The 127,133-nt window shown below is 44.0% G+C and overlaps 1 protein-coding gene and 1 long non-coding RNA gene across 13 annotated transcripts; one reads left to right on the plus strand and one right to left on the minus strand.

Annotated features, from left to right (window-relative positions):
- Positions 1-282: 282 nt before the first annotated feature.
- Positions 283-38,513, minus strand: g3bp1 (GTPase activating protein (SH3 domain) binding protein 1). Of its 8 annotated transcripts, none has more exons than XM_068043906.1 (12): positions 38,453-38,513; positions 34,198-34,314; positions 32,493-32,574; positions 28,872-29,045; positions 27,987-28,077; positions 14,820-14,913; positions 13,837-14,017; positions 8,653-8,754; positions 7,323-7,425; positions 3,563-3,706; positions 2,189-2,307; positions 283-1,460 (listed from the first exon to the last, which is right to left on the minus strand). In XM_068043906.1, the coding sequence occupies exons 2-12, from the start codon at positions 34,290-34,292 to the stop codon at positions 1,194-1,196; spliced, it is 1,452 nt and encodes a 483-aa protein (XP_067900007.1). In that variant the 5' UTR covers positions 34,293-34,314; positions 38,453-38,513; the 3' UTR covers positions 283-1,193. The 8 variants fall into 8 exon arrangements, with proteins under 8 accessions (XP_067900007.1, XP_067900009.1, XP_067900005.1 ...); XM_068043908.1 differs by lacking the exon at positions 38,453-38,513 and adding an exon at positions 38,278-38,446 and having other exon boundaries at positions 3,563-3,691; XM_068043904.1 differs by lacking the exon at positions 38,453-38,513 and adding an exon at positions 38,278-38,446.
- A 433-nt stretch (positions 38,514-38,946) lies between these two features.
- LOC137376007 (uncharacterized) lies at positions 38,947-71,754 on the plus strand. Of its 5 annotated transcripts, none has more exons than XR_010976116.1 (4): positions 38,947-39,077; positions 49,105-49,227; positions 62,004-62,142; positions 71,466-71,754. It is a non-coding gene; the product is annotated as an uncharacterized lncRNA (long non-coding RNA). The 5 variants fall into 5 exon arrangements; XR_010976117.1 differs by having other exon boundaries at positions 62,004-62,137; XR_010976114.1 differs by lacking the exon at positions 71,466-71,754 and having other exon boundaries at positions 62,004-62,291.
- The last annotated feature ends 55,379 nt before the right edge of the window (positions 71,755-127,133 follow it).

Raw genomic sequence — 127,133 nt, forward strand, 5'->3', positions numbered from 1 at the left:
TGACTTGGGTTTCATGTTCATGACCTGTGCTTACCATTCCAAAACATTTGTAAACCAGGTTTCTTTTGAAACATCTGGGTTTTAGATACAAACCTTTTAAGGGTTAAAGGTTAGAAGGAACTTAGGTCGACATAATGTGAAATGTAACTGAATTAAGAACCAATGCAGCCCAACTTAAGACCTTCCAGCTTTTAGTATTTTCACAACAATTTTACTCAGTCAGCCAACCAAACACCCTTCCCAAATGGCCACCTTCCCTGAACAAACACACAAAGCCATGCATATTGAATAAAGCAATCTACATTTATTTGTACAACTTTGCCAAGATTGGAATGACAGATAAATAGAAGGCACAACCATACGCTTTACAATACAAACTAAACCAGAAAAGTTTTTCTGCAATTTACAGTTTTAAAAAAAATTCACAATTCCAGAGGAAACGTGTCTTGATGTCAAGTATGCCAGAGTTGAATGTTTTTAAAAGTCCCACTGTAAAAGAGATTCTTCCAATGATGAAAACAAAAAAGTTTAAAAGAAAAAAGTTGAAGACTTACATCTATTGTATTAGTCCACTCCTGATCTTAATAGCACAGCAGTCCTGCACAGGAACGGATAACTTTCTCCAGTTTACAGCATTGCAGCTTATTACCAACCATCTAGTGATCACACTGGTGCCATTCCAAACACTGTGCTCCCTTTATTGGACAGCAGAACACTGTGCCAAGTAGACAGAGTGCGTTAAAAATTGCTGAGTGCTACATTACAAGTTTTTCCGAAGATGATGTCTGTGCAAAAAAAAAAGCAACCTGGTTTCCAATTTAAAAAATCTGCACCAAATTTCAGTCAATAAGGGCCAACACTTTCCTGGAGCGGCTGGGAGGCAGCAGGTACTAAAATCCAGTTCATAGCTGTTAGTCACCCCAATCCACTGGAGTCAGAATCCGTCTTCAATCAAGAGATTCTGGTTTTAAAATCCATTTTTCTTAAACAAATAAAAATTTCAGACAGGATGTTTCATGGAACGACGACTACTACACAAGTCGAGAACAAAGAAAAAGGCCATTTTTCTGTACTGAAATAAAATGATAATCTGTACAGGTCGAAATCACATTCCAAAAACAAAGCTGAATCACAAGAGCATGAGAGAGAACATCTGTACCATCAGCTCACACCAACAGCCAGTGAGGATTCTTTCAGTGGCGTGGCCCTGAGAACCGAGGCTCTCCTTGTCCACCTCCTCTTCCAGCTCCTGGTCCGGGTTTCGGTGTTAGCCCTCCTCTGGATAGGCCACCCCGGCCCTCCCGATCACGCATCATTCCACCGCCGAGACCACCACGGGGTCCACCAGGTCCTCTTGGTCTATTTTCTCGGCGGTCATCACCCCTACGTTCACCTTCACGAATAGGGCGAGTTTTCTTCTCCTCCACATTTAGTCGGAGCTCTCCTCGGAACTTAATGGGCTATAGAGGGGAAAAAAATAAAAGGTTAGTTAGTTTTGGCAAAATGCTTCCCAGTCTCATTCATACAAATAATGGAATCTACTTAGCTGTGAATTTAAATGACTAAAAAAAAAAATCAGTCTACAAATTTTTACACATATATAAAATATTGAGATAATCTTCAACCCAACTGTACTGGAGCACAGGATTATAAACCTGGATTTCAAAACAGCTATGCACTTTCTAATTAACTTCTTTATGTAGCGAGGGGTAATGCCCTGGAACTCGCTGCCAGCAATGGTGGTGGAAGCAGAGACGATGGATGATTTCAAAAGGAAACCCGATAGGCACTTGAGGGAAATAAAGTTGCAGGGCTCTGAGGTTACTGCAGGGGAATGGGACTGATTGGATTGCTCTACAGAGCCGGCATAGACTAAATGGGCCAAATAGTCTCCTGTGCCATATGACTCAATGATTCCATGCAAATCACCAAGACCACACTCTGGCCTTTATCAAGCAAAATGATGCTTACATTCTCAGACCATAAAATGTCACCATAATGGGATAGGTTTCCCCTAACCGTATCTCATTTTATGAATGTAAAACAGGAAAACTAAACTTTATTTTGAAGATGCAAAGGGATGGAGGAATTACTCCAGCCATATTAAACTCAAAAATAAACAGCAAAGAAATTGACCTACAACTTACATTCCTGGAATATAAGAAGCGTGCTCCCTATTATACATTACCTTGCTGCTCAGGATCTTCTGAACTGGCTCTGGATCATCAAAAACCACAAAGCCAAAGTTGGGCAGTTTTCCACCACTACTCTTGGTGTTAATACGGAGTTCCACCACATTGCCGTATCCTAAAAAGGAATTGCCACATCGTGAAACCCAATGTAGTTTCCACTTTATTACGTATGTCAGAGTTCCATAGGTACATGTCCCGCTTCTCCAAAGTCCAACTTCTCCACTGTGTGGAGTCGATTAAATGTACAATGACAAACTGAGTGTGCACACATCCAATTCTCGGCAAGCAGCCGGTTATAACCTTAAGTAGACAGATTTCACCTTTAAACCAGCCAGAGAGACTGTTATTCTGCACATTCTAACAAGGTGAATGCTGTCATGGCATACAATTCAACGGCAGTTATTCAATAGGTTTAAGGTGGTATCATTCACTCAGGTAAGTTTGCAGTGCAAAAAGTCATGTAAGAAATGTCTTGGTTTAGTTAGTTCAGATAGAATACCAATTCAACTCAAGTTCTAATCATTGTGTAGTTAAAACAATGGAAATAAAAGTGGAGCTATCCTCTGCAGGCACTCATCTTTTAAGACTCACAAACATGTGTAAATCATACCAGTAACTAACAGGAGACTGAGCCTGGAGATTCAATAAGCTTCTCTGAGATAACTACTGAAATCCTGAACTTGAAATCTCATCTGCGGTATCAATGAACACTTTTATTCCACAAGGTGCCAATAAGATTAATAGAGTTGGGGGTGAAGTGGAGTTGGAGAACCAGAGGTGTAGGACTGGAGGCGGTTACAAAGCTCGAGAGGGACAAAATTGTATATGGTTTAAACACAACGAGGCGACAAAGGAAGGGGATGAAATCGGCACAGGGGTAAAAAAGACTGAGGCTAGGACCAAACAAGACAGCTTCAGCCTAGTCAATGTATAGCTGGAAAAAACTTCAGCTTACCCCAGACAGGCAGTTAGACAGGCAGTGTAACGGCACAGCAACAGTGAAGGAGTTGAGTGGTGGTGGAAAGGTAGAGCTGGGTGTTGTCAGTGTATGTGTAAAGGCTGGCCCTATGTTTGCAGATGATGTCACAAAGTAGCAACATATAGATGAGGAAGTTCATAGGTTCTGGGGGAGTCTCCAAATACCACAGGAAGAGAAGTCATTCCTGGAGATGTGTGTTATAATTATCCTGAGCAGCTACAGCCTAGCAACAGTCAGTATCTTTAAGGGAGTAAAAGAAAAAAATAATTAACAGGCTATGATTGAAGACTGTTACAGGAAAAAGCCAAACCAAAGTGATAAGATTTTAAAAAGGCAAGCACCACTTCCTAACACAATATAATCAACTATAATAAAAAAAAATTCAACAAACCGGTGAAAAATTCTTTCAGCTCCGTCTCATCAATATCATGAGGCAGGTTTCCAACAAATAACTGATGACTGTCTGGGTATCGGATTGTGCGCCGTGTTTCTGTATCCCCTGGTTCATTTTCACTGCGGCCTGAAACAAAGAAACCTACTTTCAAGATCCTCCAGTGTGTCCTTAAACACCAAGTACAGCAGCATTTCAACCTCACAATGGTGTTCAAGGTATTCCTGTAGCTGCTGTGAACACTGTACATTACTTAAAGATTGAAAACTTCAGCAAACTCTATTTATTTTCTCAATTACAGAGTCTCAGCATTTAGCCACAGATAAAACTCAATTCACTGTAATTAAGATTCGAAATATAGAGGTCTACTACATACCATGAGGCAAAGTATCGGAACCAACTAGGAAAATATGGTGGATATTTCTTTTACACTTTAGTCAACCCCACGGTATCTTCCTCAAGAATGCTTTGTTAGACTAGCAAGGACCCACTTCTCTTACAGCATAAAAGATATCTCTAAATAACTGTCCAAAAATCATCTTTTGTAAAAACTGTAACATCACTTAACTTCTCCATCAGCTCTCCCAACTTTAATACCTCAGCATCTACTCCTTTATTCCTTTTTCCCCCATCATATAAAGCACTTGGGACAATTACCAAGTTAAAAGGTGCCATACATGCTGTTTTTGTTGAAGTAAACTTTTCATATTTTCCTTGAAAAGGTGCCTTTAAGACATTTCAGAAAAATTGAGACTGAAATCATAAATCTGAGAATTGTGCACCTCAACTTGCACATGCTCCCTTTCAGGGATACCTTGTTGGGTCAAACAGGTAGGAATTCTAGCTCGACAATCAGCAGGAAGCATTTCTGTTAAGCTATGCAGTTTTAGCCTTGGTTCCATTTACTTGTTCCTAAACTCTCTGGACTCGGGTATGTGGGATATGTGTACCCTGTGTCTTTTTGCTTTTTTGGTAATTAATTCTCAAATTATAGGTTGGGCTGGCAGGTCCATCCCTAGTTGCCCTGAAGCTGGTAACTGAGTCCAGTCTGTCTGAAAGTACCCCCAAAATGTCAGGTAGATTTCCAGAATTTTGACCGAAAAATGATGACGGAACAAAAACATGTCTATTTTGTAACGGTATCAACTGAAGGGGAACTTGAAGACAACGTTATTCTCATGTACCAGCTGCCCTTCTCATAGGTGGAAGTAGTAAGCTTGGCGAGTTGCCACAGTGCATCTTGTATATAGTGTGCAGATGGAGCAGGGTTAACGTTTAGGCTAATGGATTAGGTACCAATGAAGTGGACTGCTTTGGCCTGGTGTCCAGCTTCATGACTATTACAGCAGTTGCACCCATCCAAGTAAGTGGAGTGCATGCCATTCACACCTTGTGCCTTCGGGGGTCAGGTGGTGAGGGACCTGCCACAGAATACCCAGGCATCTGACCTGCTCTAGTCAGCACAGCAATTATGTGATTGGTCCAGTTGAGACTCTGGTCAACGGTAACCCACAGGATGTTGATGGCAGGTGACTCTACAATAGTAATACCATTGAACGCCAAGAGAATATGATTAAGTTCCATCTTGTTGGGAGATGATTGCTGCCCGGCACTTGTGTGGCACAGTTGTTACTTGCCACATATCAGTCCAAGTCTGAATATTGTCCAGGTCTTGCATTCAGGCATCAACTGCTTCAGTGTCTGAGGAACATGGAGCTTGACAGAGAAATTATCAACAAACACCACTCTGATTTTATAAAGCAGCAAACATCATGCTGAGGTAGGTGAAGATTGCTGGGCTTAAGACAGTGCCCTGAGAAACTCATGCAGCAATGTCCTTGGGCTGAGAACACTGACCACCTTGTTTGTGCCAGTAGTTTTCCACTTGATTCCCACTGACTTCAGTTTTACTCCGGCTCCTTGATGCCACACTTGGTTAAATGCTGCTATAATGTCAAAGATAGTCACTCTCACCTGACCTCTGGAATTCAGATCTTCTTGTGTTTAAAAAAAAAACAAGCTCCTCTCTTGGCTCCATGATCAGACCACGACTATAATAGGCTCTGGAGCCAAGTGGTTCTGGCAGTACCCAAACGGAACATCAGTAATCAGGTTATTAATCAGCAATGTCAAGTCCTCCTTGACAGCACTGTTGACGACTCCTTCCCTTACTCTGTTAATGAATGGGAATAGGCCGATGAGTCGTTTGTTGACCAGATTGGATTTGTCATAAATTTGTGTGGACGTCATCGGTAGATGCCAGTGTTGTAGCTGTACTGAATCAGCTTAGCCAAAGGTTCTGGAACACAAGTCATCAACAATGCAGCTAGGATATTGTCAGTAACCTTTGCTGTGACCAGTAGGCTCAGCCGTTTCTTGATGACCAGCAGTGAGATTTGAATTAGCTGCAGACTGGCATTTCTGATGGCAGGGACCCCAGGAAGAGAAAGAATTATCCACTCCACACATCTGCCTGAAGACTAGTGCAAATACTTCAGCCTTTTTGTCTGCACTCTCATACTGTGCTCTGTCATCACTGAGGATTATGGTGTTCATAGAGCCGCATCCATTAATTTCCTTAATTATTCACAAATCCACAGCAAACCTTATATTGTAGCTTCACCTCATCCTGAGATATGCCTGGTGCTGCTCTAGACATGCTCCTTTATACTCCTCAGTGGTCACCTGACTGGATGCTGATGGACAAATGAGGGATATACTGGGCGATGTCAGGAACGTGAATTTTTATAATATTACAGATCAAGACTGCAGTCCTTGTGGAACAAGACCGAATACTTGCAGCTTTATTAAGGGTTAAATTAACCTGAAACTTCTCATGGCCTATCAAGATAGCATTGGTCACATAAGATGCACACATTACAGCCAGTTCATCTCTCCAGATGCCGGCCTTCAGCCAGCAACTTACTCCAACTGTTTTAAGTTTTTTTAAGTTTGGCTAAAAGGCCATTACATCACCTCCTCAAAGACCTTTCACTACCAATCTCCATTGTGACATCTTATGGTCTCAAGTTGAACTGAAAAGGACATAAAAGGTGCTATGGTGCCAAGACAATAACAACAGAGTCTCCAGTTTAATGTGATTAAGCAAATCTAAATGCAAGCATGTGCAAGCCGAGCCTTAAAGATTGCTGCATTAATATGGGCACGAAGATGGTCAGTTTTTCTAATTTCCTCCTATGACAGAATTAAATATAAATGAAATTTTGAATACAGTATAGAATACAAGTAATTATTTTGTATAAAATGGATTGAACTATTTCTCAGTCTTAATCACAAACAATTCCAGATCGTGGTGGCATACAATTCTGTTGGTGCTGATGGCCGATAGCGCCTCATGGCTATGTCCAGTCTTGAGTTTCTGACTCAGTTCTTATTTATCCCACTTAGTATTGTGAAATTTCCATACGACATGATGGACCGTCTCCTCATTGTGAAGACGGGACTGGATGGTACTCAATCTTAATAAGGCTGTTGTGAACAGCTGTGCATATGACAGACTGGTGAAGACTGGTTACTCCCTCATGTTTGTTCTCTATCTGCCATGTGTTGGGCATACACTTCTCAGCTCGATTTGGAGATTTGATGGCCGGCACAGACAGGATGGGCCGAAGAGCCTGTTTCTGTGCTATATAACTCTATTTAAATAGAGTAATAGCTTTACTATATGTGCCAGATATCCAACTGACTCCAAATAAAAACTGTACGACTATTACAAACTTCTTATATGACAGCACTTTACCTGGCCTGGGGCCCCGTGGTGGCACACCCTGCCGTTCCCGAATTCGTTGATCCCGAGGTCTTGGAGGCGGAATCTGTATTTCTGGTTTTGTCTCCGGTCGGGGCTATAAACACAATTTAATAACCATTTACTCTTCTCACACTGTACATCTCAAAAAACCTCAGAACAATTAGATAAAATTCACAAAAATGCTGTAAATTTGAGCTTTCACATCCTGAGGATGCAGCGTTTGATATTAATTTCACTATACAATAGCAATAAATTTGTGGAACTGCACAAGTTCTATAGGTATTCAATCGCATTCACTTGAGAAAAAGTTTAGAAATTTGCAAATGTAAGAAAAGAACCCAGCAGCATGAATTCAGTACATCCAGCCAGAAAAACATAGCCAGCAAAATGTACAGTGCTGTACTGCTACAAGTAAGCTGAACCTTACCTAGTTTTTTTTTTTTTAATTTGTTCATAGGATGTGGGTGTCACCGACTAGGCTAGCATTTATTACCCATCCCCAACTGCCTTTGAACTGAGTGGCTTGCTAGGCCATTTCAGAGGGCATTTAAGAGTTAACCACCATGCTATGGGTCTGGAATCACATGTAGGCTAGACTAGGTAAGGATGGTAGATTTCCTTCCCTGAAGGACATTCGTGATCCAGATGGGTTTTTATGACAAATGACAATGGTTTCATGGTCACCATTAGATTAGTTTTTTTTTAAATTCCAGACTTATTAACTGAATTCAAATTTCACCATCTGCCGTCGTGGGATTCGAACCCATGCCCTCAATGTATTAGCATATGCCTCTGGATTACTAGTCCAGTGACATTGCAACTGTACCACTGCCTCATTAACAGAAAAGTACTGACTTTCACAGCTAGGTGTAACTTAATTTTTCTACCCCAAGCTGGTTTCAGGAGGAGAAAATGCTAAATATACAGGTCTCATTTGACCTCAAGTCCCTTGAGCTACCGGCAAGTCGTACAGAATAAGGTGGCTCTGGGTTGGTTCCTCCATCTACACCAAGTGCTATAGCTACAAGAGGTACACAACAATTAGCTTCAGTGGCTGTGCATTAAGTGAGGGAAAAAATATACCGGAGGGTTCCTGGCCACTATCCAACAAGTCCTGCTACAACTGCACAAGTACACATTAATTGAAGACAGGATTTGGCCTACAGATATCAGTGGCTGCTTTGATAAAGTATGACATGGCAACTGGCACCCACTAAACTGTACCCCAGCAAGCAGTCACTGTGTCAGGAAAGGAATGAGAGAAGAAAATTGGCATGATTTGTTTGAAGAATTAGAACTTCAGTACCAGGTTAATCAATACCTGTGGTGTTGGGGCTTTGACAACATGCGGTGGAATTCCAGTGGTGGGGACAATGCCACTAGGGGGCAGATTCTTACTTGTTACTGAAGCCCAGGAGAACGTCTGGAGAGATAATAGTTAAGAATCAGTCAGAAACCCTGAACAAGTTATCGCAGTTTAAAAAAAAAGTCAACCAGGCACACAGCAATTTCATACAACAGCCCCAGTACCTAAAATATTAGCTGCACAAAATCATGAAATGACCAACATTCAGACATTATGAACCTGATTATAACTGTGTAAATGGGTAGGTTTTGAATGAGTTAAAATCGAGACCAATGGATTGTTATGCGAATTAAAATTGTCATTTTAAACATTAAATTCACAATCAAGGATAGAAACAAACCTGAACTCCAGGATTCCTCAAATTATGAAGAGGCAGTGAACTTAACAAATAAAACCTCTTGATCAGTTCATAAGAGTTGCAGTAGGCCATTTGGCCTGTCAAGCCTGCTCCAACATTTATTAAGATCATGGTCAATCATTATGGGCTGCATCTTGTTCTCCTCCTGACAGTGGGTTTTGGGGTGGGTGGGACCAGAGAATCGGAGCGGCAGTGGATGCCACAGCACCAGACGCCAGGATTCCCGGTTCCGATTCTTCCGGGGGCTGGATTGGCCAACGGCAGCTTTCTCGCCCAGAGGCCAACTGAGGCCCTTAAGTGGCATATTGATGGCCAATTAAGACCCTCTTCCTGCCACCACAGGAATCTTATCAGCAGCAGGGTAGGGAGCCTCCGCCACGTGAGGAGGTCGCCTTGAAAAATGAGGCACCCTCCCTGCTTGCTTTGGGGCGGGGGGGGGGGGGGGGGGGGGGGTTGTCCCTCCTTCGTGGGACATCTGTGGCCCACAGAGGATCCCCACTGGGAAAAACCGTACCCCGCTGGGACCCACCCTCCCCCTTGACTGAATGCCCACCGCCCCTCCCACACACACCCCCCCAACACCAGGTACTTCCGCACTGGCCTCACCTACCTATGCTCTGGGGTTCCAGAGCTGGGCTTGGGTCTGAGGCCAAGGCCTCAGCAGTATCGGTTGTGGCCCCACTCCCGGTGGTGTTGCAGATACTGCTGAGCTGCCGGCCGTGTGATTGGGATCCCCATTTGATTTAAGTCTTTAAAGGGACAGAGATCCTGCTTCCTTAAACTTAGACAACAAAAGACCAGAGGATCGTTCCGGGAGACTGAAAAAAAAAAAATGCAGAAGCAGGGTTCCCCCAACTTTTTGGCCCAGGACTGGGAGCCCTGCCTCCTGCACAAAATCCAGCCCAATCGCTTAATTCCCTTAGTATCCCAAAACTATTGAACTCTCTTGAATATAATCAATGTCTGAGCCTCCACAGTTCTCTGGAGTAGAGAATTCCAAAGACTCACTTTGAGTGAAGAAATTTCTCTTGATCTCATTCCTAAATGGCTGACCCTTAATCGGTTGCTGTCACTCCCTGTTCTAGATTCCCCACTCAGGGGGAAAATTCTCAGCACCTACCCTGTCAAGCCCCTTAACAATTTTATACGCTTCAATTAGATCACCTCTCATTCTGAAGGGGGAGGGGGAACAGTCAGAGGCTGCGGTTCACATTGGTACCAGGTAGAAAGAGGGATGAGGTCCTGCAACAAGAATTTAGGGAGCCAGGTAGCAGATTGAAAAGCAGGACCTCAAAGGTTGTAATCTCTGGATTACTCCCTGTGCCACGTGCTAGTGAGTATAGGAATAGGAGGACAGAGCAGATGAATGCGTGGCTGAAGAGATGGCGTAGGAGGGAGGGCTTTAGATTCCTGGATCCGTTTCTGGCAAAGGTGGGACCTGTGCAAGTTGGACGGGTTGCTCTGAACCGGAATGGGACCAACATCCTTGCTGGGAGGTTTGTTCGTGCTGTTGGGGGCAGTTTAAACTAATTTGGCAGGGGGATGTGATACAGAGTGGAAGTACAGTAGGTGGGAATGCACAGTCAAATATAGAAGAGAAACTAAGTCTGTCTGGAAGGCAGAGCAAATATAGACCTGTTAAGGCACAAGCGAATACTGCAAGGCTGGATGGCATCTATTTTAACACAAGGAGTTTCACTAGTAAGGCAGATGAATTGAGGGCATTTATTAACACATGGGAATATGATATTATTCCCATTACAGAGACATGTTTGAAGGAAGGGCAGGACTGGCAGCTCAATATTCCAGGGTATAGAATCTTCAGGCGTGACAGGGGAAGGTGTAAAAGAGGTGGTGGCATTGTACTGTTGGTCAAGGAGTCAATTACTGCAGTCAGGAGGGATGATATCTTAGAAGGTTCCTCAAATGAGGCCATATGGGTAGAACTCAAAAACAAAAAGGGGGCAATCACTTGGCTGGGAGTGTACTACAGGCCTCCAAACAGTCAGGGAGAGATAGAGGAGCAGAAATGTAGGCAAATCTCAGGAGAGGTGTAAAAATAATAGGGTAATAATAGTAGAGGATTTCAACTTCCCTAATATGAACTGGGATAGTCTTAGTGCAAAAGATTTAAACGGGGCAGAATTCTTAAAATACATACAGGAGAGCTTTTTGAGCCAGCACGTAGAATGTCCTACATGCGAAATGGCAGTACTGGACCTAATCCCAGGGAATGAAGCCAGACAAGTGGTAGAAGTGTCAGTGGGGGAGCATTTTGGGGATAGTGACCATAACTCTAAGATTTAAGGTAGTTATGGAAAAGGACAAAGAGGGACCAGAAGTAAAAGTATTGAATTAGGGGAAGGCCAATTTCAATACGATAATACAGGATCAGGCCAAAGTGGACTGGGAGCAGCTACTTGTAGGAAAGTTTACATCAGACCAGTGGGAGTCATTCAAAAAGGAAATTGAGAGTGTTCAGGGCCAACATGTTCCCATAAATGTGAAGAGTAGGACCAACAAGTCCAGGGAACCTTGGATGTCAAGGGATATAGAGGATTGGATAAGGAAAGAAAAGGAGGCTTATAGCAGATTCAGAGCGCTGAAAACAGCAGAGGCCCTAGATGAATATAGAAAGTGTAGGGGAGTACTTAAAGTAATTAGGAGAGCACAGAGGGGACATGAAAAAACACTGGCAGGCAAGATAAAGGAAAACCCCAAGGCATTTTATAAGTATATTAAGGGTAAGAGGATAACCAGGGAAAGAGCAGGGCCCATTAGGGACCAAAGTGGCAATCTGTGTATGGAGCCAGAGGACATAGGTGAGGTTTTGGATGATTACTTTTCATCTTTGCTCACTATGGAGAAGGACAATGTAGGGGTAGAGATCAGGGAAGGGGATTGTGACATACTTGAACAAATTAGCATTGAAAGGGAGGAAGTATTAGTTGTTTTAGCAGGCTGAAAAGTAGATAAATCCCCAAGCCCAGACGAGATGTATCCCAGGCTGTTATATAAGCATGGGCTCGGACACAAATTTTCAAATCCTCTCTGGCCACAGGAGAGGTACCAGAGGACTGGAGGACAGAGAGTGTAGTATAATTATTCAAGGGTAGCAGGAATAAACTAAGTAATTATAGGCCAGTGAGTCTAACAACAGGGAAACTATTGGAAAAAATTCTGAGACAGGATTAATCTCCACTTGGAGAGGCAGGGATTAATCAGGGATAGTCAGCATGGCTTTGTCAGGGGGAAGATCGTGTCCAACAAACTTGATTGAATTTTTCGAGGAGGTGACTAGATGTGTAGATGAGGGTAAAGTAGTTGATGTAGTCTACATGGACTTCAGTAAGGCTTTTGATAAGGTCCCGCATGGGAGATTAGTTAAGAAGGTAAGAGCCCATGGGATCCAGGGCAATTTGGCAAACTGGATCCAAAATTGGCTTAGTGGCAGGAGGTGATGGTTGAGGGTTGTTTTTGTGAGTGGAAGCCTGTGACCAGTGGTGTACCACAAGGATTGGTGCTGGGACCCTTGCTGTTTGTAGTGTACATTAATGATTGAGACATGAATATAGGAGTATGATTAGTACGTTCGCAGATGACACCAAAATTGGTGGTGTCATAAATAGTGAGGAGGAAAACCTTAGACTACAGGATGATATAGATGGGCTGGTAAGATGAGCGGAGTTGTGGCAAATGGAATTTAATCCTGAGAAGTGAAAGGTGATGCATTTTGGGAGGACTAACAAGGCAAGGGAATATACAACGAATGGTAGGACGCTAGGAAGTACAGAGGGTCAGAGGGGCCTTGGTGTACTTGTCCACAGATCACTGAAGGCAACAGCACAGGTAGATAAGGTGGTTAGGAAAGCATCTGGGATACTTGCCTTTATTAGCCGAAGGTTAGAATATAAGAGCAGGGAGGTTATGATGGAGCTGTATAAAATGCTAGTTAGGCCACAGCTGGAGTACTGTGCACAGTTCTGGTAACCACACTATAGGAAGATTGTGATTGCACTGGAGGATGCAGAGGAGATTCACCAGGATGTTGCCTGGGCTAGAACATTTCAGCTAAAAAGAGACACCGGATAGGCTAGGATTGTTTTCCTTAGAGCAGAGAAGGCTGAGGGGGGACCTGACTGAGGTACACAAAATTAAGAGGAGCATTGATAGGTTAGATAGGAAGAAACTTTTTCCCTTAGTGGAAAGGTCAATAACCAGGGGGCACAAATTAAAGGTAAGGGGCAGGAGGTTTAGAGGGGATTTGAGGAAAACCCTTTTCACCCAGGGGGTGGTTGGAATCTGGAACACACTACCTGAAGGGGTGGCAGAGACAGTAATCCTCACAACATTGAAGAAGTATTTGGATGAGCACTTGAAACGCCATAGCATACTAGGCTACGGGCCAAGTCCTGGAAAATGGGATTAGAATAGATAGGTGCTTCATGGCCGGCACAGACACGATGGGCCGAAGGGCCTGTTTCTGTGCTGTGTAACTCTATGACTCATTCTTATAAACTCCAGGGAAAAAGGCCAAGTTTACTCAAACCCTCTTCATAGGGCAATTCCCTCAACCCAGAAACCAGTCTGCCTGGTTTGGACTTAATATAATTAAAGCTACACTATTTTCCAAATTATTTTCAAAAACATAACCAAAAAATAATTCAATTAAAGGAATATTGCTCAATAGAGGTGAAAGAAAGAATAAAAGTAATAAACGGACTGTGGAACTGGATAAGGACTCTTCTACAACAAATGAATCAAAAGGAAATTGCTCATACCCTGGAATCCTCAGCTACAACGGGTGCTGGATCAGCAGGTGGAGGGGATGGAGATTTTACCACAGGGTCCTCAGCAACTTCCTCCTCCAATATAGGCTCAGGCTTTGCTTCCTCCACAATTGGCTCTGGTTCTGGTTCTGATGCAACAATGTGTTCTTCTAAGGGCTCCTCTAAACCATTACTGTAATTAGACAGTACAGGAAGTCAAGACATACCAATGTGTCCTGATGCAATTGAGCAGTTAACTATTGTCCAGAAATCCAAGGATCACTGCCATTAATCCAGTATCGTTAGTCATTACATGCATGGACAGAGACATACACACTGCTAAGCTTTGTTTCAAGAACAAGGTATGCGGTTTTCCACTCCAAAACCTTCCTACTGCTTTTCAATGAGCAAACGGTGGGCTTGAGGGGGGATGGGGGGGGGGGGGACACACACACTAAATAAAGTTATTCATTTCTCAGCTCTGAATGGAAAGAGATGATTAACAACCAAAAATCACTGGCATCACCCAATTGCTTCTGAAAAACATGGATAATGTACACCTGCAGCACATCATCTGAGCATTGTCAAAATAGCTGTGATATAAAAAAAATCTAGGAGAACCCGACTATTGCAATCTAAACAAACAAAAGTAGCTTCATTCGCTACTATACTGCCAAAATATTATTTATATCCCTCACCAAAATGAAATTGAATTACCATGATTTCTGAGAACCAGAGTTCCAAAGACTTGTACAACTTCAATTTTAAGAGTAACCATGATAAAGACAGAGACTCCTCTTTAATCTGTCCATTCATTCATCCATCCATTCCCCTGGTACAGAGTTATCCCAGCTACACAATAAGATTTGATGATAGGCAGGAGCTATCGCGAGCGAACTAAATGGTCCAAACTCAAATACATAACCAACTCCAAATAAGCAGTCCCAGAGCTTGAAACTACTAATATCAACCTTAAGCAATGAACATTCCTTTACCTCACAGCTGCATCATAGTAAACCCCACTGTCGTCTTGGACAGCTTCTGGTGATGGTTGACGCTCTTCAGATTCCTCTACTTCTTCCTCAGACTCTGCAATAAATAAACCAGTAAGCAACTCTAGTCTCATCAGACAAACTTTTATAAGCTTACACTAACACCCGAAGAAGCAACATGTTCATGCATATTTGTGCAATACTTACATATGCTCCCTTCCTGAACCACAACCATCAGACAAAGAACTGGTATTTATATAGTACTTTTAATGTAGTAAAATGTTCCCCAAAGCACTTCATAGGAACATTATAAAACAAAATTTGACACTGGACCACATGAAACGATTTCAGGGCAGATAACCAAAAAACTTGGTCAAAGAGGTAGGTTTTAAAAGAGTGTCTTAAAAGAACAGAGAGGAACACAGGCATGCAGGTTCAGGGAGGGAACTTCAGTGCTTACTGCAGCTGAAGGCATGGCCGCCAATATGGACCAATTAAAACCTGGGATGCTCAAGAGCCCAGAATTGGAGCAGCGGAGATATCTCGGAGGGCTGTTGGGCTGGAGGAAATTAGAGAAAGGGAATGGCAAGACTACAAAGGAATTTAAAACAAGGATGAGAATCTGGAAAAAAACAATTGAGGCACTGCTTAATTACAAGCCAATGTAGATCAGCAAACATAGATGAGTGAACAGAACTTGGAGAGAGTTAGGACAAGGGCAGCAGAGTTTTGAATGACCTCAAGTTTACAAAGGATAGAACATGGGAGGCTAGCCAAGAGTGCATTGGATAGTCAAGTCTAGAGGTAACAAAGGCATGGGTGAGGATTTCAGCAGCAGCTAAGGCGAAGTCAGGCAGTACAAGAGGCTGAAATAGGTGGTCTTAGTATTGGGGTGGATCTGTAGATGGAAGGTCATCTCAGGATCAAATTTGACATGGGGTTGCAAACATTCTGGTTCCGTCTCAGACAGTTGCAAGGGAGAGAGATGGAGTCGGAGACTAAGGAGTGGAGTTTATGTAAACTGGTGCTATGTTTTCTAATCATATAAGACGAGGTCAAGGATAGATCCTTCAAAAGATACCAGAGATAATGGTGCGGGAGCAGGAAGAGAAACCATTGCAAGTGATTCGCTGGCTAGGAGCAGATAGATGAAAAAAAAAAATCAGACCAGTACAATCTCACCTAGATAGATGACAGTGGAGGGGTCTTGGAGGATGGTGTAGTCAATTGCGTCAAAGACCACAGGCAGATCGAGAACGACAAGGAGGGATAGTTTATCACAGTCACATAGGATGTACTTGGCAACTTTGATAAGAGTCATTTCAATACTGCAGCAGAGGCTGAAACCTGATTGGAGACATTCAAACATGGTGTTCTGGGAAAGATAGGCACAGATTTGGAAGGATGTCACATTCAAGGTCTTTTGAGAGGAACGGCAGGTTGAGGTTAGGGCAGTAATTTTCAAGAATAGGGTCGGTGGGAGGGAGAACTGCGGGGTCAAGGGTTGGTTTTCTGAGGAGTGAGACGGCACCTTTGAAGGAGAGGGGAACAGGAACCGAGGAGAAAGAACCATTAACAGTCTCAGCGAACAAGGGAGCCAGGAAGGGAAGCTGGTCAGCATTTTAGTGGAAATAGAGTCACGGGAGCAGGAAGTGGGTCTCATGGGCAAGATGAGCTCAGCTCGGGCATGAGGGAGAATAGGGAGAAACTAGAGAAAGATGAGAGTTTAGGGGTAGGGCAGAGGGAAATCTTGGAGGAAATTTGGCCCAGTGGGCTAGGAGGAGGAAGGGAAGAGGAGGCAGAAAAAAAAGGCACAGTACCTCAGCCTTTGATACAAGAATCTACATGATATCCAACAGTAACTGTACTGAAGTGTGCTGCTGTTTAACTGCCATACGAAACATGGTCTAGCCATGCATGAAACACCACAGAACAGTGATGAATGATCTTTGGAACATTTCCTCTACGATCTCATTTTCAGCTCGCAGGAAGCTTTCAATATAATTAACAGTTTAGGGCCAATTCATTGGTGAGTGACCATTTGTAAACAACAAACAAGATGCCCTAAAGATGTTTAGAAAGGGTCTGTTGCAATATCAACTCAACTGTTGACTGCAGCAACTATCTCATTCACAAGACAAAGGGAAAGGAATGTAAAAAGCCAGCCATAGATTCTGCCAAAGCCAAGGTTCTGAAGACAATATCACTCCTATAAAACAGATGATCACAGCTCAGGCCTTCAGGTATGAGTGAAATGCAGTTCCAGACATTCAACTGAGCAACAAGGGGCAACTATATCATGCCCTGAAGGTACAGACCCCACCACCCATGCTTATGAAGGGCAGCTGTATACAGGCTATTTTTCATGACCATTTTCATCACCATAGAAATAATTAGAGACAGCGCTTACTGCAAATCAAGTACGCCAGTTATTTCGGGCAATTCGTTAAGCTCTTCAAACCTTCCTTGCTAACGAAGAAACTACTGAAATCCTCAAATATCCTGACATTTCAGTGGCAAAACGAATTTCACAAAACAAAAAAACTATTTACTTACTTCACATAAATTGCAATAAAAGAGGTGAAAACTTCCATGGCTGCCTATAAACCACCCCTGGTGACAGACTAATGGATGGTGGAAACGGCGGGGGCGGAGCGGGGAGGTGTTGAGGTAGGTGCACACATGCACATGCTCAAGTCTAAGTCCCCAATCAAAATATAAGATTCTGATTGTGGTGGTAGAAACGCACTGTTGATTCAATGCCGTCCCTCCACAGATTGGCCAACATATCATTTAAACTTTCCAAATTAAAGAAAGACCTAGCCATCTATTAACCCCCGAATGAGGCTAACCATACCAGGTGTCTTTAAAAATCAACAAATTAACTGTTTAATTAGAAAAACTCAATTCTTAAACACTAGTAAGATATAAACAACATTTAAAATAGAAACATTAGCGTCCTTGCATATTTACGCTCCTGCCAAATGTGGAACAGTCCAAGGTTGCTTGAAGTCGTCAGTCAATGGGGAACAAAAAGGTTCTTCAACAGTAGAACAGTCTGTAATCTAATTCAGCAGTTGAAGGGATGCTTTCCTTCTCCAGCGATGAATTCAACAATTACAGTTCAGTAGTTAAAGGAATTGGTTATTTTCTTTTTAAGAAATTATTCCGGCTTGACATCAGAATTCTGAGAGTATAATAAATAGGGTTTAAATAAACCAAGAGAGAGAGAGCTCTCATCTTCTTCAGTACATGCTGGTCCAGCTGTCTGTTTCTCAGAGTTAGAACAGCCTGTTTCCACTATAAGCCAGTTCAAAATTAAACTGTTAACATTGTATCTCTCAATCTTTGGTCCTGAGTGGTTGTATCCCAGGCAACGAGAACGCATTCTTTGACTGAGTCTCTGGAGATTGCTGTCTTAAAGCAGTACTGCTGCTTTTCCAGCCTTAAAGGCATACCGCATTCTCCCCGGAAAAAAAACTACAGGATCATAACAATGTTATTTTAACTTTGAACTATTTTCTGCATCAGAAATACATTTTGCCAACACCTTGCCCCTTCAACATGAGCTGCTCAACAAACGCTGAACAGGGTTTCTGAAACGAGGGCAGAGAATCTACTTTGTAGAGGATTTTCTTACCAGATTGGAACAAAACCCAGGGCTGGAATTAAAATGATTTGAAAACACACCATGCTGAAATTTATAAGTAAAACAAAGCTGTTATGAAACTGACAGGCAGGCTCAAATTGCTTCAAAATCCACTCTGATCCCACCCTCCATCAGCAGAGATGGAAAAATTAGTTTAGGCACGAAACTGGTTCATTGGGACAAGATGCACCTTGGCATTAGGAACGCAACACTGCCCTTAGTAACTGTATATCTGTTGTGGATTTTCCTTTGTTCAGTGGAGAAGCGTATACTGTGCCCAGAATCTTGCTCCCCACCGGTGTAAATCAATAAACCATTTGACGATTGGAACAGACCAGAGTATTGAGTGGTTCATTTAGTTATCCCACTTTAACAATTGACGTAGTCGGCAGGATCAGGTGTAGGTCAGCTCTTCTGTAACCCTGCTATCCCAATCACCCAACCTGAGCCTGAATTAAGAGGACTTAGTCCCACGTGGCAGCCAGGATCAAGTGGGCGAAGGGAACTAAGGGGCCAAGGGGGAGTTGGCCAGAGCCTGATTCCGAACTTGGGATGAACAGGATATCGAAGAGCGCCCACCATCGACAGAGTACCGGGTGAGTATGTTTATTCATTCTCCCGGGACCGGGTGGTGGTGTTTAGTGACTAGGATATCCAAATTGTAGAGCAGTCTGACCAATCACCAAACAGTGGTAGGCAGCTCGTTAGGACTTGTTATCGGGTATTTTACGAGTTACCATAAGTTTGTTGTAAAGTTGTGACAGGCCTGTGACCAGTCAGCAGAGTGGACAATTGGTAGTTTACTACAAGTTGCGCCAGACTAAAAGGCAGACCTCAGAGTAAAGAAAACCGGTGCTGATCCTAATAAAGTATAGCCAATGAGAAAGCAGAGCTCGAGGGGGGACCAGAGGTGTCCGTTACATGCTATTTGGCAATTAATAACAAGAATCTTATCGATAAGATAATCAAATCTAATTGGAATCCCCATGACCCTCATGCAAAACAAAGGGAATGGTGGCAAAATGAAAAAAAGGATAAAGATGAGAAAGCCTGGATTTTGGTACTCCGGGCTTATGTAGAGCTGTCAAAAAAGTTAAACCGTTTCATACATACAGAAGAAACAAGCTGCTGTAACGTCCGGACGGACCGTAGTGCCAGCTTTGGAAAATGAATAAGTGCCCCAATTAGTGAAGATACTGAGATTGGGGATCGCTAGAAGAGGAGGTGCGTGAATACAATCAATGGGAATCGCCCCCTCCATATGCACCCGATGAACCGGCAAAAGCTGCTCCCGTAAAGGTTGAGTACACTCCAGCCGTTGCCCCTCAGTTCGCGCGGTGTGGCGTCCGGGCACAACCCAGCACAGTTACGTATGACTTACACCTCCCTGTCCCCTGAAATTATTGGACACATTGCCTGTCCTAAAGGCCAGAGAGAATAGCGAGGTATTCTGGCAGAAAATGAGAGATGCGCATATGCCATAATCTCCACAATCAGGACATAGCCGCGCTGGTTAGGACTAAATTACCTGAGAATTAGTGGAGGCAGCGCGGCGGCCAACGAAAGCTGCAGTAATAAAAATTAAAGCACACAGGCAGGTAGAGAGTGAGGATCAACGTGGGAATATGCTGACCGACCAAGCCGCCCAAAAGGCTGCCAAAACGGCAGCCCCGCAGGTGATGCGAGTATCTGCCTTGGGTCTGGAAGAAATGATCAGGGAGGTACAAGCAGAAGCAAACAAAGAAGGAAAGGCACAATGGGAACACCAGGGGGAGATATTGGGCACAGATGTGGAGGAAAGGTTCACAGGTTGTTGCCCCAGTCAATATACAGACAAAAGTTGCCAGGTATCGTGAGCCAGATCACATGGGGGCGTGAAGGGATGTCGAGTCGCCCACTTAAGGACTGGTGCTGGATCGGGGTCGTAAGGGATGTGGCTAACCATTGTCAACAATGTATAATTTGTGCGCAGCCTAACCCTGGGAGGCCTATAAGGGTTAGAATGTCACATCAGCTGCACCTTTCAGATAGATTTCACCGGACCCTTGCCCAACAGCAGAGGAAAGAAATACTGCTTGGTAGTTAATGATCACTTTACACAGTGGGTAGAGGCGTTCCTGACACGGGACTGCAGTGCCCTCACTGTGGCTCAGGTCTTAGCCTTTATTCCTCGGCGGGGAGTGCCCCTTCAGATCGACTCAGACCAGTGAACACACTTCACCGGGAGTGTAATGAAGGCGGCTTGTGGACAGCTGGGGATCTGACTATTTCACATTCCATACCACCCCCAGAGTTCAGGGATGGTGGAAAGGATGAACCGGACTCTAAAGAATGCTATAGCTAAGGCCATAGCCGATACAGGAAGGGGGTGGGTTGACGTGCTACCTTGCATTTTAATGAGACTCACGAGCCACCCCAAACCGAACGGGACTGACCCCTTTTGAGCTTACGACCGGAAGGGCCATGAAACTCACCGAGTGTTATAGTAGAAGATTTAGGCCCACACAGAGATAGGATAAAACGCTATGTAGCGCAACTAGATCAGCAATTAAAGGAATTATGACAGGAAGCAAAGGACCAGCAAGCAATCTGTGACTTAGAGCGAGAAAGAGGTCACCAGTTTCACAAGCCCGGCCTCCAGGTAGGAGATAGGGTATTGGTACGAGTTACTCCAGAGCAGCAGGGTTCGCCCTGAAGTGGGTCGGGCCATATGACAATTATGACCAGTAACGCTTGCGCTTGCGTTGAGATGAAAGGGAAGGGCCAGTGGAAACACTGGTCCCGACTGAAAGTACATGATACAGATAAGCAATGACAGATCCTGAAATATCATACAGCATGGAAACCGACGAGTATGCTATCAGATACCAGGACTGGATGAACAAACTGGAAACTGGGATGTTTGCGGGGCTAGGGATAATACTGATATTAGGGGGGGGGGGGGGGGGGAAACATGGGCTATCTTTAAATGGGTAACTGACTGGGCATGAGCCCAGAGGGCCTAGATCCAGGCGCAACACAACCAAGAGCGTGACCTGGACGAACTAGAAATGATACGAATGTAGTAGATAAGTGCTATTGCCTGTAATTCAGGACGAGTTCGGTCCATACAGAGGAGGAACCATGTGGAAAGATCTAATCCCTGGTGATGACCAGGAACCTTTGCTTAAGGCGGCACAGTGGCGCAGTGGTTAGCACCGCAGCCTCACAGCCCCAGGTTCGATTCCGGGTACTGCCTGTGTAGAGTTTGCAAGTTCTCCCTGTGTCTGCGTGGGTTTTCTCCGGGTGCTCCGGTTTCCTCCCACAAGCCAAAAGACTTGCAGGTTGATAGGTAAAATTGGCCATTATAAATTGTCACTAGTATAGGTAGGTGGTAGGGAAATATAGGGACAGGTGGGGATGTTTGGTAGGAATATGGGATTAGTGTAGGATTAGTATAAATGGGTGGTTGATGTTCGGCACAGACTCGGTGGGCCGAAGGGCCTGTTTCAGTGCTGTATCTCTAATCTAATCTAAAAAAAAATTACAGAAATAGCCAGAATGAGGGGACTGCAGCAGCTATGGGCCTTCATGTCGCGATCTGAAAACCTGGGACAACTGCGGAAGTCCAGGAGTGAAGACCCACCGTTGAGTCCTCCAGATGTCGACAAGAAAGGTGCAGGACAAATGCATATGGACTATGGGGCCCTGTATGACGTGACTGATGGGGTATGCGTTCAGGCAAAGACTTGGGGCGGGATAGAACGTATTATAATGCATGGCTTAACGTGTACCCGGGGAAACAGAGCGTGTACGCTGCTCTGCCGATGCACGCGTTAGCTGCGTGTCCAGAAGGGAGGCAGAAAAGGTCGATAGGTGCGTGTTTGGGATCATGTGCTCCATGGGACCCTGGGTTACGGGAATAAATGAGAAGGGGATGGCAGTATGTGAGTGAGGATGAGGAGAGAGAGGCACCGCCACTGTCACTCTGTTTCCCTCCAGATACCACAACCCTGCAGCCTGCAGCATTATCAACAACTCCAAGGGAACTAAAGTGCCCCCTGATGACAAGAGGACCCAGGAGTGGAATCGTTTTATTAAACGAAGGAGAAATGTTGACTGATAATGTAAAACCTGAAACTGTGCCTGTGCTGATCAATATCTCAGGTATCTGGATGCCAGAGTATTGTTCAAAACAGGCCAAGAATATGTATAGTATGCTAGCCATTGTAATACTGCGACAAGCTGCTGATGCCACAGGGGCTACCAGGTATGGGACAAAGAACCATGGAAATACAGTCAGACGGGATAACAGTGCTGGAAGCCCATGCCAAGACCTTTAACTGCTTAATTGATAGAGAACAAGATGCAGAGAAGCTTCGGCACGGACAATTGTGCCATGCTTATGGGTTGTGGATGGTGCAGCAAATGAGACACAACCTCGATCAGATCCAAAGGGGGGAGGTACCGGATTGGATTGACAGTGTACAGCTGGCCCACCTGGCAGGACTTAAAGGGGTACTGGATAATTGCACCCTAAAGGGTTTGACCAGGGTATATCCAGTGGTCTCTAATTGTGAAGCCAGCCAGGTATCCGGGATCAAAGTGATTATTGACCACGCAGCCGGCACCTGGTTGGCGCATGAGCAGATGACGTCATCACACAACGCGGGCAGAGAGTGGGGGAAACAGGGGGAACGGAAACGAGGAGAGCGCAGTCAAAGATCTTGGGGGTGGCGGATGTGCTGTCCTCCTCCCCCCCCTCTCTCCCTCCCCGGCCATGTGTTTAGGTTGCCTTCGTGTGACTATTTGAGCAGCGCCATCTTTAGTCGCGGCAGTTGCCTGACATCGCAGACTGTGACGTTTTAGTGGCACAGGTTGCATTTGCGCATGTGCCACTGCAGCGCCACCTAGCAAATGCAGCCATACGGGATAGGAATGGTCCTTATGATTCCTATTTTGACGACTGATACCCGGCCGTACCTTCATTACCAACTTGAAAACATCGGGACAATACAGGGCAATACCTCCCTCCAATAATATCTGACAGAGAGACATGCGATACAAAAGAACCAGACTTTGTATGGAGTCTCTTATCGGGTGTAAACAGCAAGGTGGAACAACAATCTGCCCTCACCCAGTGGGACAGGGGGAAGTAGATGAATGTGGATTCAATCGTACAGAGGGGTGTGTTTTAGAAATAACCCCCGCTCCCCAGCACTTCGCAAGGTCGGGCCATCAGGAAAGAGGAAAGTACTGTGTATCCACCACAGACATCCTACTGTTATGAAGGATTGCGTTGCCCCATACCATATTCAGACTTTTGCTTTACCCCTCGGCAGCCAGTAACTATAGGGCAAGCCCGGATTACTTACATACCACAATGGGGATTAGAGACTATTAAAGTGACTGATCAGCTCCACGATCACCTTCAGGATTATGAGAGACCAGAGCAAGCCCCAATCCCACACCTAGAGGAAGAACTGTGGGGATTATGGGACAAAGTAAGTCACTCAGTGAAGCTTTACCATCAGTTAAAAAGTTAAAGGTTCTCAAGGAAAATACTGAACAGGAACTTCAAAGTACAAGCTGGGTGGGAAAGAGTTTGGGATTGGGGATGAACATCAATATTCACCCTTGGATCAGCATAATATTGCACGTATTGGTGGGAGCGCAACTGATCCTGGCTCTCACCTGGGGAATATTGGCTTGTAGATCATGCCGACAATATACTATGCGAAAGAAAGCAAAGGGTTTGGTAAAGGAACAACACAAGAAGTTAACCTCAAAGGGACATGATAATTTGGGACATATTGATTTGATCTAAGTGACCGGGATTACTGAAATCGCATGACTGGCCAGCTCGTAGAGGGTTAAAACTGGGATAATAAAGTAGGTCTGTCGGTTAATAGGACTAGGGGTTGTCCTTTACCAAAAGGGGGATTGCAGGGGGAAAATTGTGGCTGATGCAGCTAAATAGATGTATACATAGATACACATACATACAAAATGGAACATTTACCCAAAGCATTGTGGGATCAGTTAGAGAATGGTACTGCTAGCCTGACCAAGGAAGGCCCCTCATATCAGTGCACAAGACAGCTGCCCTGTCTAATTGCAGACTACACAAAGCAACTAGGAATGCAGGCCTGATAAAGGTAGAAGGATTCATTGTGAAGACTCAAGGATAGTTGATAAAGGGGTTTGGTCAACATCCTGAGGTCGTCAGAGGCAAACCACGAGCTATCCCCACAACCACACGATGCATAATTAGTAATTTTCTTGGTAATGAATATAATGTATGTTATCAATAACTGTTATGATTGGATTGTGTCCAGCCAGGAAGGGCTGAGTAGCTGTATATCTGTTGTGGAGTTTCCTTGGTTCAGTGGAGAAGCGTATACTGTGCCCAGCGTCTTGCTCCCCACCGGTGTAAATCAACAAACCATTTGACGATTGGAACAGACCGGAGTATTGAGTGGTTCATTTAGTTATCCCACTTTAATAGCATCCAACACATATAGCAGCCGAATTATGTTTACACCAACGTGCCTCTCTATGCAGTGTAGACAGTACCAATGTACTAAATTAAATCACTGAAATTCAGGCTCTTCTTGTACATTGTGTGGCAGGTTTTCTTTCTAAACTGAAGTTACATTTCATATAAATATTGATCTAATTATACATCATGACCAGAGTGGTCATTTTGGAACTGCAGCTGGAAGCAGCTAGTCTAAAACATGCTTCTACCAAAAAAAAAATTATTTTTATACGTTCATTCATGGGATGTGGGCATCGCTGGCTAGGCCAGCATTTATTGCTCATCCCTAATTGCCCTAGAGAAAGTGATGCTAAGCTGCCTTCTTGAACCGTTGAAGTCCTTGGGATATAGCTGTTAGGAAGGGAGTTCCAGGATTCTGAACCAACGACACTGAAGGAACGGCGATTTAGTTCCATGTCAGGATGGTGTGTGGCTTGGAGGGGAACTTGCAGGTGGTGGTATTCCCATGCATCTGGTCATGGGTTTGGAAGATGCTGTCGACGGAGCCTTGGTGAGTTGCTACAATGCATCTTGTAGATGGTACACACTGCTGCCACTGTTCAATGTGGTGCAGGGAGTGAATGCTGAAGGTGGTGGATGGGGTGCCAATCAAGCAGGCTGCTTTGTCCTGGTGTTGAGCTTCTTGAGTGTTGTTGGAGCTGCACTCATCCAGGCAGAGTATTCCATCACACTCCTGACTTGTGCCTTATAGATGGTGCACAGGCATTGGGGAGACAGGTGGTGAGTTACTCGCCACAGAATTCCCAGCCTCTTACCTGCTCTTGTAGACACAGCATTTATGTGGCTGGTCCAGTTCAGTTTCTGGTCAATAGTGACATCTACAATGTTGATCATGGGGAATTCAGCCATTGTAATGCCATTAAAAGCCATGGGGAGATGGTTAGATTCTCTCTTGCTTGAGATGGTCATTGCCTGGAACTTGTGTGGCATGAATGTTACTTGCCACTTATCAGACCACGCCTGGATGTTGCCCAGGTCTTGCTGCATCTGGACATGGGCTGCTTCAGTATCTGAGGAATCACGAATGGTGAACACTGCACAATCAGCAGCAAACATACCCACGTCTGATGGAGAGGAGGCCATTGATGAAGCAGCTGAAAATGGTTGGGCCTTCGGACACTACCGAGGAATTCCTGCAGTGATGTCCTGGAGCGGAGATGATTGACCTCCAACAACCACAACTATCTTTCCTTTGTCCTAGGTATGACGCCAACCAGCAGAGTTTTCCCTGATTCCCATTTTCTCCAGTTTTGCTAGGGCTCCTTGATGCCATATTCGGTCAAATGCTGCACTGATGCAGTCACTCTCACCTCAGATCTGGAGTTCAGCTTTTTTGTCCCTGTTTAGACCAAGGCTGTAATGAGGTCAGGAGCTGAGTGGCCCTGGCAGAACCCAAACTGAGCATCAGTCATCAGGTTATTGCTGAGCAACTGCCGCTTGATTGCACTGTTGACGACCCCTTCCATCACTTTGCTGATGATCAATAGTAGAGTGATAGGGCAGTAAATGGCCAGGCTGGATTTGTCCTGCTTTTTGTGCACAGGACATACCAGGGCAATTTTCTACATTGCCGGGTAGATGCCAGTGTTGTAGAATTCTGTTGCTGAAAAATATCAAGCTATACATTCCAGAAATTGAGAGATCTGAAGGGGTGAAACCATTTGGAAATATTAATAACTAACATAAATTTTGGTTTAGAAAGGGCATATAGAATTGATTGTTCAAATGAGACCCAGTCAGACAAAAGAACAAAGGGCATCCATTTTGAAATTTCGAAAAGGAAACCAATTTCAAACCTATAATGAGTGATATTTGCTCAAAACATACAAAATAAAACATCTCTAAGTCAGGAATAAATGATATACAATGTCCCAAGCTTGATGGATCAAAGACACAGTCAGTCCAATTACATTAAATATTAAATTTGATAAGCAGCTTCCCAGAAAAACAGGCTACTTTCTGGAAACAAAGGGCCAAAGTCATAGGATCAAAAGGTTGATGGGGGTTGAAGGAAGTTACTGATACAGAGAAGTGAGGCCAGAGAGAAAGATTAAAAACATGAAAATTTTAAATTTGATTATTAGGAGCCACTGTAGGTCTGTGAGAACAGGCTTGCTGCAACCTTATCGAGTATTAGACAAAATGGAACAAAAACAAGAAATGCTGGATTCACTCAGCAGGTCTGGCAGCATCTGTGGAAAGAGAAGCAGAGTTAACGTTTCGGGTCAGTGACCCTTCTTCGGAACTGACAAATATTAGAAAAGTCACAGATTATAAACAAGTGAGGTGGGGGTTGGGCAAGAGATAACAAAGGAGAAGGTGCAGATTGGACCAGGCCACATAGCTGACCAAAAGGTCATGGAGCAAAGGCAAACAATATGTTAATGGTGTGTTGAAAGACAAAGCATTAGTACAGATTAGGTGTGAATATACTGAATATTGAACATCAGCAAGTACAAACCTGAAGAAAAACAACCTGAAAAAAACAGTGGGTGAACAAACTAAGATGAACTGAAATAAATACAAAAAAAGATTGTAAAAAATGTAAAAAGGAATGCCAAAAAAAAAGGGAAGAAAAAATAACTAAAAATGAAAGTAAAGTGGGGGGCTGTCATGCTCTGAAATTATTGAACTCAATGTTCAGACCGGCAGGCTGTAATGTGCCTAATTAGACAAAATGGTCTGCACATCACAGCCCGAGTGTTGAAGATAAACTTTATAGGCATTTGAGCAAGGAAAACTCAAAACCAATACAATGAAAATGCTGGTTAGATGTACCAAAGTTAAGTATTGAAAAAAAAATTCAGAAACAGACTTGTTGGAACAGGCAGTGGACTTGCAGCCTGCATTCTAAAGCCATCCTAATCAGGATCTCTCTGAAAAGTACAGTAAAGGTGAAACTCGCATAATTAGTGAGCGATCAGTGTGGCTGGATTTGTTCATTACTCACTTGAGAAATTATTCAAATATATTTGCTCACCTTCATGAGGCTCAGTATCTGAATCCCCAAAGACTTCATCTTGATAGCGGAAAATATCATTGTGCACATAAAACTTGTTTGCAACAGAACCCTGAGAAGAAAACGAAAGATGAGGCAACAAAGACAAATCATACCAATGAGCATTAATCATTTTCTCCCTCTTACAAAACTTTACACTGTGCACTTCACTCTGTACCATGATCAATGTTAGCATCACAGGTTTAATACTTGAATAATATTGTTAAGTATCACTAGAAACACTGACAAGTGGGTCTGGAAAGGTGAAACCAGATTCTGGCGATTTTTCCCCTTTGTTTTTTTCCGGTTCTCAAAAGACAGGACTCCTTGATGGACTGGGATTCTACAGGTACTCTCCATATCTCACTCATTTTGCTAATTTTCATAGGCAAACCATAACAACGAATCTTGGCATGCTTCTTTAACCACTGTGGTTATACTGGCAAGCTTTGATCCTGTTCTCATACATTACTAAACTGTTGAAAGTGTACTTGTCTGCATAATCAGAAACAAGAAGCCTAGCGCAAGAGTCATTGACTAGACAAATAAAACTGCGAACGGTACAGGAGATCCTACAACACCAAAATAAATCAAATCAACCGTACCAAAATACTAGCATGTGCTCTCCAATAACTGAACTTTCCAGATTAGAAGTCTTTCAACTCCAGATTTTTTTTTTTTTAATAAAGTATTTGTGCTTATAGAAATATAATAAAAACCACAGCAAAAACAAGTAAAAAGCTTCAGCTAGTCACTGCAAAGAAGATTTCAATGAAACTTATTTCTCCTCTTCCTAGCAGAAGTCTCATACACTTCAAAAGGGAGCAAGGTAAATGTATGAAAGTATTATCGAACTAGTTCTCTTACCTCAGGAGCTAAGACAAAAGTCTGCATGAAGCGTCTCATGGGCTGTCTGTTGTTGGACAGCTCACCCATAACCTGTACTACCACTCCATCGTTCAATGTAGCGTGAGCGTCTACATGTTTGATCTTCGTGTGGCAGTCACGGAACTGAAGAGACATAACTTTCTTGTGGATTTCCTACAGAAAAGATAAGGCAAGCTTAGGGTTTCAGATGATGAGATTCTAAAACATCAAAATCGTATTCACTATTCACAAAGAATGATGTCTTTTGTATTGCTTGAAACATGAAGACTGGTCAGATGCAAACTATCCAGGCAATCCCTAAATTTAAGCTAGACATTTCAAACTGTTTGGGTCTACCTGCACATAGATTTTTCCCCAAGCGATTGTTCCTCATATTGTTACAATTCCACGTCAAGACAAATTGCCAATATAAATTTGCAACCAAAATAGAAAATAGAAGGGCCAGCCACATCTGAACCGTAACTTGTCTGTTCTCTCTACAGATGCTGACTCACCTACTGTATGTTTATAGCATTTTCAGTTTCTGATTAGCGGCATATGCATTATTTTGCTTTTCTCTTGCTGTGAACTAGGTGCTATTTAAGAGTTTAGACCTAGGTTACGTAAAGAAAGAGTTAACATTTCAGATTGGTGGCCTGCCAGAACCTGAAATGTTAACTGTTTCCCCTGTCTGAACGTCTTTTCGTTCTTCGGAACTCCGAAGTATCAGTGACCCAAAACGTTAACTCTGCTTCTCTTTCCACAGATGCTGCCAGACCTGCTGAGTGGTTCCAGCATTTCCTGTTTTTATTTCAGATTTCCAGCATCCGCGGTATTTTGCTTTTAAAACATTGAGCTATGTCGCCAGATCAGTAGAGCTTAACTCAAGCCCCTAGTGCTGAATCTTTGCTCATCAGTCCTCAGCTTGAAAACTACACTCATTTCTGGTCAGTGAAACACATGGAAACGTTCAATCCCTTAAAAGGTGCAGAGAAAGGCAATGAGACTTATCCTCAGCATCACAATACCGCATTATGAAAAAAGTTTAGCCTTGAAAGGCGATACACGACAAAGGAATTTAAAGGTATACAAGCAGGCAATAGCTCATGACAGGGGACTTTAGTTGATATACAAAGAGGCACGTCTTATGGTGGAGACATTTAAACAAATACTTTCTATGTCTTCACGGTAGAAGACAAAATAAAATTTCTGGAAGTGGTGGGGAAGCAACCATCTAGTGAAAATGAGGAACTTAAGGAAATTAGTATTAACAATGAAATAGCACTGGAGAAGTTAATGGGATTAAAAGCTGACAAATGGTCGACATCCTAGGATTTTAAAAGAGGTAGCTTCAGAGAGTGGATGCATTGGTTTCGATCTTCCAGAATTCCTAGATTCTTAGAAAACATGCCTGGACAGAGTTGACACTGATTTATGAAAAGGAAAGTTTTGAGGATGTAACTGTAGTGTAGATAAGTGGAACCAGTGCATTTGGATTTTCAAAATGCATTCAATAATATGCCACACGAGAGGTTGCCAAAGAAAGTGAGGGCTCATGGGAATATTAAGATGGATTGAGGATTGGCTAATGGACAGAAAACAGAGCGTAGAAATAAAGAAGTAATTTTTGGATGAGCAGGCTATAAGTATCACAAAGATTAGTGCTTGCGCCTCAACTAATTGCAATCTATATCAATGACTTAGATGAGAGGACTGAGTTTAATGTAGCCATGTTTGCTGACAATACAAAGTTAAGTGGTAAAGTAAGCCGTGAAAAGGTGGTTGCAGAAGGATTTAGAAAGGTTAACTGAATGGACAAAAATGTGGTAGCTGGAATAGAATACATAATGTGGAGAAGTGTGAAGTTATCCACTTTTGAAGGGCAAGTAGAAAAGCAGAATTTCCTTTGAAAAGATGAGAAACTGGGAAATATTGGTATTCAAAAGGACCTGGATGTCCTTTTTCATGGCAGAAAGTTTACAGGCTAGTAATTAAGAAATTAGCCTTTATTGCAAAGGGATTGGAGCACAAGTCATAAAGAAATCTTACTGCAATTGTATAGGGTCTTAATAAGACCACACCTCAAGTCTATATAGAGTTTTGGTCGCCTTACCCAAGGAAGGATATACTTGCTTTAGAAGAAGGTTCACTAAACTGATTCCTAGGATGAGGGGATTATTAGATGAGGGGAGATTGAGTAATTATTCTGTATAGTATAGAAAATTGAGGGGTGATCTCGTTGAAACATATAAAATTCTTAAGGGGCTTGACAGTTCCGAAGAAGGGTCACTGACCCGAAACGTTAACTCTGCTTCTCTTTCCACAGATGCTGCCAGACCTGCTGAGTGATTCCAGCATTTCTTGTTTTTGTTTGTGTTGACAGGATAGATGTTGGGATGGGATGTTTTCCCTGGCTGGGGAGTTTAAAACTAGGGGTTGGCCATTTAGCACTGAGAAGAGGGGAAATTTCTTCACTCAAAGGGTTGTGGGTCTTTGGAATTCTCTACTGCAGAGAACTGTGGATGCTCAGTCATTCAGTATATTCAAATCAGAGATCACTAGATTTTTAGATACAGAGGGAATCAATGGTTTTGGTGATATTGCAGCAAGGTGTAACTGAGATATATCGGCCATGATCTTGTTGAATGAAGGAGCAGGTTCAAAAAGCCAAATGGCCTACATCTGCTCTTATTTCGTATGTTCTTATGGTCTCATTCTGGACAATAATTCCATGAGCATCAACAATCATTCAACTTAAACAGTGAGCACTACCAAGTTATTTTACAAAGGAGGGCGAGGAGCAAAATAAATGTCATAACTGTGTCAAATTTTGGCCATACAAAATGTTTCTACACACAATTTCCTGCAGCATAAGTGACTTGCGAGAAATCACCTCGATCTTCGTGCTTCATAGTTCAGGTGCTACTAGCCTAGTTTCTAAATCTGTACTTCGAAAACAAGTTTAATCCGCATTTTAATGAACAATCTCATCATTTTTAATTGTGTAGAGACATTGAATTAGACTCTACACGTAGCTTTAGCAGCCTCTTGCTGTCAGTCAGTCTTAAGGAGCTCAATGGGAAGTTTTATTACTTAATCCATGCCTACTGCTAAGGTAAATAACTAGGTAAGTTGGGAGATTTGATGAACAAAACATGTCAACTGGTAAATTAGTGTCAGTTTTTAAACTGCATTTGCATCACTGAATGATTGGATCAAAAAATCCTATTGCTAACTAGAGAAAGCATTAATATCAAGAGAAGTAGCAAGACAATTGGAACATGCTCGCTTTAGCAGTAGGATTATTAGGTAAATATTAAAGCCTCAGCTATATATGCCTACATACCTAAGCAATCCAGTAACAGAAACTCAAAGAAAATCTGGAGATTGGACAGTCTGCCAAGGCATTTATAGCACTGAATCCGAACAGCCACAATGACAAGAATCTTGTTTCAGGTAGCAGAGCTCAAATTGCAACCTCCCCCTGAATAGTAACCAGTGCTGAGAGCACTCTGGTTTTAATCCAGAAGTACAGCAAGCAGCTGCAAATCTTGCACAGTTAGACCCACTAGAAGCTTTGGTATGCAACTTTATACATTTGTATATAAGTAAGAACATTACCGCTTGTCCATACACTGCCTCTGCTGGATCTCCATTTGAAGTCAAACCACCATGAACATATGAAGAATTCTTTCCATAAAACCTACAATACAAAACTTTTTTTTAGTGGAACATCCCTATCATTGTATGTAAGAGAAAGCGCACATCACCATGAACAGCTAAGTCTTTCTTCTATGACCAGAAAGGATATCAATTACAGTACAAAACCAAAAAACAGTCAAATACAAGAATATGCCTCATTAAGAATTAATATTTCGACTTCTGGTTTTAAAGTTTTAAAATATACAGTCTGAAAAACATGCAACGATTCAGGACAGTAGGGAAGAACTTCAGTGCTGTGCAAAAAAACTCTATCCCTGAAGCTTCCAACATACTAAAAACTATCCATCAGTGGATTAACAGAATGTTAGACCCATTGAACGGAAGCTTCAACATCCATAAAGAAAACTCTCACACCCTTAATTAATATCAAAGTTCACAAAACATTACTAATACAGTAACATGGAAGAACTCCCTAATGCAGTCAATTTCAAATAAAAATAGTTAAGCAGTAAATTTATCACAGTCCAAATGAAGATGAACAGATGCAATTGTTAGCTTGAGTTATGCCAATATGGAATGCTGTCTGAAAGGGTGGTGGAAGATGATTAATAGTAACTTTCTGAAGGGAACTGGACATATACTTGAAAAGGAAAAGATTCACAGGGCTATGGGAAACAGCAGTGAACTGGGACTGATAGGATAGTTCCAATTCAAAGACCGGCAGAGGCATAATGGGCTGAATGGCCTCCTTCTGTGCTGTATGAATCCCATGATTAGTCATCCTTTTATCCAGAGTGGCAAAGTCAGCACTATTTTCACTCACCAGTAATTCCCATATGTAATGAACAACACTGCCTGCAGGTAAGCTGTCACATTACTGGTGGCAACAGCACATTTCAGAACTAATTCAGAGTCCCAATGCATTGATGATTTAACAGAAGCTATATTATATAAAACTTTAAAACTGAAAACACATTACAAAATTTTACTCCATTTACAGTACTGGAGACACACCGGAAACACATGCAGTGGAAAGAATACCCCACTCAGAACAGCATTAATGGCTTGAGAGCGCTCGTGTACAAGGAAGCAACTACTGCCTGCAACTGACAGAGATGGATTAGCCTAAGAGCATATATTTCCTTACAAATACATCCGATTCAAAAGTAATAGCTTATGTCAAATCTGCAATAAACAACATTTCTAAGTGCCATGGGCCTTCTTCACAAAATATAATTTTATAAACTTGCTGCAGTTGAGCCAGTAAATACTTTCCTTAAAGTTGTAATTAATTCTACAGAGGACTTAAGGGATTAGTAAAATATAAAAGTTACCACCCAGAGGGGAAAGGTACTGAGCAGAACCACAGGCACCAAAAGATATGTAATTCAAGTATAGGTTTCAGAATACAATTGTTATGGCCAAAATGAACAAGCTTCAGCCAAGCAACTGATACACTATGGACTGACAGGAACAGATTTAACAAGCTGTCTCATTCAGCCTGAAAGTGACAGCTCAATTTCACTTTTTTGTCTCTTGCTACAATTTCCACACCGAAATGACCAAGCCAAACCCTTCCCAGGCTTTAGCTAACTGAGTCACCAATGTGCCCTTGCTTTCATTCAGCACAGAAAAGCAGACGTTTGCAAAAATGCCAACGTACCTGTGTAAATAGTCAGGGGCCTGGTTCAGCAGCGTGTAATACTGCCTCACAAATTCCCGCCCGACAAGCAGGGGACTTGGCTTCTCCATCACCATCTCTTTGGTCAACTGAGAGTTGCTATAAAAAGAATTTAGAAAATAAACAGGGATACCTTGATAGGGTATACAAACCAATCTGCTCAACAAAGAATTAGTTTGAAGAGGATCGAGCCGAAAACATAAAACTACTAATTCAGCAATAATTCAGAAAAATATAACTCAAACAGGCACAAGGATTGTAAAAACTGGTGCAATGGGTTCTCATTCACAGCTGGGATAGACTGAAGGAAGCTTTACTCTGCACTTGACTATGTAAAGTCCAACTTGGAAGTGCGACACACCCTAGGTACCCCATACTCCAGCATTAATATCCCTTAACTGGGTAAGCAAATTATAAAAAATCAACATATTTTTGAAACCAGCTAGGTGCTCACTTCTCACGACATAAGGACATAAATAGGTGTAGGCCATTCGGCCCCTCAAGTCTGTTTTGCCATTCAATAAGACCATGGCTGAGTTGATTGTGACCTTAACTCCACTTTCCTGCATGCCCTCTTGACTCCTTTGTAGATCAATAATCTGTCCAGCTCAGCCTGCAATATCTTCAATAACCCAGCCTCCACGACTCTCTGGGGTAGAGAATTCCAAAGATTCACAACCCTGAGAAGCAATTCTTCCTCAATTGTCTTAAACTGGAGACCCCTTGTTCTGAAACTGTACTTCCTAGTTCTAGATTCTCCCATGAGGAAAAACATCCTCTCAGCATCTACCCTGTCAAGCCCCGTCAGAATCTTAAATGTTTCAATAAGATCACCTGTCATTCTTTTAAACTCCAACGAGTATAGGCCCAAACATTCCTCGTAAGTCAACTCCTTCATCCCAGGAATCAACCTAGTGAACCTTCTCTGAACTACCTCCAATGTAAGTACATCTCTCATTTAATAAGGAGACCAAAACTATAAGCAGACCTCTAGATGTGGTCTCACCAATGCCCAATACAGTTGTAACAAGACTTCTTTACTTTTAATACTCCAACCCCTTTGCAATAAAGGCCAAAGTTCCATTTGCATCCCTCATTACTTGCTATAGTTTGAGTGATTGATGTACAAGGACACCCAGATCCCTTTGTATCTCAACATTCTGTGGTCTCTCTTCATTTAAATAATAGTCTCCTTTTCTACTCTTCCTACCAAAGTGGATAACCTTACATTTTCCCACATTATACTCTATCTGCCAAATTTTTTCACTATCACTTAACCTATCTATAGCCCTTTGCAGACTATGCCCTCCTCACAACTTGCTTTCCCACCTATCTTTGTATCAGCAGCAAATTTAACTAAAATATAGTCTATCCCTTCATCCAAGTCATTAGATTGTAAATAGTTGAGGGCCCAGTTGAGACCTAGATTTAATTGCAGCCTATACAAAGGGATGACATTAGTTGTAAAAGTCCTGTGAAATAGACACAGATTCACAACCGAAAATGCAAGAAATTCGCAATCTCAGTTAGAGTCATGCCAGGATAAAGCAGAAAATGGAAAACTGTCTGATTAAATCACAGATGCTCATCTGAGACTGGATAAGATAATAGGAAATGTACCTGCACCTAGCCATTATACTTTATCCAACTAGCTATAAGGGGGGGGAAAGTTTTCTTTTTAAATCCAGGCAGCGATTGAGAATAATCTACAAAACTACTTAATTCCACCCACTGCAGCAGGCAACATCTGTTATAGCCCTCATAATGCCACATGCACTAGTATTTGGCACATGGCTCCAAAACCAGGCACCATAAATAGAAGATAGCCACGAATAAACCCAATAGGGAATTTAGGGGTAGCTTCTTTACCCATTAGAGTGGTTAGAATGTGGAATGTGTAGAGTAGTTGAGGCGCCTTTAAGGGAAAGCTAAATAGGGTTAGATGGAGTAGGTTGGAGAAAGATTGGGAAAAGCATAAACGCCGGCATTGACCAGCTGGTCCGAATGGCCTGTTTCCATGCTGCAAATTTTATGAAGCCATTTTGAAGTTCAATACAACATCTTCTGAAGTTAGGAAACATCAACTTTTCTGCCCTCATTTTTTAAAATTCATATCTAATGAATTATGCAGTTGAATCACGTGATGTGATCACACCAACTCTACACCAAAATGTTATCAAAAAGTGAAAGATAAGGCTAAGCAGTATAACAATAAAAATACACTTTTATTATGCTAATTGCATAATGCACCTGTATTTTACTGTAAGGCACTTTATTGGTGAGCTGACACATCTAACTTAACCAGTTTTGCCTTCGGGTCACCAGAGTAATTAATGCCATAGTGAGCCCATTATGATTGTCAGTTGTATTATGACAAACACCGTGTCAAAGATGGGTCAGGCAGTATTTGGGCAGAAAACACAGTTGCAGTCCACTCAACCTGCCCAATTTCAAGAAAGGCTGCGCTGATAAGGTAACAGCATTGAAAGCAGTATTATTTTCCTCACCCTGGTTTGTTTGCACAATTTGTAGGTTAGTCTCTTTAATAGTAGCATTATTCTATTCATGAAGCCTGTACCTTTAAATTGGTCATCTCAAGATTTCTTTGCGTTTTCACTGATATTCTCTCAGATTGTTTACTTAGTATTACATCAGAATATTCAGTAGATATTTACACTTATTTTTACAAAACAGCTGTCCATACCACCATATAAACAGACTTGCTTGGAGAATTACTCCAGCAAATGCCACTCAAAAGAAAGCAAAAATAAAACAAAGTCAAATTGACACAGCCAGATCTAACACAAAATGTCATAACTTTCTGCTATGGAGTTCCAATAGTGAGAAATATGCAGTTTGGTCAGAAACACCCCAAACCAGAGTTCAAAGCCCAGCAGCAGGCTGTTTTCCTTTTGTTTCTGCTACTGCCCAAATTACCATGATAGACAGGAACAGGTCTTTTCAGTTTCAAATTTCATCCTGGACAATTCTGCAAACACTGTAGGACTTGAGGAGAGTCCATTTCCAATGTTGGCATGTGGTGCCAAACATTGACATTTTGCAATTAATTTACAAAGCAATATATACATTTTGAGGGCTTCTCCTCTTGAACCCGGCACCCAAAGAAATTAAGGATTAGAAGAGATATTTGGCCATTTTTAAAAAGGGGTGACAATGCCAAAACGTTTTATTTTTTTCTGAATTGGACAGAAAAAAACTGGCATTCTCTTTCCAATTGATTCAGTATTATCTGCAACTCATTCTCACAACTCATACATGAGAGGTATGTTTAAATCGAAGACTCCTGTTCCCCTGAAATGCCCAGTGATTGGGGGATCAACTCTCAGAAATGGAGATTGCCAGACAATGCCTGAACACCCTCTCAAGTCTCGCCGCCTTGCCACATGTGGACAGTGCATAAGATGGTCCAATTCTAATTGCGGGGCGGCGATGCCGCGGTGGGCTCAGTGGCGGCAGCCACAGCCGAGGCGAACACGTGGAAGGGGAAACAAGGCCCCAGCCGGGCAGGAAGCTGCGCCTCGCCCGCTCAATCGATGAGGGAATCCGGTGCTCGGCGACGGGTGGCTCACCGAGGCCCAGTCCCAGGTGTCAACCACGTGTAACGGGCTTGGACTCGAGCCAGAGGCCGCCCTCCCTCATCCTATCCCGCGCAGCATCGGCTCCGCCAGGGCGACAGGGACGGCAGTTTCAGAGGGGGAGCGAGCGGCGCCGGTGGAGACAGGATCAGGCCGAGGCCCTGCGCCGTTACCCGGTACCCAAAACAGGAACAAAGGCCGGAACGACAGTCCCCCCCCCCCACCCCCTTCAACGCCCGGCGGAAAGGCCACCACAACCCCAAGAGCCACACACACCAACCCCGCTCCGCCCAGCCGCTGCACCCAGGCAAACGTCGACTCCCCGACAACCAGGGCCGCGATGCAGCGGGGGCTCTCCGTAAAATGGCGGCGGCCTCTCTGCCCCCACCGTTGCCTCCACCCGGTCCCGGTCGCTGCTCCCCGCCCGCACCCCGGCGCCCGCGCCTCACAGGACCCGCTCACTCACCGCAGGAAACCGGGGGAGGGGGAAAGGGAGGGAGGCCGAGCGAGCTTCAAGCGAGAAGGGCGGGTGAACCTTCAGCTTCTCAATCCGCGCACTAAAATAAGTTGGGGGGTTTTTTCGTCTAAAAAATAAAATACCCGCACCACCAAGAACAGTGCCGGCTAGATCACACACTAACCTGCTGGCAGAAAGGCTGCGTGATTGACAACCTCGGCAGTCAATCGCGGGCTGGCTCGCACAGCAGGGGGCTGAGGTCTCGAAAAGGTAAGCCAATGGGGAACAGGAGCGGGTTCAGCTACTAGCACGTTAGATAGACCGGCAAAGGCGCCAGGAGCTGCAGGGAAACCCCGTAGAGGGGGTGGCCGTCTCTCCAGTGACAGCCAATCACATCTGGTATCAGCTTTGACTGACAGCTAGAGGGTGGGCTCTGGCAGAGCCAGCTGTCTCCATATAAGGATTGTGTGCAAACTTGGAGGTAGGTGGTGTAAGTTAGAGCCACATAAGTAAAATGTTTTAAAAGTGTTTTTTTCAGTGTAGAGAATCGTGCAAATTATGATAAATATACTTTAAATAGAGATGAAACAGATGTCAAACCTCTGAAGAAGATTGCAATACTTTTATACTTCTCAGCTGGGATGATTCATTATGTCACAAATGCTGTCATCGGGCAAGCACAACGTCACTGGTGAATCATTTTGAACATCCTCTCAACGTCTAACAATTTTTAACATACCAACTCCATTGCTGTGTCTAAGTAAAAGTAGTTCCCTTCACCTGGGTGAAAGAAAAATTCATTCTCGAAGGTAATGGTTAATAATAGTTTGTTGCTTGATGTAGACACCATGCCATCTTTACCAGTTAAATGTGTTGTGCACGTTAATTATAGCTTTAATTTTTGGTGTTGAAGGCATTGGTAGTGCCTCCTCTAATTGCTAGTGTTCAGTCTGCTCTATTCTGCTCAAATTGATAAGAAATAGGCCCTTTGAGACTGCTCTGCCATTCAGTAAGATGATGACTGATCTACCTCAAATCGACCATTCCACGCTGTCCCCATATTCCTTAATTTTATTTGTATCCAGAAATCTAGCCATTTCTGTTTTAAATATACTCAACGACTGAGCATCCACAACCCTCTGGGATAGAGAATTCCAAAGATCCACAATCTTTGAGTAAAGCAACCTTAACAGCATCTACCCCAACAAGCCCCTAAAGAATTTTATATGGTTCTGTCAGATCGTGTCTAATTCTTCTAAATTCTATGAAAGGAGATTGAGGGGAGATTTAATAAAAGTGTACAAAATTATGACAGGTTTAAGTAACTGAGACAAGGAAAAACTTCCCATTAACACATGGTACAAGGACTAGGGGACACAGATTGAAAGCTTTGGGCAAAAGCTGCAGGGGGAATATGAGGAAGCACTTTTTTACGCAGCGGGTGGTAATGATCTGGAACTTGCTGCCCACTAGAGTGGTGGAAGCGGAGACGATCAATGACTTCAAGAGGAAGTTGGATGGCCACCTGAGAGAAATAGACTTGCAAAGCTACGGGTATCGAGCTGGGGAGTGGGACTGACTGCACAGCTCTGTGGAGAGCCAGCATGGACTCGATGGGCTGAATGGGCTCATTCTGTTCCATAAATGACTCTCTGACTCTAAATGTAGTCCTCGTCAATTCAATCTCTCCTCATAGGACAATCCCCTCATCCCATAAATCAGTCTAGCGAACATTTGTTGCACTCCCTCTAAGGCAAGTATATCCTTCCTTAGGTAAAGAGATATAGTACTCAAGGTTTGGTCTCATCAAGGCCCTATACAATTGCAATAAGACTTCTTCACTCCGACATTCCAATCCCTTTGCAATAAAGGCGAACATACCATTTGCTTTCCTAATTGCTATCTGTTACTTGCATGTTAACTTTCTGTGATTCCTGTACATTGACACCCAGGTCCTTCTGAATACCAACATTTCCCAGGCTATCACCATTTAAAAAGTTCTGCTTTTTTTTTCTATTATCTTCCCTCAGCTTCCTCTGTTCCAAAGAAAACAACCCCAGCCGATCCAATCGTTCCACATAGCTAAAATTCTCCAGTCCTGGCAACATCCTTGTAAATCTCCTCTGTACCCTCTCTAGTTCGATCACACTCTTCACGTAATGTGGTGACCAGAACTGCACACATAGAATGGTTACAGCACAGAAGGAGGCCATTTGGCCCTTTGTGTCCATGCAGCTCTCTGCAAGAGCAATGCAGCTAGGTCCACTCTCCCATGATTTCCCTGTAGCCCTGCAAATTCTTTCTCTTCAGATAATTATTCAAATAATTCACTTTTGAAAGCCATGATTAAATCTGCCTCCACCACAGTCTCAGGCAGTGCATTCCAGATCCTAACCACTTGCTGCATTTAAAAAAAGTTTTCCTCATGTTGCCTTTGGTTCTTTTGCCAGTCACCATAAATTGGTGCCCTCTGGTTCTTGATTCTCCCACCAATGGGAACAGTTTCTCCCTAACTACTCTGTCCAGACCCCTCGTGATTTTGAACACCTCTATCAAATCTCCTTTCAACCTTCACTAAGAAGATCAGCCCCAGCTTCTCCAATCTGTAATTGAAGTTTCTCATCCCTCGAACCATTCTCGTAATTTTTTTCTGCATCCTTTTTAATGCCTTCCCATCCTTCTTAAAGTGTGGTGCCCAGACTTGGGCACACTATTCCAATTGAGGCCAAACAAGTGTTTTATAAAGGTTCACTATAAACTTCCTTGCTTTTGTATGCTATGTCTCTATTTATAAAGCCCAGGATCTGGTATGCCTTATTAACCACTTTCACAACCTGCACAGTACTCTAGCTGAGGCCTAACTAGTGTTTTTATATATAAAAACAAGAAATGCTGGAAATGCTCAGCAGGTCTGGCAGCATCTGTGGAGAGAGAAGTAGAGTTAACGTTTCAGGACAGTGACCCTTCATCAGAACTTCAGGACATAGTGTTTTATACAGATGGGCAATAAATATTGCCTGCCAGTATCATCCACATCCCGAGAAGAACATTTTTTTTTAAAGGTGGTTTTTTTGTACAATCCCATGAATATAACAATCCCTGTTTATTTTTGATCTCTAACCATATTGACACTATCTGAACTTTTTGACATACATCAGTCTTTTCTATAGTAACAAAAATAGAAAATGCTGGAAATACTTAGCAGGTCAGGCAAGAGAGGAAAACAGTGTTAACAGATGGAATTTTAACCCCCAAGAATGAGTGGGTTGGGAGAGGGTGGAGAGTGAAAATTGGTGATTTTTTTATAGCAGAAGCACAACCCGACTCCAATGGACTCACATCCAAGCTTAACGAAGGCCCATTTGGATGCGAGTGAGAAATCTCCTCGCCAAAGCCAGGGATTTCTTAATTGGATGTAGGCAGGTACTTGGGAGACGTTAATGACCTTTTTTTAATGGTTTTTAACTTGGCTGTAAATTTAACTTGAGCAGGATGGATTTTCTGGGGTTTGGAAAACTGAGCAGAGAAACGGAGGCAAGTTTGAGCAGTAGTTCAGGTGGGAATTTAAACTTGGCATTGTCCAATCTAGACAAAATCTCACTTATTGCAGTTGGTTTTCTCAGTTCCCCCGGCAAACTTTGACGGAGAGTACTTGTCTGGATACGGCTTTTCTCAACCTTTGAAGGTTTCATATTGACAAAATTAACTTGGGAGGCACCTTGGATGTGTTTGACAGTACATCAGAAGATGAAGACCATCACCATCCATGGCAGTGACAACATGTTGTGGTGGGATCAGTACATGCACAGGAAGGAGGTGCATTGGGGAAAGGTGCATAGGAAAAGAGGCTGAGGTCACAGAAGGCACTGCAGACAGAGTCTTAACTTCCTCGATCTCTCAGAAAAGCAATGCTTCCACAGACTGAAGTTGTCATGTCAGGTGATGGTAGACATCAGCAGGCTCTTACAGGAAGACTTACTCCCTACTGGACCTGCAGGCCATGCAGTATTAGTGGTTGTGAAAGTGACCATCGTCCTCAACTTTATGGCCTCTGGGTCCTATCAGGCTGCTATTGGTGACATATCCAGGATCTCCTGGATCAGTTGAGATGATTAAATGACAAAAAGCGTGATGGTGCAAGGCATAAGGGGATGATGGGACAATGAAATAAACAAAAGATGGGTCTAGAGAAGCTGTAAGTGGCAGCAGCATAACCATTACTGTTTCCAAAAAGATGGGAGCAGTGGTTATGATCTGAAATTGCTAAACTCGATGTTGAGTTTGAAAAGTTGTAAAATGCCTAATGGAAAAATGAGATGCTGTCCCTCGAGCTCCCATTGAGCTTCATTGAAGTAGTGTAGGAGGCCGAGGACAGAGAGGTCAGAGTGGGAGTGGGACGGAGAAATACAATGGCAAGCGATTGAAAACTTAGCATCATGCTTCCTGATTGAACGGAGCTTTTCATCAAAGATTTCACCCAATCTGAGTTTGATTGTCCCCAATGTAGAGGAAGCCAAATCGTGAGCAGCCGATACAGGATACAGTATACAAGTAAATCACTTTCACCTGAAGAGGGTTTCTGGGTCCCTGGAGATGAAAGGGCAGGCGTTGGAAAGATGACAAGGGAATGCGAGTGGATGCTGCAGGGTGTCACAGAGTGGATGGTCCCATTGGAATACTGAAGGGAAGGGGAAGATGAGTTTGATGGTGGCATCAAGCTGGAAATGGCAGAAATTCGGAGGATGATCTGTTGAATGAGGAGCCCGGTGGGGTGGACGGTGAGATTGTGATTCTGGGGGTGAAGTCATAAGTGTGGGAGGGCCCGACCAGCCATTGTGAAAGGGAATCCTCGTTTGAAGAAAAAGAAAGCCATATCAGAAGCGCTGGGTGGAAGGTAGCATCATCAGAACAGATGCAATGGAGACAGAGAAACTGGGAGAATGGAATAGAATCCTTAAAGGAAGCGAGCGGAAGGAAGTGTAACCAAGGTAGCTATGGGAGTCAGTGGGCTTCTAGTAGATATTGATTGACAATCCATCCCCAGAAATGTAGATAGAGAAAGCGAGCGAAAGGAAGAGAAGAGTCAGAGGTAGACCATATGAATGTGAGGGAGGGGTGGAAATTGTAAGTAAAGCTGATGAGATTTTCCCATTCAAAGCAAGAACGGGAAACAGCACCGATACAATCATTAATGTACTAGAAAAAGAGATGAGGAGGGGACCTGAGTAGAACTGGAGCAAAGAATGTTCCACGTATTCCTTGAAAAGGCAGGCATTGCTAAGACCCATGTGGGTTCCTATTTTGACACCTGTTATTTGGAGGCTGTGAATAAGTTAAAGGGGAATTGTTCAATATAGGAGCTTGTTCAGCCAGGTGATGGAGGATGATGGTGGATGGGAACCAGTTGGATCTTTGTTCAAGGAAGAAGCGTAGAGCCCTCAGACCATCCTGATGGGGGTGTAGTGGAACTGGATGTCATGATGAAAAGGAGACAGCTAGTAACTGGAAACAGTTGAACTGTTGGAGGTCATCAGAAAAGTCTCAGATGCAGGTCGGAACAGACTGGACAAGAGAAGAAAAAAATCGAGATAGGAAGAAATAAGTTCCATGAAGCAAAAACATGCTGAAATGATAGACCTACCAGGGCAGTCGTGTTTGGGAAGGAGGTATAAAACGGGTTGTGAGATTGAAGGCCGTGCTATAGGAGTTCTTTCTATAACATGCCTTTCCATCTTCACCAGTATTGACGCTGTTTTTTACTTTTCAATCCCTCCTAAAAATATTACAACCTAATATGTTTGTTTTCTATTTTTGCCCAGTTTGCATTCAAGTTTGTCTAAATGGTAGGAAATATTTATCTTCCTAAAACATAATTGTCTCTAATTCCTCCGGTTTATTTCCCACACTCTGAGCATTGCAATACTTTCACTTTATGTTTTATTTTATCATAAAATGCTGCTCCTTTTCCATTGATTCTTTTTGCCAAGCAGCTTGTTCAATTATCTTAGTCTTTTAACCAATTAGTTTATTTTCTTCTTCTATTCCATTTACTCCTTCTATATGTGACCCCTTTTTCTAAATTCTTTTAATTTATATATTAACCTAATCTACTTCTACTTTCTATGCTCTTTCTGATTGCTTTTATTTCTTCTGCCCCCCTCCTTCTGAGTTTAAATAACTCTGCATTTCACTGTTTATCCATTTTTCTCGTATATTAGTTCCGCTCCTGTTCAGATGCAGCCTATCTTTGGGGAAAAGCTGCAATTTTCCTCAGAAATGATGCCGACAGGCTGTAAAAGAGACACTGTCTTCCTGACATCACCCTTTTAATCGCACATGGAGTTCCTTAGTCTTGCTATCCTTCTCTATTCTAGCTGGGGATGTAATTATGTTCTGCAGGATTTCAAGCCTTTCCTTTGTTATATTGTCATCCCACATGTGAACCACAAAGACTGGATGCTCCCCATCCCCTTCTGTAATCTTTTCCAATCTTTCTGAAATGTCCATTACTCTAGAATCTGGGAGACAACAAAGCATATGGGATTCTCTGTCTGGACTGCAAATGATAATGCCCCCAATTTAACTATGAAGCCTCCTTTATTACTGTATTCCTAACTGAATTGCTAATTCCGTCCCTCCACCCCCTCATCCCAACAATACATCTCATAATTTTTGGTGCCACTACAATCAATTTGATGGCCTACCTAGAGCCCTCATCCTCCCCACAGGAAGTCAGTGCGTCAGATTTGTTGATGATAATTTGCTCTGGGTATTTCTGTCTTAGGCTCATCACTTTCCCTAGTCTGTGGATAGTCATCCTCCTTCCTCTACCACTACCAGCTCTCTACCTCTCAGTTGGGTAACTACCCTGCAGCAGGACTCGCCTGTGAACTCGCCCTCCAGTGAGCTAGCACATAAACAGTTCTTTCTCCCTTGCATGTGTGCAGCCCACTCGTGCCCAATGACTCACCACATGCAGATCCTGACTCTATCCTTGCCTTTAAGGTATGTGCAGTGCTAGTATCTGAGATGGTGACTGCAAGTGTCAGATCAATTGATGGGACCTCTTCATCAGTGTTGTCCTGTTGCTCTCCTTTTCCTGGGCCTGCAGTGGCTGGGCAGGCAACAGTTCTTGGGTGTTGAAAGCAGGACATCGGAGGGATAGGTTAATGTGAGAGACAATTCGATTCACTCCACGTGATATCAAGAAACGACTGAAGGCACTGGATACTGCAAAGGCTATGGGTCCGGACAACATTCCGGCAATAGTACTGAAGACCTGTGCTCCAGAACTTGCCGCGTCCCTAGGCAAGCTGTTCCAGTACAGCTACAACATTGGCATTTACCCGGCAATGTGGAAAATTGCCCAGGTATGTCCTGTACACAAAAATCAAGAAAAATCCAACCCGGCTAATTACCACCCCATGAGTCTACTCTCGATCATTAGTAAAGTGATGGAAGGTGTCATCGACAGTGCTATCAAGCAGCACTTGTTAGCAATAACCTGCTCAGTGATGCTCAGTTTGGGCTCGGACAGGGCCACTCAGCTCCTGACCTCGTTACAGCCTTGGTTCAAACATGGGCAAAAGAGCTGAACTCGAGGTGAGGTGACTGAGTGGCTGCCTGTGACATCAAGGCAGCATTTGACCGAGTGTAAGGAGCCTAGCAAAACTGGAATCAATGGGAATTGGGGAAAACTCACTGCTGGATGGAGTCATACCTCGTACAAAGGAAGATGGTCGTGGTTGTTTGGAGGTCAATCATCACAGCTCCAAGATATCACTGCAAGAGTTCCTCAGGGTAGTGTCCTGGGCCCAAACTTCTTCAGCTGCCATTAATGACCTTCCTTCAATCATAAGGTCAGAAGTGGGGATGTTCGCAGATGATTGCACAATGTTCAGCACCATTTGCGACTCCTCAGATACTGAAGCAGTCTGTGTAGAAATGCAGCAAGACCTAGGCACAATTCAGGCTTGGGCTGATAAGTGGCAAGTAACATTCGTGCCACACAAGTGCCAGGCAATGACCATTTCCAACAAGAGAGAATCTAACTACCTCCCCTTGACATTCAATGGCATTACCATCACTGAATCCTTCACTATCAACATCCTGGGGGTTACCATTGACCAGAAACTGAACTGAACTAGCCATATAAATACCGTGGCTACAAGAGCAGGTCATCGGCTGGGAATCCTGCAGTGAGTAACTTACCTCCTGACTCCCCAAGTCTGTCCACCATCTACAAGTCACAAGTCAGGAGTGTGATGGAATACTTTCCACTTGCCTGAATGGATGCAGCTCCAACAACACTCAACAAGCTCGACATCATCCAGGACAAAGCAGCCCACTTGATTGGCACCCCATCTACAAACATTGACACCCTCCACCACCGACACACAGTGGCTGCAGTGTGTACCATCTACAAGATGCACTGCAGCAATGCACCAAGGCTCCTTAGACAGCACCTTCCAAACCCGCAGCCTCTACCACCTCGAAGGACAAGAGCAGCAGATACATGGGAACACCACCACCTGCAAGTTCCCGTCCAAGTCACACACCATGCTGACTTGGAACTATATCACCCTTCACTGTCGCTGGGTCAAGATCCTGGAACTTGCTTCCTAACAGCACTGTGGGTGCACCTAGCCCACTTACTGCAGCGGTTCAAGATGGCAGCTCACCACCATCTTCTCGAGGGCAATTAGGGATGGGCAATAAATGTTGGCCTAGCCAGTGACACCCACATCCCATGAACGAATAAAAAAAGGAAGGATGGAAAGCAAGACGTTCATAGTCACACCATCAGCAGCTTGCTTATCACACCAAAAAGCAGGATGAGGGTGAGCTGTAGGTTGTGGAGGGGCATCAGGCAGGAGCATACTGATATCCTCAATGTTCTCAGCGATACCGGATACTACGGGCTGTGTCGCAGTTGGCCCCATGATGTGGAGAATCATGTCCTCTGTAAGGCTCAGGAGATGCAAGTGTCCTTGACTCATGCCGGTTCTGCTCTGCTGCCTTCTATTCTGTGCCACCTTGTCCTGCAAGAGAGAGGGAAGAATATTAGTGATTATGCCACACTGTTTGATTGATGTGCCTGCCAAAGCTGAATAGCTGGAGGCATGTGGAAGCACTGAGAGTTGGTGTGAGGCTGGCAGCATTGGTAGTGGAGGTGGAATGTCTGGATGTTAGGCACGAATCCGGAGTGTTAGGGTGTGCTGCAGGGTTAGTGATGGTAGTGTGGTTCATTGAGCAGTGTAGGGGGTTGGTGGTGTGGTGACTCTAAGATGTCACGTGAAGATGCATTCATTGACCTTGGCCACTAGCATGAGGCCATTAGGCCTTTGCAGCACTGCTGGCAGATCCTTGGGTCTAGCTTCTGGGAATTGACTTCACTGTCCACCTGCTCCCAATCCTTTCTGAGGAGATCTTTGAGGGCCTCCTGCATCCCCACCCCTCCCCCAATGAAACCGATGTGTTTCTCCTCCTGTCCACCTCTACCACTAAGGCCGCCAGTGCTGCATCCACGACCATGGAGCTCTCTCTCTGCCCTGGTGTTCAATTTTCCTTGTTTACAATTGTAACAATAGTATTCAGCAGCAGCCTCCTGTAATTCAGTGCAGCTTCCCTTTAAGCAGGACAGACTGCCTTTAAGAACAGAAGGCTGACTACACTACCTGCTATTAGCACGCTCTGCTCGGCTCCATGAGCGCTGATACAACCAGCAGTGCAGAACAAACTTGACCCAACGCTACAATCAGGTAAATCAGAAAGCACCAAATATGCGTGCTGCCTACCCACACTTCAACGGGCATGGGCAGGTCGTGAACCATGACCTCGATGCTCAGAAAATGGCGTGGTCCAAATTCTAGCCCCTTGAATGCAAATACTTTCAGTCGGAGACAATCCCGCAGTTGCGTTTGGTCAAGTCAACATCTACTACTCGAAACTCTCACATCCTGTAGGAACTGTTCTTCTGTGTGCAGTCATTACTGCTATAAATGTTAGTTATCATTTAAATTTATACTTCTTATTTAGTTATAATTTCAGTTATACGACTTTGCTTCTGCATCTCCCTTTGCTCTTAATTCCCATTCCAGCTAAATTCACATTTTAGAAGTACTGCTCATCCTGGTCCTACATCAACTCATTGTCACTCTGTGGTGTGCTGTCTTCTTTTTAACCTCGCTGATATTTGAGGCTTCACCTTGTTGATATAAACAAGCTAATGGGAATGCGAGAGTATAAAATGCATATCTCACTGATTAACAATGGAATTGGGGAAAGGTATTTAGGAACACCTACCTGGTTATGTCATATTAACATTGCCTTCCTATTGTTACTTCATAAGTCATCGTAAACTTCGTTTTTTCTCACCATCACTGCAATATAACATGGGATTAAAGGGTTATAGGCCATGAAAAATCTGTAGCTGCATAAAATGAAGCATCAATGTTACAATTTTAAATGAGATGTAGGAACAGAGATGATATGGGGTTTACGTACACAAATCTTGAAGGGGAAGAAAATGCAGAGCAAGGGAGTGGTACTAATTGGGTAGCTCTTTGAAACGGCCAGCACAGACTCTATGGGCCAGATAGCCTCCTTCTGTGCTATTTGATTCTGTGCTATTTGATTCTGTGATCTGATTTAGACATTTAGCGATTTAAAAACCCTCTACTGCCTATGAATTAATAAACAAACACTGGAGAGTCATTTAAACTGAGAAGTTGCGAAGAGAAACCATTAATCAGAAAATAAGCAAAGATAACATGGAACTTTGATTACAAATGCTATGGTCATAACCAGTTAATGACTAACAATGTGAACTTAAAGTTTCAGATCATTTTGCTCATGACCAGATCTACTTGAGCCATTAGGTATCTGAATATGGCAGCATACCACATGGAAGCTTTAAGGAAACAGCGAGTCCTTTACAGGAGGATTGCAGCCATGGAAGTAAGGATGACCCTTTACCTAAATCTTATAATAGTAGAGACAAATGTATGGATAACTCTGGGTACTATTGACCGTTATATTTGTATATATGTTAATCTAAGAAGAATAGGGATTGTTAATGAGAAACTTCATAATGGTGTCATACATAGATAGGCACAATATGGTAAGAGTTCAACAGAATTCAAGATTGTACATGATGTTGAGAACCTATTTCACAGATGCATTAAATAATAATGAATGCCAAGACATACATTAGGATTTTACCAGGCCAGATTTGCTTTGTTATAAGGCAAAACTCAAAGCTAAAACAGTTATTGTGCAGTAAAATCCAAAATAAATACAACTAGTACAGATTATTATTCATATTAGGTAATACACTTACTATTTATGTATGAAAAGATATTAATAGATGCAATTATGTTTGGAAAATATTGAAAAAAATCACATTATGCAACTTCAAGCAGAAGCTAAATGGGAGTTGCAAAAGGAGACACACTGAAGAGAAAATTTAGAATTGTAATCAAATATTCAAAGCAAACTTTCTGAGTACATATACAAGGCTCTTACTGTGCTTGGATAGCTGATTGATGTTGCTACAGTCTCAGCAAAGGGGTATGGTAGTGTAGTGGCTATGTCATGGCTCAGTGGTAGCACTCTCGCCCCTGAGTCAGAAGGTTATGGGATCTAGTCCCACTCCAGAGACTTGAGCAGAAAATCTAGGCCAGTACACCAGTGTGATATTGAAGGAGGGATCTACTATCAGAGTTTCTGTGCTTCGAATGAGACATGAAAGGAAACCTCGTCTGCCCGCTCAAGTTGATTTAAAAGCCATTAGACTATTTCGAAGAAGAGCATGAAGTTCCCTCTGGTGACCTGGCCAATATTTATCTCCCGATCAGCATCATTAAGCAGAATACCTGGTCATTATCATTTTTTTTTTGTGGAAGCTTGCTGTGCACAAATTGGCTGCCACATTTCTTACATTACAACAGTTACTACACTTTAAAAATAGTTCACTGGCTGTAAAGCATTTTGAGATATGATGAGATTGTAAAGGGCATGATGTAAATGCAAGTCTTTCTTTCTTTCTGTTACTGGACTAGTAATCGGGAGAACTTGTGTTTGAATGTCACCATGACATGTAAGAATTTCAACCATTTAGTTTAAAAATCTATAATCCACAATCTGTAACCTCATGGCCCCGCATATCCCCCACTCTACCATTACCATCAAGCCGGGGGACCAACTCTGGTTCGATGAAGAGTGCAGGAGGGTATGCCAGGAGCAGCACCAGACATACCTCAAAATGAGGTGTCAACCTGGTGAAGCTACAACCCAGGACTACTTGTGTGCCAAACAGTGTAAGCAGCAGTGAACATACAGAACTAAATAATCCCATAACCAATGGATCAGATCTAAGCTCTGCAGTCCTGCCACATCCAGTCGTGAATGGTGGTGGACAATTGAACAACTAACTGGAGGAGGTGTTGCCACAAGTATCTCCATCCTCAATGATGGGGGACCCCAGCACATCAGTGCAAAAGATAAGGCTGAAAGCATTTGCAACAATCTTCAGCCAGAAGTGCCGAGTGGATGATCCATCTCGGCCTCTTCCTGACAGATGCCAGTCTTCAGCCAATTCGATTCACTCCGCGTGATATATCAAGAAACAACTGAAGGCACTGGATACTGCAAAGGCTATGGGCCCTGACAACATTCCAGCAATAGTACTGAAGACCTGTGCTCTAGAACTTGCTGCGCCCCTAGACAAGCTGTTCCAGTACAGTTACAACACTGGCATCTATCTGGCAATGTGGAAAATTGGCCAGGTGTGTCCTGTACACAAAAAGCAGGACAAATCAAACGCGGCCAATTACCACCCCATGAGTCTACTCTCAATCATCAGTAAAGTGACGGAAGGTGTTGGCAATAGTGCTATCAAGCGGCACTTGCTTAGCAATGACCTGTTCAGTGACGCTCAGTTTGGGTTTCGCCAGGGCCACTCAGCTCCTGACCTCATTATAGCCTTGGTTCAAACATGGACAAAAGAGCTGAACTCAAGAGGTGAGGTGCGAGTGACTGCACTAGACATCAATGCAGCATTTGACCAAGTATAGCATCAAGGAGCCCTAGCAAAACTGGAGTCAATGGGACTCGGGGAAAACTCTCTGCTGGTTGGAGTCATACCTAGCGCAAAGGAAGACTTTTGTGTTGTTGGGGTCAATCATCTCAGCTCCAGGACATCACTGCAGGAGTTCCTCAGGATAGTGTCCTAGGCCCAAGTATCTTCAGCTGCTTCATCAATGACCTTTCTTCAATCATAAGGTCAGAAGTGGGGATGTTCGCTGCTGATTGTGCAATGTTCAGCATCATTCACCACTCCTCAGATACTGAAGCAGTCTGTGTAGAAATGCAGCAAGACCTGGACAATATCCAGGCATGGGCGATAAGTGGTAAGTAACATCCGCGCTACACAAGTACCAGGCAATGACCATCTCCAAAAAGAGAACCATCTCCCCTTGACATTCAATGACATTACAATCACTGAATCCCCCACTATCAACATCCAGGGATTTACCATTGACCAGAATCTGAACTGGCATAGCCATATAAATACCGTGGCTACAAGAGCAGGTCAGAGGCTAGGAATCCTGTGGAAAGTAACTCACCTCCTGACTCCCCAAAGCCTGTCCACCATCTACAAGGCACAAGTCAGGAGTGTGATGGAATACTCTCCACTTGCCCGGATGGATGCATCGCCAACAACACTCATCAAGCTTGTCACCATCCAGGACAAAGCAGCCCGCTTGATTGGCACCCCATCTACAAACATTCACTCCCTCCACTACCAACGTACCGTGGCAGCAGTGTGTACCATCTACAAGATGCACTGCCGCAATGCACCAAGGCTCTATAGACAGCACCTTCCAAACCTGCGACCTCTACCAACTAGAAGGACAAGGGCAGCAGATGCATGGGAACACCACTACCTGCAAGTTCCACTCCAAGCCACACACCATCCTAATTTGGAACTATATCACTGTATCTTCACTGTCGCTGGGTCAAAATCCTGGACCTCCCTTCCTAACAGCACTGTGGGTGTACCTACCCCACGTGGATTGCAGCGGTTCAAGAAGGCAGCTCACCACCACCTTCTCAAGGGCAATCAGGGATGGGCAATAAATGCTGGCCTAGCCAGCAATGCCGACTTCCCATGAATGAATCAAAAAAAAAAGTAAAAAGCTGGTGTATTGTTGTAAAGATGCAACTGGTTCACTAATATGACCTTTCAGGAAGGAAATTTGCCATTGTTACCTCATCTATTCCATATATGACTCACACCAGTTTGGTTGACTCTTAACTGCCCTATGAAGTGACCTAGTAAGCTACACAATTATGCGAAAAAAATATATTATTTCTTGGGATGTGGGCATCTCAGATGAATGTAAAAGACACCATAGCAACACCTTGGGATGTATCATTAAGTTAAAGGTTCTGTATAAATATAAGTTGTTGTATTCAAAGAGCAGCAGGTGAGTTCTTTCCTGTATCTTGGCCAATGTTTCTCTGTCAACCAACTACAACAATAATAAAAACACAACTTGCATTATATAGCGTCTTTATCATAGTAAAAAGAACCCAAGACACTTCACATGAGCTTCACCAAATACAAGTTGACACTGAGCCACATACAGGGATATGAAGACAGGTGACCCAAAGCTTGGTCAAAGAGGTACATTTTAAGGAGTGTCTCAAACCAGTAAAGAGAGGTGGAGAGACAGAGAGGTTTAGCGAGGGAATTCCAGAGCTTAGTGCCTTGGCAGCTGCAACAATTAAACAAAACCGTTGAAGTGGAACATGGGTCTTTTAGTAAAGTTTCATCATGTCTATCAAGCTAATAAATAGATTATCTGATCCTTTACTTCATCAAGTTAGTTGCTGATTGATTTCTACAGATTCTTGCTGCAATTGTAGAGTGTTTGGTGGTTTCTAGAGTTCTTTAAATTTGCTGATTGCTATAGGGATTGGTGTGGCACGTGCAGAAGGACTTTGTCCTGACTTCAAGGATTTTGCACAAGCTATTTGCTCCCACAAATGGATGCGGTGGTTTAGATCCCTGTTGGCCTACAGTATGCCAGGGAGAATGGGAAGAGGTGAAACAGAGAAGGACAAGCTGCTGGAACAGGGACGAGGGGGACTGGGAGAACAGATCTCAGCAGGAGACTATATCCACACAGGGTGTTCAGGGAGCAATTTTTCTACCTGAACCTCAGCGAGGAACAGTGGCAGAAATCTGTGTTTCACTTAGGATGGCCTGACTGAAATCTTCCACCTGCTGCAGCCTCAAAGCAGGACAAGATGAACTTTAATGCATCTGGCTCCTTCCATGCTGGAGCAGGCGATATTTGCAACTTCTCCCAGTTTGTCATACATTGTTGCATAAGGGAGGTTACTGAGACTCCGTATTCCAAGAGAGCTGAATACATTTCTTTCTGCCTTGCCAGGGAGAAGCAGGTGGAGCGAGCATGTGGTTTCGCAAGGATCATAGGCTTCCCCGTGGTTCAGGGTGCCTTTGACTGCACGGACATAAATTTGCAGGCGCCACGTGTCAACTCTGAGATATACTGCAACCAAAAGGGATTCTGCTCTTTTTAGCATCCAGTTGATGTATGACAATAGGCAGCATATCATTCAGGTCAATGCCTGGCATCCTAGCAACAGTTCTGATTCACTCTGGCAGTTCATTGTGCCATCTGCATTTCAGCCAGTGCGACAAACCAGTGGGTGGCTACTGGGTGACAAGGTCTATCCAGTGAGCCATGGCACAACCCATGCACATGTGGACGACATGAAAATAACAAAAGCCATGCTACCCACAAAACGTGTTGGAGCAGAACATTGGGTTGCTTAAACAGTGCTTCCTGGAGTGCTCTGGAGGAGCACGTGTCTAAATTTGTGGTGGTCTGCTGCATGCTGCACAACCCCACTGTCATGAGGGTACAACCCTTGCTGCCAGCTATGTGGTGACCAGCTGAGGAGGAGGAGGAGGACGAAAAGGAGGAAGACAAAGGGAGAAGGCAACCAACATAGCCCCTTTCTGGCCGGATTGTCCATGATCAACTTATCCAATTGCGCTGTCAGTAAATACAACCCCAATTTCTCATTCATCAACAATCCCACATCTTACTTCTCCTCTGTTACTGACCATCACAGCATTCCCTTGACTACAATGCAAAAAAAAGCCACCACAAAATAAACATTCTAAACCAAGTTTATACATCAAACCATGCCATATTGCACACAAACATCAACCAATCAGTCTTGTGCATTCCCTTTGTTCTGTCTTCCACATGCCTTTGCCTGTCTTAGTGCTCCTACTGCTGTCGCAGTGACTGCAGCATGGCTGGTGGAAGGCAGTCTGAGCTTGTGTGGCAGCAAGTTGAGCTTGCATAATAGCAGTCTGAACTTGCATGACCGCAAGCTGAGCTTGCATGACTTCAGTCTGAGTTTCCACTGCAGCACTGAGACATTGGGTGGCTTCTGCTTGTGCTGCAATGAAAACAGACATCAACCATCAGATGCTGCGTCATGGTTGGGTCTGCAAGTGTGCTAATGGAGTTGGCCGCCAGTTCCACACTAGAAAGGACAGGATACAAGCTCTATTCAAAGCCCTGTGCCGAGTTGTTGCCAGACTTCGCCATGCTCCTTGACATTGACCGCAGGCTTTCTGGCAAGCCTACCAATGCACCAAGCACTTCATTATGCATATTCATCAGCCTGCCCTGTTGCAATCCTCACCTAAGTCCTCTGCAGCAGAACCCGTGCATGACCTCGCCCTTAGGTGAGTTGGCACCTGCATTACCCTTGTCCCCTGCCCTGGCTGCAGGCCATTGACGCCTTATCACGTGCAGATCCCAATTCTAAACTATCCCCTAAATTAGGCACAGTGTCAGTATCCAAGCTGGTGGCTGTGAGTTTGAGTGCGATTGATGGTGTTTCTTCCTCATCACTGTTTTTCTGCTTTTCTACCTGTTGTGCTTCCACTAGTGCAGTTCTTGGGTAACTATAAGATAGGATTGTGGTGAAAGGTAGTGGGAGGGTGAGCAAGAGGTCGGTGTTTACATTATCTGCGGTTTGTAAATCAGAAGAGTTTGTCGAGGAGAAAAGAGGCATTTGAGAAGGAGGATTAGGTATAAGCATTCCGTCATCTTCAATGGTTTCTGCCTTGCTGCTGGCCATGGCTTCAGTCATGGCTGCTCGCAAGATGACGGTCACTGTCTCCTCCATCGAGGTTAGAATATACAGCCGTGCCTGTCCCCTGGTGGTTAGCTGCTGCTGCCTCCAGTTGTGCATCACCTTGTCCTGCAAGAGAGAGGAAAGTGTGTCAGCGAGTGTTGTGCAGTCTGTTTGAGTGATGCAGCAGTCATGGTTGAATAGCTGGCAGTGTGTGCAAGCTGTGATATGTGAGTTTGAGGCTTGCAGCAGTGCTGGGTGTGTGAGGGTGAGGTGAAGCTATGAATGTTAGGTATGAGGTGTGATTGATCAAGATTATTGGTAGGTGAATGGTGCAGTGGTACATTGAGCAGCGTGTGAAGCTGGTGGTGCTGTTCATGGGATGCGACGTTTGAACGTACATTCACTGATCTTGGCCACATGTGTGAGGTCATTGAACATCTTGCGGCACTGCATCCAGGTCCTCGGGGCTAGACTGCTGGCATCAACGACCACGGTTAACTGGTCCCACTGCCTTCGCAAAGTTTACCTGGAGTGCCTGCTGTTCTCCTGTGGATAGATGACATCTCTCCTGCTCTCCATCTCCTGCACAAAGGCTTCCAGTGCAGCATCATAAAGTCGTGGAGCCCACTCTCTGCCATGTTGTGTCATTCTTATGCCTTCCCCAGGTCAGAATCACTTGTAAAATGAATTCCACCACCTGCTCCAGCCAAAATACACCTCCCCTTTAAGAGGTGCAGGCTGGCTTTAAGTAGTGCAGGCTAGTGTTAATTCATGCTAGCCTGTCATGATATTGCACCCCCTGCTGAGCTATGCTGCCAGTTAGCAGTGCATTTAGTGCTGGCTGCATGCCACAATCATTTAAATTAGTAGGCAGCACAAAGTTTGCGGCTACCTACATTGGAAGCAATAGGTGTGTGAATCTTGATGCACAATGAACCCGAGCCCATTTTCAGAGGTTATTGAATTTCGCGGTTCGGGTGTATGAAGGTTTGTGTCTAATCCGTTGGAGCCAGGCCAGAGTTGAAGTCAATGCAGAGAAATTATGAAAAAATGTAAAGCTAGATCCTGGCGCGTGAGAACCAGTGGGGAATGAAACTAAGCTCGGACTAGGATAGCATATTTAGAAAAATTTACAGGGCAGAATCGCAACCAGCTCAGTGATCATAAAGGCAGAATCAGGGCAGCGGGAGGGTGAACAGTGGGAAACTGTAGGATCTAAGACAGAGCTTGGAAGAAAAGTCAGAGGCAGACATTTTTGGGGGGACAGAATTATTTGAAATATATATATATATAGCAAGGTCTGAATGCTGACAGTTCATGTTCCTTACTAGTTGTTGGCTGTAATGGCAATGGAGGAGAGCTATAGAAGATTTTAACAGTTGACTTTGTGGTTTATTTAAGAGTCTGAATAAGTGGGGACAAAACAAAATGTTGACTGGACACATATTGTCCATATCAGTAAAATAAAAGCAAAATACTGCGGATGCTGGAAATCTGAAATAAAAACAAGAAATGCTGGAAATACTCAGCAGGTCTGGCAGCATCTCTCTCCTCAGATGCTACCAGACCTGCTGAGTATTTCCAGCATTTCTTGTTTTTATCGTTCATATGAGTGGTAGGCAAGCTATAACTGCATGTTGAAGCAACTTTAGTCATTTTGTTACAGGTAGCAGCTCAAGTCAGTGATCAGATTAAAATTAGAGATCCTATTAGATTGCATCTATTAATGTCCCAGGGAAATGTTAACACGTACAGAATAACAACTACCAGTGGACACTTTAATATAAGAATCTCCTGAGCAAAGATTAAATTATATAGTGAGTTTATTTTATATGTAGGCATTAATATTCAAAGATTATCCTGCTTCCGTGGACAACATTAATTTGTGCGGGCAAATCCCATGTTATTTTGATGGCATTGTTTCATGCAGTGCTCTATAAAACTTTTGATGTCAAAATTATAGAATCATAGCATGATTACAGCACAGAAGGAGGCCATTTAGCCTTTGTGTCTGTACTATCTCTCTGTGAGAGCTACTCAGCTAGTCACATTCCTTTGCCTTTTCCTCATAGCCCTGCAAATTTTTTCTCTTTAGATAATTATCCAATTCCCTTTTGATAGCCACAATTGAATCTGCCTCTACCACGCTCTCAGGCAGTGCATTTCAGATTCTAACCACTCGCTGTAGTTTCCTCATATTGCCTCCGGTTATTTTGGCATTCACCTTAAATTGGTGTCCTGTGGTTCTCAACCCTTCCACCAATGGGAACAGTTTCTCCTTATCTACTCTGTTCAGACCCCTCATGATTTTGAACACCTCTATCAAATCTCCTCTCAACCTTCTCTTTTCTAAAGAGAACAACCCCAGCTTCTCCAATCTATCCTCATAATTGAAGTCTCTCATCTCCAGAACCAGTCTTGTAAGTCTTTTCTGCACCTTCTCCAATGCCTTCACATCTTTCCTAAAGTGTGGTGCCCCCACTTGGACATAATACTCCAGTTGCGGCCGAACCAATGTTTTATAAAGGTTCACCATAACTTCCTAGCTTTTGTTCCCTCTGCCTCTGTTTATAAAGCCCAGGATCCTGTGTGCCTTATTAACAATTTTCTCAATCTGCCCTGCCACCTTCAATGATTGGTGCACATAAAGCCCCAGGTCCCTCTGCTGCTGCACCCACTTTAGAATTGTATTGTTTAGTTTATATCAACTAACCTTGTTCTTCAGGACACAGAATTGTGCCACCTCCTTCACGCCAACCTGGAGTGACTGTAAAGGTCACAGTGGCATTGAACTTTTATGCGTCTGGATCTTTCCAGGCAGAAGCTGGAAACATTTCCAACATGACCCAGCATGCCATCCATCAAGCATCCGGAAGGTGACAGAGGCCATCTATGCCAGGAGAACTGAACATATTGTTTTCTCCCTCAGCAGGAGAAGCAGGATGAGAGGGCACTTGATTTTGCCAGGATAGCAGGATTTACATTGGTGTAGGGCACCATTAACTGCATGCACGTGGCTCTGTGGCCCCCCCATGTCAACAGGGAGAGGTATAGGAACCACAGGAGCTGCCATTCTATCAAGGTGCAATTGGTGTGCGACCGTGCACAGTACATCATTTCGGCAAATGCCTGTTATCCTGGCAATAGCCACAATGCCTTCATTCTAGTTGGTCATCCATCCCTGTTGTCTTCACGCCTTCATGGAGAACCAGGGGTGGCTTCTCAGGGCAAAGTCTACCCACTGTACACATGGCATATGATCTCCCTCTGACATCTGAACACTCAAGAACAATACACTCAAAATGAGAGCCATGGAGCCACCAGGAACACGGTGGAGCATATGTGCTCAAGCAATGTTATCGATGCCTGGACTGCTCAGGGGGAGTACTCACTGGAGCAAGTGTCCAAGCTCATGGTGCTCTGCTTTGTCCGCCTTAACATCACATCCATGAGGATGCAGTCATTGCCACCAGGAATCCGGAGGCCATCACAGGAAGAGGAGGAGGAGGAGGCAAGGAAGATACATCATAGACTCCTTCACTCTAGATGGACTATCTGAAAGCACCTGCTCAGACTCCAGTTTCCATGAAACTACTAAACTTTACCACCATGGATTCACCATTCCCCATCTGGGACTTCCGATCACAATGTCCCCTTGCCCACCATCCTGTAATTAAAAAAAAAACACCCACAAAAACCTTTTCATTAACATCCTTATTCAACAACGCATCCAATTATTCAGACAGAAATGAACTATTGCCCTTGCTTATTCTCTTTGTACCTGTATTGTAGATGCCTTTGCATGTCCTAGTGCTCGTACGCAATGCTACACCACTGGCTGCTGCATGGCTGGTGGAAGGCTGCTGATTTGCAGAATGCAGATGGCCTTGCAGGACACTCTCAAGCAGCTCTGGGCCTTGAGGCCTCAGATTTGAACTGCACCACCTCGGCAAGGGTAGCAGCAGTCTTAGTCAGCTGGCTGGCTGAGAGGCAACAGCAAGGGCACTAGTAGAGTAGCAGTGGTGGGAGCATGAATACTGTCATCCTGAGAGAGGGCAGCAGATTTGTGTTCCCTGGTGCACTGCCTTTTCCCCCCAGGCAGCACCTCAGCATCCAAGTAATCTGTTGGAAGAACTGTGAGCAATAATAAAATCTGCAATTATGTTAGCAGCAGTCTGAACCTGCATGGCAGCAAATATGGATCGCATGACTTCAGTCTCAGCTTCCACTCCAGCAGTGAGACATTTGATGGCTTCCGGCTTGGCTGCAGTGGAAGCTAGGACATCGGCCACCAGACACTTCACCATGGTTGGGTTGGCTAGTGCTGTCATGAAGTTGGCCACAATTTCCACACCGGAAAAGATGGCTCCAAAATCTGTGTGATGCCCTATGCTACTTTAGAGGCAGACTCCTCTATGCTCTTTAACATTGACAGGAAGTTGTCTGGCAGACCTGCCAATGCACCAAGCACCTTGGTGTGCATGTTCAAATGCAATCTCCTGCATGCCGCCCCATTGCATTCCTCATCTGACTCCCCTGCAGCAGAACTCGACTGCGACCTTGCCCTTCTGAGAGTTGCTTGTCAAGCTATCCTTTCCCCCTGGCCTGGCTGCAGCCCACTCGTGCCCGGTGACTCACCATGTGCAGATCCCGACTCTATACTGGCCACTAAAGTTTGCACAGTGCCAGTATCTGTCCTGGTGTCTACGAGTATCAGATCATGTCACAGTGCTTTTTCCTTGGAGGTTTGTTGTAGCTCTCTTTCTTCCTACTGAGGCTGCAGTGTCTGGCCAGGTGGCAGTTCTTGTGTATCTGAAGCATAAAATCAGAAGGGGAGAGTTGGCGTGAGGTAAAAGCCTGCTACCCGACCCGAATCCGATGAGACCCGACGACATGTTTCGGGTTCGGGTCGGGTCGGGCCCCTCTTTCAGGTCCGGCTTTCGGGCTCGGGTTGGGTCGGGCCGAGTCTGGGTCTTGCTCGGGTCGGGTCGGGCCAGACACACACGGTGAGTGCTCTGCCGGTAAGTATTGAAATTAAAAAACTTACCTGATCTGGGAGTCCGGGACGAAACTGAGTCTGTGCAGTGAGCGAGTGACGTCACTATTACGTCATCACGCATGCGCTGCAACTTCATGGAGCTTCCCAGTTGTTATGTAAGTAAAGGGATGGTCGGGTCGGGTCGAGTGGGGTTGGGCTCAGTTTGAATGGGGCTCAGGGCAAAATTGGAGGGACTCTGGCCGGGTCGGCCTTGGGTCCGCTGTGGATTGGTCGGGTTCAGATCGGGTTCTTTTTCCCAACCTGAGCAGGCCTTTAACATGAGGGGAGATGTGTTTAGTGTAAAGCAAGAGGTCGGTGGTCACTCCATTTACAGCTTGCACTTCATGTCATATAGCAGGATGAGGACGAGGTGGGAGTTGAGAAGCGCTATAAGGCAGGAACATACCATCATCCTGAATGTTCTCGTGACCCCAAATACTACGGACTCTGTCATAGCCAGCCCCATGATGCAGAGCATAATCTTCTCTGTCGGGCTCGGGATGAAGGTGTTCCTGACCCCCCAGACTGTTCTCTGCTGCTCTCTTGTATTGAGTACCACTTGGTCCTGCAAGAAAGAGAGAAAAATGTCCGTGATTATGTTGTACTGTGTTAGGGTGGTCTGCATGCCGCAGCTGAATAGCTGAAAGTATGTGGAGGCAGCGAGGGGTGAGTGTGAGGTGGGCATTATTGGATGTGGAGTACCTGAATGTTGGGTGCAAGTCCTGAGTGCTAAGGAGTGCTGCTGGATGAGTGATGGGGGTGAAGTGCATTGAGCAACATGAGAGGTTGGTTTTTGGGTGGGTATAAGATGCATTCACTGACTTTGACCACTCACATGAGGCCATTAAACATCTTGTGGCACTGCTGCCAGGTCCTCAGGCTCAGACTCTGGGCTTTGACCTCCCTATCCACCTACTCCTATTTCCTTCAGAGGGTGTCCCTTGAGGGCCTCTTGGCCCCATGTGGAAAAAAGGAGTATCTCCTCCTGTGGACCTCCATGACCAAGGCCTCCTGTGTGAACCACGGATCCCTCTCTCCCCTGGTGCTCCATTTCCATTCTCTCCATTTGCAGCAGTGACAGTCAGCAGCAGGCCTCTTTGATTCGGTGCATCTTCTCTTTAAGAGGAACAGACTACCTTTAAGAGCTGGCATACATGCTAGCCTCACACGTTGTTAGGTCCTGATTTGCTTGGTGCCTGCCTCATTGGGAACGGGCATGGGCAGATGGCGAATCATGACCCCCACGCAAGAAATCAAATCTTACCGAATTTTTAGCCCATAGTTCCTAGACATAAGAAAGGATGCTGTAGGAAAGAAAGTAGTTATTCTTGTGTGCTACCACTAGGGATCAAAATCTACAATAATTATAGGTTAAAATATTATAACTGGTTATACTTTTTAGTGTGTGGTTTGCTGTCACTTGTGCATCACTGTGAAGAAACTATTTGTAGTATAAACCTCTTGATCTGGGAGAACATTGCTATATCTTCTCTTTGTTCAGGAATTCCTTTCATTCTAGAGAGAATCTGGGTCCTGTGGATGTCCAAGATCTCCAGAATCCAAAAGAAGTTCACGATCTTCAGAGTCCACTGAAAGTTCAGGATCATCAGGATCCAGTTCATCAAGATCTACAAAGCTAAGTTCAGAAAGATTCACACCTCTCAACGATATCAAAGCTAGGTCAGGAATAGAAGAGAAGGGAGGAATCTGTGTATCAGGGGTTTTCTAAGAATATGAAAGGGGGTCTGTGCATAAGGGGTTTTCTAAGAAAATGGAAGGGGGTCTGTGTATAAGGGGTTTTCTAAGAAAATGGAAGGGGGTCTGTGTATAAGGGGTTTTCTAAGAACATGGAAGGGGGTCTGTGTATAAGGGGTTTTCTAAGAAAATGGAAGGGGGTCTGTGTATAAGGGGTTTTCTAAGAACATGGAAGGGGGTCTGTGTATAAGGGGATTTTGAAGAAAATGGAAGGGGGTCTGTGTATAAGCGGTTTTTTTTAAGAATACGAAAGGGGGTCTGCATATAAGGGTTTTCTAAGAATATGGAATGGGGTCTGTGAATAAGGGTTTTCTAAGAATATGGAAGGGGGTCTGCGTATAAGGGTTTTCTAAGAATATGGAAGGGGATCTGTGTTTAAGGGGTATTCTTGAAGTGGATTATAATCCTGGGCCCCTTTTTGGGACTATCCTGGATCAGGCGTACTCCCCAGCTGATCACTCTCACTTAAAGTTGAGAAAGACAGATCTCACAGACACTTGAATGGATCTGAAGAACTGATCTAACTATCCCTGAAGGAAAGGAATCAGCAGAGGATATGACCATCCTCCAGGTATCCTATTTAACACGTTTTAGCCAGATTATAAGGATATTATAAGGATCCAGGCATCTTTCCTCAATAATGTACCCCTCCACGAAAGAGAGTACAGAGATGAGTTCTCACATTGAAAAACAGAAAACTATATGAGACAATACATTTTCTAAATCAGGAAAAGTTTATTAAAGAACTGAACATGCAATTCACACGTTGATGAATAAAACAATTGTAGCGTTAATTTTTTTTCTTTCCTTGGCCTCCTTGTCTCAAGAGACAATGGGTAAGCACCTGGAGGTGGTCACTGGTTTGTGAAGCAGCACCTGGAGTGGCTATAAAGGCCAATTCTAGAGTGACAGACTCTTCCACAGGTGCTGCAGATAAAATTGGTTGTTGGGGCTGTTACACAGTTGGCTCTCCCCTTGCGCTTCTGTCTTTTTTCCTGCCAACTGCTAAGTCTCTTCAACTCGCCACACTTTAGCCCCGCCTTTATGGCTGTCCGCTAGCTCTGGCGATCACTGGCAACTGACTCCCACGACTTGTAATCAATGTCACAGGACTTCATGTCGTGTTTGCAGACGTCTTTAAAGCGGAGACATGGACGGCCGGTGAGTCTGATACCAGTGACGAGCTCGCTGTACAATGTGTCCTTGGGGATCCTGCCATCTTCCATGCGGCTCACATGGCCAAGCCATCTCAAGCGCCACTGGCTCAGTAGAGTGTATATGCTGGCTGCCTCGAGGACTTCTATGTTGGAGATACGGTCCTGCCACCTGATGCCAAGGATTCTCCGGAGGCAGCAAAGATGGAATGAATTGAGACGTCGCTCTTGTCTGACATACCTTGTCCAGGCCTCGCTGCCGCAGAGTAAGGTACTGAGGACAGAGACTTGATACACTCGGACTTTAGTGTTCCGTGTCAGTGCACCATTTTCCCACACTCTCTTGGCCAGTCTGGACATAGCAGCGGACGCCTTTCCCATGCGCTTGTTGACTTCTGCATCGAGAGACAGGTTACTGGTGATAATTGAGCCGAGGTAGGTGAACTCTTGAACCACTTACAGAGCGCGGTCGCCGATATTGATGGATGGAGCATTTCTGACATCCTGTCCCATGATGTTCGTTTTCTTGAGGCTGATGGTTCGGCCAAATTCGTTGCAGGCAGCCGCAATCCTGTCGATGAGTCTCTGCAGACACTCTTCAGTGTGGGATGTGAATGCAGCATCGTCCAGAACAAAGAACAAAGAACAGGACAGCACAGGAACAGGCCATTTGGCCCTCCAAGCCAGCGCCGATCTTGATGCCTGCCTAAACTAAAACCTTCTGCACTTCCGGGGACCGTATCCCTCTATTCCTATCCTATTCATGTATTTGTCAAGATGCCTCTTAAATGTCGCTATCATACCTGCTTCCACCACCTCCTCCGGCAGCAAGTTCCAGGCACTCACCACCCTCTGTGTAAAGAACTTGCCTCGCACATCCCCTCTAAACTTTGCCCCTGTCACCTTAAACCCTAGTAACTGACTCTTCCACCCTGGGAAAAAGCTTCTGACGATCCACTCTGTCCATGCTGCTCATAACTTTGTAAACCTTTATCATGTCACCCCTCCTCCTCCGTCGTTCCAGTGAAAACAATCCGAGTTTATCCAACCTCTCCTCATAGCTAATGCCCTCAAGACCAGGCAACATCCTGGTAAACCTCTTCTGTACCCTCTCCACAGCCTCCACGTCCTTCTGGTAGTTTGGCGACCAGAATTGCACGCAATATTCTAAGTGTGGCCTAACTAAAGTTCTGTACAGCTGCAGCATGACTTGCCAATTTTTATACTCTATGCCCCGACCGATGAAGGCAAGCATGCCGTATGCCTTCTTGACTACCTTATCCACCTGCGTTGCCACTGTCAGTGACCTGTGGACCTGTACGCCCAGATCTCTCTGCCTGTCAATACTCCTAAGGGTTCTGCCATTTACTGTATACTTCCCACCTGCATTAGATCTTCCAAAATGCATTACCTCACATTTGTCCGGATTAAACTCCATCTGCCATTTCTCCGCCCAAGTCTCCAACCGATCTATATCCTGCTGTATCCTCTGACAATCCTCATCACTATCCGCAACTCCACCAACCTATGTGTCGTCCGCAAACTTACTAATCAGACTAGCTACATTTTCCTCCAAATCATTTATATATGGCAGAGCAGAGAGATCTGGGCGTACAGGTCCACAGGTCACTGAAAGTGGCAACGCAGGTGGATAAGGTAGTCAAGAAGGCATACGGCATGCTTGCCTTCACCGGTCGGGGCATAGAATATAAAAATTGGCAAGTCATGCTGCAGCTGTACAGAACTTTAGTTAGGCCACACTTAGAATATTGCGTGTAATTCTGGTCGCCACACTACCAGAAGGACGTGGAGGCTTTGGAGAGGGTACAGAAGAGGTTTACCAGGATGTTGCCTGCTCTGGAGGGCATTAGCTATGAGGAGAGGTTGGATAAACTCGGATTGTTTTCACTGGAACGACGGAGGTGGAGGGGTGACATGATAGAGGTTTACAAAGTTATAAGCGGCATGGATAGAGTGGATAGTCAGAAGCTTTTTCCCAAGCTGGAGGAGTCAGTCACTAGGGGACATAGGTTTACGGTGAGAGGGGCAAAGTTTAGAGGGGATGTGCGAGGCAAGTTCTTTACACAGAGGGTGGTGAGTGCCTGGAACTTGTTGCCGGGGGAGGTGGTGGAAGCAGGTTACTTAGAGACGTTTAAAAGGCATCTTGACAAATCCATGAATAGGATGGGAATAGAGGGATACGGACCCCGGAAGTGCAGAAGGTTTTAAGTTTAGGCAGGCATCAAGATTGGCGCATGCTTGGAGGGCCGAATGGCCTGTTCCTGTGCTGTCCTGTTCTTTGTTCTTTGTTTGTTATTTTGTATATACTACAAAGAGCAAAGGTCCCAGCACTGATTCCTGCGGAACACCACTAGTCACATCCCTCCATTCAGAAAAGCACCCTTCCACTGCTACTCTCTGTCTTCTATGACAGAGCCAGTTCTGTATCCATCTTGCCAGCTCACCTCTGATCCCATGTGACTTCATCTTTTGTACCAGTCTGCCATTAGAGACCTTGTCAAAGGTTTTACTGAAGTCCATATAGATGACATCCATTGCCCTTCCTTCATCAATCATCTTTGTCACTTCCTCAAAAAACTCAATCAAATTAGTGAGACACGACCTCCCCTTCACAAAACCATGCTGCCTCTCGCTAATAAGTTTGTTTGTTTCCAAATGGGAGTAAATCCTGTCCCGAAGAATGCTCTCTAATAATTTCCCTACCACTGACGTAAGGCTCACCGGCCTATAATTTCCTGGATTATCCTTCTTAAACAAAAGAACAACATTGGCTATTCTCCAGTCCTCTGGGACCTCACCTGTAGCCAATGAGGATGCAAAGATTTCTGTCAAGGGCCCCAGCAATTTCTTCCCTTGCCTCCCTCAGTCTTCTGGGGTAGATCCCATCAGGCCCTGGGGACTTATCTACCTTAATGCTTTGCAAGACACCCAACACCTCCTCCTTTTTGATAATGAGATGACTGAGACTATCTACACTCCCTTCACTCGGCTCATCATCCACCAAGTCCTTCTCGTTGGTGAATACTGATGCAAAGTACTCATTTAGTACCTCACCCATTTCCTCTGGCTCCACACATAGATTCCCTTCTCTGTCCTTGAGTGGGCCAACCCTTTCCCAAGTTACCCTCTTGCTCTTTATATATGTATAAAAAGCCTTGGGATTATCCTTAATCCTGTTTGCCAATGACTTTTCATGACCCCTTTTAGCCCTCCTGACTCCTTGCTTAAGTTCCTTTCTACTGTCTTTATATTCCTCAAGGGATTCGTCTGTTCCTAGCCTTCCAGCCCTTACGAATGCTTCCTTTTTCTTTTTGACTAGGCTCACAATATCCCGCGTTATCCAAGGTTCCTGAAACTTGCCAAACTTATCCTTCTTCCTCACAGGAACATGCTGGTCCTGGATTCTAATCAACTGATATTTGAAAGTCTCCCACATGTCAGATGTTGATTTACCCTCAAACAGCCGCCCCCAATTTAAATTCTTCAGTTCCTGCCTAATATTGTTATAATTAGCCTTCCCCCAATTTAGCACCTTCACCCGAGGACTACTCTTATCCTTATCCACAAGTACCTTAAAACTTATGGAATTATGGTCACTGTTCCTGAAATGCTCCCCTACCGAAACTTCAACCACCTGGCCGGGCTCATTCCCCAATACCAGGTCCAGTACGGCCCCATCCCTAGTTGGACTATCTACATATTGTTTCAAGAAGCCCTCCTGGATGCTCCTTACAAATTCTGCCCCATCTAAGCCCCTAGCACTAAGTGAGTCCCAGTCAATATTGGGGAAGTTAAAATCACCCACCACTACAACCCTGTTACCTTTACATCTTTCCAAAATCTGTCTACATATCTGCTCCTCTACCTCCCGCTGGCTTTTGGGAGGCCTGTAGAAAACCCCCAACATCGTGACTGCACCCTTCCTATTCCTGAGCTCCACCCATATTGCCTCGCTGCACGACCCCTCCGAGGTGTCAACAAAGAGTAGTTCCCTGATGAGGACTTTCCGTACTTTGGTCTTCGCTCTAAGACGGGCAAGGTTGAACAACCTGCCATCTGATCTTGTGTGGAGGAAAATTCCTTCTGTCGACATGAACGCATGTGAGAGCAGCAGGGAGAAGAAGATCCCAAACAGTGTATGTGCGAGAACACAGCCCTGTTTCATGCCACTCAGGATAGGAAAGGGGTCTGATGAGGCGCTGCTATACTGAATTGTGCCTTTCATATTGTCATGGAATGAGGTGATAATATTTGGTACCTTTGGTGGACATCCAATCTTTTCTTGTAGTCTGAAGAGACCACGTCTGCTGACAAGGTCAAAGGCTTTGGTGAGATCAATGAAAGCAACATAGAGGGGCATCTGTTGTTCGCGGCATTTCTTCTGTAGCTGGCGAAGGGAGAACAGCATGAGATTGGTGGATCTCTCTGCTCGAAAGCCACACTGTGCCTCAGGGTAGACACACTCAGCCAGCTTCTGGAGCCTGTTTAAAGCGACTCGAGCGAAGACTTTCCCCACTATGCTGAGCAGGGAGATTCCACGGTAATTGTTGCAGTCACCGCGCGGTCACCTTTGTTCTTATAGAGGGTGATGATATTGGCATCGCGCATGTCCTGTGGTACTGCTCCCTCATCCCAGCACAGGCAAAGCAGTTCGTGGAGTGCTGAAAGTATAGCAGGCTTGGCACGCTTGATTATTTCAGGGGTAATGCCGTTCTTCCCAGGGGCTTTTCCATTGGCTAGAGAATCAATGGCATCACTGAGTTCCGATTTTGTTGGCTGTTCGTCCAGCTCATCCATGACTGGCAGAGACTGGACTGCATTGAGGGCGGTCTCAGTGACAACATTTTCCCTGGAGTCCAGTTCTAGGTAGTGCTCCATCCATTTGCTTGTGTTGTCAGTGATTGTGTCCCCTGATTTAGACTTGAGGGGGGCGATCTTCTTGATGGTTGGCCCAAAAGCTCTCTTAATGCCATCATACATTCCTCTGATGTTTCCGGTGTCGGAGGCCACCTGAATATGACTGCATAGGTGTTGCCATGATGAATAAAATAATCGTAGTGTTAATAGTTCTAGGAAAAGAGAGTATAATCTTATTCCAAGTAGAGAATCCACAATTTAAGTCCAAATAATGTGACAGTAAACTATTTAAGATATCCATCAATATTTAAAGCAGCATTTACCTTAAGTCGCCAAGTAGAAAGCGACAGAGTTTAGCGAGATACCTCTATCCCAATTAAGGGGAGAACTATCGTCACTACACCAGGTAACTCGTGCTTTTACCATGAGAAAGGCTGGAATGAATCCAACAATTCTAAAGATCCGCTGTGTGGTTCCAATATTTATACTGTTTCTAAGCTGCAATAACTTTTTTTTATGTATGGCAGTGTTACTTCTCTTGCAAGTAGCTTCATCCCCTTTTATTCTGGTTAAAATTCACCTTCTTTGATTTCTAAGAAAGGCTAGGCCATCAGCAAGGTGGGAGCCTCTCATGGTGGTCAATTCCTTTAGTCACCTAACTGTGCTTCAAGATTATAATTCAGTTTGGTCAGTTTTGTCAAAAGTTGACTGTGGTTTAGGGCTGTCTGCATATGACCAGTTTATCAATTATTACACTGTGGTAGCTTATGTGATCGGTTGCAAAAGGGCGGCGCAGTGGTTCGCACCGCAGCCTCACAGCTCCAGGGACCTGGGTTCAATTCTGGGTACTGCCTGTGTGGAGTTTGCAAGTTCTCCCTGTGACCGCGTGGGTTTTCGCCGGGTGCTCCGGTTTCCTCCCACAGTCAAAGGTTGATAGGTAAATTGGCCATTGTAAATTGCCCCTAGTGTAGGTAGGTGGTAGGGAATATGGGATTACTGTAGCGTTAGTATAAATGGGTGGTTGTTGGTCGGCACTGACTTGGTGGGCCGAAGGGCCTGTTTCAGTGCTGTATCTCTAAATAAAATAAAATGAAAGGCGTTATCAATGTTTTACTGTGTGATGAGGTTTGTGACGTTTTGAGTGAATCCTTATTAGAAGCTGCCTCTATGCTCTAAGACAAGGCAAGTCCTTCACCATAGGGGCATATTGAGGCATGCCTATGAACTTCTTTTAACCTTTTTGGACGATGAACCCTGCTTTTAATTTTTTAAATCCCTAAACATAGGAAAATAACCTTTTAACCTTATAACCCCTTATTATGGCTGGATTCCTTCACATTCTAAGAATATAAAAGGGGGTCTGTGTATAAGGGGATTTCTACGAATAGGGGAGGGAGTCTGAGTATAAGGGTTTTCTAAAAATATGGAATAACATATAAAATGATCATCATAGATATAGCTTAAGACATAATTGTTTAATTAGAAGTTTGCAGCATATTGGACAACAATATAAATCGATTTTAAAGCTAAAGTTAGAATCTCAGTATTTTTTCAGCTTGCAATACTAAAAAACATAAAAGTTACGTTCTTCCTATTTTTGATTTCCACCCATTCCCCAAGCAAAAAGGGCAGATAGAAGCTCCCTGTTTGCAAGACTGTACTTGTTCCACTGTAACCAACTGATTCAAGTAATCTGTAAGAATGGACTGGTGGCCAAGCCTCTGGTTTTTAACCATCCCTCCTTGCCTCAGGGAAGCATGATTATTTCAACTTGTCATACATTCCAAGAAGGCATGGCATGGACCCATAGCACACTGAGGGATTGCAAGTATAAACACAAACTGTGCACATATCATATGTGCCACCAGACTCGTTTAGTTGAACAATCTCTCACAAAGGATTTAAATAAGCTAAAAAATCTCATACCAGACTCTGTCAATCTCCTCAATAGATTGAGGCAATGAGTGTGCCAGTTTACTTAGTTAGGTGTAGATAGGAGCAGAAAGTTTCAAAGGGACATTGATGGATTAAATGAATGGCAGATAAAGTTCATGGGGGAGAAGTGTAAGGTCATCAACTTTGGGCCTAGGAAAGATAGATAAGAGTATTTCTTTAAATTGTGAGAAGCTAGGAACTATGGAGGAGCAGAGAGATTTAGGAGTCCAGGCACAGTAATCACTAAAAACCAGTGGATGGGTACAAAAAATAATTGAAAGGCTAATGAAATGTTGGTCTTTATTTCAAAGGGGTTGAAATACAAAGGGGTAGAAGTTATGATGCAGTTGTATAAAGCTCTAGTTAGACTGTGCCTATGTTCAGTTCTGGGCATCAAACCTCAGGAAGGATATATTGGCCTTGGAGTGGGTGTAGTACAGGCTCATGTAGACATACAAGGGCTAAAAGGTTTAAATTAAGACGGCAGGTTACATAGACTAGGCTTGTATTCTCTTGAATGTAGAAGATTAAGGGGTGATCTAATTGAGTTGTTTAAGATGGTTAAAGAATTAAACAGGGTGGATGGAGAAAAACCATTTCAAGGTGGGGGAGTCCAGAACAAGGGGGCATAAGCTTGAAATGAGAGCTGTAGCGTTCAGGGATGATGTTAGGAAGTACTTCTTCACACAAAGGGTAGTGGAAATCTGGAACTTTTTCCACTAAAAAGCTGTTGTAGCTATGTCAATTGAAAATGTCAAACTGAAAATGATGGATCTTTGTTGGGTAAAGGTATTAAAGGATATGAAGCCAAGGTAGACAAATAGAGTTAAGGTACATATTAGCCATGATCTAACTGAATGGCACAAAGGGCTCGAGGGGCCAAACAGCTTACTCCTATTCCTATGTTCCTATAAGTATATGAGCCACACCAACTAGAGAGTTCCCAGGTTGAAACTCCATTTGTGCTGAGTTAACTGATATATAATGCAAGAGATAGTCACCTAATTCTGCTTCTATGGTCTGTACTGTAGTTTATATTTGTAGTACTTGTAATTTATAGTGCTAGGAACCTAAAGGTCCACTTTCTTACATTTGGACATTCATAGTCAAGTAACTAACTGGAACAGATTGTTATCAAGGGAAAGGAATGACAGAAGTAATTGTTACAATGAATAGCCAATCTCCTTTTTTGTTGTTTTCAATTTAACTTTCATTATGTTTATGGTTCTTATTAATCACAGATTTCCTAAGAGACTAAGACGGTATCAAAGTATACCACCAGGAATGTCCCCACATTGGTACCATCATTTGAACAAGCAAGCCAAAATCCTTCGAGACCATGGTCTGGTGATGGGACACTTGTCGCAATTTGTTAACTGAGAATTTTCATCATATTACCAGATATGATGCTTTCCTGACAATTTGATCGCAATCAATTATCTAGCAATACGTCAAGACCACTCTGAAGAAAATAGGTCTTCACTTTTGTAGTTCCCTCATAAAACTTTCAAAATAAAATAGCAACCTCAAAGGCAAGAAAGGTTTGCATTTTTAATTGTCTTAATCCATCTGTATTGATCTAGAAATCACAGCTAAAGTCACGATTGAGGGGTTTAACTCAATTTTTTACTGGGTCACCTCAGGAAATCCACTCTGATCAGGGGTCAAATTTCATGTCACAAATATTCCAAAGGATCATGTATAGTCTGGGTGTAAAGCAGCTTTGCTTACCATATGCTGTTCCAATGAGCTCTGGAGTGATATCACCAAACACCGAAGACTATGATTCAGGCCTATTGTTTTGAGTATCCCTATGATTGGGATAAGGAGATATCATTTTTATTATTTGCCATCAGGGACACACTAAATGAGTCTACTGGTTTCAGTCCATTCAAATTGGTCTATGGGTATGTGAGGTCAGGGGTTCCCTTTAAACTCATTAAGGAGAGATTTTCAGTACAGGAGGAGGAAACTATCCTCGTAGATTTTGTGTCAAAGTTTCGAGAGAGACTCTCAAAAGCTTGTGAGGTGACCAGAAAACATCTCAAGGTTTCTCAGCAAGTGATGAAAACCCAAGAGGATAGAACAGCTAAGGCACGTAGTTTTCAACTTGGAGATAGGGTGCTAGTTTTGTTGCCTTTTCCTGGGAAACCATTGAAAGCTAGGTTCAGTGGACCTTACTTCATTAAGAGGAGACTCAGTGAGGTGAACTATATAATCAGTACACCCAATAGGAGAAAAAGACGATTGTGTCATGTGAATATGTTGAAAAGATACTATGACCATGAACATCGTCAGCCAGTAAATGTAGTCCAAATTATAGGATAAGGATAGTGTTTAATGAACTGAATGAAGAGGCAGAGACCGAGATTTCTCAATTTGAACCCGCTGCGGTGAAACTGGAAAACACAGACATGTTACAAAGTTTAGATACAGTTCTACACTACCTTTCTGAACAACATAAAAATAACACAGCTGAACTGTTAAAAGAGTTTAAAGCAACATGTACAGATAAGCCAGATCTAACTCCTCTGGCTATTCATGGGGTTGATGTAGGGACAACTACACCCAATAAACAGAACCCTTATTGACTCAATCCTGATAAATTGGCTCAGGTCAGAGAAGAGGTTCAATATATGCTAAAGAATGATACAATTGAACCCAGTCAAAGAGGCTGGAGTTTTCCAGTTGTGCTGTACCGAAACCAGACTGTTCCAAAATATTCTGTACTGCATTGACTTTCCAATAATCAATAACTATATCAGTCTCTTATCCAATCCCGCAACTTGAGGATTGTCTTGAAAGAGTTGAGAAATCAACCTTTATTGGCAAGATTGGATCAGCTGAAAGGGTATTGGCAAGTCCCCTTGACCGACCAAGCCAAAGAGGTTTCTGACTTTGTGACCCCAGATGGGCTATTTCAGTGTAAGGTCGTGCCATTTGGTATGAAAAATGCAGCGGCCACCTTTCAAAGATTGACGAATCAGATGATTGCTGGACTAAGCAATTGTGTTATGTATATCGATGATCATTGGTATCCAGTGACACTCTGGAAGATCACGCTCGACAAATTAGAGAAAGCCAATATGGTAATAAACTTAGCAAAGAGTGAGTTTGCCAAGACTAAGGTCACCTATTTGGGGCAGATCGTGAGTCAAGGTCAAGTGTTGCCTAAAGAAGCTAAGTTTCAGGCAATAATAGACTTTCCAGTCCTAAAGACAAAGAAGGAGATACTATGATTTCTAGGGATTTGTGGGTCCGACCATAAGTTCATTCCTAACTTCGGTACAGTAGTTACCCCTCTGACAAATTTGTTAAAGAAAAACATGAGCGACAAGTGGGCAGAATCATGTCAAATGGAATTTGAGAAGTTAAAGGCCATTTTAAGAAATGAACCCATCAGGCTGCACCAAATTTTAGCAAGCCCTTTAAATTGGCTATTGATACTAGTGATGTGGGGCTAGGAGCAGTGTTATTCCAAGATGATGCAGCTGGTATTGAATGACTGGTCAGTTACTGCTCTGGAAGACTGATAAGTACCAAAAGAAGTACTCCACTATCGAGAATTAGGCTTCAGATTTCTAACTGGCTCTTCAACATTTTGAAGTGCATGTTGGAATACATGTTGTTATGGCCGGGGGGTGGGGGGGAGGTGGTCAGAGGCTCCCCTCTTTTTCTTCCTCTTATTTGACTGCAGCAGGGTTTTTCTCCTGTGGATGTGCTTACCACTTTAGTGAGTGTTTTACCTTTTACCTTTGTTGTGATCGTAAAAGAACCAATCGGACAGGGTTTCATGAATTTAAATAAAAAGATGAGTTTATTATACTTAACAATCTAAACCCGATCTAAATAAAATAATAAAAATACGCTACACATTCACGCACACACTCAAACAAGAATCACACACACACATAAATAGATTACAGAGTGATGAGGAGTAGATTTTTGGTTGGATTAGAGTCCAGAAAAAGTAAAACAAAATATACAGTCTGTAGGGTTGGGTGATTCCGTTGTCTTCCGGATAAAGTTGTATTCTTGAAGTCTTTAGCTGGTAGAAGTGCACTTTGTGGCTTGCCCACCTAGCTCAGGGTTTTTTTTGGAGGCAGACTTGTAGGTGGCTTTCTTCCTCTGGTGTCTTTGTCTTGATCTAGCAACCAGCAGCTGGGCTTTGCATGCCCCACCAGGCCTTCTGGAGAGAGAGACAGTCCTTCTGGCTTCTGCACATTCTGAGTCACTGGCTTGTCTGCTTGTCCAAGGGAAACTCCCAGCTATCACAGAGATGGACAAATGGTCACATGACTGCCTCAGTGTATTATCTGGTACCTTCTAACGAGATTTAAGTTTAGGAATTCCAATCTCTCAGGCCTTAGGGTGCCTATATTTACACTTGGAGGGGTTTGCTCTTCCAACGTTAATGTTCCAAGATGGCTTTGAATGTCTTGATAATGAAAGCAATCTCAGGTAGTTCAATCAGTAGAGCAAGCCATTGTTTTGGGTACAGGCTTATCAGACATGTGTCTCCTCTTGGATGCCTTGGAATGTAGAAAGTGTTTCAGATGCAAATTGCGGGGGCCATCTTGGCTGTCAGTTTTTTAAAGTTAACTGTGGGATATTTTTCATTAAAAGTTTAATACAAGTTTCCAACCTTACTACGGTAATGATTTTTCTATTTGTAGTGGGGAGGTGTTATGAACGCTGGACTTTGTAGTATGTTTATGTTTTACAAACTGTGATCTTTAATGCAGTGTAAAATGAACATTCGGAGGAAACATGTGATCCCATACTAAATCTGAAAGAAACAAGCCAGGAGTCGTGGTTACCATGAGAACCAGGAACACAGGTCAAAGACCCTTTTGTAAGCAGGGTGCAAAGTTGTAACATCTAAAGGACTATGGGTTTTGCTCCCCAGAATCACAGATTATAAACTGGGAGCCAGGCGCTCTAAAATGCAGATTTCAGTTGCAATTTTTAACACCTAGAAACAAAGGAAGGCCCAGGTGATTTTTCTATGGCCAGCCTTGTGCGGGGTGATTTTATGCTCACTCCATGATGGGTTTGGAGGAGGGGAAGGCATGTAATCAGGTGGGATGGTAGCAGGGGATACCCCACCACCTTCCTACCTCTGCCGACATTAAGTTCGGGGCAGGAAGGCCTGTGAATGGCCTTCCTGCCCCACCGCCAATTGAGACCCTTAATTGAGCAATAACGGCCTCATCCTGCCACCGCCACAACTAGCCGAGCAGCAGGCGGGCCTGTCATCGCACGGGGAATATGGCAACAAAAAACTGTGTGGGTTGCTTGCTGGCTGTGGGTGGAGGGGGGTCCCTCGTTAAAAGGCATTTAGTGCCTAAACGAGGGACCCGGCATTGGGAAGCGGGGGGCCGCTGAAAGTCACCCCCCTGCCCTTGCAAGATAAAGGAAAATCCTAAGGCGTTTTATAAGTATATTAAGGGCAAGAGGATAACCAGGGATAGAGTAGCGCCCATTAGGGACCAAAGTGGCTTTCTGTGTGTGGAGCCGGAGGACATAGGTGAGGTTTTAAATGATTGCTTTTCATCTATCTGTGTTCACTATGGAGAAGGACGATGTAGGTGCAGAGATCAGGGAGGGGCATTGCGATATATTCAAACAAAATAGCATTGAAAGGGATTAGCAGTTTTAGCGGGCTTAAAAGTGGATAAATCCCCAGGCCCAGATGAGATGTATCCCAGGCTGTTATGTGAGGCAAGGGAGGAGATTGCAGGGGTTCTGACACAAATTTTCAAATCCTCTCTGGCCATCGGTGAGATGCCAGAGGACTGGAGAACAGCGAATGTGGTACCATTATTCAAGAAGGGTAGCAGGGATAAACCTGGTAATTACAGGCCGGTGAGTCTAACATCAGTGGTAGGGAAACTATTGGAAAAAATTCTGAGGGATAGGATTAATCTCCACTTGGAGAGGCAGGGATTAATCAGGGATCATCAGCATGGCTTTGTCAGGGGAAGATCATGTCTAACAAACTTGATTGAATTTTGGAAGCCTGTGACCCATGGTGTACCGCAGGGATCGGTGCTGGGACCCTTGCTGTTTGTAGTGTACATTAATGATGTAGATGTGAATATAGGAGGTATGATGAGTAAGTTCGCAGATGACACGAAAATTGGTGGTATCATAAATAGTGAGGAGGAAAGCCTCAGATTACAGGACAATATAGATGGGCTGGTAAGATGGGCAGAGCAGTGGCAAATGGAATTTAATCCTGAGAAGTGTGAAGTGATGCATTTTGGGAGGACTAACAAGGCAAGGGAATATACAATGGATGGTAGGATCCTAGGAAGTACAGAAGGTCAGAGGAACCTTGGTGTACTTGTCCATAGATCACTGAAGGCAGCAGCAGAGGTAGATAAGGTGGTTAGGAAAGCGTATGGGAAACTTGCCTTTATTAGCCGAGGCATAAAATATAAGAGCAGGGAGGTTATGATGGAGCTGTATGAAATGCTAGTTAGGCCACAGCTGGAGTACTGTGCACAGTTCTGGTAACCACACTATAGGAAGATTGTGATTGCACTGGAGGGTGCAGAGGAGATTCACCAGGATGTTGACTGGGCTGGAGCATTTCATCTACGAAGAGAGACTGGATAGGCTAGGGTTGTTTTCCTTAGCAGAGAAGGCTGAGGGGGGACCTGATAGAGGTATACAAAATTATGAGGGGCATAGATAGGGTAGATAGGAAGAAACTTTTTTCCCTTAGCAGAGGGGTCAATAACCAGAGGGCATAGATTTAAGATCAGGGACAGGAGGTTTCGAGGAGATTTGAGGAAACATTTTTTAACCCAGAGGGTGTTTGGAATCTGAAACACACAACGTGAAGGGGTGGTGGAGGCAGGAACTCTCACAACATTTAAGAAGTATTTAGATGAACACTTAAAATGCTATAGCATTCAAGGCTATGGGCCAAGTACTAAAAAATGGGATTAGAATCGATAGGCGCTTGATGGCCGGCACAGACATGATGGGCCAAAGGGCCTGTTCCTGTGCTGCATAACTCCATGACTCTATGACTAAATTCGGGAGGCTTTCCTAGGTCTGGGGCCTGAAAGGAAGAAACAAGGACCAGCTGTCAGCTGCGTGACCTAAAGAGAGAGAGAGAGACCAGTGGGTTTTCTGAGAAAACAGCTGCTCTCAGATGACGAATGCAGCAAAAGGCTGCTAAGATTTGAGCCCAGTTTGAAAGCTAAAGATTTGCAGAGGAGAAAAGATAGGGTGGTCAGAGATTGCCTTATTATTGGAAGTACAGTCGAATGTGTTCAGAAGAAGTGAGTGAAGAGGACATTGGCTATGAGAAGGACACTGGTAGATCCAACCCATTGTATCTGGGAGGAGTTTGGGACTTTTAACTGCAAGGTTTACCTTTTTCACTGAGAACACATATAAATGTGGTGTCAGGTTTTTTAGTGTGTTCATAAGCTAATTGGAAATATTTTTCTCTGTAATTTAGTGTATTTGCTGCCTACAGTACTGTTAAGTTTATGTTGATTTTTAGTTTAGTTGTTGTATTAAGTCTTAAAATGTGAAATTTTGTTGTGTGATTCTTTAATTGGTCACTGATAAGTTCATATCTCTTGTTTTTAATTTAAAAGTCTCCATTGAAGCCGTAACAATATGTATGTCTAAATGTATATGTAAATTATTGCAATAGAAGTAAAGCCTTAACATTTGACCCAGTACAGATTTTTTTTAAAATGAGTATTTTAGAACAATTATTTTTACCTATCAGCGCGATTATTTGTAACTGTTCGGCATGCACTGTTTGTGATGGTGGATTTCTCTACACCAGAGGGCTGTGCATGCTCAGTCATTTAGTATATTCAAGCCTGAGGTCGATACATTTTTGGGCACTAGAGGAATCAAGGGATATGGGGGTAGGACAAAAAAGTCAAAGATCAGCCTTGATCCTATTGAATGGCAGAGCAGTCTTGAGGGTTGGTATGGCCGACTCATGCTCCTATTTCTTTTGTTCTTATATGGTGTGAAATTCAATCGTGTAACTTTTAAAAGGACTATGCAGACTTGCCTCTGGTCTTAGGGGGCAGGCAGCGCTGCAGGCCTCTACCTTGCATGGACCACGCAGTATCCATCATTGATGTGGTGCATGTAGCTGCGTCTCCTGCGTGCGCCCAAACATGTCAAAGCGGCTCTATCTTGATGTCAAACAGCCTACTACCAGTTGATGTGATACCAGGATGCCAAAATTGGACAATGCAGGTCCTAGCAATGCCTGCGTTGTCCACTCCTGAAGCAAGATGGGCCCTGCTGTGGCATTATTTAAAGGGCCAAACACCCTGATGGCAGGTAAGCAACATTTATTGAACTTCTTCCACCAGGAAGTGTCTGAAGGTACCAGGAGTGCAGTCACTTATAGGTTTGTTCTTTCCCCCCTTGCAGGAGAAGAGAGCACAGAACACTAGAGAGGGGAAGAGAAATAAAGGTGATCCTCCACAGATTTCCCAGTTTTTAAAAATTCATTCATGGGATGTGGGCGCCGCTGGCTAGGCCAGCATTTATTGCCCTTGAGAAGGTGGTGGTGAGCTGCCTTCTTGAACAGCTGCAGTTCATGTGGGGTAGGTACACCCACAGTGCTGTTAGGAAGGGAGTTCCAGGATTTTGAACCAGTGACAGTGGAGGAATGGCGATATATCTCCAAGTCAGGATGGTGTGTGGCTTGGAGGGGAACTTACAGGTGGTGTTCCCATGCATTTTCTGCCCTTGTCCTTCTAGGTGGTAGAGGTCACGGGTTTGGAAAGTGTTGTCTAAGAAGCCTTGGTGAGTTGCTGCAGTGCATCTTGTAGATGGTACACACTGCTGCCACTGTGCGTCGGTGGTGGAGGGAGTGAATGTTCATAGATTGGGAGCCAATCAAGTGGGCTGCTTTGTCCTGGATGGTGTCGAGCTTCTTGAGTGTTGTTGGAGCTGCACCTATCCAGGCAAGTGAAGGGTATTCCATCACACTCCTGACTTCTGCCTTGTAGATGGTGGACAGGCTTGGGTAGTCAGGAGGTGAGTTACGCGCCGCTGGATTCTTAGCCTCTGAACTGCTCTTGTAGCCGCTGTATTTATATTGCTACTCCAGTTCAGTTTCTGGCCAATGGTAACCCGCAGGATGTTGATAGTGGAGAATTCAGCGATCATAATGCCATTGGATGTCAAGGGGAGATGGTTAGATTTTCTCTTGTTGGAGATGGTCATTGCCTGGCACTTGTGTGGCATGAATGATACTTGCCACTTATCAGCCCAAGCCTGGATATTGTCCAGGTCTTGCTGCATTTCTACACAGATTGCATGAGTTTCTAAGAAGTCGCGAATGGTGCTGAACATTGTGCAATCATCAGTGAACATCCCCACTTCTGACCTTATGAGCAAAGGAAGGTCATTGATGAAGCAGCTGATGATGGTTGGGCCTAGGACACTACCCTGAGGAACTCCTGCAGTGATGTCCTGGAGCTGAGATGATTGACCTCCAACAACCACAGCTATCTTCCTTTGTCCTAGGTACAACTCCAACCAGCAGAGAGTTTTCCACCCGATTCCCATTGACTCCTGTTTTGCTAGGGTTCCTTGATGCCATACTCAGTCTAATGCTGCCTTGGTATCAAGGACAGTCACTTTCACCTCATGAGTTCAGCTCTTTTGTCCATGTTTTGAACCAAGGCTGTAACGAGGTCAGGAGCTGGGTGTCCCTGGCCAAACCCAAACTGAGCGTCAGTGAGCAAGTGCCACTTGATCTGTGGCAGGCAGATTGGTAGGGGCGAGGTCAATTATATTTTTCCCTCTTGTTGGTTCCCTCACCACCTGCTGAAGAGCCAGTCTAGCAGCTATGTCCTTTAGGTCTTGGCCAGCTCAGTCAGTAGTGTTGCTACTGAGCCACTCTTGGTGATAGACATTGAAGGCCATTCTGTGCCCTGCCACCCTCATTGCTTCCTCCCAGTGCTGTTCAACATGGAGGAGTACTGATTCATCAGCTGAGGGGTGGGGATGCGGTTAGTAGGTGGTAATCAGCAGGAGGTTTCCTTGCCCATGTTTGACCTGATGCCATGAGACTTCATGGGCCTGGAATCAATGTTGAGGCCTTCCAGGGCAACTTCCTCCCACCTGTATACCACTGTGCCACCACCTCTGCTGGGGCAGGACATACCCAGGGATGATGGTGTCTGGGACCATTGTAAGGTATGATTCAGTGAGTATGACTATGTCAGGTTGTTGCTTGACGAGTCTGTGGGACAGCTCTCCCAACTTTGGCACAAGCTGCCAAATGTTAGTAAGGAGGGCTTTGCAGGGTTGAGTTTGTTGTTGTTTCTGGTGCCTAGGTTGATGCCAGGTGGTCAATCCAGTTGCATTCCTTATTGACTTCGTAGTAGTTAGATACAAGTGAGTGGCTTGCTTGGCCATTTCAGAGTCAATCACATTGCTATGGGTCTGGAGTCTCATGTAGGCCAGTAAATTTCCTTCGCGAAAGGGACATTAGTGAACCAGATGGGTTATTACAACAATCGACAATGGTTTCAAGCCCATCATTAGACTAGCTTTTTAATTCCACAGTTTTATTAATTGAATTCAAATTCCACCTGTTGCCATGGTGGGATTTGAACCCATGTCCCAAGAGCAATACCCTGGGTTATTAATCCAGTGACAATACCACTACGTCACTGCCTCCCCTAACAACTGAAGAGGACGAATCACTGGAGGTCAGTGGCATTTTGGCATCCCTGACCATTGGAGATGGGGAGATTTGGACCTCCCAGCTACCTGGTGGCAGAATTAAATACCAACGACCCACTTATCATACAACACTCAGTCATGTTTGATTTCAGCAGCAAGTGAAATATGGTCATTTACATGAAGATAAGTTGCAACTTTCTTACCTTGCCAGTCCTAATTCATATCTTTTCTCTCTGTGAGGATCTTCAAGTGTGCCATAGCAGTTGGTGAACTTCCCAGAAACGAATCCTAGAGGAGCTAATAACAGAACAGCAAATTGTATTTATATAGTTTCTCTTGTGCATCCCTGATTTTAATCACTCCAACATTGGTGGCCACACCCTCAGTTGCTTAGGCCTTAAGCTCTGGAAAGCCCTCCCTACATCTCTCTGTCTCTCTACCTCACTTTCCTCCTTTAAGACATACCTTAAAACCTACCTCTTTGACCAAGCTTTTGATTATCTGACTTAATAGCTTCTTCTGTGGCTCAGTGTCATACTTTGTTGTACAAAGTTCCTGTAAAAAGCCTTGGGACATTTTATTACTTTAAAGGTGCTATATAAATATAAGTTGTTGTTGTTAGCATAGGAAAATGTCCAAAGGAACTGAAGAAGGGCATTATCAGACAAAATTTGACAGCAAGCCACATAAAGGAAATATATAGAACAGATGAACAAAGGCTTTATCAAAGAGATGGATCTTAAGGAGCTACTTACAGGATGAGGGAGCAGTAGAGCGACATGCACAAGAGGCTAGAATTGGAGGAGCGCAGAAAACCCGGAGGACTGTAGGGCTTGAGGATGTTACAGAGATGCGCAGCCGTGAGGCCGTGGGAAACAAGGACGAGAATTTTAAAATTGAGGTGCTGCTTAACCATGAACCAATGCAGGTCAATGAGCACAGGGATAATGGGTGAGTGTGACTTTGTGTGTTAGAATACAGGCAGCAGAGGTTTGGAATAGCTTAAGTTTATGGAGGGTGCAAAATGAGAGGCCAGCCAGGAATGCATTGAAATAGTAAAGTCTAGATTAACAAGGGGATTTATGAGGGTTTCAGCAGCAGATGAGCTGAGGCAGGGGTCAGAGTCAGGCGATGTTACGGAGGTGGAAGCAAGCAGTTATAGTGATGGCATGAACATGTGGCCGGAATTTCATTTCAGGATCAAATACAACATCAAGGTTGCGAACAGTCTGGGTTCAACCTTAGGCAGTTGCCAAGGAGAGGGATATGGTGTGTGGCTAGGGAAAGAAGTTTATGACAGGAACCGATGACAATGGCTTTCATCTTCCCAATATTTAATTCGAGGAAATTTCTACTCGTCCAATACTAGATGTCAGACAAGCAGTCTGACTATTTAGCAACAGTGGCACAGTAGCAGTCTTGAGAGAAGTGGCGGTGAGGTAGAACTGGGAGTTATCAGACCATAAGATCATTAAAAAAAAGGAGCAGGAATAGGCCATTTGGCGCCTCAATAAGATCATGGTTGATTTGATTGTGGCCTTAACTCCACTTTCCTGCCAGTCCCCCATAACCCTTGACTCCCTTGTAGATCAAAAATCTGTCTAACTCAGCCTTGAATATATTCAATGGCCCAGCCTCCACTGCTCTCTGGGGAAGAGAATTCCATAGATTAACGACCCACTGTGAGAATAAATTCCTCCTCATTTCCGTCTTAAATGGGAGATACCTTATTTTGAAACTAATGCAGGAGTACAGGAGCAGGGATGTCTTACTGCACTTATGGCCTTGGTGGGACTACATCTGGAGTATTGTGTGCAGTTTTGGTCTCCTTATCTGAGGAAGGATGTTCTTGCCATGGAGGGAGTGCAAAGAAGATTTACTAGGCTGATTCCTGGGATGGCAGGATTGTCGTATGAGGAGAAATTGGGTCGACTAGGCCTATATTCGCTAGAGTTTAGAAGAATGAGAGGAGATCTCATAGAAACCTATAAAATTCTAACAGGACTAGACAGGTTAGATGCAGGGAGGATGTTCCCAATGGCTAGGGAGTCCAGAACCAGGGGTAAGAGTCTCAGGATGAGGGTATACCATTTAGAACCGAGAAGAGGAGAAGTTTCTTCACTCAGAGGGTGGTGAACCTGTGGAATTCTCTACTGCAGAAGGCAGTGGAGGCCTAGTCATTAAATATATTCAAGAAGGAGATAGATATATTTCTTAATGCCAAAGGGATCAAGGGATATGGGGAGAAAGCGGGAACGGGGTACTGAATTAGACGATCAGCCATGATCTTTTTTGAATGACAGAGTACGAATGGCCTACTCCTGATCCTATTTTTCTATGTTTCTAGTTCTAGATTCAGCCATGAGGGGAAACATCTTCTCAGCATCTACCCTGTAAAGCCCCTTCGGAATTTTATATGTTTCAATAAGATTACCTCTCAGTCATGTAAACTCCAATGAGTATAGGCCCAACCTGCTCAACCTTTCCTCCAAACCCCTCATCCCGGGAATCAGCCTAGTAAAACTTCTCTGAGCTGCTTCCAATACAAATATTTCCCTCCTTAAGTAAGGAGACCAAAACTGTATGCAGTACTCTACGTGTGGTCCCACCAATGCCCTGTACAGCTGTAGCAAGACTTCCCTACTTTTATACTCCATCCCCCTTGCAATAAATGCCAACATTCCATTTGCCTTCCTAATTATTTTTTGTAACTGGATGTTAACTTTTTTGTGATTCATGTACATGGACACCCAGATACCACTGTACCAAAGTATTCTGCAGTCTCTTGCTATTCAAATAATATTCTACTTTTCTATTCTTCCTGCCAAAGTGGACAACCTCACATTTTCCAACATTATACTCCATCTGCCAAATTTTTGGCCACTCACTTAACCTATCTTTTTCTCTTTGGAGACACTTTGTGTCCTCCTAACAACTTGCTTTCCTACCTAACTTTGTATTGTTCACAAATTTGGCTACAAGGCATTCAGTCCCTTTATCCAAGTCATTAATTTTAATCATAAATTTTTGAGGTCCCAGCACTGATCCCTGTGGCACTCCACTAGTTACAGTTTGCCAACCTGAAAATGACCCATTTATTTCGACTCTTTGTTTCCTGTTACTTAGCCAATTGTCTATCCATGATAATCCATTACCACCAACACCATGAACTTTTTCTCGCAGCGAGTGGTTAAGGTCTGGAATGCACTGCCTGAGAATGTGGTGGAGGCAGGTTCAAGTGAAGCATTCAAAAGGGAATTAGACAGTTATATGAAAAGGAAGAATGTGCAGGGTTATGGGGAGAAGGCAGGGGAACAGAACTGAGGGAGTTGCTCCTTCAGAGAGCCGGTGCGGACACGATGGGCCGAATGGCCTCCATCTCTACTGTAACGATTCTGTGAACTCATCTTGTGTAGTGATCTTTTATGTGGCATCTTGTTGAATGCCTTTTGGAAATCCAAATACACTACATCTACTCGTTCCTCTTTATGCACCCTGCTTGTTACATCTTCAGTGAACTCTTCCCGTTCATAAACCATGTTGATTCTGCCTGATTGCATTATAATTTTCTAAATGACCTACTACTATTTCCTTAATAATGGATTCTAGCATTCTCCGTATGACAAATGTTTGGCTAACTGGCCTATAGTTTCCTGCTTTCTGTCTCCCTCATTTCTTGAATAGAGGTATTGCATTTGTGATTTTCCAATCCGCTGGGACTTTTCCAGAAACTAGGGAATTTTGGAAGAGTATAACCAATGCAGCCACTATCTCTGCAGCCACTTCTTTTAAGACCCTAGGATGCAGACCATCAGGTCCAGGGGACATGTCAGCCTATAGTCCCATTAGTTTTCCTAGTACTTTTTCTCTAATGATTGTGATAATTTTAAGTTCCTCCCTCCCTTTTGCCATTTCATTTTCTACTATTCTCGGCATACTTTCTGTATCTTCTACTGTGAAGACAGGTACACAATACCTGTTCAAAGTCTCTGCCATTTCCTTGTTTCCCATTTTTAATTCCCCAGTCTCATCTCTAAGGGACCAAGGCTTACTTTAGCTACTCTTTTCCTTTTTATATATTTGTCAAAGCTTTTACTATATGTTTTTACACTTCTTGCTAGTTTACTCTCATAATCTAATTTCTCCCTCTATTATTTTCTTGGCCATCCTTTACTAATTTCTAAAATTTTCCTTATCTTCTGGCCTACCACTAATCTTCGCAGCATTATACGCTTTTTCTTTCAATTTGATACCATCATTAACTTCCTTAGTGAGCCACGGATAGTGCATCCTTTTATAGAGTCTTTCTTTCTGAATGGAATATATCTTTGTTGAGAATTATGAAATATCTTCTTAAATGTCTGCCGCTGCTTCTCTACAGCCTTACCTTTTAACCTATTTTCCCAGTGCAATTTAGCCAAATCTGTCTTCATACCCTTGTAATTGCCTTTATTTAAGTTTAAGACACTAATTTCAGACCCAAACTTCTCCCTTCAAACTGAGTGTGAAATTCCATCATGTTATGATGACTCTAGCCGAGAGGATCCTTTACTATGAGGCCATTAATTAATCCGGTCTCCTTACACATTACCAGGTTTAAAAAAGCCTCCTCCCTATATGTTCCAGAACATATAGCCCTAAGAAACTCCATGAACTCATCCTCCAGGCTACCTTTGCCAATTTGATTCATCCAATCTATAATAAAGATTAAAATCGCCCACGATAATTGCAGTAACTTTCCTACAAGCCCCCATTATTTCCTGATTTGTACTGTGTCTTTCAATGTAGCTACTGTTAGGGGACCTATAAACTCCTCCCACTTCTTTCCCTTGCTATTTCTTATCTCCAGCCAAACTGATTCTACGTCTTGATCTTCGGAGCCAAGATCATTTCTCATTACTGTACAGATCTCATTCTTTACTAACAGAGCTACCCCACCTCCCCTTTCTTTCTTCCTTTCCCTCCAAAATGTCAAATACCCTTGAATATTTAGATTCCAGCCTTGGTCACCTTGCAACTACATCTCTTTAATGGATATCATCATACTCATTTATTTTTATTTATGCTATCAATTCATCCATCTTGTCAGTGTACTTGTGGAAACTGCTGCTGTGTTTTTGGATGGCGTCACCAAGGGGCAGCATATAGGTGAGAAATGGAAGGGTACCAAGGATAGATCCTTGGGGGACATGAGAGGTAATAGTGCAGGATTGGGAAGAGAAGCCATTGCAGGTGATCCTCTGGCTGTGACTGGAACCAGTCGAGTGCAGTCCCAACCAGCTGGACGACGGTGGAGAGGTGTTGGAGGAGGAGGATGTGGTCTACCGTGTCAAAGGCTGCATACAGGTCGAGGAGGCAGAGGAAGGATAGATTACCATGGTCACAGTCACATAGGATGTCAGGTGTAACTTTGATAAGAATCATTTCGGTACTGTGGCAGGGGTGGAAACCTGATTGGAGGGATTCAAACCTGGAATTCTGGGAAAGATGGGCATGGATTTGGGAGGTGACAGCATGGTCAAGGACTTTGGAGAGGAAAGGAAGGTTGGAGATGGGGGGTTGATTGGAAGGACAAAACTTTCAAGGGTTAGTTTTTGAGGAGAGGTTTGATGACAGCAGATTTGGAAGGGATGGAAACAGCGAGAGCCCCTACCAATATCAGCTAACATGGGAGCCAGGAAGAGAAGTTGGAGGGTCAGCAGTTTAGTTGGAATAAAGGGTCGGGAGAGCAGGAGGTGGGTCACAAGGACAAGATGAACTCAGGGAGGGCATCAGGGGAGTTTGATGATAAACTAGAGAAAGATGGGCTACGGCAAAGGGGAGCCTTAGAGGAAGTTTGACTTAGTGAGCGGGGGAGGGGGGGGAATGGAGGGAAGAGGCAGCTGAACAGTTGGTCTCAATCGTAGTGACAAGGAAATCGAAGAGCTCCTCGTACTTGTTGTTGGAGGTGAGGATGGAGGAGGCAGGGGAGAGGGGTTTAAGAAGACAGTTTGCAGTAGAGAAAAGAAGCCAAGCATTATTTTGCATTCCAGGATGACCCTGGAACACTAAGCAGTTTTACCAACGGACAGCAAGATCTCTTAGTGTTTTATGTGGTCCAACCAGATCTGGCACACGAATGGCAAAATCAGTTGTCAGCCATAAACACTCACGTTTGCATCCCTTCAACGTAAGGGAGCAGTGTTGAAGGCTGTCCCAAGGGGATCAACCAGAGTGAGGGTGTAATGATTTTAATGGGGACTGGGGCATCAAAGGTGAAGGTAAGGGTATGGTTGAGCAGATCGATAACTGCAGAAATGGTATGGTGAACGGAAGGCCAAAGGTAACCTAGGTAAATTGGAGTCAACTTACAGTATCAACAGACTGATGTCCAGGTTTGGAGACAAGTGTGGAAGGTGAGTGAGCCAGAAGCTACTTGAAGGGTAGAGTATAAGATGATGCACTGCTGGAGGATTTACGTGGGAATGAAGAGTCAGGTGGTTTGTAGAATCGACTGGAGGGTGCAGAAAGATGGTAAAAAAGTTGGAAGTCACCAAATAATTCAGAAGCAGTGAAGAGATGGACTTCAGTCCAATACTCTCCTGGCCAGTCTCCCATCTTCCACCCTCCATAAACTTAAGCTAATCTAAAACTGTGCTACCCATATCCTAATTCGCACCAAATTCCATTCACCCATCACCATTGTGCTTGCTGATCTACATTAGATCCCAGTCCAGAACAACTCAGTTTTAAATGCCTCCCTGACCTCATCTCTCTCTATCTCTGTAGCCCTACAAGCATCTGAGATCTCTGCGCTCCTCCACCTCTGGCCTCTTACGCACCCCTGATCACTCTACCAATAGCAGCCATGCTTTCAGCTGCCTAAGCCTGAACTCTGGAATCTCTCCCTTAACCCCTCTGGCTCTCTGCATCTGTCTCCTCCTTTAAAATGCTTTTTAAAACCTCTCTCTTTTACCAACCTTTTGGTTATCTGTCCAAACATTTCCTTAGGTGGCTTGCTGCTAAATTTTGTTTGCTAACACTTCTATGAAGCGCATTGGTACATTTTACTACAAGGTGTTAAAGGCGCTTTAGGAATGGAAGTTGGTTTTGTTACACACATGCAGCAAAACATGCCCCAGATAATCCTGGAAGTTGGTGTGTTGGAGCTAGCTTCTTGACACGTTGACATTTGTCAACTTTAACCTTCCACCTTCACCTAACCCATGAGCTCTTCGATGTTAAAATGCCCCACTTTGTGTTTCCTACATCAGTATCTTGCCCATTTATGGTTTAGAATGAATTTATGTCCCTTGCAATTTAATACAAACATTTGTCATGAAAACTATTTCTTCTCCATACTAGATCACAATCTCAATCTAAATCTCAACTGCACTTAGAGATCTTTGACCCGAACAATGACATAATCCATGATGTGCCAATAGTTTGATCTCGGATGCCTCCATGTGGTTTTATATTTATTCTTCTGGAGGAAGAAGGTGTTTATTATAATGAGGCCATGCTGAGCATATTTTGTCAGTGTGACGGAAATCACACCTGCCAAATGGAAACATATTAATTTTGTCATAGGGGGCACTACTTGAACCTTTTTTACAGGACATTGCACATAACTTGCACAAAAGACCGCAGAGCTGAACAGCTGAAAACATGATTGCACATTTGCATTCTGAGAGACAGTTGAATAGAGAGACAATGGGAGTGCTCACTGATTCAATTAACAAGATTTGTCTGGGCAATAGTGATGATCCACATCCTGTCTGTGTAAGAGCCAGAACTCCACCCCCCACCGAGTGTGTCTGGAAAGCTTTGAAGTCCAGCAACCCCCACAAGAGGCTGCTGTTTCACATGACCTACCTGCTGGCTAGACTGGGGACTTTTTGAATTGTGCCACAAAGAAAGGACAAACTGCAACTTAAAGAGAAAGGAGAAGGAATGTCTCCCTCCCTCTATCTCTCTTTCCAGCAAAGTCCCGGGGAAATCACGATGGGAGCGTAAGCCTCAGGACTACAGAACTTTATAGACGACCACCAAGAAGACAATTGAAACCCCTCGTCGGCCTTCTGGTACCAGAGAAGCAAGCTTAAAATTGTGCACTGGACCCCAGCGAGAACTCCAAGACCTTAACTTCAATTGAGGACATTGTATCAAGGAGGACCATCCAGTAACTGAATTCTATTTATTACAAACTCTACTTCAACACCACCCCCCCAATTCTTTCTTCCCCTCTCTATCTATTGTGCGTGTGCATGCGAGCGTGGTTACGTCACGTATTTTAGTAATTTTAACCGAGTTAGAGTGATAAGGCTAATAAACTTACATCTTTCTTGTTTAAACCTAAGAAAAGCTGTCTGGTCCATTTGCAATTACAACCAGAGTGCAGTGAGCCTGGGGCTCACTGAGAGGGTAAGCAAAAATCATTGTGTTTTAAAAGATAAACTCTGTTATGGCCAAACCAGGAAAGGGGCAAGAGGGGAGCCTGAGACCCATTCCTTGCCCGGTCGTAACATCAGTGGGAGGACGTTATTTGCATTGGCTTTTCCCTTCCCTTCCTGTGACACTTCTGTCCCAACACAGGTATCGCCACAAGACCTGGCAGATGGACCCAGCTAGAAGCCTGCGTGTGATTTCATTTAATGTGGGGACCTCTGACGCCATCATTGTCCACACGATCTTGATGGGTTGGTGGTCAGATTTCAATGACGTGTCAAACCACGATGATTACAACCTCCCTGCCGCTGCAACCTTCTTCCACCTTTACATTCAGTGAGATGTGCAGTCATCCTTCACCTGTTGAGGACTTTATGGACTGCTGCTTGTCAGGTACCTCCCCCAACCTTGCCGCCATGGGAGGCCCGACCCGGAGCAAGGAACTCGCGATGGCATTGTTAAATGATTTAACAATAAATTGTATTTTAGAGAAATTTGAGGCCTAGTATCGCACATTCAGCTTATTGTCCCAAGAACCACAGCATTATCATAAAATGTTTGTGTTTAGCATTTTCTCCCTCAGCAGATAATAGCCCTTGGAATGCATTATGTATGTATGCAGAGATCTTGTATATACTTCATAATTTTGCAATGATATTGATATAATTGCACAAGCCTCTCCACCATATCAAGGTAGTGATCCAAGGAGAGGAATTGCACTTAAGGGAAACAGGTAAAGACTAATGAAGTACTCTGCTGCTGCCAAACTAATTTTCTTTAAGGTGACATACCTGCCATGAATCCCATGATGCACAGACAATAATCCTTTGTTCAATGGAATAATGACAGCTCATCAATTTAAAAAACTATCATTACCAAACTTTGAAGAGCGAAGTATCCAGATTTTGTTTGTTTAAACAATGCCTTGGAGCATTGGCAGCCACAATGCATCACTGTAAAACTAATTCAAGAATCAAAGTCCAACGAAAAAGCAAAATACTGCAAATGCTGGAAATCTGAAATAAGAACAGAAAATGCTCAGCAGGTCAGAAGCATCAGTGGAAAAATGAGATCACCTCTCATTTCTCTAAACTCCAAAGAATAAATTCCCAGGACCACTCTACTCAATCACACTTCATAGAACAAACTCTCTCAGCCCAGGAATCAATCATTGTCCATTCTTTTTTCTCCACAGATGCTGCCTGACCTGCTGAGCATTTCCAGCATTTTTTGTTTTTACACCAAACTCTGACTATTTTCTTTTTTTGCTATCCCTTTGAGTTTTACTCTCTCTTTCTCTCAATCTCTCTCCCCCTGTCTCTCTCTCTTTCACCCACCATTTGCTTTTTTGGTCTCCTTATCTGGCTGCCTTTCTCTTTATCTGTCTGTCTCTGACTTGTTTTCCCTTGTTCTCACTGACTCTGTCACTCTGATTCTCTTTCTGCTTGTGTCTGATGTCTCATTTATATTTTTGTTATTGCTTGCCACTGTGCCTAAACTGTTGAAATACACCTTATTCACTGAGACTGGCAACAGGGAATCAGCCATTGTGATATCTTGAGCTGTGTGATATCCTGGCTTTTGCAATGATCGTGTTAACATGAGGGAGAAACGACTGGAATGATATGTTAATAGGGTGAGATGAAGTAAGGTGGGAGGAGGTCGTTTGAAGCATAAACCCTGACTTAGACCCATTGGGCCAAGTGACCTGTTTCTGTTCTGTAAAATTCCATATAATTTCATGCAATTTCCTCTGTTGTTACAAATCAATCTCCTATGGTATTGTACATTCATCAGATTTTAAAAGGATTTTTTGAGCCAATAGTGAACTGATAGTCTGAGCAACAAAATTCCTGTTTCATTTCCTAATATAAACATTAAGAACATAAGAAATAGGAGCAGTAGTAGGTCATATAACCTCCACCATTCAATGAGATCATGGCTGAACTTCGACATAAATTCTACTTTTCTGGCTGATCCCCATATCCCTTGATTCCTTTAGTGCTCAAAAATCTGTCAATCTCAGTCTTGAAATATGCTCAACAATTGAGCATCCACAGCCTCTGGGGTAGAGAATTCCAAAGATTCACAACCTTTAAGTGAAGAAATTTCTCTTCATCTCAGTCCTAAATAGCCGACTGCTTATCCTGAGATCATGATCCCTTGTTCTAGATTCTCCAACTGGGGAAACAGCCTCTAAGCATCTACCCTGTCAGTCCTCTAAGAATCTTATACATTTCAATGAGATCACTGTCCTGATTTTATATGTGGGCTTGAGTATTAGAGAATATATAAGTGAAGCTGAAAGGAACTCACTGATCTGGGGGTTATTGTAAGGTCAAATAGCCTTTGTAGCCACAGTGACCAGCAGTAAGCAAGAACTCTACAGAAGTCTTTAATAAAACACTTGTTAAGTCTTGATAAAGTTAAAGCTGTGACTTCAAGTGTGATTCATTTCAGCCTAAGATGTGACATTGGTGACGAGGTAAATTCAGAGATATTTAGAATCGTGTCATGGCATTTGCTGGAGCTGATATGTCTGAGGTCTGGGGAATTGAGCCATTTGATCCAACAGGTGATGCCAGTTCTGTCAGTGTGGAATAGAAAGCGTGGCTGATGGAGTTTGAAGCATATGCTGACAGTCGCAGTTTGTTTTTGGACATCATGACGGAGGTGCAGAAAGCAGAGCAATGGGCCTTATTGCTGTTCAGTGCAGGTGCGTTGGTGTGGGAGACTTTCAAGATGTTGCCTGACACGGGAGAAAAGCTTTGAAGGACCATTATGTGGTGACGCCAAATGCCACATTCCAAAGGCATGTTTTCCATCAAATGAGACAGAAAGAGGGGGAAACAGTAGCCCAATTTGTGACTTCTTTGAGGCATGCGTCGGTCGGATGGATGCAATTATGTTGTGATGGATCTGAATAACCAGATAATGGATCAGGTGGTCCAACATTGCAAGTCAGATAAGTTGACATGCAGGCTGCTGGAAAGAGGAGGTGACTTAACATTGGATGACACTTTGAAAATAGCAGTTGCATTGGAAGCAGTGGATGGACAAGTTCACAGCATGAAACTTGGTCCATTTCCGCCATCGACACAACAAAATCTGAGGTTAATCGAGTGACACAACAGAATCCAGGTACGCATAAATGTAAATAGCAAAAGTCTGAGAGTGTTTCACATGTGGCAACTTGGGGCACTATGGAAGAGATGATTGCTGCCCTGCCAAGGGAAAGATATGTAGAAAATGTAGGGACAGAGACCATTTTGCCAAGAAGAGCCGAAGCAAAGCTGAACAGAGTGGGAAGCTTGGCAGACCATGTAAAGAGAGGGGGAAGTAATATAACTGTGACATGAGTTGAAGAAGATGCAGTCGGTGAGGACACAAATAGCAATTGTGGATACATGATTTCTGTCAATGGAAGCGACCATGAGGAAGTTCCAGTGATTGTTGATGGAGTTGAAGTGAGCATTATTGTAGATTCAGGCAGTTACAGTAATGTCATCAGCAGAGCACTGTGGGAGGAACTGAAGACAAAGAGAAGCAAGTGCACATCTCGAAAATGTGTCAAAAAGCTTTATCCCGACACAACTAAAAAACCCACTTCAAACTGTTGGATGTTTCACTGTGAGTGTAAGAGCTGGAGATCAGAGTGTGGAGGCAGAATTCGAAATGATTGAGGAAGATAGTGAGTAGAGAAATTGGCCAAGCCATGGGGGTGCTGCACATTGGATTGCAAGGGAATTCTGTGAAATCCTATGCGGAGCTTCGAGACGAGTTTGGACCACTGTTTCAAGGAATTGGGAAGTTACACAACTGCCAAGTGAGATCAACAATTAACGAGACTGTGAAGCCTGTAGCTCAGCCTGTACGTAGAACACAAAGAACAAAGAAAAGTACAGCACAGGAACAGACCATTCAGCCCTCCAAGCCTGTGCCGATCTTGATGCCTGCCTAAACTAAAACCTTCTGCACTTCCGGGGTCCGTATCCCTCTATTCCATCCTACTCATGTATTTGTCAAGATGCCTCTTAAACGTCTCTATGGTATTTGCTTCCACCACCTCCCCCAGCAGCAAGTTCCAGGCACTCACCACCCTCTGTGTAAAGAACTTGCCTCGCACATCCCCTCTAAACTTTGCCCCTCTCACCTTAAACCTATCTCCCCCAGTAACCGACTCTTCCACCCTGGGAAAAAGCTTCTGACGATCCACTCTGTCCATGCCGCTCATAACTTTGTAAACCTCTATCATGTCGCCCCTCCACCTCTGTCGTTCCAGTGAAAACAATCCGAGTTTATCCAACCTCTCCTCATAGCTAATGCCCTCCAGACCAGGCAACATCCTGGTAAACCTCTTCTGTACCCTCTCCAAAGCCTCCACGTCCTTCTGGTAGTGTGGCGACCAGAATTGCACGCAATATTCTAAGTGTGGTCTAACTAAAGTTCTGTACAGCTGCAGCATGACTTGCCAATTTTTATACTCTATGCCCCGACCAATGAAGGCAAGCATGCCGTATGCCTTCTTGACTACCTTATCCACCTGCGTTGCCACTGTCAGTGACCTGTGGACCTGTACGCCCAGATCTCTCTGCCTGTCAATACTCCTAAGGGTTCTGCCATTTACTGTATACTTCCCACCTGCATTAGACCTTCCAAAATGCATTACCTCACATTTGTCCTGATTAAACTCCATCTGCCATTTCTCTGCCCAAGTCTCCAACCGATCTATATCCTGACAATCCTCATCACTGTCCGCAACTCCACCAACCTTTGTGTCGTCCGCAAACTTACTAATCAGACCAGCTACATTTTCCTCCAAATCATTTATATATACTACAAACAGCAAAGGTCCCAGCACTGATCCCTGCAGAACACCACTAGTCACATCCTCCATTCAGAAAAGCACCCTTCTACTGCTACCCTCTGTCGTCTATGACAGAGCCAGTTCTGTATCCATCTTGCCAGCTCACCTCTGATCCCGTGTGACTTCACCTTTTGTACCAGTTTGCCATGAGGGACCTTGTCAAAGGCTTTACTGAAGTCCATATAGATAACATCCACTGCCCTTCCTTCATCAATTATCTTTGTCACTTCCTCAAAAAACTCAATCAAATTAGTGAGACACGACCTCCCCTTTACAAAACCATGCTGCCTCTCGCTAATAAGTTTGTTTGTTTCCAAATGGGAGTAAATCCTGTCCCAAAGAATCCTCTCTAATAATTTCCCTACCACTGACTTAAGGCTCACCGGCCTATAATTTCCTGGATTATCCTTGCCACCCTTCTTAAACAAAGGAACAACATTGGCTATTCTCCAGTCCTCTGGGACCTCACCTGTAGCCAATGAGGATGCAAAGATTTCTGTCAAGGCCCCAGCAATTTCTTCCCTTGCCTCCCTCAGTATTCTGGGGTAGATCCCATCAGGCCCTGGGGACCTATCTACTTAATGCTTTGCAAGACACCCAGCACCTCCTCCTTTTTGATAATGAGATGACTGAGACTATCTACACTCCCTTCACTCGGCTCATCATCCACCAAGTCCTTCTCCTTGGTGAATACTGATGCAAAGTACTCATTTAGTACCTCGCCCATTTCCTCTGGCTCCACACATAGACTCCCTTCTCTGTCCTTGAGTGGGCCAACCCTTTCCCTGGTTACCCTCTTGCTCTTTATATATGTATAAAAAGCCTTGGGATTTTCCTTAATCCTGTTTGCCAATGACTTTTCATAACCACTTTTAGCCCTCCTAACTCCTTGCTTAAGTTCCTTCCTACTGTCTTTATATTCCTCAAGGGATTCGTCTGTTCCTCGCCTTCCAGCCCTTACGAATGCTTCCTTGTTCTTTTTGACGAGGCTCACAATATCCCGCGTTATCCAACGTTCCCGAAACTTGCCAAACTTATCCTTCTTCCTCACAGGAACATGCTGGTCCTGGATTCTAATCAACTGACATTTGAAAGACTCCCACATGTCAGATGTTAATTTACCCTCCTTTGGTCTGAGAGGGAAAGTTGAGGCAAAGATCAAGGAACAGGTTGACCAAGACAACATAGAGCCAGTTGAAGAACAAAGACACAGATCTTCACGGGAGAAGGAAGCTGAATCATTCATGTGGTTTGTGGCAGTTCATGCTGCACCTAAAGCAATGACAGCTGGAGAGATTGAAAGAGTCAGACAAAGATCCAGAATTGAATGACATCAGACAGAGAATCCAAGCTGAAAATTGGGAGAATTTTCCATTCAGAGCATACATTGTTATATGAGATGAACTATGCACAATTGGGAAGTGTATTCTCAGAGGTAACAGACTTTTCGTGCCACAAAAACATAGGCCTAGACTGGTGATACTAGCTCATGAGGATCACTTGGGAGTCATTGGTACTAAGCAAAACTTACGAACCAAAGTATGGTGGCCGGGGATGGGGAAAGATGTGGAGCAGTTTGTCAAAACATGTCACGGATATCAACTTGTCAGTAGACCTAATCTACCAGAACCAGTATGCAGTATACTGTTACTGGCAAGACCATGGGAGGATGTAGCATTTGGCTTCTTAGGCCCATTTCCATCAGGAGAGTCCATACTCGTGGTGATTAACTATTACAGCTGTTATTATGAGTATGTGGTAATGAAGTCTACAATGGCAGAGAAAACAATGTTTGCATTGACTGAAATATTTGCAAGGCATATCTACCAGTCACTTTGTATTCAGACAATGGGCCACAATCCATTTCACAGACCTTTGTAGATTACATGCAAGTCACAGGTATTCACCATCACAGAGTAATACCTAAATGGCCACAGGCAAATGGGGAAGTGGAAATACAAAACCAATCATTCGAGAAATGGATGAGGATTGCTCAGGCTGAGGTAAAGACTGGAAGAAGGTGTTGTCATATGTGGTCATGTATAGAGCAACTACACATACAACACGAGAAAAAGCCCAGCTAAGTTGTTATTTGGATGCAAATTATACACCATGATACCAGAGCTGAGGGACATTAGAGTTGATCAGGAGGTTCTAGATCATGATGCTGAGAAAAAGGGTGCTGCAAGGTTTTATGCAGACCACAGAAGGAGAGCTAGACAGTCCAATGTGATGCCAGGTGATGAAGTATTGCTCAGACAGGAGAGACTGAGTAAGATGGATAGACCATATTATCCCAAGTCATACACTGCTATTGCCAAGAAGGGAAACTGTGTGATTGTGCAGTCACCAGAAGGAGTACGGTATGACAGAAATTCTTCCTGGGTTAATAAGTATCATGGTGACAAAGATACAACAGCAGATGACCCAGATGTAGGAGCTGAGGTGAAGCTGATATTCAGCAATTCAGAAGTCCAAGCCAGTGACGCTGTTGGTAGGCAGACAGCTTTCTATCCAGAGGGACAAACATTAGTTCCAGAGAGGTTGACAATATTTCCTAATCCTGATGTGGTGTCCAGAGTTCCTGAAACAACAGGAAGACCACGGCGCAAGAGGAGACAACCAAAACGATATGAAAATTATGTTTTGTGATTATGTTCAAAATCATGGAGATGTTTTTGTCTGATAAAGGAGCATGTCATGATTGTATATGTGGGCTTGAGTATTAGAGACTATACGGTACTTAGAAGTGAAACTGAAAGGAACTCAGTGTTTTGGGGAAAACATCTGCCTTGGGAGTAGTTGTGAGGTCAGATAGCCTTTGTAGCCACCGTGACCAGAAAGAATTCTACAGAAGTCTTTAATAAAAACACTTGTTAAAGTTAAAGCTGTGATTTCAAGTGTGATTCATTTCAACCTGAGATGTGACAATCATCTCATTCTTTTAAACGCCAAACAATAAAAGCCCGGGACCATTATACTCAATCTCTCCTCATAGGACAGCCCATCTCATCCCAGGAATCAATTATCATTCTTTTTTCCTCTGTTTCATTTCCTAATCACCATACCCCCATTTTTTAGGCTTCAATTTTCCTTTATTGTCGAGTAGATGATTCTTTTCTTCTCCTGTGTCAACGGAAAACAGACTGTCATCCACCTTTTGAGGCACAAGGCAACCTGCCATGCCTTCCTGCCACCCCATGTTCTGCAGAAACTCTTCCACTTTGGTAACATGACGTTTTTTTAAACAATGAATTTCCAGATCATGATAAAACTTTTCAAATTATAATTTTGTTCCTCTTATCTACCAGGCAATATTCATCATGCGAAAGTGCCATGTGCTCAAGAATAGAATTAATTTGCAATATTTTCCAGTATACATCTGCTCCTACAGTAGGGGGCAGCATTACTCAGTCCAGTTGAAATACTGAACTGAAAGACATTAATTCTAAGGAAAGTGCAATATTGTAACTAAAGTGAGGAAACTGTCAGATATTCTCGAACTTTAAGAGTGTCACCATGTGATTGATTTGGACATTTTAATAATGGCCCTATTCATGAAAGGCATTTTAAACAATTTTTTTAAATTCCAGTTGCAATACCCAAGGTGCCAATTATTAAGTGGCGAATCCTGCCTATTTTCAGCCCAGTTCCATTGCCCACATGTGCATAATTTAAACTAAATAAAATGCATTTAAAAACTAGTTGCAGAGCTTGGGCCATCCTGGTTGAGATCAGCTTATTCTGTGCAGACTGAGAATTAAACATTCCTGCAAAGTAGAAAGGGAAAAGTATGCTTTCATCAAAATATATCAACAGACCTGTAATATAAAGGACTGTGTATTTTTATTATTATAAATAGTTACAACATTCTGGGTCTTAACAGTGAATGCTATCAGCCTATTTGGCTGTGGGGGTCATCACATCTGAGCCTGATCTTGCCCTGGCCTGACATCCACTTATGCATACATTTGCATCAGGCCTTTCTCGATAGTAATTATGAGCAGGAACCCAGGCTTATTTTCTCCTCCTTAACTCAGGTTATATCGCCAAATAGTGTGAAAATTGTACAATTATTATTTATGACAAGTAATGTATGTGCACCTGATCTCTCGAAGCTGTGTGCTATATTAATTTGTTAGTGAAACTGGGGCCCACAAGACAGCTGCATGAGAGAGACAAATTCAGAAAATATTTAACATTCACATCCCATTATCAAGCTTGGTGGCTTGTGCACAGATTTTATATGGCATGATAAGGAAAGAACTATCATAGTCAAGAAACATACACAAACCAAAGGGGAGGTGAAACATCAATGGTACAGGGCCTTGGACAGAACTCATCTGGAGTCCTGCATTCAACTTTAGTCACTGCATCTCAAGAAGGATATATTGGACTTGGAGGGGCACAGTGCAGATTTACCAGAAATACACTAGGGCTTAAAGGGTTAAATCATGAGGACAGGATGCATACAATTGGCATATTTCCTTCAGTTTAGAAGGTTAAGGGATAATCCAATCAAAAGTGTTACAACCAGGTAAGAAAGGTGTCTAGGGTTCCCTCTCAGCCTTCACCTAGTCTTACCGTAACAGGGTTTAATTTTAAACACACCGTGTTTTTAGCTCCCCCTTACTGAATCCTTGTTCACTGCTTTCCAATTATAAGACAAAGAAATCAGCCAAACAGGTTTTCTTAGGTTTAAAGAAGAAAGGTTGAACTTTATTAAACTTAAACTCTAATTCGGTTAACGCCTATAGATACGCAACGCACCCACGCTAGCAGGCATACCTGATACACACATGCAGATAGAGACAGAAAAGAGAAGAAATAAAGTGGAAAAATTTGAGGCAATATCTGTAGATGGTTTTGGTTACTGTTCTTCGAGCTCACTGTAGAGTCCTTGATTGTAGGTAGGTCTTGCTTTTCATTGGGGCCTAGTACTCTTAAACCTTGTTTGATGTAGGAGACATTTCTCTCTTGAGGTTCATGTCTTCAGTAGATTTGGAGCTCCGTGAGAAAGAGATGGGAGCAGACAGGAGAGGCTATGGTGAGCCAGCCAGTAGAGGTCTTTACAATCTAGGAGCAAACAGTCTCTCTCCTCTCAAACTGTCTGTATAATTCAATAAAACTCAGGTTGACCAGCAGGTTAGTCATGTGACTAGCTGGTTTGACCATGTCTGTTTGTGGATTCAGCCATCTTAGCAGTCATCCTGGAATGTGAGCTTTTTCACCTTCAGTGTCTGGTGATCAAAGTCCATTGTGGGTTGAATGTGTCAGGGAATGGTCCTTTGTCTCCACAAGCACTGTCTGTTAGTATGTAAATGTTTTTTCCAGCCATGGTTGATCTGTTTGACAAGTTATTTCCTCGCTCCATGCTAAAATGAATATGCCTCATTCTTGGCAGGAGGGGATCTGCGTGACACCTCCACACCCAGCGGAATGAAATGTGATTTGAGAAAAGCGCATTTCATTAAAAAGGGTCGAGAGAGAAAATATAAGATACAGGAACAAAGCAGGCATCTCTCTCTCTCATTCATTCACATTCAGTCATAAATCCTAAACCTTATTACAGCCTGTCTTTTCTTAGTGCCAGTGCTGCTTTAACTACCCCCTGTTTGTTATCCCAATAAACATGTGATTCTTTGGGGAAGTTTTTCTTCAGTTTTCCCATTTCCACGATAGCCTAGGGTCTTTGTTCCTGTTGAGGTCTGCAAAGGGTGGGGGGGGGGGGGGGGGAGGGTTAGATTTAATTTGCCCTGAGTTTATTTTTTTTTTCCTCAGGAGAGTCAGTGGTGGGCAGGTCTATCCTGAACTCTCTTTCAGTGCTTTGCTGAGTCGTGCAAAGGCTTTTGACTTCAAGGGATGGGTAGTTCTCTTTTTTCCTGACTGTGGGGGAGGATTCTTTGCTAATCTCCCCTTTGTCCTCTGGGACACACCTGCCTGCAGGTATTTGTGCAGACTCTACTGCATTCCCTATGACACTTTGACTCGGTGAGGTATCACCCTCACGGTTTCTCTGCCCCCTAGGCGTCTCTCTTTGTCTCTGCAGTGCTGTTAGCAAGTCTGGTGGGGTGCTTCTACTGTCTGCATTTACATAGGAGGATGTGGCATCTAACTTTTCAAATTTATCGGGGTTGGCTGATGGGACAGTAGAGGTTTTCATCCAAGATTCCTCCCGGACTTCCTTTAACCTGCCCTCTTGGTCGCTTTTTTCCCTTCCCTTTCTAACCTTTTGCCAGCCTTGTGCTTGCCTATCCTCTTTTGTTCTGAGGGGTCCCTTACAGATCACCAGCCCTTTGCTGGAGGGTCCTCCTAATAGGACTTAGGGGTGCAAGTTTCACTGTAGATTGGAGTTTCCCCTCAACCTGGCACATATGGCAACTCTTGCAGTACTCCACCACATCTTTGTGGAGTTTTGGCCAGTTAAAATGCTGTCTTATGTGGGCTTTGGTCTTTCGTATACCAGCATGTACAGCCACTGCAATCTCATAGGCCATTCTTACTATTTCTCTCCGGTTCCTCTGCGTCACCACTAACTGGTGAACCACTGTCCACTCCTTGCTCTCAGGTCTGTAAGGAGAACTCCATTTCCTCATTAGTACCTCATTCTTTAAATAGTAGTAATCAGGGGCTCCATCTGCTTCACTTTCAAACTGGGCAGCCTGTGTTAACTCTCTCAATACTGGGTCAGCTCGCTGAGCCTCAGCTAGGGAAGATTTATTTAACTCATTCCCTAGGTCTTCTAAATTTCCAAAGAAAGTCTCAGACAGCCAGACCTCATGGTCATCTGCCTGCAGTGCCAATTCAGTCTCCACTGGGAGAGCTGGCTTGATCATGGCCTGATTCATTACACATTCAGGGAAACTGCAGGGGACCGTCTCCTGCCACTGCCCTGTCTCTCTGACCTCCTGCGATCTCTCTTTCACTACTGGGGAAGCTACCATCTTCATCCCCGCCAGATCATTACCTAGGAGCAGGTCAACCCCATCCACAAGCAAACTAGGGACAATCCCTGCGGTCACCAGTCCCGAAAGTAGGTTGCACTCCAAGAGGTCTTTACAGTCCAGAAGCAAACAGTCTCTTTCTCCCAAACTGTCTATACAATTCAATAAAACTCAGGTTGACCAGCAGGTTAGTCATGTGACTAGCTGGTTTGACCACGTCTGTTTGTGGATTCGGCCATCTTAGCAGTCATGCTGGAATGTGAGCTTCCTCACCTTCAATGTCTGGTGATCAAAGTCCATTGTGGGTTGAACGTGTCAGGGAATGGTCCTTTGTCTCCACAAGCACTGTCTGTTAGTATGTAAATCGTTTTTCCAACCATGGCTCATCTGTTTAACAAGTCATTTCTTCACTCCAGCAACAGTTTAAGATCAATGTTCTTTCACATGACAAAATTAATATGCCTCATGCTTGGCAGGCGGGAGTCTGCATGACAAAATCTTTAAGATGACAATGGGATTTAATAGGACTAGCTACAGGGAAACAGAGAATTTCCTTCGGCGGGGAAATCTAGAAAAGAGGGCCATAATCATAAAAGAGAGCCTGGCCATTCAAGAGTGAAATCATTCCTGATTTCTTCACGAACAACATAGTGAAAATCTGTGCATGTTGGGTCTACTGAAATTTAGGTTTGAGTTTGATAGATTTTTATAGATAACAGTAACAAGGAATCAAAGGCAGATAGATGGAGTTGCATTACAGATCGGCCATGATCTAACTGAATGGCAGAACAAGATTGAGAGGCTGAATGGCCAATACAAATTTTCATTCCAAAATTCTCCTTTAAAAACAAAGTGTTATGGTCAAGTGAGGAGGGGTCGAAGGGCTTCCCTCTTTTCCCTCTCCTTAATTGACCACAACAGGTTTAATTCTTTCTTAAAGTGGATGTACTGGCCAATTCAGAAGGTATTTGATTATTACTTGCTATGATTATAACAAGAACCAATCAGACAGATTTCCCTAAGTTAACAAAGAAAAGAGATTAACTTTATTGTACCTGAACCAAACTAATGAAAATAATAAACTATGTGCCAACTTTCACTCACACACACACACAGTAGAGGTTTACATACACACAAATATGTTACAGAGTGGGGAAAGGTAGATTGGTTGGGTTAGAGTTCATAGAAAAAATGGGTATACAGTCTCTGGGGTTTGGTGATTTGGCTGGCTTCTAGCTGACTTTGTTGGTCCTAAGGTTTTTAGTTTGAAGCCGTAGTTGATCGGTTTGGTGGGTTTCTTGGAGACAACAATGCAGATGATTTCCTCCAATGGGGTTTCGGATTGTAGCCGGAGTATGCAAAGGTAGTCAGTCAACAGGCAGGATTTGAAAGCTTTCAAGCTGGAATGGAGAGAGAGAGAGAAAGAGACCCCCCCCCCCCCTCCCCCCGCCCTCCTGGGTCTGCACATGTCAGAGTCCAGAAACTTCTCCTTTCTCTGCTGCAGAAAGACACAAGCTTAAAACAACGATGGGGAGGGGCTTTTCACATGACAGTCCCTCAGTAATTCAAACATAGCAGTATTTATCTCGCAAAAAGAACAGGTAGTTCCCTTAAACCTCCTGGATCTTGGTTCTTGCCGGGGAATGAACAGCCATTTCAACTTCACTTAACAAGCCTTGCAATGTCGGATACAGTGTTGCAAATTAGGTGACCATCCTAAGCTGCTAGCAAAGTCATCGTTTTAGCTGTTTTTTTTTTAAATGTCTTTTAAAAATCTAAATTCAGATCTCCAGTCAGTGGTGTAAGGGTGCGGGCTTGCCCCGGCACCCAAAAACACCTCGAGAGTCGGATGTCTTGTGCAAACGAGCAATCTTTATATACGAGCATGCAAGGAGAGGTCCTACTCTCGCAAATGATTGTAGGGGTTCTGCAAGTACAATGTTCGAGTGTTATTTTATACAGTTTTACAGGAGGTTTATTTGACAAACTGTTTCTTTAATTACTTCATCTCCCACCTACTGTCTTCCCTAATCTCCTCCTGCCTTGGTTATGTTATTCACCTCGTCAACCTTTTGATTAGGTTATTCATATAATTCGGGTGTCTCCCTCCTAGCCTCATTACCTTCTGATTAGGTTTTCATATAATTCATGTGTCTAGCAGGCAAGCTTTCTCAAGTTACAGGGATCTAAGTTGCGCTAAGTATCCCATGGTTCCCTATGCCAGTCTCCCCTACAGACCCCCCTTTTGGCCCTTGGCCAGCGCCTGGCCCAAGGTAGCCATTACCCTTGAATCCTCTGCCTGTCGAATAATCCGGGATCCTACCAGTTTCGATGAGCTTCAGATCCTTCCCCAGCATCCAATTACGATCTCACCTGTGTCCTGGTGACCAGGCTTAGTCTGGAATTGATACTTTGCATTATGCTACGTAAATTACAGAAATTTTAGTCAAGCTTGCGGTACTCCCGGGGTACACCACTTCAGTCCTCCCTTTTGGCCCTAGGCTACTAGGAAGATGGCCAACTAACGCTAAGTGCTCCTTGCTCCTTCACTGTTGGCCAGACAGGCAATTAGATTTGCATGGTTACATTTTTAAAATTATGTTGAACATCTCAATTTAGGTTCCAGGGTACAACATTCAACGATATGTCCGATAGCAATTAGCAACTGCACCGCCACCAGGACATGGGAAGCAATTCTAATCCAGGGATAAACATCCACCCTAAAACCACACTCCCAAACCACCTCCCACCACAATGCGTCCTCCAGTTCAGATACCACATCCTCTCCGAGTTGCTTGGCCTCCTGTTGGATTTGGTGATGCTGCTTCATTGCTGTCCGGACCACTTCCCACGCCTTCAGTCGATGTTCTAGCAGTTTAGGGGTTCGCTTCCCCTCGGGAAGCGGGTATCTCAACAAGCCCTCTGTTAGATCATCGGTTATGCTCATCCACTCCCTACGGGCAGGCCGGATGTGAGTTATCGCCGAATGTCCGATTGTCGTTGGGGCCCGGGGGTGGAAGCAGAAACTCGAGTTGATCATCGGGCAGTGGATGTTACTGTACTGGTATTGAGGCTCGCTGATGGTCACGCAGTATTCCCCCTTCTCCACAGTGTGCCACTGCGTCACTTCATGGCAGGCGCTGGAAATTTCAAGGGTACAGTTTTGGGTGGTAGTAAAACCATGCACAGCTCTCATCCCTATCTCTATGGGATGTGGAAAGAAAACATTATTCCCTACACCCGGCCAGCGAGATCCCATAAGGAGGGAATCTCTCTGGGTTGCGTATTTGGGTACGAAGTAGTACTTTGGCCTATTTCTATCTCCCATGATCTCTGTATTCTCTACCCCAAGAAGGGTTTGGATGCCCCTAGTTCTTAAGTGTTTTGCTAGCATGTAGGTTAAATTTAAATCTAACTTAAAATTCCATTTAAACATTGCTTTGCTCAACATGATTTAGAAGTCAGCAAGCTCATTATAGCTAACAGCTGTAATTCATTAATAAATACCGACTGGTTCTACACAATTATTCCAGCAATTCAATTTTTTTTTAATTAAGAGTTACAATTGAATCAGTCAATCTGGCTATGCAGTTCAGTCACGAAGCTAGCCAAGGTGCTCATGTACACTTAATGGAGTCTAACAACCTCTCTCGTTCAGGATACAAATAATAAACAGATTACCCAAAATGGGAGCCTGCAGTCAACATTCACTTTGGTTAGACACTTTAATAACAAATAACTTGAATAGAACTTAATCCAACAAGTAACTGCATACAGATAGAATAGGGGTTATAAAGTTAGAACTACAGTGGATGATACTGACGCTAGATTTATGCATGACTGCTTTAAGCATAAAGGGAACCGTCATTGCCATGCTTTGCAACTTCAGGCGCAGCTGTTCCCCATTCCCAACTTCCCCGAGCTACTCCTTCGGCATACGAGTTTATTAACCATGACATTTAATGTTCCACGCACTCGATCGCAATTGGCATCATTCAAGTTCTTATAGAACAGGCCTTGTTGGGTCCCCCAGTCAACCAACTTGGTTCCTTCCGCACTCGTGGTTGCCAGACATATCAGCAGTACTGCGATTTTCATGGTCCTGTAAAAAGAGAACATAGCGGACGCCGGTCGTCACCGGTTAGTCCTTATTATGCTTTGAGTTTCCATACGCCTTGATCTGTGTCCAGTGTTTCCACCAGCCTTTCCCTTCCACATCCATACGTGCAAGTGTCGCTGGTCCTCGGCATCTCGTAAGGTCCTTGCCAGTGAGATGCTACGCCTGGTTTTGCAAGTAGGATCCTAACAATCACTTGATCCCCTACTCCTGGCAACTTTTCCCTGTCCTTTAGAATAACTTCCAAGTTCTAATGTTCCCTACTTAACCAGATTTGAATTGTGCCTTCTTAAACTTTCCGCAAAAGTTTGACAGGTTAACTCGGGTTTCTGCCAGATTTTACATGGCTCCGGACTTATCTTTATTTTTGGAAAACAAACTGGAGCTTCATCCCCAGTTGCCAGTAGTTTGTGCCAGTGTGCCTCAGTTTTAAAATCGTACAGAAAATCACAAATTCAAGCACACAAACATCATGCGCCCAAATAAAATAAATAAATCCACACACACCCACAGACAGAAAAGAGTAGCACGTGTGTTTAAAGGAAAGGAAACAAAAATAAATCAATTTATTCAACAATCCCAATTCTTCCTTCTTCAAATGTCTTGCACCAACTATAATTAGAAACTAAGGAAAAAGATAAACTCACAAAGCAGACAAATTCCGAGAGGTTATGTAGCAGCCTTTCACAGTCATTCTTTGATGAGTATTCTGAACTAACTGATATGTGTCCCCTTTTCTGAGGCCCTAGTTCCCAGGAGCCTCGAGCCATTCTCCCTTCCTCTGGTAGGGCTGAGTAAATCCCTGAGCTTAATGCCTGGTCTATCCTGATCTCGCACTCTGACTTAAAAACCCGGTAGGCAGCCTTAACATTGTCTCGCTCCTGCTCAGCTTCACTGCACCTCTGCTTCAACAATCTCTCGTCTGCCTCCCTCTTTTCCTTTTCTCTTGATATATATGCACCATATGCCTTCAGGAACTCCACTTTCCCGGCCCACCGACCTGTCTCTTCTATATGTCTGGGACTTTCGTCGTCTTGCTTACCCTTTCTGTAATTGATTCTTTGTTCTGTCAACTATGGCACACCTATCTTCCTTCTCTTTCCTTAATTTACTCAATTCTAATTCTGACTGTCTACGCTTTTCCTCCTGCTGCTTAAACTTAGCCTGTTACACCAACAGCCAGACTGCTTTAATTTATCTGTCTTTACATGTGGACCCCTGCATCTACTGTTCTGCCTCACTGACAGGGTCGTCCGAAATCTGTACAACCCGTACCCACCCTATAAATTTCACTACCACCAAACACATCAAGTTGCAAAGCAATGCTTTCTAATAACTTAAACACATCTTTATTGTAGCTTCTTCTAGCTTCCCATTCAACAACTTCTGAACACACAAAGAGACCAAACACCCAATATAGACTTACACACAGACACACACACACAAATTGCCCTTCTTTTGTCCTTTCAACAGACTACTGTGGTACTTCCAATGTAATTTCTACCAATCGTTTTCTGAAACTTATTTCTATCTCTGGACTTGTTTCTGGACTGGCTGTTAATTTGTTTCTGCTTTTGGAAATGTTTGTGGACTCGCCAGCAGAGTCCCATATAAGAATTGATTATGATCCTAATTGTCTCATCCTTCACACCTTTCTTTTGGTCCTTCCACCAAGCTCTTTGTATTTCTGGGGGCTCGTTAGATTTCCACCCATCTTTTTTTATTTTACAAATCAATTTCTCATATTTATCTGCCATAAAACTGGTAAGGGACCCCTGTGGTCCCCAATCTAGACCTTCTGCGCCATTGGTCATTCTGTCAGGGTGTGGTCTGCCCAAGCGGTATTGACCTGTGAGATACCCTTTAAATCCCCTGGGCGGTATTGACCTGCGGGATGTCCTTTAAATTCCCTATGTGGTATATGGACCAACAGGAAACCCTTTAAATCCTCTGCTCAGCTTGACCTCATGTGAAGGTCTGCCTTGCGGTCTCTGTCAGCGCGGTCTCCTGCGTGGTAAAGGCCTTCGGGATACCTCTAAATCCCCTGCGCGGCTTCACCTACTATGTGGCTCTACATTGCCGCTTTCTCAGTGCGGCTCTCTGCCCAGTTCTCTCAACTTGTGACCTACTACCCTGGCGCACACTTTGATCGCTCGGCACTCGAGTCTCCAGGCACTGGTTCTTTAATACCCACTTAAGTTACCAGTCCCGTGACTGTGGGGTAGATCTTTCCTAACTACCCCTTGATTGGTCTCCTCACTGTCGCGGTTCTGATGTGTATCCTGCTGACTATGCCAAATGTAGTCTTTGGCTTGCCCCGGTACCCAAAAACGCCTCGAGAGTCAGATGTCTTGTACAAATGAGCAATCTTTATTACGAGCATACGAACATACGAAATAGGAGGAGTAGGCCATTCGGCCCCTCGAGAAGTCTACTCTCATGAGCAGGGGTTCTGCTAGTACAATGTTCCAGTAGTTACTTTATAAAGTTTACAGGAGGTTTATTTGACAAGCTGATTCTTTAATTACCTCATCTCCCACCTACTGTCTTCCCTAATCTCATCCTACCTTTGTTATATTATTCACCTTGTCAATCTTTTGATTAGGTTATTCATATGATTCGGGTGTCTCCCTCCTAGCCTCATTACCTTCTGATTAGGTTTTCATATAATTTGTGTGTGAAGCAGGCAAGCTTTCTCAAGTTACAGGGACCTAAGTTACACCAAGTATTCCATGGTTTCCTATGCCAGTCTTCCCTACGGTGGATTAAAGAAAATTATTATTCAACAAAGCAAGTTGGTGTGACAAAGTAAAGAACTGGATGGCATATAGAGTTTGATAAGAGATCTTAACCAGAGCTCCTATTTTCTCGCGGACAGCACTTCTGGGAATGGGGAGGTAGTGGGATGGTGTTTGGAATGGGGTCCCCTATTGATACACAGCCGGCTGGTTAGTCTGCACCTCTGATATCCCTGGACATTGTCTTTTACCACACCCCGAGACAACTGGAGCCTCCTCTGCTTTGTCATATTTTCCATTCTTTCATCCACGTCCCCGCTACTATTCTGCTGTAACCATTTAAGCACCTCTGGGTCGCATGTACATATTTTATTTCTCTTATTATTGTCTCCTTTTGTCTCACACCATTTAATTGTTTCTTTCCCCATATCCCTGCATTGTTTCCTTCCAATTCCCTTCTGTAGGCTACTATTGATACTATATCCACAACATATCAGGCAGTGCATTCCAAATCCTAACCACTTGTTGTATAAAAATAGATTTTTTCATGTTATCTCTGCTTCTGGTAATGTAGGAAACGTGGCAGCGATTTGCACACAGCAAGGTCTGACAAATAGCAATGGAATAATGACCAAAAAATCTGTTTTAATGATGTTGGTTGAGGGATAAATATTGACCAGCTGGGAGAATGTCCCCGCTCTTCTTTGAAGCATTACCTTAAAGAGTTTCTGGCACTAGATAACTTTCCCCAGACCCAAATGCTCTCTTGGTGCATCGTGTACTGAGAGTGTTGCAATGAAATGTTGATGAGTTGGCCTCATGTTATAGCCTGAGATAAGCTCTCTGCACCACAGACACGGATCCACACAGGACCACATTATCAGCTCCATAATAAACTGTACTTATGTGTCCACCGTGTGTAAATATGTTAGGCTCATGAAGCTACATGGGTTCGCCTTTGTGCAAAATGCAAGGGTGAAGCTGGAAGGAATTATAACAACGAAGGTTATCTTACCCGTGTGACATTGGTAGTTGGCAGCAGCACAAAAAGACTGAGAAGTTTTGTGGGAAAGTGTTCTGCAGACAGGGTATGAAGTACGTGAAGCTTGTAACCTGGCACTCTGTGCTGACATTTCAGATTGATGCTACATGTTGAGATGCAGCTGCAGAAGCTTTTGAATTCCTGGAATAGAAGGAGTCTCTTAATCTGCCTTAAGAGTTAGCAACTCTTATGGCGTTGTTCCAGTCATGGTTGGTTCTTGCCTGAAGCTGAGCTCCCACTCTCCAATTTTGACTCTTACTTGAAAGCTTTGCTCTTTGTGTTTGGCCAGTGAAAACATTCCTTCTCTCGGCACTCACATAATAATCATATTGTTATTCAACGCCCCTTATCAAGATTAGCTCAGTGAATCCAGTGGGAGTTTACATTACAAAATAATATAAAGGCCTGGAAAATATCACTGCAGGAAAGAAAAGAACCAGCAACATGGGATCCAGAATGAAAGGCGATCTACATCCACATTCACCCAGCTAACAAACTTAGCTGCAGAACAATTCAAATCACTGTGGTGTTGAGTTTTATAATTCACGTTTTATATCAATTTTATTTAGCAGTTTTGACTCTGCATTATTTGTTATGGCCTCGATGTTAAATCCCACATTCCCCGCCCCCGACAATGACAGGGGAAGCGACCCAAGCACACACTCGCCACCTTTTGCATGGGGGCCAATACCCCAGAGTTGCAGTTCAGCAGGGGCTGTTTTAGGTCTCATCGACATCCTCGCAGGCTCGCCGCAAATATCAGGGATATTTTTATCACTCTAAGCCAGTATTTGACGTATCCCTGTGCTGAGGGGTCGCAATAAGTTCACTGGAGATTGTGACAAGTAGGGAGATTCTTCCAGATACCTCACAACTTGGGAGGAAACTTATTTTTAAAACTGCCCCAAAGATACAGAATAACATGGATTAAACACCGCAGATACTCGGGAGTATTAGTGATTTTGCTGCCCTGTTACTGCTAAGTTAACAAGTACAGTCTGAACATCATGAATGTGACTGCCCACATTCCACAAAGGGATGGACACGCCTATAAATGGTTAGCTAGATTCTGAGTAAGTCCGATTACTCTGCCAAGAGCTGTGAATTCGTGGCAGTTCAGCGTTGCTAAATTGGACTTTGCCTCATTATTTAAGATCAGGTGTGATTCATGACCGTACCGATAAATCACCAAATAATACAATTAAAAAAGAGGAGGTTTGACTAAAATAAGTCCGTCAATTTTGCAGCGCTTTCTGTGTTTAATATTCTCATGTGCACTGTTTTAAAAGCGTGCTGCATGCACTGGCAACTAGGTTTTAAAATGGGCATTTCGTCCTTTGCTAAAATAAACAAGAGGAATTTGGTACAGTGTGTTTTAAAATATATAAAAGAACTGTGATTGTAGTTTCTATCTTCATATGTTTAAAACACACTCAGAAGTCGGGCTTCACCCTCTGAAAGAGACCTGTTCAGTCACAAATTCATCATATTCTCAGCTGAACCAACAGTTTGTATGTAGGATCATTCCTGTCTGATAGCTGAAGCTGTTACACTCAATATTGCATACTGAATATGCTTGCTGCTGTGCCTATTTCTTACGTTTTTCTTTATTTCCATTTTTTTCAATTAATTCTCAGAATTACTGGCAAGGCTGGCATTTATTGTCCACCTGTTATTGCCACAACTGAATGGCTCGCTAGGCCACTTCAGAGGATAGTTAGAAGTCAACCATGATATCGTTGGACTAGAGTCACGTGGGCTAGACCCAGGTAAGGAAAGTAGATTTCCTTCATTAAAGATCACTGGTGAATCAGCTGGGTTTTAATGACAATTCAGTGCTTTCATGGTCACTTTTACTGATACCAGCTTTTTATTTCCAGATTTTCTAAGCTGAGTTTAAATTCTTAGATTGCCATGGTGGCATCTGAACTTGTGTTGTCTGGATTACTGGTCCATACTTTTCATATATGTTGCCTTGTGCCCACCCCTCCTGCAGGTGTTGTATGAGCTGCTACTGATTTAAAACCGCATGATATGGATTTATCTTTTTCAAGTCTATTGCCCTGCACAGGGGTCAGTTCGAGCTCAGACATTGGCACCAATTGCATTTTTACATACTGCTTGAATCCAAGGCAATTTTAACACACAGTCACGCATTTGATGCCTGGTGCTAGCCTCACCAGCGAAACCTGACTCCTCGCAAGAGCAGGCCCAGACGAGGGCCGAGAAGGTAAGGAATGTTTAGTAGTTCCTTGCGGGCTAGGAGTAGCAGGGTTGCTCACTCAGGTCCCATAAGGAAACCTTGGGCATCCCCCTTCTCCCTGACCAGGCTCACCTAATGCCCCCCTTCCCCCATCACATACACCCCAATGCACCACCAAACCCATTACTGCAGGTCTCGGATAACTGCTTCCTCCTGCCCTAAATTCCTGCTCACAGTTACCGACCTCCACATTACTCCTGCCAGGTGCGGACAGGATTTGGACCTGGATTATAATAATGAGGTTCTGGAGGTAAAATTGTCCATGCCTCACATCAGCAAGTCAGAGAGAGACCCATACTGAGCTCTCATCCTGAGTTAAAATCAGGCTACACTGTATGCCATTTCAAAAGAATATATTATAGGGTTATGTTGGTGTACAATAACTGCTTCAAGGGCTGGTCTCCACTATGTTCTGTTCCATTGTGACACCCTTTCTCTGTCTACTCCTACACATTCCAAATGTGTACACGTGTCAGGCAATCAGTTTAACTTGTACCAAACATTAACCTCTCCTCTCTGAACACATTCTTGGTTTTCCCTTCACCACAGGAATTCTTGTTTGGTTTATGAAATCATCTTTGAAGTATTTATATGTAGTGTTTCAACTGATAGAATTGTACTTACATATGTGCTGATTAAAACCATCTGCTCGTGTGTTCCTCAAAATGTATTTTTGTAATATTCTCAGTGTTCAGGACTGCATGCACTTCTACCCTTCACTCCTTCCCCTCCCTCCCAGAACCATGATAAGGTTCCCCTTTTCCTCACCTTCACTCGAACAGCCTCCATATGTAATGGATCATCCTCCGCCATTTCTGCCACCTCTAGTGTGATGTCCCCACCAAACACATCTTCCCTCCTCTTTCAGCATTCAGAAGGAATGTTCCCTCCCTGGTCCACTCCTCAGTTACCCCCAACACCTCCCTGCTTTCCTACGGCACATTGCCATGCAACACCTGCCCTTTTTATCAGCTTTTTTCTCACCGTCCTGGGCCCCAAACACTCCTTCCAAGTGAAACAGAAATTTATTTGTACTTCTTTCAATTTAGTATACTGTATTCGCTGCTCATAATGTGGTCTTCTCTACATTGTCCACAAGTGCAACCCCGAGCTTGCAGTCACTTCTCATTTCAATTCTCCACCTTGCTCCCACTCTGACCTTTCTGTCCTTGACCTGCTACAGTGTTCTAATGAAGCTCAACGCAAGCTCAAGAAACAGCGCCTCATCTTTCGACTGGGCACTTTACAGTCTTCCAGGCTCAACATTGTGTTCAATAATTTTAGATAATAGCCTCTGCTCCCATTTTTTTCTTTTTTAGTTTTTCTTTGCTGTTTTATTTTTCCCCACCCCTTGCTTCTTATTCCCTTTACTTTGTGTTTGAACATCTGCTATCCTGTCATTTACACCTCATCCGGACACATCTTTTGCTTCTTCACTTGTCCCATTACCACCTGCTTTGGCCAGTTCTGATGAAAGGACCTGAAATGTTAACTCTGTTTTTCTCTCCACAGATGCTGCCTGACCTGCTGAGCATTTCTAGCATTTTCTGTTTTTGTTTCAGATTTCCAGCATCTGCAGTATTTTGCTTTTGACCTTTCCTTCAGGGTGTCTTAGGGTGCTTGTATTTCTTACCAATTGTGTTAATGTAATGCACTTTACACCTTTAGCCATTCCCTGGAAGTGTTCCTTCCTGCACATTCTGAAACATTCATCCCAAGTATGGAAAAGAATTTGTCACATACACACTTATCACACCTATTATGGGTTGCATGCCAGTTGTACTCAATGTCATATCTGCAAAAGGTAATTCTCAAGTTTTGCATTCACTTACATGGAGAGAACTGTCCATTATTGGTAGGAGAGATCAGTGACAAGTGCAGGATTGCAAACCCAAACTTGTTCACCACCTATGAGAAGGATGCTTTGATATTATGGGAACAAGCCTGTTCTCATCAGACATTCACACATGTGTAGTTTCTAGCAGGAGCTAACTGGTCACGAATAGGAAACTTATTCAATAGAAAAACTATTAACTCCCTCTTACCTCCATGTCTTTCTTTCTCTAGTTCCATCACTATGCTCATAAAGCTCCTTCTAATCCTACTCATTCTCCCTTGATGCCAATTGAGAGGTTTAAGTTTTAATGTGACTGTTGAACTCCTCTCGTTCTGAATGATTCAGTTTTTAGATGGCAGTCCTATGTTCCACATTTATTTCCCCATTTCTCAACTTTACTATTTATCCTGTTCATGTGACAGGAAACAAAGTGTAGTGGTTAATGGATGTTTTTCGGGCCAGAGGAAGTTTTTCAGTGGAGTTCCCTCGGGGTCAGTGTTGGGATCCTTGCTTTTCCTGATATATATTAATGGCCTAGACCTTGGCGTACAGGGCACAATTTCAAAGTTTGTGGATGATGCAAAACTTGGAAGCATTGTGAACTGTGAGGAGGATAGTGTAGAACTGGAAAAGGATATAGAAAAGTTGGTGGAATGGGCGGATAGGTGGCAGATGAAGTTCAATGCAGAGAAATGTGAAGTGATTCATTTTAGTGGGAGGAACATGGAGAGACAATATAAATTGATACAAAATCAAACAAGGCCAAGACTTTTTTTTAGCTGTCAGGAGCTGGGAAAATATTTGGAAAGTCTGAGCTATGACTTTTTAAAAAAATCTGCCAACAGTAAGTGATGCTGCATAAATAACCAAAGCTCTTTGGCTATGCATGTAAAACAATATGCTTTGCTGACTAGATTATCATTGAGTAATGGTGGATCTTACACTTTTCAGCCAATTTATTGGGTATATTCTTGAAGGGAAATTAGATCTTCTAAAAAGGTTTTTGGCTTCAATATGTGAAAAGTCTAAATGCTACTTTCTAAATTACAAGCCTGAAGTTTTACTGGAGAAACATAGCATGTCTTGTCTTGTATATTCCATTTGTACAGTTTCCAAATGCTGTTGAATTTCTGGCCTTAAAGGCTCAACTGCGAAATGGGTTTACTGATTGGAATGACACCATATATGAAAGAGTCACTGGCCTAGAAATTAGTGTCTGTAATTTATTAATGAATGGGTTGTATAAAACAGGTTTGGAGAATATTTCAGCATTGTTATATATTTATTAACATTAAAATTAAATAAATGAATGATAAAGTTGTTGTGAATTATGCAAGTCTTCTTTATGAATGGAATAACCATGTATTGTAATAACTTGTCCAGCATTCCATTTATACATCCTGTGTGTACATTTTTGAGTGGTATAATTATAAATTAAAATTAATCCTTTATGTTATGAGTGGAGTTTTGGTTTGGTATGAGAGTCTTTTTGTGTAGAATGGCCTGACATGTAATAGCAGCCATCATTATCACAGTGCTTGCTTTGCTGCTTAGTCGTTGAAGAGAACACAGAGTTGTTGACAATGTGCTAGTTAATATAAGAGATAGCGGGAGAGATTTGTTCAGTTTAAGTTGTTTTGGAAATGTTGACATACATTCGCTGTGGATCTTATGCACTTTTTGTCCTTAATTGTATAGCACTGTTGACTTAAGCTTCAAAATGCTTCAGTGCAGTAGAAAGCAAGGGAGTTGCTGTGGATATAGTTGGTGCTTGCTAATAGTGTGAGAGAGATCAGAGCTGTTGATTTATGTTAAAACAATCAATGGTTCACAAGGAAGTAGTTCTGTTCACATTAATGTCATCTCAGATATGTGGAATTAACAAAACTGCTGACTCTCATGGTGGGTGGGTTGCTAAGTGCACTATCGAATGGGCTGCTGAGCCATACAGATCAGACGTGAACAAATAAATCCATTAACCTATAGCACATAAATACACATACTTTACATACCCTGCTTTAAGAAGAACATTTTCAACGCCATGATTGAATTCCTAACTTCCAAACTGAACCTTTGGTCTATTTCCTGCCTTCTTCCACCATGCACATCTTTTTCTAACCCTTACTAACCCTTTCTTAATCGGTGGAGTGAAAGAAAGCCATTTGATAAATTGAAGACATGTAAAACAGAGAGTTGAGAAGTCAGGAGAAAGATAGAATAAAATAAATGTCAGAGAAGATTATCATGAAAAATGTACAAGACAAGAAAAAAGTAAAGTAACTATTAGTTCTTTGCACCCCTGCCCCTGGGTCAGTGGACTAATTTTGTTCTGTTCTCTCCACTTTCCTAAGACATTCTTGATGCTGTGAGTTGGGATTGAAAAAGCACCCAGTTTCCTTCTAAATTATCTGAATAAACAACAGAAAATGCTGGAAAACTCAGCAGGTCTGGCAGCATCTGTGGAGAGAGAAACAGAGTTAGTGGGCAGAATCTTCCCGATCTTGCCGAGGCAGCTTTGATAGCTGGATGGGGAGGAAGATAGAATGGGAGGGCATCGGGTCGGTGGGTTTGTATGTTCCTGCTTCCAGCCAATCTTGCTGGAGACAGTGTGAAAGACACAAGGGCTACCCATCTGACAGCAGCGGGTAACTATTTTGCATATTTAAATACCCAATTGTAGGCAGACTGAGGACACCACTGAGATCTCCCTGGCATCAAACAGGCCTCCTGCATTTTTTTTCCAAAAATAAACTTTAGTCATAAAAATCTGTAAAACATACATTACAAAACAGTTCAAATCAGTTCCAAGTTGACAATCCAGAAAGTGCAAAAGAAATCAGTTTTCTTCAATACAGAACGCGAGTTTCCTCACAACCCTTCAATTCCATTTTACATGCATTACACAGCAAAAACATATTTTGGTGCATACAGCATGAGGAAGTTTACACAAGTTCCAGCCCCTTGGCTCACTATGGCGGGAGGACCTTACAGAGTGGCCTTTCCGCATTAAGCCTTTGCAGTGGCTGCCCCAAGCTTTAGTGCATCCCTCAGCACGTAGTCCTGGACCTTGGAATGTGTCAGTCTGCAACATTCGGTCACGGACAAATCTTTGCAATTGAAGACCAGCAAGTTTCGGGCAGACCAAAGAGCGTCTTTCACAGAGTTGATGGTCCTTCAGCCACAGTTGATATTTATCTCAGTATACTTCCCTGGGAACAGCCCGTAAAGGACAGACTCCCGTGTTACCGAGCTGCTCAGAATGAACCTCGAAAAAAACCACACCTGCTTTGCAAAGGCACATTCCAGAAGGAGGTGGGCAACAGTCCCTTCCCCACCACAGCCACCTCGAGGGCAGCGTGTGGAGGTGGTGAGATTCCAGGCGTGCAGGAAAGATCTGATGGGGAGGGCCCTTCTCACCACCAGCCAAGCTATATCTTGGTGCTTGTTTGAAAGTTCCGGTGAAGAGGCAATCTGCCAAATGATTTTGGCAGTCTGCTCGGGGAACCATCCAACAAGGTCTACCATCTTCTTTTCCCATAGGGCCTTGAGGACAGTCCGTGCAGACCACTACCTGATGGATTCGTGGTCAAAGGTGTTTTTCTGCGCAAACCTTTCCATGAAGGATAGGTGGTACGGCACGGTCCAACCGGATGGAGCTTTCCACGGCAATGTGACCAGACCCATCCTTCGCAACACTGGGGACAGATAGAACCTCAGCACATTGTGACACTTGGTGTTTGCGTACTGGGGTTCTACACACAGCTTGATGCAGCCGCACGCAAAGGTGGCCATCAGGATGAGGGCGATGTTGGGCACTTTTTTCCTCCTTTATCCAGAGGTTTGAACATCGTGTCCCTCCGGACATGATCCATTTTGGATCTCCAGATAAAGCGTAAAATGGCTCGGTTGACCGCCACGGCAGAGGAGTGGGGTATGGGCCAGACCTTCGCCACGTACAGCAACAACGTGAGCACCTCGCACCTGATGACCAGGTTCTTACCCACAATGGAGAGAGAACGCTGCTCCCACAGGCTCAGTTTATGGTGTACCATGGCTCTTTCCAGGTTTTTGCACATGTCCCGGCCCCTCCGAACCATATCCCCAGCACCCTCAGGTAGTCTGACTTGACGGTGAAGGGAACAAAGGATCGGTCAGCCCAGTTCCCAAAGAACATGGCCTCGCTCTTGCCGCAATTTACTTTGGTTCCCGAGGCCATTTCGAACAGATCGCAGATGCTCATCAGTCTGTGAACGGACGGCAGATCTGAGCAGAAGACAGCGACGTTGTCCATGTACAGGGAGGCTTTGACCTGAGTGCCTCCACTGCCTGGGATTGTCACCTCTCTTATGCCCGCATCCTTCCTAATAGACTCAAAAAGGGCTCAATACAGCAAACAAACAAGATAGGGGAGAGAGGACAGCTCTGTCTGACTCCAGATTTGATCGGGAAACTTTCTGATTCCCTGATTGAGACTGTGCTATTGATGTTTGTGTAGAGCAGTTGGATCCAATTGCAGATTCCCTCCCCAAACCCCATTTTGGAAAGCACATCCATCATGTATGTGTGCGATATCCTGTCAAAAGCCTTTTCCTGGTCCAAGCTGATGAGGCAGGTGTTCACCCTCCTGTCCCGTACATAGGCGATTGTATCCCCGAGTAGCGCGAGGCTATCAGAGATCTTCTTGCTAGGTACAGTACAGGTCTGATCGGGGTGAATCACCAACTCCAGAGCAGACTTGACCCGACTGGCGATGACTTTGGACAGAATCTTATAGTCTACATGAAGCAGTGAGATGGGCCGCCAATTTCTGATTTCTGCCCTCTCCCCCTTCCGCTTGTAGATGAGGGTGATGATGCCTTAACTCGTGGATTCTGACATGCTGCCGGCAGAAGCATACTCTCGAATACTTCCAGCAGGTCTGGGCCAATCCAGTCCCACAGAGCCGAATACAACTCAACTGGTAAGCCGTCGCTTCTGGGAGTTTTACCCATCTGGAAGGACCTAACAACGTTTGTCAGCTCATCCAGAGTTAGAGGTTTGTCCAGACTGTCCCGCATACTGTCATCTAATGATAGGTGACAGGAAGGACTGGGAGGCCATGCTGTCAGTGGGCGTCACGTCGTACAGCCCAGCAGACTGCAAAGACGTTACCGAGCCGTCCTCTTCCTTCAGGTTGCTGATCACAGAGCTCTCTGTGTGTACCTTTTGGAAGAAGAAATGCGAGCACGTCTCATCTTGGTCAACGGAGCGAACTCTGGACTGGAACATGATCTTGGTGGCAAAGACCAAGGCCTGCTGGCTCTTCACCTCTTGGAGATCCTCCTTGACCTCGACCCCCATCACCTTTGTAATCCCGTTTGAGTTCTTCAATGTTCTCTGGGGTTAGCAGTGCTACATTCAGCTTCCATGTCCCCCTGCCAACCCGCTGGTCGTCCTGTAAGTGACAGTTGGCCAGTAGGAGGCAGTGGTCAGAGAAGAACACCGGCTTGACGTTGGTAGATCTGATCATGAAACCATGGACACAAACAGGAAGTCAATCATGGAACAGGTAAACCCGTCCGGTCTTGACCAGGTGTATCTACGCTGCGCTCCATCTGCAGGGTTGCTGAAGACGTTGTGCAGCTTGGCATCTTTTACTCTTTCCAATAGTAATCCGGACGTAGCGTCCAGTTTGTTGTAGTCACTGCCGGATCGACCAGCTGCATCAATGATGCAGTTGAAGTCACCGCCTAGAATGACCGGCCTGCAGTGGGAGCTACTGGAGGACGGTCAGCCGTTCGCTGTATTGGACCAGGGCATACTTGTTGATTAACCAGAGCGGAGCAATGTTGTACATTACGTCTGCTATGAGGAGGCGACTGCCCAACACCTCCTTAATTTCGGAGATGGTGAAGTTGCCTCCCCGCAGCAGAATACCCAGGCCGGAGGAACGGGAATCATTACCCCCTGACCAGATCGATGACCCGTAGTACCACCATCGCGACGATTGCCTGTAAGTGCTGAGGTGCGGTATCCCACACTCCTGCAGAAACAGTAGGTCGGCTTTGATCTTGGCGAGGTAACCCAAGGTTGAAACACATCGTGTAGTGGATTTAACACTATGCACATTAATAGAAGCAATCTTTAAACCCATTTAAAACTGGATGTTGCTTACCACACCAGGTGTTCTTGCTAATCCCAGTCCTTGGGTATTTTCCTGCATGCCCAAAGTGTGCACAAGCTGTTGCACATGCGTTGGGCTCAGAAACCGCGTGTGGTCACTCACAGGGGGTTTGCTCCGCTGGGGTGACATCGGGGGGGGGGTTCTTATAAGCAGCAAGGTTTGGGCTGTCCTCTGCTGGTGGTGTCTTTCCCCTCTGTTCCTCCTTGAGGACGATAGCGACGTTTAAGAGGCATCTTGACAAATACATGAATAGGATGGGAATAGAGGGATATGGTCCCCAGAAGTGCAGAAGGTTTTAGTTTAGGCAGGCATCAAGATCGGCGCAGGCTTGGAGGGCCGAATGGCCTGTTCCTGTGCTGTACTGTTCTTTGTTCTTTGACATTTCTGCTTCTGGCTTCCCAGAGCTGGTGTGCGCTGGACGCTTCGCTGCTCTCGGTCTCATGGAGCTGGGGAGCGCTGGGCGTCTCGCTGGGTTCAGCGCTTTGGGGTTGACGCGCGCTGGGCACATCGCTGCTTCCAGTGCCACGGAGCTGGGGGGCTTTCTCTTCCAGCTCCTTTGTGTTCTACCGCTTCTTTTGCACGTGCCCTTTTTCCGCCCCTTCCTCGTCCGATGAGGAGCAGCTGCTGTAGATCGTCTCAGACGGTAGCCTCCTCTTGCCACTGCTTTGGGTGGTGACCTATACCTTTTTTGGGGGCTTATTCTTTGTGGTTTTCCTTTTGATCACTTGCCACTCATCCGATTGTCCACCGCTGCCTCCTCCTCCATGAATTCTGTGTGTTGAGGAGGAGTTTCCGGGCACAGGGTAGGTGTTGGGTCACTGGTTGCAGCTGCCTTCCCTTTCCTCTCCTTCTCAAATGGATTTTCCTAGCTGCGGGAAGGGTGGCTGGTCTCCTTTGCAGCACGAGGCGCGTTCACCGCTCCTTCGTCCAGCCTTTCCTGTGACCTTGCCACCTGTGCATAACTGAGGCAGCGCTTGGGACAGGTCTTGTAGAGGTGGCGTACCTGGCGAGGAAAGTGAGCACATCGACGACAGGAACATGGGGGTTGTAGAGGTGGATTAACACCACCCGGTTGCGTTGCGACGGCAGCGTGAAGAGTGGCTCTGCCGTGAGGATGGACAGCGGTGCCTGGTTTCCTCTCTCCTTGAACACCTTCAGGAACTTGATGCATCCCGCCACATTCTTGAACGTTCGGTCGAAATATCCACTGCTGGGGATGTCTTGCAGGCAGAACATGTCCGCAGCTTGGAATCCACAGCATTCAATCAGGATTTTCTTAATGAAGAAGGCGCGGTCAATGGGTGCACCTCCTTTGCTATCTTTCACCGTCACCCTAACGGTGTTACGCACCCCCTGGCCTGGACCTCTGATGTTGGTTGCAGCCATTTTTTTCTTGAAGCGTCCTGGAACAGGCGTTAAGACCCCAACGAATAGGAAAACAACAACCACGGTAGATGTCCAATCCCAAAGGGCAAAATGCTGTAAAAATGGCGCTGAAACCCCCCTCCCCACCCCCCACAAAAAAAAACCCCAAATAAAAACACGAAAACAGCACCTGCAGGATCAAAGCCCACTGATCATGGTCGCTCCACTGACAGGCCCAGCTCCCCCCTCCCCCCCCACCCCTACTGAGGTCAAAGCCTGGTAGGTGCCTGGGGACTTCTTCCTGGTGGGTGGCTGGGGTTGGGGTGGGGCTGGGGGGAGGCCTGTGAGGCCTCTTTTAGTTATCCTGCCCCTACTGGAAGTGCAGGCATCAGCGAGCCATAGACCATCCCGTGGAGCTATTTCCCTCAACCACTTCCGGTGATAGTGAATTCCACATTTTAATCACTCTCAAGGTAAAGACATTCCTTCTTATTTCCCTATTGGATTTATTAGTAACTATCTTGTATTTATTGCCTGTTACGACCAGGTGAGCAATGTGTCTGGGTGTCTGTTACTGTCTTCACCTGGTCTTATTGTAACAGGGTTTAATTTTAAACACACTGTGTTTTGAGCTCCCCTTTTTGTGAATCCTTGTTCACAGGTTTTCCAATTATAAGACAAAGAAACCAATTCACACAGGCTTTCTCAGGTTCAAAGAAGATGAAATTTTATTAAAACTTTAAACTTAAGCTCTAATACGGTTCACACCTAAGGATATACGACACGTCCATGCTAGCATGCACACACGATATACACATGCAGATAGGAACAGAAAAGAGAAGAAAAGATAAAGTGGAACAGTTTGAGGCAATATCTTGTTACGGTGCTTCGAGCTCGCAGTAGTCCTTTTGTAAGTAGTCTTGCTTTTTGTTGGGGCCCAACCTTTAAACCTTTTACACATTGGAAACTTTACACTCTTTGAGTTTCACGTGTTTTCACAAAATTCAGTTCCATGGGAAGGAGTTGGAAGCAGGCAGGAGAGCAGTCTTCTTGCTTCAGTTCCAGGAGAGATCTTTATTCCATGAGCACACTGCTTTCACTCAGTTCAGATCCTTTGTTGGAAGTTCAAATTCTCTGCAACAGCCAGTTTGTCATGTGACTAAAACTGGTCTGACCACTTCTTCTGTGTATTGGGGGGAAGCAACAACTGGGTCCCCATTGTTCCAACATTGCTAGTACTATGCAAATGTCCTTCCAGTCAAGGCTTGCAATTTTAAGTTTTAAAGTTCATGTCACGAAATAATGTGTGCCTCAGTCTTGGTAGGTGGGGGTGGGGGGTGGGGTGGTTTGCCTGACATTGCCCCTAGTGTTGGATTCTCCCACAACACTTTCTCCAGATCTACCCTGTCCAACCCATTCATAAATTTAAGAATTTGCAGTTGTGGGTCCAAACCCCTAATTTTACATAATGGTATTTATGATGCATAAGCGTTAACCATAAATTAATGTTTGCTCATGGAGTAAATATAGTCATAGTAATTACAGGGTTACATTTGTGTTTGTCGCTGAACTGGACAACACTTAGTCAATTTTTTTTTGTTCTTTGATGGGATGTGAGCATCATTGGCAAGGCCAGCATTTGTTGCCCTCCCCTAATTGTCTTTGAGAAGGTGGCAGTGAGCCTTCTTCTTGAGCCACTGCAGTCCATCAGCTGTAGGTACACCCACAGTGCTGTTAGGAAGGGAGTTCCAGGTTTTTGGCCCAGTGACAGTGAAGAAGCGGTGATATATTTCCAAGTCAGGATGTTGTGTGGCTTGGAGAACTTGCAGATGATGGGGTTCCTATGCGTCTGCTGCCCTTGTCCTTCTATGTGTGTGGGTCCTGGGTTTGGAAGGTGCAGTCAAAGGAAGCTTGTCGAGTTGCTGCAGTGCATCTTATATATGGTACACACTGCTGCCAGTGTGCGCCGCTGGTGGAGGCAGTGAATTTTTAAGGTGGGGGATGGGGTGCCTATCAGCAGGCTGCTTTTTCCTGGATGCTGTAGGGCTTCTTGAGTGTTGTTGGAGCTGCACTCATCCAGGCAAGTGGAGAGTTTTCCGTTACACTCCTGATTGTGTCTTGTAGATGGTGGACAGGATTTAGGAAGTCAGGAGGTGAGTTAACCGCTGCAGAATTTCCAGCCTCTTACCTGCTCTTATTGCTTTATATGGCTGGTCCAGTTAAGTCTTTAGTCAGTGGTAACCCCCCCAGGATGTTAGGGGATTAAGCATTGGTAATGCCATTGAACATCAAGGGGAGGTAGTTAGATTCTCTCTTTGTTGGAGATGGTCCGTGCCAGGCTCTCATGTGACGTGAATGTTACTTGCCACTGATCAGCCTAAGACTGGATGTTGTCCAAGTCTTGCTGCATGTGGAAAAAAGTTTCAAGCTGAGTATGTCCAAGTAGCTAAAACACACAAAGTAAATTTGAATTTTTATTTCTCATGAGAAAAGGCACAGAATTTTATATTGTGGGAATTAGGTCAAGTGATTTGGCACAGTGTGGTGTCCTGTGAATTTCTACATATGCATATATGTATATAACATATGCAAAGGAGTTGTAAACGGGAATAGCAGAATCGTTACAGTGTACTCCCAATCTGGCCACTCTGCCCTTGGCCTCTTACACTGTTCCAATGAAGCTCAACTTAAGCTCAAGAAAAAGCATCTCATCTTTCGATTAGGCACTTGGCAGCCTTTGGACTCAATATTGTGTTCAACAATTTCAGATTTTTTTTATTTGTAATGACTCTATGACTGTATAGAATGTGAGTGTTGCTAGAAAGGCCAGCATCTGTTACCCATCACTAATTTCCCTTGAGAAGGTCATGGTGAGCTGCTTTCTTGAACTGCTGCAGTCCATCTGGTGTAGGTACATCCACCGTGCTGTTAGGAAGGGAGTTCCCAGTTTTTGACTAAGTGACAGTGAAGGAATGGGAATAGAGTTCCAAGTCAGGATGGTGTGTGGCTTGGAGGAGAACTTGCAGTTGATGGTGTTCCCAAGCATTTGCTGCCATTATCCTTCTCAGTGGTAGAGGTCACGGGTTTGGAAGGTCCTGTCGAAGGAGCCTTGGTGAGATGCTGTAATGCATCTTTCAGACGATACACACTATTGCCACAGTGCATCGTGGTGACGGAAAAGGCCTGCAATGTTGGGATCTTATCCCTTTTAAAATAACTAAGGGTCAGGACAATTTCCAGGTCCCAACCCCTTACTTGCTGGCAACACGCCACTGACACGATCTTATGGGAGGTGGACTCCTAATTTGCCGCCTTCAAGTCCGCTATCCAATTAAGGATGGCAGGCAGGTTTCTAATGTTGTGGGATAACCTTAATAGGACCACCTTAAGAAGCTGTAAGTGAAGATCACTGTAGGAAGTGATGTTGCATCACACATGACCAGGGAGTTGTGGATGTAGCCTGACAGAGTAAGATGTGTGTTGGTCTGGCTCCTGTAGTAGCTATATTCATATGTGCTAGTTAAGCTATCATAAAAACCCATGTTTTCTTTGGATATTATTTGTAGTCCTGTGAGTCTTACAATAGTTCACATACCAAAGGAACAAGTAATATTACATGTTGGCAATGTTTGGGATATATTTTTTCTGAAGAAGACCAAATATTACATCATGGCAACATTTGATTTTCTTTCTGAAGAACACACCAAGACAGAACAAGGAGCAACCGATTGCCTAGCGGGAGTGGCTGAAGATTTAACCAGACAGCAGTTGACAAGAAACCCCACAACAGTGCAGTGAGCTAGGACTGCAGACAGGACCTGGGAGGTGTTGAAACTCTGAGTACAGCAGGCAACTGCCAAGAGATCAGAGCTTTCAACTAATCTGGCAGTGGGTTGAAAACTTTGAAAAGAAGTAGTACAGCCATAACTGCTTTAGCTTTCCTTCTTTATTTCATTTCATGGTCAGCACCTAAGCCAAAAAGAGCAAAAAAAACCTCAACAAATCCCTGGAGGCTTAGCACAAAGTAAAAGGCAGTACTGGCAGCTGGCAGTACTGCAAGCTGCAGCCCTCTTTAAAAAAAAAACTCCTTTGATTTAAAAAAAAAACCTGCCTGTGCAAACAAGGAAAACTGCTCTTTTAGTTTAAATAAAGCTGTGCAAACAAAGAAAGCTATAGTCTCTCACTCTTAAAAGGTCCAGCCTGCAAAAACAAACCTGTCAAAAAAAGGAAACAGAAACCTGTATCTGTGAGAAAGAAAACATGTAAAGCAGAGAGCTTGTAAAAGACGTTGCCTGTAGAAAAAGAAAGGCTGTAAAATGTCCTATATTTATAAAACAGTAGGATCATCCAGAAAATGGCTTTCAGATATTCATCATGGATTGGAAGGCACTGAACTTAGCATTTGAATTTAAATGAGAGTGGATGGAACTGTATTTCATGGATGAAGAAGTTAGTGAACCAGAGAAACAAACTGTGACAATAAGATCATACTGGGCAATGAGGGCTTGCAACAGATCAATACATCAGGATTGTAATCTAAGTATCTGAATGACCCTAGCAAGATATGGGCATTCCTGGAGGACCAACTGAAGGTAAGGGTCAATTTCTGAGTACATAGGCTTGAGCTTACACCCACTGGCAAAGGCAAGATGAATCCATTGACCAGTTTGTTGCAACGTGCTGAGACAAAGCTCAAGAATGTAACTTTGCAGATATTGAACTGTTGGAACAGGTTATAGAGCTAGCAATCATGTCTACTCCAATAGAGGCCTTTCAAATATACCTGCTAGAAAAGAAGAAACAGCACACCAACACTACTCAATGATGGAAGGAAATTTGAAGCCATCATGGCTGGCCACCAACAGTTACAAGTATTGATGGCGGCTATGACAATGGGTATGGTAACCAAGGCTCAGAAGTCTGTTAAGCCTTGTGGCAAATGTGGCCTGACTCACCGAATTTGCAGTTGTTCAGTGTACAGTACAAGGCTGATGACATGCGAGGACATTGGGCAATGCAGTGCAGAAGGCCAAGCTCAGATACTGCACACAGGAATGGCGGCTGATCACACACAAAGAGAACGTCTGGAAGACAGGGTAGCAAACTCAACAAAAGGTATGCCAACGCACAACAAAAGCCAAAGCAGATAAATCAGGTCAGCAGAGAGACAGATTGTCAGGAGGACACAGATGAAGAATGCACTGTGTGAGCAGTGGGCAAGCATTTCTCAAAGTTAATTTGGATCAGCATGTAAATGCTATCATGCAATCTGAAGCATTTGCCATGATTGGGATTATATGTCCACAGAAGAGTGACAAGCAAAAGCTCAGAGTAAAAATCAACACCGCAAATATTCTTCCCATCCATATACTGAAGGATATATACTTATAGAAATGGGTGCCTATGGTACGACCATGGCTAGGCTGACTGCCTACAATGGTGCTCCAATCAAGTGCATTGGAACGATAACCTTAGTGCAGCTATAGGACTATGGGAGCTCCAAATGGCTTCTGCAAACATTTTATATTATAGACACAACTGGACCAGCTGTCACAGGACTTCCAGTATTCTAAAGTTTATAAATCTTCACAATACAAAAAGTCAACACCGCACCAACAGGTGCAGAAGGTTGCCACACGACATGCATTGAGTCAGTTAGAGACCTGAAACTAATTTACCCACACAAGTTTGATGCAGTCGACGATTTCAAGGGTGATACCATATTGCAAGTGAGGGAAGATGCAGTTCCTACTATTGATATACCAAGGAAGTGCAGTGTGCACATTCAAAAGAAGCTAAGTGGTGCTGGTTGCGATGGAGTGCGACGGAGTCATCCACCAGTGGACCAGAATTCCAATTGGTGCAGTTCCATTACCTGTGTGCTGACGAAAGATGGCAATCTCAGGATTTGCTTAGACCCACGACGACTGAATATAACCCTCAGGAGATGCCCACATAAAATCCTGACCTTGGATGAGCTGAATCCTGAGTTTACTAGCGCTAAGTATTTTTCAAAGCTCAACATGAAGCATGGCTACTGGTCTGTCCACATAGCCAAGAAGTCCCAGCTACTCACAACTTTGAGAATGCCATTCAGGAGATACTGTTTCAGATGATTGCCGTTTGATATGTGCGTCATTGCCTGGCACTTGTGTGGTGCGAATGTTACTTGCCACTTATCAGTCCATGCCTGGATATTGTCCAGGTCTTGCTGCATTTCTACACAGACTGCTTCAGTATCTGAGGAGTCGCAAATGGTGCTGAACATTGTGCAATCATCAACGAACATCCCCACTTCTGACCTTATGATTGAAGGAAAGTCATTGTTGAAGCAGCTGAAGATGGTTAGGCCTAGGACACTACCCTGAGGAACACCTGCAGTGATGTCCTGGAGCTGAGATGATTGACCTCCAACAACCACAACAATCTTCCTTTGCGCTAGGTATGA

The sequence above is a fragment of the Heterodontus francisci genome, chromosome 12, assembly GCF_036365525.1.
Source record: "Heterodontus francisci isolate sHetFra1 chromosome 12, sHetFra1.hap1, whole genome shotgun sequence".
Lineage (NCBI taxonomy): Eukaryota > Metazoa > Chordata > Chondrichthyes > Heterodontiformes > Heterodontidae > Heterodontus > Heterodontus francisci.

What these genes read in the sequence shown, in the direction of transcription:
- g3bp1 (XM_068043906.1), bottom strand. Translation starts at nt 34,292, where the DNA reads ATGGTGATGGAGAAGCCAAGTCCCCTGCTTGTCGGGCGGGAATTTGTG. An exon ending in CTTTTGTCTTAGCTCCTGAG is followed by an intron (nt 28,078 to 28,871) that starts GTAAGAGAACTA and finishes TTTTCTTCTCAG; the next exon opens with GGTTCTGTTGCAAACAAGTT. An exon ending in AGATACTGAGCCTCATGAAG is followed by an intron (nt 14,914 to 27,986) that starts GTGAGCAAATAT and finishes TATTTATTGCAG; the next exon opens with AGTCTGAGGAAGAAGTAGAG.